This window comes from Urocampus carinirostris, chromosome 2 (assembly GCF_059441175.1).
Source record: "Urocampus carinirostris isolate Australia breed hairy pipefish chromosome 2, RoL_Ucar_1.0, whole genome shotgun sequence".
NCBI lineage: Eukaryota > Metazoa > Chordata > Actinopteri > Syngnathiformes > Syngnathidae > Urocampus > Urocampus carinirostris.
In genome coordinates this window covers 19,168,828-19,298,260 of record NC_142350.1, presented here as the reverse complement: position 1 = coordinate 19,298,260, position 129,433 = coordinate 19,168,828, and the positions used below count along the sequence as shown (strand labels likewise).

Below are 129,433 nucleotides of genomic sequence, written 5' to 3'. Positions count from 1 at the left end.
ACCCCATACAATCGGTAAGACTTGAACTTGTAACATGGCGAAGACCAAGGAACTGTCCAAAGAGACCAGAGACAAAGTTGTGTACCTCCCCAAGCCTGGAAAGGGCTAAGGAGCAATAGCCAAGCAGCTTGGTGAAAAAGACGTCCACTGTTGGAGCAATAAATAGAAAATGGAAGAAGCTAAACAAGACGGTCAATCTCAATCGGAGTGGGGCACCATGCAAGATATCACCTTGTGGGGTCTCAATAATTCTAAGAAAGGTGAGGAATGTGCCCAGAAGGACACTACAGGTGATGGTCAATGACCTGAAAAGAGCTGGGACCACCGTTTCCAAGGTTACTGTAGGTAATACACTAAGACGTCATGACACGCATGGCACAAAAGGTTCCCCAGCTTAAACCAGCACATGTCAAGGCCCGTCTTAAGTTTGGCTATGACCATTTGGATGATACAGGAGTCATGGAAAAAAGTTTTGTGGTCAGATGAGACCAAATTACAACTTTTAGGTTATAATTCCACTAAGCGTGTTTGGAGGAAGAAGAATGAAGAGTACAATCCCAAGAACACCATACCTACTCAGAAGCATGGGGGTGGTAGCATCATGCTTTGGGGGCGTTTTTCTGCAAATGGGACAAGATGAGTGGACTGCATTAAAGAGAGGATGACTCAGACCGTGTATTGTGAGATTTTGGGAAACAACCTCCTTCCCTCAGTTAGAGTATTGAAGATTGCTCATGGGTGGGTCTTCCAACACGACAACGACCCGAAACACAGTCGGGAAAACCAAGGAGTGGCTCCATAAGAAGCATATCAAGGTTCTAGCATTGGCCAGCCAGTCTGCAGACCTGAACCCAATCAAAAATCTTTGGAGGGAGCTCAAACTCTGTGTTTCTCAGTTACAGCCCAGAAACCTGACTGATCTAGAGAAGATCTATGTGGAGGAGTGGGCCAAGATCCCTCCTGCAGTGTGTCCAAACCTGGTGAAAAACTACAGGGAGCGTTTGACCCCTGGAATAGCAAACAAAGGCTACTCTTCCTAAGACGAACATCCATTTTCTCAGATGTTCAAATACTTATTTGCAGCTGTATAGTTAAAAAATCATGCATTGTGATTTCTGGATTTTTCTTTTTAGTTTATCTCTCTCACAGTAGACATGAAAATTTCAGACCCTTCCATAACTTCTAAGTGGGAGAAATAATAAAATAGTAGGGTGTTCAAATACTTATTTATGACTATATATATTTATATATATATATATATATATATATATATATATTGATTATTGATTGATTATTGCTCCAGCGAAGGTCGGGGGGTCCCGTCCCTGTGCGTTGAGCCGACCAGATGAACCAGGTTTTTCCAATGCTGGCGGTCTTGTGCCAGCTGTTCTGCATCCTCTACAGCAACTCCGTGTTGTTGGAGGTCGCCCGCAACGACGTCGAGCCATCGAGTGCGGGGTTTCCCTCGTGGTCGTCTCCAGCCTGCTGCCTTTGGGTCAAACTGGAGAATGGCTCGTGTCGGATGGTCTGGTGGTAGACGAAGGACATGGCCAAACCAGCGGGTGCGGCGTTGTGCGACCAAGGAAGATGCTCGGGGCTGGCACGAGCGGGCTCTAAGCTCTTTATTGGAGACTCGTTGGGGCCACCTGATGTTCTCGATGGTTCTGAGAGCCCTGCTATCAAAACCGTCGATTCTTGTGGCCAGGGTGTCGTTCAGGGGCCATGTTTCTGAGCCATAAAGCAGGATAGAGAGTACGGCGAGGTTGTAAATGCGGAGCTTCGTCTTGCGTGCGATGGTCTGGTGCCGCCAGAGTGGTTTCCAGAGAGACTGCAGAGCAGATGCTGCCAGGGCTCTTCTGCGGAGAATCTCTGGTTTTAGGTCCCCATTGTGTGTCACCATGGACCCCAGATACACAAAGCTCTTGACAGGCTCTACGATGTCGCTACCAATTTGGATGGGAGGTGGATCTGGTCCATCACCAACATACATGAACTTGGTTTTCGTCCAACTCACTTGGAGGCCAAGCCGCGCTGCCTCTTCGCTGTAAATGCCCAGAGCGTCTTTCAGTTGGCTGTAGGAAGTGCTGAGCATGATGGTGTCGTCAGCATACTCCAGGTCAGTCAGGTGGTAGTTGCCGAAAGACACTCCGGGGATGCGCTCACTAACCCTGAACATCAGATGGTCGATGATGCAATTAAAAAGGTCGGGAGCGGCCACGCAGCCTTGACGAACGCCGCTGGAGATAGTAAACCAGTCGGAATCAATGCCGTTGATACGGACACAGCTCTCTGCATTGCTGTAGAGTAGCTTGAACAGGGCTATGATCTTGGGTGGTGCTCCGAGAGCTTGGAGGATGTTCCACAGTGAAGAGTGGCAGACGGTGTCAAAGGCGGCCTTCAGATCAATGAATCCGATATATAGATGGCGATCTTTACGGAATTCACGGGTCTTCTCTATCAGCAAACGGACGGCAGAGATGTGGTCCGTTGTGGAGCGGTTGGGCATAAAGCCAGCCTGCTGGGGACGGCGGCAGCTTCTGATTGCTGGAAGGGCACGGCTGAGCAAGATCCTGGTAAAGACCTTGCCCGGGATGGAGAGTAAGGTTATACCTCTGTGATTTCCACAGACAAGCCTGTCACCCTTGCATTTCCAGAAGGGCATGATGACTCCTCTGGTCCAGTCGGTGGGCAGCTGCTCCGATTCCCACACCTGGTTGAATAGGCAGGTTAGCCACTCCACCATGCCATCACCGCCGGCCTTGAGCATCTCGCCGGTAATGGCACAGATGCCGGGGGCTTTCTTTGTGTTCAGCTTCTTCAGAGCAGCTCTCACTTCCTCGGGTGTTACAGGGTCTGTGCAGCAGGCGTCGCTAGGAGGTGCTGTGTTTGCAGCCACTAGGAGGGTGGGATCAGCCGGGATGGTGCTGTGCTGCAAGAGGAGGCTAAAGTGCTCCTTCCAGCGCGCGAGACAGTTGGCTTCTGTCATGATGAGGTTGCCGTCTGAGTCTTTTACCAGGGCTGTCTTTATGTGTGGGCCGCTACGGGCTTGGCGTAGTAGACTGAATACGCGGCTCATGTTGTTGTTGTTGGCCGCGGACTCAAGCTGTTGGGCTTCTGCCTGCCAAAACCTCTCCCTATCTTCAGCAATGGCCACATTGCGCAGGCGGTTCAGTCTCCGATACTCCGTGAGGTCGCCTCGGAGCCGGGCCTCACGCCGCTGGTCTATGATGTTTAGTGTCCTCTCTGATATCCAGGGCTTTCTCGGGGAGGATCGCTGGCGTCCGAGGACATTGTGAGCAGACTGGAGGACACTTTCCTTGAAGGCCGCCCAGTCTGTCAGCTTGTCAGGAGCCAGGGCATCGAGAGTGCGGCGGATGAAGCAACTGAAGTCTCTGGCGATGTTGGGGTCGCTGAGTCGGGAGGAGTCGGGGCGAGGCAGAGTCTTGTGCTGGTTGGCTCGGAGCTTTAGCTTGAGCTGGGCCACCAGCAGACGATGGTCTGTGTTGCCAAGCTGTGCTCCTCTGAACACCCGGCAGTTGGTTACAAACGACTTCCAGCGTCGTGATATCAGGATGTGGTCCAATGCCTTCCTGGTTCTGCCATCTGGGCTGTACCACGTCCAGTGATGGATGCATTTCCGGGGAAACCAGGTGTCAGCAACACAAAGGTTGTTTTGGTGGCAGAGGAGGAGGAGGCGGTTGCCATTGTCGTTTGTTGTGCTGTCAACGAAGGTGGTGCCGACAGGTGAGCCGGGGGGCCGATCATTGCTGGATAGAGTGGCGTTGGCATCAGTGAGGATGTTGGTGACATCGTGTGGTGGGGCTTGGTCGACAGCCTGGTGGAGTTGGTCAAAGAACGCGTCCTTCGCATCCTCATCAGCGACATCAGTGGGGGCGTAGGCGACGATCACTGTCATCTTGCCGTGATGGTGGAGGAAGCGAGCAGACAGTAGTCTGTCGCTTATTGGTGTCCAGCTGATGAGGGACCTCCGGAGGGCTTTTGGAATGGCGAGAGCCACACCGTAAAGGCCGGTCCGACTCTCGGGGCCACTCCAGATGTAGCAATGGTTGCCAGCTGTTGTTTCACCATTGCCTTGCCATCGTACTTCACAGAGCCCTGCCAGGGTGATGTTATAGCGACAGAGCTCTCGGGACAGCAGGGTGGCAGCTCCGGGCGAAGGAGTGTCTGGACATTCCAGGTGGCGACACGGGTCTTACGACGAAGGTCGATCCGTACTCGTTGGTCGGGGGCAGGCTGGGGTCCGTTACCGTGTTGGTCAGTCCGGCTTCTTTCTCTAGTCAGTTTCGTAACAAAGGGGGTTTTCTCCTGGGTGAGTTGTTAGCCCTCCGCAGGATAGTCGGTTGGTGGGGCTGCCACCTCACAGCGTACCGACACGCTGGGGTCTTTGTTTGTCTGGAACCTACCCCGGAGACCGGCCCGCCATGGGTGACCCTACCAGGAGCAAGCTCCCGACGGTATCGCTCTCCAGGGTCACTGGAACACGCAAGCCCCCTCGCCGCATCAAGGCCAGACCCATCCGAGGGGGATATATATATATATATATATATATATATATATATATATATATATATATATATATATATATATATATATATATATATATATATATATATATATATATATATATATATATATATATATATATATATACATATATATATATATATATATATATATATATATATATATATATATATATATATATATATATATATATATACTGGACTGTCTCAGAAAATTAGAATATTGTGATAAAGTTCTTTATTTTCTGTAATGCAATTAAAAAAACAAAAATGTCATACATTCTGGATTCATTACACATCAACTGAACTATTTCAGGCCTTTTATCATTTGAATATTGCTGATTTTGGCTTACATCTGAAAAAAACTCAAAAATCCTATCTCAAAATATTAGAATACTTCCTCAGACCAAGTCAAAAAATAATTTTATAACAGCAAAACTAAATCAAACATTTGAAAATGTCCATTGATGCACTCAGTACTTGGTTGGGAATCCTTTTGCACGGATTACTGCATCAATCCGGCGTGGCATGGAGGCAATCAGCCTGTGGCATTGCTGAGGTGTTATTGATGCCCAGGATGCTTCGATAGCGGCCTTCAGCTCATTTGCATTTGTAGGTCTGGTGTCTTTCATCTTCTTCTTAACTATACCCCACAAATTCTCAATGGGGTTCAGGTCAGGGGAATTAGCAGGCCAATCAAGGACAGTGATGCCATGGTCAGTGCACCAGTTACTGGTGGTTTTGGCACTGTGGACAGGTGCCAGATCATGCTGGAAAATGAAATCCTCATCTCCATAGACTTTTTCAGCAGATGGAAGCATGTAGTGATCTAAAATTTCTTGGTACACAGTTGCATTTACTCTGGACTTGATGAAACACAGTGGACCAACACCAGCAGCTGACATGGCTCCCCAAACCATTGCTGACTGTGGGAACTTCACACTGGATTTCAAGCAACTTGGATTTTGCTCCTCTCCAGCCTTTCTCCAGAATCTGGCGCCTTGACTTCCAAATGAAATGCAAAACTTGCTTTCGTCTGAAAAGAGGACTTTGGACCACTCTGCAACTGTCCAGTGCTTCTTCTCCATAGCCCAAGTCAGACGCTTCTTCCGTTGTCTTGAGTTCAGAAGTGGCTTGACCATGGGAATACGGCTATTGTAGCCCATTTCCCGGACACGTCTGTGAACTGTGGCTTTTGATACCTGGACTCCAGCTTCAGCCCACTGTCTTTGAAGCTCCCCCAAATTCTGGAAGCGGCTCTTCTTCACAATTTTGTTAAGGCTGCGGTCATCTCTCTTGGTTGTGCAGCGTTTCCGGCCACATTTTTCCCTTCCAACAGACTTTTTGTGGATATGCTTTGAAACTGCACTCTGTGAACAGCCTGCTCTCTGAGAAATTTCTTTTTGTGTCTTACCCTCCTGATGGAGGGTATCAATGATGGTCCTCTGGACAGCAGACAGATCAGCAGTCTTCCCCATACTTGTGATTTAGTTTACTGAACCAAGCTGAGTGTTTTTAAGGCTCAGGAAACCCTCGCAAGGTGTTTCGAGTTAATTAGATGATTCAGGTGATTAGTTGAATAGCCTACTTGTATACTTTTTCATGATATTCTAATATTTTGAGATAGGATTTTTGAGTTTTCTTAAGCTGTAAGCCAAATTCAGCAATATTCAAATAATAAAAGGCTTGAAATAGTTCAGTTGATGTGTAATGAATCCAGAATGTATGACATTTTTGTTTTTTTAATTGCATTACAGAAAATAAAGAACTTTATCACAATATTCTAATTTTCTGAGACAGTCCAGTATATAGATAGATATATATAGATATATATAGATATATATATAGATATATATATAGATATATATAGATATATATATAGATATATATATATATATATATATATATATATATATATATATATATATCTATATATATATATATATCTATATATATATCTATATATATATATATATATATATATATATATATATATATATAGATAGATAGATAGATAGATAGATAGATAGATAGATAGATAGATAGATAGATAGATAGATAGATAGATAGATAGATAGATAGATAGATAGATAGATAGATAGATAGATAGATAGATAGATAGATAGATAGATAGCACCGATAGTAATTTGATTGGGTGAGCTGCATGGGTGGGCTGATTTCTGCAAACACAGCACACTCCCCTTTGTCTCGCCAAGCTTCTTCTGCGCTAAAGTAAAGGCATCCGTATCTTTCTCATTTGCAGTATTTTGTGGGTTTTTTTTCTACTATTCAGAGTTTTTTTAACACCCCCTCATGGTTCTTCTCCAAAGTAGATTTTTTTTCAAGATTCTAAGCTGTTATTATTTGTACTTTTCCCCCACTTGAAGGGTTTGTTTACGTAGCAGGTCATCGAGGCTCGGCACATATTAGAGAGGAGGCGGTTATCTCAATTAGTCAGCATAGAGTCATGCCGCATGTCACACAACAAGAATAACTCAGTTCCTTGCAAAAGTATTGCCCCCCAAAAACTTTCCACATCTTGCCGTATTTCAGGCATCATGTGAGACACAATCATCAAAAATAAACCAAATTAATTCAATTCGAACACCTTTATATTGCTAGTTTCAAACCATTTTCTAATATTGAAAGTTGAACTTGTGCCTCATTCTCAAGTTTCTTGCAGACTGCCATAATCGTCCTATATTTGTCTCCATCCATCTTCCCAAAAACTCTAGCCATCTTCCCAGTCCCTGCTGAAGAAAAGCAACCCCAGAGCCTGATGCTACCACCACCATGATTGACAGTGGGATTGGTGTTGTCAGCCTGATGTGCAGTGTTACGCTCGGGCCAAACGTAACTCTGCTTTCAGCCCAAAAAGTCACCGGGTAACTTCTGAAGACAGTTGGCTGAGCTGAGAGAACAATGCCTATTTTTCAATTTTTTTGTTGTAAATATGATTTAAAATGTTGAAATCATTTGGTTCCACTTCATGATGTATATCACATGTTGTTGATTCTGAGAACATGGTTTCAGGTTTTTTAGCTTTAAGTTTGAAGCCTGAAATGCGGCAATATGACAACAAGTTTGGGGGCCAATACTTATGCTTGAACACGCAACATTTGCTTTAAGCCGGTTGAGTCGCGCTAATCCCGTACACTCACCTATCAGTCTTTTAATATGCGGCTTATGCTAATAGCTAATGGATGGACAAGCCCTACCTGGCAGAGTAAATGTTAGGTCGAGAAGAGCGCCTGCTCAGAGATAATGGAGCATGCGACCTTTTCTCCCTTTTGCTCATTTTGGGGACGAAAGGGTGTACGGCCAGGGTGGATGACCGGGTCCTGAGGGACAAGCGGGAAATGTCAGAATCCAGATGTGGTGTTAGTCCGGGATGTCAATCATGTGGCCCGCAAGCCGGATTAGGCCCGCCGACAAATTGGTCTTTTGGTCTTTTTTATTTCTTTTTCTGTTTCTCTCTCTCCTTTCTCTCTCTACCTCTCATTTTTCTTTTTTTTCCTTTCTCTCTTTTTTGTCTTTTTAGCTTTCTTTCTCTTCTCATTTTCTCACTTTCTCTTTCAGTCTCTTTTCAGCTTCCCACCTCTCTTTTTCTGTTTCATCTTTCTACCTCTTTCTTTTTCTTTCTCTTTCTGATTCTCTTTTTGTCTCTCTTCTTCTCTTCTTACTTTCTCTTTCAATGGCTCTGTTTCTTTCTTTGATTTTTTTTCTCTTTAACCTTTTTGTCTCCCTCACTTTTCCCTGTATTTCTCTTTTTTCTCTTTCTCTATTTTGCTCTCTCTCTTTATTTCTCGTTCTCTCTATTTTTCTCTCTTGTTCCATTTCTTGCTTTTTCTACCTATTTACCCCTCTCTATATTTCTCTGATTTTCTCCCTGTTTATCTTTTTTATCTCTTTCTTTTTCTCTCACTTTCACCATTTCCTTCTCTTTCTGTCTTTCTCTTGTCCTCCCTCGCCTTCTGTTGTGAGTTCTTTATCTAATTCTCTCTCTTTCTCTCTACCTTTCTCTTATTTGTTCTATTTCTTTCTTTAGCTTTTTCTCGTGTTCTCTCTTTATTTCTATCTTTCTTTTTTCCCTCTCTTCTTCCGTCTCTTTCCTTTTCACGCTTGTCATCTTCTACTCCAGCCCCCATAAAATGAGTTTGACACCCTTGTATTAGTACAATCTGATTTTTCCTGGGTGGACTTACTGCACCAGAAAAAAATAGAAAATAGAACCTCAATTATTAGAGGGATGTCAGGATACAGCACGCTACCTTCCCCCAGAGGGGGCCAACCATCTGGACACACCTCTGCCCAATCTCTCCAGACCTGTTCCTAACTATCCCAAAACATTTCATTGACTACTCAGACAGCACACTGCGTCGGGCCACTGCCATTGTAAACGTGGTTGGTACATCCACGTCATTTTTATTGTCGTCTACTATCGTGTTAGGTTTGGTTTTATTTGGACATTAACTTCCTTTGTGACCACTAGTTTTTTTTGTCACCTTTCCTTTTCTGATAGCATCCCTATTTTTGAGCACACCTGCCTCTGTTCCGCTTCTCTGCATTTGGGTCCACCTTTGCCACAGCGCGACTTTCAATTCAGTGTTTTTTTTTTAATTTGTGAAATTCCAGTATATAAACAATGCTTTCTATAAACACAAGGAAACTTTGCTTGCAAAATAACACTTGAATGCAAGAACACTGAACAGATGCATGAAATATGCATGAATGATGCATTAACCTTGCAAGTCACCATGGCGATCTCGTCCCCATGAGCAACCGTGTTCCTGTAGATGTGCACAAAACCCACTTTTTATCTGTTTTTGAAAAGAATAAGCTCTGTTGAAGACTTAACTGCCAATCACTATTTGACCATAACTTACGACTCTCACCACACTGCTTCACTACACCGACTCGCCATATGGGGCCACTAGACAATCATTTGCCAGAAAAAGTAAGCAACTGTAGGAAGTTGAGCTTACTTGATGCCTGGACAAAGATCTGATTTATCCGAGTGAAATCATACCCAGCGGCTTAATACTCACCGATGAGCAGCACTAAACCCTTTATAATAGTTTTTTTTAAACAAAACAAAAATAACGTATTTGAACATTTTGACAATCAGGCATTGAATGAGATAAGGATGAATATTAACAAGCAGGATATAAACTAGAAAGTAGGTCCAGTTGTTGAGAAGCTTTTGATTTTGTGGTCAAGTATGCGAGTGACACCTGGCAGCAGGCCCAGATGGCCCGCCCACCAGGTATCCATGATTTCCTTCATGTCCAAACGGCAGTAGGGTCATCGATCACCTGGCAGAGGCCCAAAACCTCACTGGGCGAAGCCATCCCTGGGTCAGCTTGTCAGGCCGAACCACCCCGGCCTGGAAGACCACCTGAGCTGGCTGACCCAGTTAGCTCGTTAATTAATGGCCCCCCTAGCTTGCGCGCCTTGTTTTCTATGTCGACAAAACTGTAACTTTCTTAGACATTCGTGTACCACACCAACATATTCAGTCAAAAGCCTCATTATAATGGCATTGTGTGTTATTTAGCACGGAATTTTGCAGGCTAGCCAGGAGTGGTCATAAGATGTCAGAGATGATCAAAATAGATATGAAGACCAGAAGTCCAGATCCCAAACTCACTCCTAGTGAGATGGTTGATTTATCAAACGCTATGGATCTATTCAAGTGATGGTTTAGATAGAGAACATGCTGACTGAACTATGAGTTGAACTCCAAATCATTAAATCCAAAGGAATGCGCCTCCTCGGTGTAAAAGACGCGCATCTTCATCTTTCCACCTCCCTCGCGTCGAACGTCATTTCTGCTTCTTGCCAATAGCTTACAAGCGTTACAAACTTACAGCTTTTTGGCCAAATCTTTCACTATTTACAGCTTGTCATCTGCAGAATTCGATTTTCTTTTTGGTGCCAATTCGTTCATTTTACATTTCACTTTCTTTCTCCAAAATGCGCACTTCGGCACCGAACCGTTCCTTAAGGCGCTGCGCCTCCAGTGCACACTTGATTTGAGGGACTCGGCCCCAAGTAAACCCTAAGCGGTGTAACACAGTGCGGCCTGTCAGGACGAGGACAGGAAAACAGGAAGCAGGTCCCGATCGCGTAACGTTACTCACAGTTTATTGGGGGGGAGAGAAATGAGCGCACACTCGATCTGGGGATCGCCGGTACGAGTAAGCGGTCAAAATCAAACATATCGCGGTTAGAACAAAACAGGTGCAAAACACAGACAAAAACAGAGATCCACAGGGCTTGGCAAAACAAGAGCAAAAACACAGGCAAAACGGGGATTCATAGGGCTTAACGTATCACAACAGAGTTCAGCAGGAGTCTCGCAGACGCTCCGACACCAGGCGACTCACAAGACGGCGTTTAAGTAGTCAGGGAGCAATCGATCAACGCGTTTCAGCTGGTGTCCATGGGCGGGGCCAATTGGGTGCCGTGGCAACCGTGAGAAAACCTGGCGCCACATGGCGGGGACCAATTGGGAGCCATGGCAACCGTGACACGGACGGAGTAAAGTTTTGTGTTAAGGCTTCAGGTTTATTTTGGGCTCGCTTATCAAATCCAGTCAATCCATCGAGTTAGGACGGGTTTGGGTTTATATACCTGCAACTCGGGTCGGGTCGGGCACACATTTTTAAGCCCAATCTTAACTTTACTGTGTTCCAACCAATCCGGACAGGGGCAAACAAGCCATTCTGGAATATATGTACGGCACAGCTATTGAGTCCTTTTCTGACTTCCTGCCATATAGACCATTGTCTAGAAGCAAATCTGAAACAGTTTACCTTATCGAGAAATTAGGGTTTGATGGTGATTATTTTGGGACAGAATATTTTCAGATCTGTCAAGTCAAGACATGTTTTTTTGTGACTCCCTTAATCACAAAGAGTCTCAAAGGGCTGCATATACTACAGACTATTATGACACCATCCCCTGGTCTAAAACCTACATGAGGGCAAGAAAACACTCAAAAACCCCATCATGAGGAAAATTAAGAATCCTTGTAAAGAGACCGCACATGAGGTAATCTCTCTTGCAGGATGACCAGACTGCAACGGATATTGCAATGAAAAACAATGAAAATACAAACAAAATATAACATAATTACAGCAAAATATACAATAAGAAATAAAATCAAACAGATGACCAGGGTGAAATGGATGTAGCGTTGACAAACAAAACACAAACATTGACAACATGAAATATAGGTCATTCATAAGCTATAGAATAGAAGTGTGTTTTAAGCCTTTCCAAAATACTTCACAAGATTGAGGTCTGGACTTTGGCTTGGCCATTCCAACTCCCATATATTGTTTGTTTTAGACCATTCCATCGTAGGTTTTGCTTTATGTTTAGGATCGTCAACCATTGGAAGCTAAACCTGTGCCCCCTTTCTGGTTTTTAGCAGACTCCTGTCAAAATCGCCCTGTATTTGGTTCCATCCATCTTTCCATCAACTCTAACGATTTTCCCAGTCCCTGCTGAAGAAAAGCAACCCTAGAACATGATGCTGCCACCAGCATGCTTGACAGTGAGGATGGTGCTTTCAGGGAGATCAATGTATCCCATAGTTTCTTTGAACTTTCCCACATCTTTATCCTGGACCTGCCTGATGTGTTTTTTGGTCTTCTCGTTGCTGTCGTAATGCTGAATGCTCAGGTGTATTTAAACCGAGACTCGGTTTGCAATTGTAAGTCATTCCGTTTGACACTCTTGCAATACTTTGGCTGGGCACTGTATGTTTGGGGGATTTCTAAGTTGAGGTAGCAGCACAGTTTTACAATTTCATTTAACGGGGAAGGGGGTACCTAATGAAGTGTCCGACGTCCTCTAACGTTCTATTGATTTAAGCGTTGGACGAGGGCGGGAGGAGGGATCGTGCCTCTCCGTCTTCCATTAAGGTAATGAGGCTGCTCTATCGCCCCCTTGCACACCTTTTGTTCCCCCCCTGAATGAATAAAAGAGCAAATAATTGAGTTGCCCTTTAATGCGGCGCTCCAACGCGCCACTTGCGAAGCCTGGGGAGGAGAGACGGAGGAGAGTCTATTTGCCGGCTGGAAGAGTGCAATCTGGGCCTGCAGGTGTTGCTGTTTTCCTGCCCGCTTTTAAAAGAGAGCGTTTAAGCGAGAAAAACAGACGTTTTGGCAACAGCGCCCCAAAAAGTTGGCATCGGCCGCCCGCCCAACCTTGGAAAAGATGGACAGCGTGTAGTATTTTCCCACTAGACGTCGCTGTATTCTGTCGTGCCGCAGAGAATGAGTGCTAAAAGCACAACGGATAAAGAGTAAATGCGGAGAGTCAGAGTGATTACGCACTGTTACTTTTGAAAAGGAGAGAAATAAGAAAAGAAGAAAAGAAAAAAGAAGGAAAAAAGGACAGAAAAAAGGAGAAAAACGAGGAAGAAAAATAAAGAAATAAGACAAAAAAATAATACTCAATAAAAAAAATGAAAAGGAAAATGTAAAAACAAAAAAGAGGAAATTAGAAAAATGAAAACAAAAATGGAAATAAAAATACAAAAAGGACAGAAAAGGGGAGAAAGGAAACACAAAAAAGACAAAAAAGTAAAATTCAAGAAAAAAATGAAGAGAAAAATAAAAAAAGATTAAAAAAGAGGAAAATAGAAAAATGAAAAGAAAAATATAAATTTGAAAAAAAAGGAAAAAAGGACAAAAGAAAAGAGACAAACGAAAAATGAAGCAAGACAAAAAACTAAAAGTCAAGCACAAAAATGAAGAGAAGAATTAAAAAAATAAAAATGAGGAAAATAGATATGTGGTTTTCAGAATGAAAGTAAAATTCAGGATTAGGTCCCTGATTTTAAGCAGGTTTTAAGCGAGTTTGATGTTTCGTTTTTTATTAATGTAGTACTTTTGTAGTATTTCAATTGTGGTATTTTAGTTTGTCTTGTCCCGTTTGGCCCGCAGGCCGTGGTTTGCGCCCCCCACTCCCACTGCTCTGCGGTTCGCCTACCAGGGGCTTTCTCCGTGGACCTGTTTTGTAGCACGCTAGTCGCCATTAGCATTTTCATAAAGGGCAATCGAGTCAGCGCGTCAGAAAACAGAGAAAAGGTCGGCAGGTTTCCTGCAGCTTAAAGCTACTGCGCGAAAACACGCACTCCATCACCTGGGCCAGCTGCCACGGGCCGCTTCTTGCCAAATTGAGGGATTGCCCATTTTTCTCCTCGCTGACATTAAGGAGCCTCATTTAGAAGCAGTTCTGGCGACCCCGATAGGACCTGACAAGACCTTTACCTTCTGACGCCGGAAGCATCGGAATTTTGGCTGTAGAGTAGCCAAAAAATTGTTCTTGGTTAAACTAACTTAATACAGTGCCTGGGATGATTTCTCAACATTTACATATCTCTGAGAGCACTGTGCAAGTAATTATATCAAAATGGACAGAGAATGAAACCACTGCAAACCTACCAAGACCTGGCAGTCCCTCTAAACTTTTGACACAAACAATAAGAAAACTATTCCAAGAAGCAACCAAGAGGACGATTATCACATTGTATGTCCTGCAGGCATACACAGCCGAGGCAGGACAATCTGTGCTTAAGAAAACTATTATTCGTACTCTGCATAAATCTGCCATTATAGAAGAGTGACAAGAAGACAGCTCTAAATGAATACCAAGACTTGTAGGCATACACAGCTGAGGCGGGACAATTTGTGCATAAGACGACTATTAGTCTGCATGACTTATCCCTTATAGAAGAGTAACAAAAAGAAAGCCCTTTTTGAAAATATACTATAAGAAGGCCCGTCTGGCATTTGCAGGAAGCGACATGGGAAACAATAACGTATGGAAATAGATGCTCTGGTCAGATGAGACCAAAATTGAAGTTTTTGGGCTGAATGCAAAGTTTTACATTTGGCGTAAGAATAACACTGCAAATCATACTGAAAACACTATCTCCATTGTCAAACATGGTGGTGGCAGCATCATGCCCTGGGGTTGCTTTTCTTTATCATGGACTGGGAAGATTTTTCGACTTCATGGGAAGATGTATAGAGACAAATACAGGGCAATTCTGGCAAAAAGTCTGCTGGATTCTCTGCAAGAGACCTGAGAATATCGTCCAACAGGACAACAACAAGAAAAATCTACAATAGAACGGTTTAAAAATAAGAAAATCAAGGTGTTAGATAGGCCAAGCCAAAGTCCAGACCTCAATCCTGTAGAGCATTTGTGGAAAGATCTGAAAAATGCTGTGCACAAACAATCACCAACAAATCTTAAAGAATGGATAATGTATTTATGTTTAAAAAATATAGCAAAAATAAGACAACACAAGCAAAATTATATTGTTTGTGTGTGCATATCCCTCTAGGACCAATGACCCGGAAGGACTAATGACTGTATAACGACAGGAAGAGTCTAACCAATAACTTGCAACTCACTTCCGAAGCCCCACGGCAGGGTGAGGTCTTTCATCTACCAATCAATCAATGACATTAAGTTGCTGAGGAGGAATCCAAAGGACTTCCGAGTTCCTCTCTCATAAAACTTTAGCTCCATAGCCTACATGACAACATTTTTTGAACCAATGTTTAATTAATGGCATTTATCGGCTTCAAAGGATCCGCTACGGTAAAAAGTCAACGGGCAGATGTTGTTGTTTGGTGCATGGAAAAGAAGAAGCTTGTTTTGCAGTTGCGATCATCGCAATTCGGGGAATATCCGATGAGAGCTCGTCAAATATTCAACAAGTCGTTTTGTCCGTTGGCACTCGATACAAACGGCGCCGCCGATAATTTATTCGGGCTGGCCTCGGCTCCCTGCGCTCTCTTTCCCCTCCAGGGACCACCTTGATGTTGTTGCCGTTGACTATCTAATACGTGGTCTTTTCCTTTTTTGTACTGGTAAACGTGTCCCGACTGAGCTCCGTTTTCGAGGCCTGGAGTAGATGGGCAACTTTAGCTAAATTCTAAAAGGCTCAACTACGACGGGACTGTTTACAATACTTGCTAAGGAGTATAATGGTGCGTTCATGGCAGCGACGTGTGGTGTGGTTTGTTGTTGATGAGGTACAGTCAAATTCACTAATAATAATAAATAAACCAACCTCTAATTCATCATTTCATTGTGTAGAGATATTCTCTCACTAGCTACAGAAACCCCCCCTTTTCCTTCCTGCTACAGAAACTTCTCCCCCGTTTGTGTTCTGTCTATGGACTCGAGTGCCACGCCCTTACTGGTTGGATCAATCTTGTTGAGTGAATTACTGGAGCCGACTGACGAGATTTTCAATTGTGATAAAAAAAAACTGTTCTTGCAAGGGAAGGGCACATGGGAATGAAATGAAATGAAATTTATATAGCGCTTTTCAAGTCAATGACTTCCCAAAGCGCTTTACAGTGTGCTTCACATTTCCCAATAGCGGCCTTGTATTGCAGCCATGTAAGACGCTAACCTGCCTATATGGGGTACTGGGGGTTCAGTGTCTTACCCAAGGACACTTCGACATGTAACGCGGACAAGCCGGGATTTGAACTGGGATCCCTTGATCCCAAGACGAGCGCTCTACCTCCTGAGCTACTGCCGCCCCAGCTTCCCAACCCCCCTCCCCTGCTCTCGGGTGGACTCAAGTCACGTCAGCTTTCAAAACGGGAGGCACCCAACCCTCACTCTCTTCTGCCGGATGAGACAATTTATCTTTTTGTTAGTTAGTCCCTCTTGTCCACATTGTACTCTTTCTCATGTAAATAAATTGTGGTTTCTTAGAATCAAGCCACGGGCATTATTTATTTGTGACATGATCACACGATGTTAGTCACCTAAGGTGTGCCTACACACTCTCACCCGCTGGATAGAGGAAGCAAAACAACATAAAGAAGAGATGGCTCTCTGATGTGTGGGCAAAGATCTTATCAACGTCATTCCTCCAATATAGTGGTGAGTTATCATCCTGATATCATTCCTAGGGGCTTGATACTTATTGATCAGCAGGGCCAAAGCCTTTAGAATAGTTTTTTTAAATACCACCAAAAAAACACATTTTTATGTTATGGAACTTAGAGACAATGCTCCTGAAACGCGTTTACACATTATGGCACTGAATGAATTAAGGTTATTTTCTAAATTAATAGCTTTTCAATATTGTGCGAGACTATTGGATCTTGAAGTTCTGGATTTCTTTGAGATATTGAGTGTCTGCTCTGCAGATAAACAACTGTTGTTGCTGTGGTGCACACCAGGAGGAGCCATAATAATACCGAACATTTAGTGTTTTTTCATAATTACGACTACAGTATTACATTTTGCTTCACATAAATTATGAATATTATTTTTGGTCTAAAAAGTCTGAAATGCATTTGCATTACTATCCAAGGCAAAAAGTTTTTCACCAGATGACACAAAATAATTTTCCTATATTTCAGTTTTCAAAATTTGTTTAGGGACTTAAGAAGCAAAACCAGTGGCACGTTTTGCAAAAAAAAACCTGGATCAAGGTTTGAAGGCTTTTTCTTGCAGCCTCTCTGCCTTTGGGCTATGAATTGTTCATTTTATGCCGGGGAATAAGATCCTCTGTCGTGACTCGTAAAGAAGCTCCTCAATCATAGCTGAATATTAAAAAAACTTCTAATAAAATATCGCCCTCCTTCAATAAACTGGCAATAAAAGGGCAATAGAAGCGCCTCTTGGTAGGAATGGGCGATACTGGGAAGTATCATCTGATCCAATTAAACACATGGTAGAATCGATCGAGACCGATACTTCTTGCCTGGAGATGTGGTGATCATTGAATAAATGAACCCTCCCCTTAAATAAGTTTAAAATTCTGGTTAAAAAAAAAACCCACAAAGGTTTTAGGTACTAAATATATTTCATTTTTATTAAATCGATAAAGGATAAATATATATATATATATATATATATATATATATATATATATATATATATATATATATATATATATATATATATATATATATATATATATATATATCTGTTCTGTTGTGTTTCAGAACAAAATCCAAGAGTGTCGAATAAAAAACAGCATTGTGAGGCAAATACAAATATTACAACTTCAACATGTCAACTCTACCTTAAATTTAGAAGGACGGACAAATCTTGGTCTGTTCGCAGTGGTTTTACACTCTCTCCATTTTGAAATTATTTCTCATGTAGTGCTCTGGAAGATGTGTAAATGTTGCAGAATCTTCTTGTATCCAATTTCTGCTTTGAAATTGTTCACAACTTTATCCCGGATCTGCGTGGTGAGTTTTTTTTTAGTTTTTATAATCCTTACTGTTCTCCAGTGTCTCCTTTCATAGACATTTATACCAACCACAGCTGCATTTAAACTCAGACCGAATGACATAGTGGGCCACTCTGTTCGTCATTGTTAGTCAAGTCGACATGACACACAGAGTATGTCATTCATAAGCTATAGAATATAAGTGTGTTTTATGCCTAGATTTAACCAATTCCACTGAGGCTGCTCTCGAATCTCCAGATTTCTTATTGGCTCTTGGGAACACTAGTAGACCAGCATTTTCCGAGCGAAGGTGTTTGAATAATGTACATAAGTTATTCAACTTTACTATAATTTATGTGTGTTATATGTTTTCTTGTGAGATATTTTGCTTACAAAATAAGATATTCTCTCAACAAAAGTCCTCCACTACACCCTGGCAAGAGAGAATAAATGGTGTGAATCAGTTACAGATTTGTCCTGAAGGCCAAGGATCTTCTCCTGAGTGTAGTGGAAGAGAGTTAATCAGTCACATTTCAAATAACAAGTTGTTGTGCAAGAACTGGTTTCAAACTGGAACATTTCACCTTCAAATGCATTCTTCTGTTTAGCAGTCGAAACCACATTGTAACTAGGACGTTCCTTTTCTGAATAAAAAGCAAGGTGAGGGAACACTGCTTTGGAGTGAGTTGGAGGAACTGTAACCAAAAGCAGTTTTCCGTTCGCTTCCCTTGCAAGTAAACACAATTATCTGTGTCTTTTTTGTATACGGGTTTTTGTTACAAGTGTTGGGTTGAACCTGACAGAAGGCTCAGAGCAGGAACATAGGGGGAAATTAAGTCTGAAAGATATGATGGGTCTAGTCCATGCATAATTTCTAGAACCTTAAAATCACATCTTGAGCTGAGAGGGAGGCGAAGCAGGTTAGCTAAAATCGGGGTAATGTGATCAAACTTTCTTGTCTGAGTTAAAAGCTTCGCTGCAGCATTTTGTACCAACTGCATGCTCTTGATGCAAGAATTTAGAAGAGTAGTACATTACAGTAATTGAGACGGCAGGTAACAAATCCATGATTTATAATTTCAGCATCAGACTGGGACAGAATTGGACAAATGTTTGCAATATTGCGAAGATGGAAAAAAAGTTCTAGTAATATTCTTAAGGTGTAACTGAAAGGACCTATTAGGGTCAAATATGACACCTAGATTTTTGGCAGAATCACTCTGGCCGGGTGATATTACATTTGTCAATGTTTGGAGCAATTTTTGAGAACGGCATTTAGATTGACCAATAGTTTAAATTTCAGTCTTTTCCAGGTTGAAGCTGAAGTTAAGTGACATCTATCTTTTTATCTCAGTGAGGCAAGCCTACAAATTTCCACAATTAAGTGGGTCAGATTCCGCCATTGGAAGATACAGTTTTGTGTCATATTGATAAAGAAAGTAACCCTAGAGAAGGATTCTGCCACCACCATGCTTGACAATCTTACATCGTGATTTCAGGGCAATGTGCAGGCCTTGCATTCAGCCCAAAAAAATTCAATTTTGGTCTCATTTGACCAGAGCACCTTGTTCCATATGTTATTGGTGTTTCCGATGTGGTTTCTTGCAAACGCTAAACGGGCCTTTTTATAGAATATTTTCAAAAAGGGCTTTCTTTTTGTCACTCTTCTATAAGAGCAAAATTATGCAGACTAACTAACAGTCGTCTTATGCACAGATTGTCCCGCTTCAGCTGTGTAAGCCTACAAGTCTTGGCAGGTTTGCAGTGGTTTTAGGCTTTTACCATTTTGATATTATTGTTCGCACAGTACTCCAGGAGATATGTATTGATAAGAATTTGCCTTGTATCCCGGTTCTGCTTTGAACATTTCCACAATTTTATCCTGAACCTGGCAGATGTTCTCTGGTCTTCATATTGCCGTCTGTTCTTTCTGAGCCCATCACAGAGCAGGTGCATTTAAACTGAAACCTACTGACACACAGGTAAACTCTGTCTGTCATTGTTAGTCCTTTAAGGTCCCAATTGGATCATTCAGAGGAACAGGGAACTTCTCGAATCAGTTGGCTGATTTGAGAGAACAGGGGGCTGATATTTTTGCAACACCCAATTTTCATTATCTGTTTTAGCTAGGCACTGTATCTCCAATGAACGTTAGAATCATCATAATGATTGCCAGCCTGTCAACGGCGACCCAAAGTTCCGAACGAACGGGCTCTCGGCTCCAACTTCAATAGCGGAATGATTTCAGACTCGACGGGGATGGGGTTGCTTATCAGCCCTCGCGAATGTTTACCAGTCGCTTTAATTAATTATGAAAATGAGTCCGAGCGGCGGTCTCCAGAATCTAGATCTCTGCGCTTATCTCAGCCCTGCAGTGCTTGCGTTGTTTGAATGGCATCTGCGGTTGAATACGCCGTAAAAAAACGTTTTAAAAAAAAGATAAAACACCACGCATGCGGGCGAGCGAGCAACGTATTCTTTTTTCAAATGTGTATGGAGAAACAAAATAGCCATTTTTTCCATTCATGTATCGTAATCCCTCAGTTATAGCGGTTAATTGGAGACCAAACCCCCGCAAAATGTGAAAATCAGCAAAGTAGAAACATGAAAGTTTCAGGATACCTGAACCTGAACGCAAAATATTGCCTCTAGTTACAATGGCGTTTCAGGATACAAAGTAAAAAATACAGTCCAGTACGCGTTGCTATTAATCGCTCCCAGACTTTTCCTGAACGTGAACAAACTAGCTAGCTTTAAATCTGCCTGGCAATTCAGAGTGCATGCGTTATCCCAGCATGCTCTTCGTGTCACCATCACATTTCAGAGACAAGGAGTAGCAGGGGTTCCAGCAAGGAGGACGCAGCCATCTTTCTATCAGCCCTAATTAAAGACATCTTATCAACATTTCATGAAGTCTCGAAATTTGTGGAAAGGAAAAAAAATGTTGACAAGTCGGGCTATCGCTTTGACCGACCGAGTGTCTAAATCTGACGTCATTTTTAAGAAACGTGAGGCAAAAAGGTATATTTTTTTATTTTCTATAATGTTTGTTTTTTTACATGATGTGCTTCTTGTTTTGTTCATTACGTGGTAATCTAATTTTAACATGTATTTATATATCATGTTCTGGTGCTCGTTGTGTGGTATATTTAAAAAATATGATACTCTACTTTTTCGGGGCTTGGAACGGATTAGCGCATTACATTCTAAATGCGTCTTTACTTACAAAGTTTTCAAGTTACGAAGCTACTCCCAGCTCGAGTTAGATTTCAGGTAGAGGTACCATAGTATTTTTTTCTTGTAAAAAATATTAAAGACCGTTTGAGATGGCAAATTGATCATTTTGCCAATTTGAAATAATCTTTTCACTAATTTTGGGGTGAAATCTGAAAAGAAAATAGCTATTGTATAAGGGTTATTATATCTGGTTTTGGCATTGGTAGGGATATGACGCATTATTTAAGGTAATCACATAATATGAGTGGGGATAAAATAATTATTGTTCAGTATTGGCGGGGACACGTCCCCTCTGCCCATGCTAAAATTACGCCGATTAGTTGGTGCAACATCTTGATCATCACGCTCTCTACGCATACTAATAACTCACCTCCTATAACGGTGCCACTGAAAAACGCTCGACATGAGAACAAATAGAAACGGTAATAGGTACGCTGGAGTAAAATTAGAATTCGCCCTCTTGTTCTCTTGACTATCGACAGGACGGCCGTTTATTAAACGTAAGCTGTCAGCAGCCCCTCCGGAGACGACCGCTTGATCTATATTTGCTCGCGAGTAGCTCGCACGACATTTCGATGACATCCTGAAATCCAAATCTACATATGTATGAATATATTTGAGACGACGATACGCTAGTGATACAGTAGCTCGCGCACGCTCTTTTGTGTTGTTGGCTATCGTAGTATCGTAGTGGGCTTTTATTGTTCATCTCACGCAAGTTGCTCCCGGCAGGATGAGAGTGGGCAACTCTAGCTCGGATATTTTTGGATGAGAAGGTTTTTCTCTTCTGGTCTTCATGGTGAAACCAGACAAAAGGCGTTTTCTGCATAGTGTCCATCAGGAGAGGAAGCCTTGTAATGCCACTGGGAATCACAGCGTTGCACTCGTCTGTGTAGGGTAAATGCCCAGGGACATAGAATCTCCTGCATGTCCCAGGTCATTCCTCAGGGCTCCCTGTCGGTAGGACATGTACATATCCAGGAAGGGCCGTTGGTCCAGTTTGGAAGTCTTCAGAATTGCAGCGCTGTTTTGCAGATGTTGTTGTGATGTTGCCACCACCATGTTTGACAGTGCAAATGATGTTCTCGAGGCGTTGTTGCTGTCATGCACTTTCTGGACAAATTTCTACATATTATCTACGTATATTTTCTTTTATTAATGTCCACTGTGTTTTGTGTACTGTAACCCAAAGCTATTGCACCCTGGTCATCCGGGAAGGGGTATTACCACTAGTGAAGCTCCTTCTAAATGTTTCTTATTTTCTTCGTGCTGAGGTTTTGAGTTTTTCCTTGCCCGCATGTTGGTTTTGGATCAAGGGATGGTGTCATTTAACCTGTGCAGTTTTTTGAGACATTTTTGGTTAAGAGCTATACAAATAAATGTGACTTGACTTGTCGTGTTACTCTCACACAAATAGAAATATTTTGCATCCAGCCCCAAAAGTTCGATTTTGGTCCAGAGTGTCCAAAAATGTGTAAATGCTGCAAAATAATCTTGTATCCTATTCATGCCCTATTCCTATTCCACACCTTTATCCCGGACCTGTCTGGTGTGTTCTTATAATATTTTCAAAATGCTTCAAAATGCTGTCGTTCAGGTGCATTTCATTTAAGACTTAATGACACACTTTTAAGTCGACATTGGATCATTTAGAATTCATCAGGGAAACTTGTGGAGGCTGAGATGAAAGATACAGGGGCTGATATTTTTCAGTTTTTTTTTCGTCGTAAACATTGTATGAAGTGTTTAAATAATTTGGCTTCGTTTTACAATTGTGTCTTAGAATCTGGTTGACTCTTAGTATCATTTCAGTTTTTTAGCTTTAAGTATGAAGCCCGAAGCGTGGCAAAATGACAAAAAGAGGGTCAATACTTTCGCTAGGCACTGTAATAAGCGTACAATATTGTTTTACACAATTCCACCTTGTCCCACATACTGAGCGATGGGACAAACACGAATACAAAGAAGATTGTCTTGAAAAGATACATTTATGCTTATTAGAGCATCAACGACACGCCATAGATGCATCTTTCGGAGCTCTCGCATTATATGCATGTCTTTCTTTCCAGCACCTCGGTCGTTTTAACGCCATGCTATTCCTTCATTTCATCTCTCGATAAATTATGCATATTTGCCCGGCAGCTGCTCCGCTCCATGCCAAAATCTCAATAACTCTTCCCGCGCATCACCGCTCTTGTCAGTTGTAAGCGGCGTAATAGTAGATCTATCCCAACGCCGCGCGATACGTAGCGCCACGCCGGCTATCCCGGCGGAATACTCCAGGGATCTAGAACCCCCGTAAAAAGGGAAGTGATCAATGCGAAAGGGGGAGATGAGGAAGTGAGATGAAGAATAACCGGGCTTCAATGCGTCGATTGTGACTAGTGGGGCCGAGATAACGCTTGCTCGGGGCCCTTCCATTGGCTAAACGTCCTCCAGTGCACTAGCACTAAGAAGCTGGGAGGGATTCTCCAAGATCTTACATCCGGCGGGGTATTCATATTAAATCATCCGCTGCAAATAAAGATTTGATGTCTAAATCAGTCAGTGGCACTGGATGCGTTTTGATGCCCTAGTTAAGTTATTCTCATTCGTAAATACATTTTCAGAAGCATTGTCCCTGGGTGCCAAAACGTAAAACATGTTTTGTTTTTTAAAAAACTATTATAAAGGGTTTGGAGCTGCTAATCAATCAGTATCACATCTCTGTTCATGATTTCAGTATGATAAATTGCCATGAGATAACAGGAGTGGCTTCAAAATTATCTTTGTCCACATATTAAGGCAGCCCCTACTTCCTACATGTGTGTGTAGGCGTACTGAAGCAGTGTGGTGAGACTCGCCAAGCATAGACAAATGGTCAAAAGAGCTTTAAGTGACTTTTTTTCTTTCAAAAAAGAATAACAAACTCCCATCGTCATCGTCTGGTCAGGAAAGGGGTGGTGTTTTGTCCATGCACACGGTAACGCGATCGCCATTGTGACCAATGTGATCACTTCACCAGAAAAATTGGGGAGCTGAAAGGTTCTTGGAAAGTTAATGCATAAGTTTAGGGTTCTGGCAATAAAATATATTGCAAGCAAAGTGCCGTTGTGTTTATGGAAAGTATTATTTTGTTATTGAAGGTTTCTCAGAGTTTTTTTTGGAAATGAGTGTTTTCAAGAAACTTAGCTATGTTCAACAGTTGTTGACTCAACAATCTTAAAAGCTACATAAATTCTAATGAAAGATGACGGTTGAAACTTTCTTTTGATATGTTTGTCTCCTTATATACTGTAGCTGCATGACTAAATTTTCTGTAGGCCTTCAAAGATGAGTCAAAATGGCAAAAATTGGCTGGCACGTGCTCTTCCCATTCGAGAAAAATGTCTGGCATTGAATTAGTTAAAGGGGCAGTACATATTAGTTAGGTATCGCTGCATTGTGTTTTTTTGTAACTTTGCCATCTCATCAAATGACATAAAAAGATAAATGCCAGATTTTTTGACCGGGTATAATTGTCTTCATTGTCATTGATATCACCAGGATTACAAGTGACCCCGCCCACCCATTTTACAGCCTCTTTAACCAGCTGCCGTCAGGAAAAGGACACCAGAGTCTCAGACCCAGAACCAGCAGGCTCGAGGACGGATTCTTACCTCAGGCTGTCAGGACTAGGAACGCTCCCTGCCCTAACCCCTCCCAACCCTCTGCTTTCTGCCAGATCAAAATAAACTGCTCAATTTAGATTCCAGCTTATACTTTGCACATTTTTTATTTCTTTTTATTTTACATGCATACTTTTTCTTTGCATACCTTGTTGATATTTGTTATTTGTTTTAATCTTATTTATTACATGTGTGCATGCAGATAAGAGGATGTCATTTTATCTGTGCTGTCTGTTGTGCATATAGCATATTTGACAATAAAGTTAAAGTTGAAAAACGTTGTGAAACATTGTGCGCCACAGGATCAGATATGGCACTCCAGGGTAAACGTCTAATAAAGACTTTAAAAAGACAAATGAAAAAAGACTCTCAGGGCAAATAGGCTAAAATATTTACCACGTAGTGCTTAGAGACTAAGTTAAAAGAATGGTACAATGAAAAAGAAAAGTTCATTGGAACAATAGTGCAATTAAAACACTTATGGAGAGGAACTACCATAAATCCATTTCCCATAAACTTTTCCTACCACCAACTCTACCAACATGACGTAAAAACCACCATTCGTCACAAGACTTTTCTGTTTTTCTAAAGTGCACACCATGAAGTGACTAGACTCTACAGCTATAAAACAAAGATTTGAACACCCAGGATGTTCAATCGTTATCAATATATTAATGATTTGCATAAATGTGTCATGTATCATACCACAGTGTTATTACATTACGTATCCGGATACATTTTGCCTGTTATCCACAATTACTAAAATCAACCAACTACCGTAAATTTTAAGGGTTATTGTTCTATCTTCTTTATTCATTATCTATTATCTGTTATAGCAGAACATCCTGATGCTCATATCCTGCGCGTTGGTCAGAAATTGATACCGGTTGTTATCAATTGACGCAGATCTGCAAAGTCCGGGTACCCGTTAAAAGTAATCCCAGGAAAAAAAAAGTGTATATTTCCAAAGGTAAGGGTGGGAAAAATATATATCCACCTTTGTCTGCCATGTCCACAAACACTCACCTTTACCGGTCTCCACTTCCCAAAATCCCCCGCGTCTGTTACGTCCCTTCTTTTTAATTGGTCAGTGCAAAACATATCAGAAAGCGTGTCCAAAATAAATACAAATAAATCTCATCTCATCTCATCTCATTAGCCATACCGCTTATCCTCATTAGGGTCGCGGGGGGGCTGGAGCCCATCCCAGCCATCTCCGGGCAGTGGGCAGGGGACACCCTGAATTGGTTGCCAGCCAGTCGCAGGGCACACAGGGACAGACAGCTCATTCGAATACAAATAAATACATGACAAAAATATACAGTTGCAAAAACATATTATACATGGTTACACATATTTACAAAGAAAGACGGTACACTGAGAGAGTTTTCAAAGCTTTAATAATAATAATATAACTTTCATCCCAAACCGTGCCTGTGAAAGGTGCTTTGTAGCGTACTATGACTTGACTGATAACGGATAATTGATAAATAGTATAGAACAACAAACCTCTTCCGGGCAGTCCTGTTTCCTCCCACATTCCAAAAACATGCATGTCAGGTTGATTGGGCAGTCCAAATGGTCCCTAGGTGTGAATGAGCTAGTGAATTGTCTGTCTCTGTGTGCTGTACGACTGGCTGGCAACCAGTTCAGGGTATCGCCAGCCCACTGCTCGAATATAGCTAGGATAGGCTCCAACACCCCCGCGACCCTACTGATGTTAAGCGGTGCAGATAATGGATGGATGCATTAATTCGATTCTGGACCAAATAAATACAATTTAAAACTGTTTTCTCTACACTTAATAGCAACAAAAAACAAAAATGCGCGTATTAGGGCAGTGATGGTTACCGGTAGGTTCAGAGTCTATTTACGAAACCCTTCTTCCAAGGTTTTCCACATGAAAATTTTGTGATTTATTATTATTTAGTCCGAAACATTTGCTCATGTAAACTCAAGTAAACATTGGTCTGCTTATCCACCGAACTCGAAGCTCTTTTTTGGTCTCTCCACACACTGTAAACAGCTGTGACTAATGTCAACATCAGTTATTGTTTCCAATTCCTCCCACCTACTCCCGCTCGGCCTTACCTTCTTTGCAGCGACATGAGTGGCCCACTTAATCGTGTGATTGCCTTCGTGTGCAATCACTCAGCGGCCGCAGAAACATAATGAGAATGCGACCTCCAGCTTGCACCATTTTTCGACGTTAGGCAGCATGAAAGAACATGCCGGCAATCACAGAATTATAGAGCCCCTGTAGGAGCCCGCTCAGAAAAAAAATCCTAAAAGTCCTTCACACCTCATTTCTTTTAACATGAATGAATTTCTGTCATCGCCGCTTCTTTCTTTGTTGTAACCGGTGACGTGAAGTCAGGGGAGGCAGAAATGGCTGTGCCTCACCTGTCCTTAAAATGACATCAAATATATATATTTTTATATATATTCATTATAATTATTTATTCTATCACCAGAATGTTTGATCACATTATCCTGACTTTGGCTGACTTGCTCTGACTTCCTGTCGGTTTAAGATGCAATTTTAAGATTCCCCGGGACGCAACGTTTTTGACACCAAATTGTCATTCTTACCCGATTACTTTTTTTTTTTTTAACAAAGATTTACCGCACTCCAAACTTTTCGTCAGGCAGATCCGCCATTGTTGTTTTGGTCTCGCGCCGATCTCGGCAAACGAGATCTCGTTGCTTCGAGATGACGTCATTGTTGTGGCAGTTGTCAAGTGAAAGAGATGTATCCCTCCAAAAAAACAGTTGGTACTCGGTGCAAATCAACAAAAAAAATGATGCTATGAGGAGGATGATAATGGATTGGACCTTGAGAAGGCATTACAACTATGGCGGGACGGCATACCACAAAGAATATATGAACTGAAAAATTTGAAGTGATAACTGCTTTGTATTACCAATTAACTGTGATGATTAAAACTGCATGAATATATAAATATTTCAGCAATATTATTTTGTATAGTGTACAATATTGTGATCTGAAAAATCTGAAGTGATAACTGCTTTGTATTACCAATTAACTGTGATGATTAAAACTGAATGAAAATATAGATTAATATAATTATTTCAGCAATAATATTCCTGGTCCGTGACACAGTTAAATTAGTGCACCATTGTTTGTCATTGTAGCCTATAACTCTATGTTTGATGGCATAAGGAATTGTAGTATAATACAATCATGCAATGGAAGTATTTTCGGGGCAGTTTGAGTATTTTGTGGATGCAATTGTGTTCCTTGCAGCTGTTAACAGTGCTACAGGGGTTGCACAACTGGTGGACCAACCTGGCAATCAACCAATCTCTGGGGAGCTTCAAAATGGATGATGCTAAGAGAAAGGATTAGATTAGGGTCCAGGATTTTCCGTATGAATGCGCCCCACAGGTTTCTTCTTTGCAATCGGCTACTCGATTAAAAAAAAAACACATAGCCCATTTTAGGACAGATATTGTTTAATGTATTATTTAGGGTTTTCAATAATACTGCAACGGATCCAGTGGTCCCTGAAGTTTTTAAGCATTTGAGGAGCCAGGTCTAAAGCAGTATTGCCAGGTAGGGAAACACACGCACATATAAAGCTTTGACATACACTGAATTGTCTGGCCTTTTATGCGTGCTCAACAGGTAGCCCTACATTCTTTTTATCAAAAGCTCAAGTCAAGACCACTCAAACTGGGGGGTTATTACATTAGGCTTCTTGAATCTGAGACTGTCTTGATAATATGAGAAGCTGCTCTCCTAGTTTGCTGTGACTTGTCCTTGCTCTGGCTCTTCTTATCTTGAAGCACCCTCGACACATTTTCCCGTACCCCTTCAAGACCATTAGGTCACACATTGACACATTGGTGAAGCTTAGTTTCAAATATGTTTGTAAGGCACAGTCAAGCAAAAGACTCAAGCTCTCTTTTGTAGGGAAATGTACGCGGATAAAATGTAAAATGAATGCCATCAAAGCTGTATTGGCTTGAATATCACGTGAATATTACCGCGGAGAGACAAACTGCGTCTCGTTCAACTGTTTTTGTTAAATGTTTGTGCATCACCGGGGTGCTGCCATGATACACAACATCTGTGTTTCAATTAGTCAACAAGCAAAATATAGCTCAGTAGTACGTAATTTGCGTAATTTCACAGAAAAACTACAGCGATGCTTGTGTTTTTGTGTGGGGTTAGCATGGAGCGCTAAAGTGATGTACAGGAAAGCGTAGGTGGTCTCATGAAAAGCTAATGCTGATGAAGAGTGGATGCGTCCTACTACAGAGAAACTGTGCTGCTAGCGCTTTAGCCTGACTTCTCGTGGGGGAATGTTCCTAGTGAGTAACAAATGTTGCGTAACCAAATACCGTTTAAAGGCATGTTTACTGGTGTGTGTGTGTGAAGGAACGTTCTTCTGATGATGATTCAGGATATAATGTTGCTCATCAAAGCCAAGGACATCCTTGTGTTAGCTTGTGAACTAGGGCAGGATTATTCTTGTTTTTTTATGTTGGCAGATTAAACCAAAATGTTTCTTGTTGAGTTTAAATCACAAGTGATACAGTGCCTAGTGTGAGTATATAACTGAAAAGTAGGTGTTGCAAAAATATTTGCCTTGTTCCAAATGATCCAATGTGAACCTAAATGACTAACAATGACAGTACGCATATATGTGTTATTAGGTATCAGTTTAAATGCACCTGAACAGACAGCATTATGAAGCATTATGACAATATTATTATGAGTATGAATACCAAAGAACACATCAGTAAGGCTAGATAGAAGGATAGAGTTGTGGAAAAGTTTGAAGCAAGAATAGGATGCAAGAAGATTTCGCAACATTTACACAAGTCTCAGAGCACTGTGCTAGCTATAATATCAAAATGGATTGAGCATATAACCACTCCCAACCCACCAAGACTTGACCGTCCCTCTAAACCTTTGACCCAAACAGGGAAAAAAACTCATCAGAGAACCAACCCAAAGGCAAATCACCCACCGGAATACACTTAGTCTTACTCTGCATAAAGCAGCATTTACAATGGAATGGTTGAAACCAACAATATAAAAGATGTATAATGGCCAAGCCAAAGTCCAGACCTTAGATAAAGCATTTGTCGAAAGATCTGAAAAACGCTGTTTACAGGCGATCACAATTAAACCATAAGGAACTTGAACTGTTTTGTGAGAAGGAATGGGCAAATATTTGTTTAAAGATGTGCAAAACTTCTCGAGACATACCCAAAAAGACTTGTCGGTGTGGTCGCATCAACAGAAGGTTGTACAAAGTATTAAATCAAAGGGGGGCAATATTATTGCAACACCTACTTTTAAATATTTTATTTGTTAGCACAATATAAAATGTTGTATCAATTTGGTTTTTTTTCACGTTTGTGTCCTTTGATAAGTTTGAAGCCTGAAATCCATGATGAAACGTTCATGGGGGCCGATGGTTTTGCAAGGCTCTGAATTTGTGAGCATTTGAATGTATACCTCAGATATGTTTTGCTGTGTTCCTACCTGCTGAGCAAAAATCATCTGCGGCAAGCAGAAAGTATCCCCTTTCGCCTCGTTATCTCCTCCCGGGCGGCTCGGTGATTTATTTACCGACTTTGCCGAAGAAAAAAGGGAATAAAAGGACAGAGGACGGCTAATGAAAGAGGGCGGAAAAGATACGGGGGAGGGGGGGATCGTAAGGTGATGATAACCCGCCGATGATAAGAGGCACAAGTCACAGTTGGAGTGAGAGGAGACTTTGAAAACAGCACAAATCAAAGGCACTAAATCGTGACGCTTTGCTGTTCCTTCAGGCAAAATACCTGCTATTTCCGGCGCCATTTTTACATTAGAACAGGCGCTCTTTTGACTTACAACCCGAGTATAAACCACTTCGCAGTTTAGCCATTGGTCAAAGCCAGTGTTTCTCAACAGGTGGGTCGCGGACCTGTTTTCAGTGGGACTCAGGCCTTTGCCACGGCAAAATAATGCTAAGAAGAAGAAATATAAGTGGGTCAATCACACTCCTTAACAGTAGATGGCGATAATGCTCTATTCAATCTCTTCCTGTTCAGACATTCGAGAGGGTGCACATCTCGTTTTATTCAAATTTCTGTTGGTATTAATTAATTTTTGGCCCCTGATAATGGGTCACAAGAAAGTTAGTGCTAACAACTATGAATAAAAAAAAACTACAAAAATGGTGTTTGAGTGTCTGCCATTGAGGCACTGTTTGAAGGTACAGTAAATCTTTAAAGAATTATATATTTTTAACTGTTGGTTGGTTGGATCCCTTCACCACCAGGTTGGTATGGGCACCATTTCCTGTGGTGTGTCTTGGGCAAGCACGGCCTGGTGGCGCACATCCCTCCCTAGGCTTACAAATGTTCCCACCCAGTCTTGAACCGGGAACCTATCGCATGTTAGGAAAATGTGCTAACTACTGCACTATTAACTACACAATTAAATACATATTGATGTTGGAGTACACAATTCATTAATATTTCACATGTTTTTAGTATGTGACTGTTTTAAAGAGGTTCTAGAGAGTTGCTTATGTGCAATGCAAACTTGTATGCGAGTTTATAGAGTACTTGAAGTATTTTGAGTTGTTGCTGGTCATTTTATTTTAGAAAGAAAAGGTAAATATATTCTTCTATCTCTGCTTTAAACTGCAATCCTTTCATTCAAAAAGTAACTCAGTTAGTAACAGAACTACTCTGTAGTAAAAGTAACTAGTTACTAGGGAACGTGAGTATTTCCTTTACTTTAAAAAGAAGTTGTATCTCAAAGAATTTGAAGTTTTCTGAGCAAATATGAAACACCCCGATGACGTCTTTGACCGGAGTTTACTTGAAAAGAAGAGAATTCCAATTATTATTGGAATTATTTTTTGGGGGGGGGTTGGCTCATTAAAAGTAGGCTCTTTTGGTCACAAATGGCTCCTGAGGTTGTTTTTGTTGCTTTAATCCCTACATCACCAATTAAAAAAAGAAAGACATGACATTTTGATCACATGACCCCGATTTTAGCTAACCTGCATTGGCTCCCTGTTAGCTTAAGAAGTGATTTTAAGGTTCTGTTGGTGGTATACAAAATCATGCAAGGACTTGCACCCTCATATCTTTCAGATTTAATTTCGTCCTATGTTCAGGTCCGGAGCCTTCGCTCTGAAAATGCCGATCTACTAGTGATCCCAAGAGCCAAGAAGAGATCCGCAGGTGCGAGAGCGTTCTCCATTCGGGCCCCGGTGCTGTGGAATGTTCTTCCCCCTGAGATTCGATCTGCAATCTCAGTGGAAATGTTTAAATTTAGGCTTAAAACTATTCTATAGCATTTGAATAACCTATATTTTATGTTGACAATATCTGGGTATTATTTGTTATTGCAACACCCATTGCAGCCTGGTCATCTTGGAAGGAGGATTACCTCATGTGCGGTCCCTTCTCAAGGTTTCTTCATTTTCCTCATGTTGAGCTTTTTCATTTTTTCCTTGCACTTATGTAGGTTTTAGGTCAGGGGATGGTGTCATAATACCTGTAGGTTGCAATAGTTTGTGGTCTATGCAGCCCTTTGAGACTATTTGTGATCAAGGGCTATACAAATAAATATGACTTGACTTGACAAAAAAAGGAAAAAGGACACAAAAGGAAAACACCATTACCAAAGGAAAAAGGGACATAACAGAAGAAAAAAGAATAAACTTCAGATTTTCACTGAAACACATTAACAGTGAAAAAACACGGGAAATATAATTAAGATATATATATAAATCGACCAATAAAGATAAAATACACCATTTAACTTTTTAAGCTCAACAAATTCAAAGTTAACCGCACAGTGTCACAAGCCATAAACAGAGACAGGACCCAATAGCGTTTGTTAAACTCAGTTTTATTGAAATAGAGGTGGTGCTTGCTTCCACGATCCGATGATCGTCAGACACGGTGGCTGATGGCAGGAACGCGGAAGTGGCACTTCCGTGTCGAGCGAGGATAGTTGTGGGTGGCAGGAAAGCTGGTCGTTAGCCGGGACAGGGGAGCAAGGGCGGTAATCGAGTCCATAAAAAAGGTCGGCAACAAGTATCAGGCAGGAAACAGGGCAAAACAGGTCGATGGGCGGGACGGAAGAGCAGGGCAGAAACGGGTCCAGAAACAGGTCGGCAAAAGGTAATCAGGCAGGAGAGAACAGAGCAGGAGATTGTCGGAGGGTACTGTGCTTGCCTAGCAAAAGCGTAGGTTCGCAGGACTGTCTGACGGCTTCCTCTTGGAAGCCGGGGCTTTAAAAAAAATCCATGAACCAATCAGCGCTCAAGGCTGTTGGCGCCAACGGGGCAGCCGCAGGTGCCCCGAATCAGTAATCATCACACACAGAATCCCCCGAAAAATGCATATTGAGCAAATAAAAGAGAAAAAAGCCTCTTGGAGGGAACCAGCTGTCGATTGGTAGGGAGACGTCTTTCTTCGCTCACTTCCAATAGCTGACTCATAGAAACGCTTACTTCAGGAACGACACGAGTCAGGTGCTGTCAAAACAGAGCCCTATATTTTTAATGTAGAAAACCACATTTCCAATAAGAATACAGGAGACCCAATTCTTGGACAAATGGGAAAAATGGATAGACTATAGGGAAAACAAGGACACCACTTATGAACGGTGAAGACTGGACTTTGAAGAATGACTTGAACATGGAAGATATTCCCCACACTGCAAAGTTGTTTGGGTGGTCTTTTTTTTTATTGTTTTTGTTTTGTTTTGTTTTCTGTTTCATTTTTGTTCCCCCTTTCCTCCTCTTCGTTCTTTGTTCCTTGTGTGTTCAAAAAGCAGAGAAAGCACAATCAAAATTAGGTGACAAAAAACAGCCCTTGTTCGCCTTTTCATTCATTACATTAGTAAATACTACATTCGTAATCGCTATCTAACTTTATGCCTGTTGCTATTTTGAATGGTGACATGATCCGAAAAGACGTGACATAAACAACTAGAAGGAGAGTAGAAAACAGCGTCAGTGTTGCCAAGGGGGACACGCCACCATTGGCGTTTTGCAGCCAAAGTAATCCGCTGCTTTTGACCGTCAGTAGCAATAACGACATTATAACGGCGGAAAAAGTAATTTGTTAGATTACTCCGTGACTGAAAAACATAACGGCATTTTTCCCAACACTCAATGATCCTCTGCGCTCAATGAGGAAAAGCGACGGCATGGATTTTCTAATGAGTTAGTGCATTTGTCGGGGGCACACTTGGGTGTAAAGTGAGACTATATATCCTCTTTTTGCCTTTATGCCTGGTTGAGTCTGGCCCACTTTCCTTGCTAAAAGGCTCCCGGGACGGAGGAGGCCAAGCCAGAGTTGTGGAGTCCTGAAAGGAATTGTAAATCTAAGACTGCAACAAAGAAGGGATCCAGACAAATAAGAAGAAGGTAACAGTCTGAAACCACAGTATGAAAATATACTAGCCGTAGAACAGGCAGGTTTCAGGGAGGAAAGGAGCACCACAGAACAGATTTTTACGATGTGAGAAGTTTCAACTGCACCAGAAAAACCTCTATCGTGTTTTTTTTTATTTCAAAAAGGTGTTTGACAGAGTATGGCAAGTCTCTTTATGGGCCACCATGCGTAAGTACAACATAGACCAGAAACTAGTTCAGACCATTGACAGTGTTTGAAATAACGGCTGCCCGGACGCCCGGGGCATGCATCTTTTACGTCGGGCGTACAACTTACACAACTTTTTCAAGGGGATTTTTTTTTTTAAGAAAAAGATTTATTTTCGAATTAAACGTTTGTTTTATTCCGATTTCGAAATCTTTGTTCGGTTTGGAAATTTCAGAATTTCATTTTGTTTAGCAATTTGCATGCTTGGCAGCCGATCTGAAGACATCAAATAACTTTGTGCTTCCGGACTTTCTCGAGCCTTATAAGGTCGTGCATTAGCATATCATTTTCCAAAGTTGTTAAGGATATGCTTGAGAAGATAAACATGACATTGTGGTTCAGCCTTTAAGAATATTTATTCCTCAACAGCAAGCAAACAACAACATGGCTCCATTCAATACAACATGGCAATCAACAATAGCAAAACGAAATATGGTGCGTGCGTAATGACGTCACGCAATGGAAAACGTCTTACCGCAATATCACGGGTAAGAGTGCTATTAAATTGACAAATCTTAACAAATATAGACGCACAGAGAACACAAGAAAAATGGATAAGTGGTTAAGAATCAAGCCAAAACCTCAGCCCCAGAATATAGATTCAAAAGAAGCTAACAGAATTGATGATGCTACAAAACGTAAACGTACACTAAAAGCATCGTGCAAAGAGGAGTTCACGTGGCTTGTAGCAGACGACGCAACGCAAACATTGCATGAATGAAGATGAGTAAATACAGGTACATACTGATGGTAGATGGAAAACAGCGATGTCATATACATGCAATGAATGTTATAAGTAGATTAATAGAAAACTTAATTTTAAAGTGTTGTTCTGTTATATATTCTGATAATTAATCCTTGATAATTTCAGACACTGCCATTAAACAACTATGCAATGCCAACATTGCAGTACTTATCAATGGTACCATTGGAATGTGGTTTTGAACCACAGTGCGTGTGAGACAAGGTCACATTCTCTCTCCAACTTCATTCAACCTTTTCCTGGAGAGGATTATGTCTGAATCCCTGGAGCAGCATGAAGGTATTGGGGGACACTGTCACGGTCGCCATGGCTACCAGTCTGCCGCGCCCCCGAACTCAGCTGCAGCAGATCAGCTGATTGCTGGTCTGCTATTTAAGGCTGGATTTTGGGTTTGGCGGGCGCTGGCTCATTACACAATCCCAGGTCTGTTATGCCTTGTCCTGTTTTAGGTTTAAACATTTTCCGTCTGTTATGCCTTGTCCTGTTGAGTTCGTGCCGGAGGAACTCCGTATTGTTCTGTTTTGGTCCCGGAGTATTGGGCGACTTTTATTTTGTTAAATAAAACTTTTGGATCGTCACGCTATTGAGTTCTCCCTTCCTGCCTCCTGCTTCCTGTTCTGGTCCGATCACTCCTTCGACTCCACTCCACCACGTCACGTGACAGAATGAGCCAGCCACGACAAGAACTCAGCGAACGATCCCAGCGCGATTTGGGGAGACCTGGAGAACGCAGCTTGGCAAGCGCCCACTGAGTCCGACTTCGACTCCCTGCCCGTTCGAACCACGGCCCCGCCCGTCGTGGCCATTGCTGTGCCTCGAATGGGGTCCCGGGAGGAATTGACGCCTGCCTGTTCGACTCTCATGCCTGCCTGCCCGACTCCCATGCCGGTTGCCTGCTATTCAGTCTCCCCTGCGTGCCAGTCCGACTCCGACTCCGCTGCCTGCCGGGCCGACTCCGACTCCGCTGCCTGCCGGGCCGACTCCGCTGCCTGCCGGTCCGACTCCGCTGCCTGCCGGGCCGACTCCGCTGCCTGCCGGTCCGACTCCGCTGCTCCTGTTTTGCCGGTTCTGATTTTGACTCTCTCCTGTTTTGCCGGTTCTGATTTTGACTCTCTCCTGTTTTGCCGGTCCTGATTTTGACTCTCTCCTGTTTTGCCGGTTCTGATTTTGACTCTCGCCTGTTTTTGCCAATTTTGACTGTCCTCTGTGTTTGCCGGTTCTGAATCTCTGTGTGTCCTCTGTGTTTGCCGGTTCTGATTCCCTGTCTGTCCTCTGTGTTTGCCGGTTCTGATTCCCTGTCTGTCCTCGTGTTTGCCTGCCGGCCCCCCCCAACCCTGCCGAGCGTCGAACCATTTCGGGGCGTGAGGTAGTATTTTATTTTATTTTTTTTCCTTTTTGGGGGACCTCAGGAGCTGTCCCTTAAAGGGGGGGCTCTGTCACGGTCGCCATGGCTACCAGTCTGCCGCGCCCCCGAACTCAGCTGCAGCAGATCAGCTGATTGCTGGTCTGCTATTTAAGGCTGGATTTTGGGTTTGGCGGGCGCTGGCTCATTACACAATCCCAGGTCTGTTATGCCTTGTCCTGTTTTAGGTTTAAACATTTTCCGTCTGTTATGCCTTGTCCTGTTGAGTTCGTGCCGGAGGAACTCTGTATTGTTCTGTTTTGGTCCCGGAGTATTGGGCGACTTTTATTTTGTTAAATAAAACTTTTGGATCGTCACGCTATTGAGTTCTCCCTTCCTGCCTCCTGCTTCCTGTTCTGGTCCGATCACTCCTTCGACTCCACTCCACCACGTCACGTGACAGACACAACATCACTAACCTCCATTTTGCCGATGATATTGTCACAATCACCCGGATCGGGAACACGTGTGTTCAGGATTTGGCGCCAACAGCCAGGACAGCTGATTGGCGCACCCTGTATATTTAAATCCCCAGCTTCCAGTTACACTTTGTTGGATTGTACTCACGCTACCTGTTGCCTTCAGCTCAGTAAGCCCGTACCTCTGGCTCTTTGCCTGCTCCCTGTTCTCTTCTGATTGATCTCCGTTGCCGACCCGTTTCTGTAAATCTGCCCTGCCCGTCTGACTCCTGAACTATTTTCCGAACACTACGATTACGCCTGCCCGCGACCATTCCCGCCAAGCCTTCACCCGCCTGTCAAGTTCCGTCAATCCGCCAACCAACGGATCGAAGAATCCCACCTTGTCATTTCCTTCCTTTCAATAAAACCAAGAAACGAGCGCAAGTGATCTCAGTCTTCCTTTCGTCCTGTCTGACAGATATTGCCGGATTGGCAGGAGACAAACAGGAACTTGGATATTTGGTAAATCTCCTGGACAAAGCATAAACCCAGCATGGGATGGAAATCAGAACAGAAAAAAACAATAACCAACGTATCACCTCAAACATCACTATCAACCACAGAGAGCTACAACCTGTCACCAAATTTAAATATCTTGGAGCTGTCATACCAGACTACTGCCAGAACCATAAATCATGGCCAGGATAGCTCAAACCACAGTCGTACTTGCAAGACTTAAACCCATCTGGATTGACAAGATTAAACGAAAAGAAGAGGTACGGGGCACAGAGTAGATGGTGTGTGTCACCGCAAATTTGATTAGGAACCAGACCGGAACGGCGCTGGGAGGCGGAGTGACGTAAGAAAAGAAGTAAAAGCAATGAAAGAAAGGTGGTGTGGTGATTGAGCGGCTGGAGAAAAGTAACCAAAGCACAGACGACATCAGCAGAGAGAAAGGCAGAACAACGCTCGGTTGACTTTTGGGGAGTTGATGAAAGACAAAAAAATAGCCTAAAAGGAGGATTAGTTTCTTTTTTATATTAATCAGCCGTTGGCTAGTGCAGATCATACCCTGGTCAGTTTCCAGTCTAAGTCCTTTTTCAGTCAACACGGGTATTAGACCAGTTATGGTCCAAGTCATTGATTGGCCAGATATTAACCCCGTTAAGTCATTTGAAGAGTCATTGGCATTGCCAGTCACTCACTTTGGCAGTCATTGATTTCATCTTCGCGTTTCTAAAGGGCCAAAAACTGTGCAGTCATTGGCCTTTGTAGATTTGCCTGTATCTCATGTTTAACCTCGGGGGCCACATGGTAGAAAAATTCTTTCACAGCGTCTGGACTAGTCAATTAAAGAGAAAGAGAGTAAGAGAGAGAGAGGGAGACAGTGAGAAAATAGAGACAGAGAAGGAGAGAGAGAGAAAGAGAGAAAATAAATAGAGAGACTGAGAGGGTGAGAAAGAAAGAGAGAGAAAGACAGCGGAAATAGAGGCAGAGAGAGAGAATGAGAATAAATAAAGACAGAGAGGGAAAGAATAAGAAGAAATAAGATATAACAGAGAGATGAAAGAGAGAGAGTGAGAAAGAGAGCAAGAAAGATCGAATGAGCGAGAGGGAGAGAAATACAGCTCCAATTGTTTTGAGAATGGTGCCTGTCTTTGCCGGCATCCAGTGGACATATCTCAAACCACAAGTCATTTTTCTCTTGTGCTTACATAAGCGGATTCTCCCTGGCTGGATTCAAAGCCTTGGCGGGCCTGATCCCCCAGCAGGCCGCCTGTCGAACATATATGCTGTAGGCTCTTCAATGTGGTGCCCGCGGGCATCTGGGTGCCCCCTAAGGACAGTTGAGTTGCCTGCGACCTATTCTGAAAATAGCTCACCAATGCGCGGGGTCAATATGATTTTCTATTAAAAAAAAATTGTGGTTAACTGAGTCTAATTAACCCCAATCTTAATAACCTATTAACGTAGTAACAACATAGTCATAACATCATAAGGTGTTATATTATGATTTCAAATAAATACATTTGAGATTATGGGCTTCATGGACAAAATAAATCTGTTCAAGTATTTATAACTATTTTCAAGCAATTAAGAGAATAAAATTGAAACTTATCCAGGTATTTAAACAAATGTAATTATTCGTTCTTTAATTGGTTTATTTTTGTCAGCCATTGTTTGCCTAGGGTCAGTGCATATCATACAACTTTTGCCGTCTTTTGGCCTTATCTTAGCAGTCAACGGTGTATTTATGGCCAACAGTACCCAGAGCATAGATCAAAAGGAGATCGATAAGGAGGTCGTAAGCCTCTCTAGGTCAAAGGCCAGTCAATGTCTAAGTCAGTCTTCATTTACTTTTAAGTTCAGGTATTGGACCAGTTTAGGTGCAACTCCTGTGTTGCCAGTCATTAGCTTCATTTGGGTCATTTTGTTAGTCTTTTCCGTGTCTGTTTAATGTTCAGCTGAAGGGAAGATTGGTTTCTTCTTGTGATTATCCAGTTGTTGGTCAGTCCGTGTCCTAGGCCATTCAGTGTCCTGTTTAAATCCACATTCCGTCATTAAACATTCCAGGTATTAGGCTAGTTTAGCCTTTCGGGGTAATTCTAAGAGTCATTGGTCCTGTCGAAATGATTGCCAGCCATATTAGCCTTTGGTGGTCATGACATCTCTTTAGAAGTCGATAGTCAATATTTGGCCTGTGCAGATCATTGACCCAGAATAAAATAATCCGAAACTTTGACTGCATCTGTTTTTTATGATATTAACATTTACTAAATCGTTGGCCAGTTCGTTTTTTGTGTAGATTATTTTACTTGCCTAAGTCTTTGCCTGAGACAGTGGGTTCTCCCAGACATAAGAAAGTTAATGCGGCTATTTAGGCTATCTCCAAACTCTTGGACCTTTATTGGCCATTGTCTTCTTCAAAGCAAGCAGTCGTCTTACGTGCATGTATTCTGTGACTGTTGCCTCTCCAGACCATCGACTTAATACAAACAATCGGTCATCCCTGGGCATGTCGAGGTCATTTCAAAGTCTTAGAGCCTTGTCTGTCGTTAGCCTCTCCATACCTGGAAAGTCATTGGTCCGCAGTATGCATGACTTTTCAGAAAGACACCACAGTGATTTGTTTGTTCAGCACAACCGGGGTTATAGGAGAGAACTTTTTGATGTGAAGAAAATTACATTATGTAAGTATTCAGGCCAATTTACTGCTAATGTAACCTCCGCTGTCATTTGAAAACCTCAACATTGTGCTCCTAATGAGCGCCACCCCCCTCCTTACAATTGGGCCCATTAAGCTTCCATTCTTCGTCCATACCTCACTCTTTCTCCTCGAGGGGATTAAGAGCACAGAAAACCACACTAACGATCTGTTGATACACAAGAAAAGTCGCCGGTCGCTTGGTATCATTAGCAAATCTCCCGAGCGCTTCTACGGTCTAACGGAAAAACAGCGGGTTCAGAAGAGGTCACCCGTCACACCAAAGCATGCATCAACGTCGCCTCGCTCCCCGTTAGCGTCGGCGTATCCGTCTTCAAGGCTCATTTGCGCGCCATCGCCTTGAATCGATGGGAATGCGAGCGTGTTCCATGTGCGTGTTCCGCCCCATTATGCTAACGTACACAATTTCAGTCCCCTGTAATTAGCTCGCACCTCTAATTAAGACACAAGAATTACATTTTGATACAGAGTCGGCTTTAATGACTTTCCCGTCCGGGTCGTCAGCACACTTATTTATGAAACCCATAAAACTCCGCCTCTGACGACTCGCCACCCTAGTGCATTAAAAGAAATGCTTTCGGGAGGCGCGTAATTGAGACACGGCGCATTCGTCCTCCGCCGAAAGCCTTAATATTGTATCGATCGCTGGGCCTTGTTTATGTCACGTTCGACGGCGCCGAATCGATCCGGCCTTGGCATTTTGATTGATCACCGATACCTTGTCACACGTATAGATCGAGAAATGGGGGAGGCGAGGCCAGTCTTAGACCAAGGTTCCCTAAACAGGACTGGGTAGAGGAACAATACCGCTCCCACTGCCTCGGAAAAAGAAACGAACCGCAGGCTCTTCCTTTCACTCCTCGCTCCTTCCCGTGCCTGCTCATTATCCGTTCCTGACATTTTTCCATTTTTTCCTTCTCTGCGTTGCATCCTTTTTCCATGTAGCAGCATGTGTGTGTCTGTGTGTGTGCGATACAGGGTGTCTTGGTAGCGCCCGAAGCTTCACTCCATCCATCTCTGTCTGTGTGTACCTCCCCCCACTCGCCGCCTGCCTTATTCATAACCTCCTGGCTTGTTCCGCTGCAACAAAATTTCTCCTTGACCTGTGTTGAAACGTTTCGTTTTTGAGAAAGCGGGCTTTGAAAATCCATTCGGGTTGTACCCCACGCTGCCTCAGGTTGTGGGTCATTGTAGATAGCCAATTTTGCTCTCTTTGACAGGATCTCCCTGATGCTGGTGGTGAGCGGTGTTGAGCTGTGAGAAGTAGCGGTCTCTAGTGGAAGCATCCGGCAATGCTCGTAACTTGGATTTTCCCTTGTATGTCCAGGAAGATTTTTGTTCCAAATAAATATTGTATATTCGAAATTCCTGCGTCTAGAGATGTTTACACAAAGACCCCACACTACTTTGCGCTTCAGTCATTGCCGGCGGAATTTTAATGGAATTGCCTTTATTGTCATTGATATCAACGGAATTGTGCATTGGGTTCTGAGCAGATGGCAGACAGAGGACAGCGGGTTAGGGAGGGCTTTTTGGGTTGGATGGCCGTGACTGTCTGTGTGTGCGACTGTGATAGGCTGGTGTATGCTGTCAGTCAAACCAGTCATTCAACTTCAATTCTGTGTTCTGTGTTTTTATTTGTAGATATATAGTTGTTATTTTGTTTCAGTCATATACTTATAGTTGGAAAGGACGTCATCTTGAGGTATGTTTGACCCTTGGGGGCTTTTATGAAGGTGCGCATTTCTGTGGGGGGGTTTCGGTCTCTGTGATAACCGTCTATAGAGGTAAGACGATACATTTTTGAAAGTGCAGCCCAAGAGCCAATCGTGCACCAAAGATCCATGTTGTTTATGTGAATAAAATAACTAATGTGCACTTTTAGAGAAAAAAAACGCTAGGAAATTACTATAAAACACAACAAAAACACATGCTGAAAAATCAAATAACACTTCCATTTACAGACCGGCAGACTAAAAACGCAGCCGCTTTTTGTCAGCGCTCTTATTTCCCTGTCTTGCTAGCTTTAGAGGAGGGCCAATTAAAGCACATCCCCGTTCCCTTCTCTGCTCGCACCGTCCTCTCTCCGGGCCGGGCTAATTAAACGAGAGCCTTCTTCTTCTCTTCCTCCATCTGCCGCCCGGACGCCAGCTCCCGTGACGGTGCCGGGCTTGACGTACGCACCGGGACTACCGCTCGAGTCAATCTGTACAAAGCGGCCGACTTGTTATTCTCCTCTGATGGCCAACCGCTGCCGGGCCCCGTCTGCTGTCCGTCCGTGTTTAACGGGGGTGTCGCGTTAGTCTGCTTTCTTTCTGTAAGGAGCTTCATCACCGAGCCCAGAGACTCCGCTGGTGTCATGTCGGTTGAAGAGTATACAGTGCCTTGCGGAAAGTATTGCCATATTTCTGGCTTCAAACTTAGAAATGAAAAAAGAAACAGAATCTATTAAACATTTATACTGTGCCAAAGAATAAAAAACTGAAATGGAGGTTTTGCGAAAAATATTGGCCACCTTTGAGTTAATACTTTGCACAACCTCCTTTTGCTGCGATCAAAGCCACCAGTCTTTTTGGGTATGTCTATAGGTTTTACACGTCTTGAAACTGAAATATTTGCCCATCCCTTCTTACAAAACAGCTCAAGTTCCCTCAGGTTTGACAGTGATTATTTGTGCACAGCATTTTCCAGGTCTTCCCACAAACTGTCCGTAGGATTAAGGTCCAGACTTTGGCTTGGCCATTCTAACATCTTCAAACTATTTTAAACCATTTTATTGTAGATTTTATTTTATGTTTAAGGTCGTTTACCTGTTGGAAGGCATACTTGCGCCCCATTCTCAAGTCTCTTGAAGACTCCAACAGATGTTCGGCCTGAATCCATCTTCCCATCAACTCTAATGATCTTCCCAGTCCCTTTTGATGCTGCCACTACCATGTTTGACATTGAGGATCAACTCTAATGATCTTCCCAGTCCCTTCTGAAGAAAAGAAACCCCATGCTGCCACTACCATGTTTGACATTGAGGATGGTGTTTTCAGTGTGATGTTCAGTATTACTCTTGTGCCAAATGTAATGCTTTGCATTCAGCCCAATAAGTTAAAAATTTGGTCTCATCTGTCAAGAGCAGATTTGTTCCAAATGTATTTGTGTCTTCCATGTGGCTTCTTGCGAATGCCAAACGGGCCCTTTTATAGTATTCCTTAACTGGGGGGGCCAAGAGGGCGCCAGCCTGCAAAAGTTTGGGAACCATTGGTTTTGAGCAGTGGTTTTCAAAACCGGGCGGTACTGCCCTCCTGGGGGCGGTGGAAAGATTTGGGGGGGCGGGGAGGAAGAAGAAGCCGGTAGGAGGGCGGCAGTCCGAAGTCAATGTCAGAAGTTTGAACGTAATGCAGTTGTGAAACCGCAAACCACTGCTGGGGTTTTCTTCTCATCAACCCTAACAATCTTCCCAATCCCTGCTGGAGGAAAGCAACCTCAGAGCATGATGCTGCCACCACCATGTTTGACAGTGGATATGGTGTTTTCACGGTGATGTGGAGTGTTGCTCTTATGCCAAACGTATTGCTTTGCAGTCAGCCCCAAAAGTTTAATTTTGGTCAATTTTGCCTCCCCATTTCGATATTACTGCTCGCAGGATGCTTCAGGAGATGTGTAAAAGTTGCAAAATCTTCTTGTATCCCTTTCTTGCTTTGAACTATTTTCACAACTTCATCCAGGGCCTGGTTGGTGTGTTATTTCTCTCAACTCTAACAATCTTCCATATCACTGCTGAACGAGAGCAACCGGAGCCAATACTTACGCTAGGAACTATAGCATCCTAATTGGACCGGTACAGAGCAAAAAAAACAAGTCACTCAAGCATCTTCCATAAATGTTTTTTTTTAAATCACCTTGACTCCATCTTGCCCTCCCAGTTGGTGTCCTAAAAGTTTGATCTTCGCCAAAGAGCAAGCACACGCGTCCGTTCACCAGGTGCACTCCAATGTGTTTTTCTGCTGGAGGCCCATTAACAAAAGAGCTTTCTAATTACCTCCGCCGGTCCGGAGTGACTTTGCAGCAGCGCATGAATCACAATGAGCATCTGCGCCCCTCTTCGTCCGCGGGGAGACCTTTATTTTACCCGGCAAATGGAAGACTCGCCTGTGAGATATTCCGCCACTTTATTGGGGCCGCCGAGGGAGTCCTGAACATGAAAATAAAGCTCATCCGGGGCTCCTGTTCTAAGCGAGAAGTCGGGTGAGACAATGCCACAACAAAGCTTCGGCTTCTTATTTTTACGTGTTTTTTCCGAGGTTTTCGCAAACCCAACGCGCGCGCCCTTTTCCAGATCTTAATTGTGAATATTAGCATTGGCGTAGAATGCGTAAGCTCACAATGTTGTGTTGCTAACTAAAAGAGCATTCCCTACTAAAAGGGGTTGTCAAACGTGGGACTGGTAGATTGCAGAAAAAGAAAGAGAGAGAGAAAGAGAAAGAAGAATTAAAGGAAGAAATACAGAAAAAGAAGAGAGAGGTCCAATCGGGGAGCTCATACTGCATGAGAGGGTGAAAGCAAGGGTATTTTGGGGCAGTTTAACCGAAGGGCTCCATCTGTATTTTGTCACAAAATCTAAGTTAAACAAGACTGTAAAAAAACAAGAACAATGACAGGTGGATCTTTTTTTAAAAAAGCCAGCGAGACAGAAGCCAATGACCTGTTATTGGTCTATGCTCTGGGTACTGTAGGCCTTACATACACAGTTGACTACTAAGATAAGGTCAAAATCGGCCAGTTATATGATATGCAATGAACCTAGACAACCAATGACTGACAATATGACCCAAAAGAGGCTTAACTGGCCTAAGACCTGGACTCTTAAATGATTAAACACAGACTTAAAAAAGACACCGACTGGCCTATGACCTGCAAGCCTACACAGGCCAATGATCGCACAGCTTTCGGTCCCTTAGATACATGGTGTATGCTCTGCATAGACCACATATAGACAAATGACTGCTAAAATGAGGTCAATGACAAAAAGGAATCGCGTTGTGTGAATTCTGGAGATTTGCGTGCCCAAGACTTGAGATTGTGATTATTCTGCCCAGACTGTCCAATCCATCAGTCTGCCAGGGTTGTGTTCAGAAACTAATCGTGAGGCTACAGTGCGGTGGCCCCCCACCCTGTGGAAAATGAAGTCACCATACTCTTTCTCAATCAATTCATTCATTAACTGGTTTTCCAACATGTTGAGGTACGTCTCACCATTGACTATTGTTCTTTCAAAGAGGAAGGGTCCGTAGACATCTTTCTTTGACATAGCACAAAATGGTAAAGCACGGATAACAGAAGCCATTGCAACCTTTGACAATGCATTGATGGAACATGTTAAGAATCTGATTTAGGTGTGTTGGGTGACCAATGGTGCTCACATTGAACACCGTGTACTAATTTAGATTACAAGCTTTCTGAATTTACCAGGTTAGCTTTTATATCCTTGACCGTTTCTGAGATATTCAATGTCAAAATGTGCCGAAGACTTTTGAAACACCTTATACTTAAAATTATCTGTACCATTCTTAGGCTTAATTGATTCAGTTTAAACCTCATCCTATGGGATTCATTGTTTTGTATTTCTGATTTGGAAGTCAAATATCATCCCTTGGCGTGTTTTTGTTCTACCCTGCATATCAGGGAAGCTAAAATTTCTGATCCGACGCCATGGGAATGGCGCAATCTTCGACAATAATGGTTTTCCAGATAAACCCGAGGCAAAACGCTCCCTTGTTCGCAGAGCGGAACGCTGTGCGCTTGGTGTGGTCCAGTAAATAGACACGTCCCAGGAAGAGATTGTACCCTGCTTTGGCGTTGTCCGCAATAGATTGATAAGAGGTTTTGTTTTCATGACGCCTCCCGCCCCTTTCTCCTTGCAACCCTCCAAGCAAAACTAATCTGACCTAAACTCGTACTTCCCCTCTTATTCTGTCGTTCCTGAAGTGGCACTAATCCTTCGTCATCCTTTATGTTTTTTATGATCTGCTCTCACCCACGACTCCCTTTTTTTCAATCCCTGCAAGGACACGAATTCATCCACAACACCTACTTCCTCTTCCAGATTTGTACGCACGCTGCCATGGGTCGCTTGTTTCTGGGGGTTTCTGTGGGTGGCGCTAGCGTGCCGCCATCTGGTTTTTGCAACTGCCAAGAGATTCTGCAGGGGAAGAATATGTGGGAAGTTGGAACCAGACCGTACTGCGCACCTGTTAACCTCAGCCAATTGTTCTCCTTAATAATGATTGCAGTTCCGCTTGTTAAGCGATACTAGACCTTGAAAAATAGAACGCGGCACCTATTTACTGGCAGCAAGACAGACTGTGTAGATGATCATGACAATATCAGCCAACTTTGATGATGTTGTCAACTGCGTGGAGCCTTTCTATTCCTTGGTTTGCTCAATCTTGAGAGCTGGCAAATAAACACTTAGCTGAGACACTCCATATATATTTTGTCTCTGAGTTTCAGAAACCCTTGAAGATTTGCTTACCTATTTCAAGTTTCTGGATACTGTCTAAAATGTTTTTTAGTACAAATAAAATGCAAAAATCAAGCACACTATTACTGCAAATTCTGTGATCACGTTTGCCCCATTGATTAGGTTGGTTTGTTGTTCCTGTATAAGCCATGCCCCCTTTCCCCATTCGCTGTCTACCATTTGGTGCTAGTGACACACCACCAAATATGTGCATGCAAACTGACTCCCTAATTTATTTAATTTGTTTTGTAGTTGTAAATATGGATTGGATGTGATTATTAACAGTAGGGAGAATATCTCAATAAAGATACCCGGTGCTTGGGATGGTACTATGATGACTGTTTTCAGTTTTATTTTGTATCAAAATATAAACACACCAATCGATCGGAGGTTGTATGCTATATTGTGAGCGATGGAGGAAAAGTCAGCTTTCAGAGGATGTTGTCATTCTTGTTGTAACGTAGGTTTAATTACCAAATTTAATTAATATATTTTTAGAATATTTGTGTTGCGTTTTGGGGGTGATGGCCCCATGTGGAGGAAGCATTAGCTGAGGCAGGGGTGCTCAAAACAAGGATGATATTTTTTGAACATACCAGGACAAAAGTAACTTACGAGTGGGCACAAGGCACTGACAAAATGTCCAAACAAGAAACTAGCAACAACAAAACAAGACAGAAAAACAGGCGCGTCTGAGGGGCTATATCATCACTGCAGATTTAGGAAACTGGGTGCGGCCGAGGGTTTTTTTCTTTGTTTCTAAATTGGACTATCAGGTTTCGTTTTGTATGGTCATTTCGTTGTTTTGTAAACCCATGTGCCTCCTTTTCAGCCCTTCTGCCTCCAGTTCCTGCTTCCCCCCCATGGATCCGTCAACCTCAAAATAATCGTATAATAATAATAATACATTGTATTTTGAAGCGCCTTTCATGAAACCCAAGGTTGCTGTACATATGATCAGGACACAACAATAAACAAAGAGTAAAACAAGCAAGTAATGAATATTCAATAAAACACATTTGAGTTAAAAGGGGTGGTGTGTGAGGCATATGGTCAAGAATAGGCAAGTCTGAAAAGGTGAGTTTTAAATCTGGATTTGAAGGTGGACATGGTCGCAGAATTTCGGAGAAAATGTAATAACTGAGGTAATTGCCTTCAAGAATGGGGTTCCAATGTAACGCGTATGTCCCGACAATTCCTGCTTCCCCCACATGGGTCCGTCAACCCCAAAATGTAAGAACTGAGGTAATTGCCTTCAAGAACGGGGTTCCATTGTAACGCGTTAGTGCCGACACTGCCCATAACACACACACACACACACACACACACCACATTGTCCGACTTCTGCAGCTTTTGTTCCGAAGAACCGTCTAAATACTTTTCGGTGAACGGGGCCGAGACCGACGAAGCAATTACCTGCGAAGCCCGCCAGCCCGCTTGAACCGGCGGTGCGTTCACTGTCAAGGAGAGAACGTCGGGGAAATTTGACAGCTAATTCAAAAAGAGAAGAGGCTAAAAGCATTAAACGGCCAGATAACCGCCGCTTGTCATCACTCGGGCGAACGCCGTGACGGCGCGTCAGCCATGTCAGGATAAATTACACTTTTTACCGTGAGGCCCTTCCATCCATCTGCTGATGTTCCTCTGATGATAACCACACATCTCTCTCATAGTCGACAATTTCTTTCTGCTTCTTTTTTTCCCCCTGCTATTTGCCTGTTTAACATCTCCCGATCTTTTTTTTTTTTCTTCGCCAAGTAATTAGTTTCTCGCACTTACCGGCTCCATCTGTGTCACGGGGATGTGAGAAGTCCCACCCACCTCATTTCCTTCCCAAGGCAGCAGGCAAAAGCTCTGGAATGATACAAATTGCAGCAATTTCACCTAATGCGCTCAAATTAAGATTTGCTGTTGGTGGGGGAACAGCCGGGGCAAAAAATAACCAAGCGATCTTTACAGTGATTGCGTTCAAGTTTACAGTGGCTTGCAAATCTGTTTGGTCCCCTTGAACTTTGTGACCTTTTGCCACATTTAGCACTTGAAACCTCATCATATAAAACTGTAATTTCTTGTGAAGAAACAACAATAAGTGGGACACACTCATGAAGTGGAACACACTCTATTGGATATCTTAAACTTTTTTAACAAGTGAAAAACACATAAGTGGGTGAGCAAAATGATTCAGCCCCATTGAGTTAATACTTTGTTGCGCCACCTTCTGCTGCGATTACAGCTGCAAGTCGCTTGGGGTATGTCTTTATCAGTTTTTCACATTGAGAAACTGATATTTTTGCCCATTCCTCCTTGCAAAACAGCTCGAGCTCCGTGAGGTTGGATGGAAAGCGTTTGTGAACAGCAGTTTTCAGTTCTTTCCACAGATTCTCAATTGGATTGAGGTCTGGACTTTCACTAGGCCATTGTAACACCTTGATATGTTTTTTGGTGAACCATTCCATTGTAGCTTTTGCGTTATGTTTTGGATCATTGTCTTGTTGGAAGAGAAATCTCCGTCCCAGTCTCAGGTCTTTTGCGGACAGGTTTTTTTCCAGAAAGGTCCTGTATTTGGCTCCATCCGTCTTCCCATCAATTTTAACCCTCTTCCCTGTCTCTGCTGAAGAAAAGCAGACCCAAACCATGATGCTGCCACCACCATGTTTGACTATGGGGATGGTGTGTCGAGTGTGCTGCTTTTACGCCAAACATAACGTCTCGCATTGTTGCCAAAAGGTTCGATTTTGGTCTCATCTGACCAGAGCACCTTCTTCCACATGTTTGGTGTGTCTCCCAGGTGGATTGTGGCAAACTTTAATGCCACTTGTTATGGATATCTTTAAGAAATGGCTTCCTTCTTGCCACTCTTCCATAAAGGCCAGATTTGTGCAGTACACGACTTATTGTTGTCCTACGGACAGATTCTCCCACCTCAGCTGTAGACCTCTGCAGTTCATCCAGAGTGACCATGGGCCTCCTGGCTGCATCTCTGACTAGTTTTCTCCTTGTATGAGCTGAAAGTGTAGGGGGATGGTCCGATCTTGGTAGATTTGCAGTGGTCTGATACTCCTTCCATTTCAATATTATTGCTTGCACAGTGCTCCTTGGGATTTTTAAAGCTTGGGAAATCTTTTTGTATCCAAATCCAGCTTTAAACTTCTCCACAACAGTATCTCAGGTCTGCCTGGTGTGCTCCTCGTTCTTCATGATGCTCTCTGCGCCTTAAACAGACCCCTGAGACTATGACAGTGCAGGTGCATTTATACAGACTTGATTACACACAGGTGGATTTCAGTTATCATCATTAGTCATTTAGATCAACATTGAATCATTCAGACATCCTCACTGAACTTCTGGACAGAGTTTGCTGCACTGAAAGTAAAGGGGCAGAATAATTTTGAACACCCACTTTTTCCTTTTTTAATTTGTTAAAAAAGTTTAAAATATCCAATAAAGTGTGTTCCACTTCATGATTGTGTACCACTTATTATTGATGCTTCATAAGAAATTACAGTTTTATATATTGATGTTTGAAGTCTGAAATTTGGCAAAAGGTCACAAAGTTGAAGGGGGGCCAAATAGTTTTGCAAGCCACTGTAAGTCCTGTTTATTTGCGACGCCCTTAATCACAAGAAGTCTCAAAGCGCTGCACAGACAGCATCCCCTGATCCAAAACCTACATGAGGGCAAGGAAAAACTCAAAAACCTCAACATTAGGGAAATGGGAAAATCTTGAGAAGGGACCGCACGTGAGGTAATCCCCCCTTTCCAGGGTGAACAAACAATACAATTCAAAATAAAATAAATTTGAAGGTATGGCCATCGACCTTTTCCTGATCAAAAACATAAATAAATAAAGTTCCCATTGCATTTTTTGGTGTGATGTCATTTTAATGTTTTTTTACAGTTAAAGTTCATTTTTTTTAAAAGGCTTTTGTAAACATATAAACATAAAACAATTAGATTGGACTGAAAGACATATGTAGCACATATTCATTCAAATACACATCAAAAGGACTTTTAATTTTGTTTTCTAAAATCGGAAATGTTAAACTTTTATCGCTATTTATCTCTATGTGGATTATGAAACCCGGGTGAAGGTGTTTTCCAACGTCATATCTTTCAAAATAGCAAAAAAAATAAAAAATTCTCAGTTTTTCTCACATTTCATAGTAACTTGTATAGGTGGCATGCACCTTTCCTCTCGGGCGGTTCATAGGACAGTGCCAGCTGCCATTAATTGTGAGGGAAGAAGAAATGGAATGGCACATTATGCCACCAGAGAGCAGTGCAGGTGTCATTTTTAGGCACATTTGTTGATAAACATGGCAACAATTTCCAGCGATTACAAGCTCTTTACCCAAGATTCAAGCACTTTTCAATCCTTGAAAACACAACATGAAAATTCGTCTACTTAAATAAAACACCAAAGATAATGCGGAATTACTTTACAGGGACGCTGTGCAGTATTGAATCACTAAATGTCGCTTTATCGTGTCATGCAACCGAAAATGAGTGCTCAAAAGTACTCGGATGAATACAAATCATGGAGGCTCAAACTTACCAAAGGGAACATTATTTCTTTTCGTTGTTTGGCCCAAAAATTCCAGATAATATTAAATGAAATTCCCCCTCCAATGTATCAAATGAGAAGATTGTACACTTTAAAGCAGAGATAGTAGAATATTTTCACCTTTTTTTTCTCAAAAAAACAAAACAACTTCCAATACATATATATACTGGAATTCAAGCTAAAATTGCATATACTTGACCCCCTCGAACTGCTTAAAAATAGCCACACAGTGAAAGAAATTTCAAATAAATAAAATATGAACCTAAACAACAATAACTGTTAAATGAAGTCGATCATAAAGAAAACTTTACCTTCCAGCTGTACTTCAATGGCACTCGTATACACAGTATTTTCGTATTTCGCAATCCTTTCCTTCTTTTAGTCAATCGCTGTGTCAATTTTTTACCTTTTTGGTCCCCTCATAACAAACTTTACTCATTACTGAGGGCAGAAAAAGAAAATAGAGAAGACGTGCCGATACACGAAATAGGAAGAGCTCAAGCAGGGTATTAATGCCTTCTACTGGTAATAAGTGCAATTGATTTTTCTTTTTTCTTCTTCTTTGCATTAGGCAGAGGTCCGTGACCCACTGAAAATGTGTCTTTGGCTCCCTACCCACCAGTTGAGAAACACTGCCCTTGATTACATCGTTACGCAGTACAGTGGTACAATTACTTATGAATCTCTCTGCATACGAAAGTTTCAGGTTACAGAGTACCTGAACGGAAAAACATTTGCCTCTAGTTACGAAGTCAAAAATACAGTATAGTACGCGCTGCTATTAGACACTACCAGAATTTCCTGAACGTAAACATCAAATCTGCCTGGCAACCTAGTCAATTGCGTGTTCCCAGCATGCTCTTCGTGTCACTGTGACAAGTCACATTTCAGCGATGAGGAGGATGAGAGGTTCTGGCAACATAGCAGGGAGGACGCAGCCAACATTCAATCAGCCCAAATTAAAGATGTTTTTAACAAAATTCTATGACGTGTCGGAATTTTGATAAAAGAATCACCTGGGAAAATGTTGACAAGTCGGGCTATCGCTACGACTGCTTCGCCGCATTTCCGACAGAGTGTCAAAGCCAGCAAAAACAGACGTCTTGAGATCAGTTTTTCAAGAAACGCGGGGGGGAAAAGTTAAATGAATAGTTTTATTATTTCCTTTTTTCTTTGTTTTATTTCATGTGCCTCTCATTTTGGGTTCATTGTGCAGTAATCTAGTTTTAACATGTACGTGTTTCATTTCTGGTGCTCTTTTATGATTTATTTAGAAAAGTATCATAATGTACTTGTGCGAGACTTGGAACGGGTTAGCGCATCTACATTCAAACTGCGTCTCGGGTTACGAATTTACTTCCGGAAATAATTCAATTCATAAGTAGAGGTAACACTGTGATTGTATTTTTGTTACAATCCTGCAGTTTTGGTTAGACTCACTTGGTTTTTGTTCTTCAACTGTTCTTCTGGAAGTATTTCTATTATTTTTTGTATGATGTTCAAGTTTGCAATGTAGCTATTTAACACAAAAAACATCATTAGTGTCTAAAACCGTTGTGCTGTGTTTAGCGTAATCACAAACTCATTCGAGGGGTGAAGGGTTCCATTGTTCGATGATCGTGACTTTTACAAGCGAAAAGTAATGGTATCGGATCAGTATCGGTCCGCGCTACTATGTATTCACTTGGATCGGATCAGAATTCCCACTCTCGCCCACTCCTACTTTGTAAATTCTCTTGATCTGCCAAGCGTGTCCTGCTGCTCTTCTCTTTCTAGCAACAATCAACGCAATGGAAGTCGTACATGTTGCCATGCATTATTCATTTTGATTACCGACATCCCCCCCACCCCCTGCCAAGCATCACACTCAAAATGTGTTTGTGGACTACAAGCAGGAGATGGATGAAATGTGTGCGGTGCGTGGGAGTGTCTGCAGCTCCTCGCGCCGATGCTAAGAGGCTCTTTAGCGGACGCCGGGGGGAAGAGCTTCCGTTCCTAAGCTCTCCTCGGACACCTCGTCCATCCTTGGGGAGGCTGAAGGGTCTGGAGGGTGGTCGATACGTCAGACGGCCCACTAATCCCCCCTGATGGATCTAACGCGATTCATACCGCCCGGGTTGTTAGAGCGCTAGCGATTGATTACTTTCATTTGGGGGATACTAGTCGAGATGGGTGGTTGTGGGGACAAACATCTTTTCGACAGTGAAGGGAAGGCCCAGTTGCACTAAACCTGCTTGAGAACAAGGTGTGGTTCTTATCCTGAGTACCGTAGGGCGCACTCACGTCTCCGATTTGCTCCGTATCGTGCAATGCACCCTTTGTCTCATTCACAGTGCTGCTTAAGATAATAACAGTGCAATGTGACTCACTGGAATATCTCAGCTTTTAGTATGTTTTATTATCACATGCCAAACAAGTTATCAGTAGGTGCAGTAGATTCTCAGAAAACAAACAAGACCCAGCATTCATAATAGACACACTCCGTGCATGCAAAGTTCTTTTGTAAAAATGTCACAAATGACTGCAAACGATAAGCATGTCGTCATATTCACTTTCGGTGTAGACTGCACTGAGCAAGAGAGAGAGAGAGAGAGAGAGAAGGAAGTGCCTTGCGCTGTGTGCAGGGATCCGCCCACCTGTACTGCTCACCCAATCAAAGTCGTTTGCCAGCATTTTTATTTATCAGTTGAAATGGTTTCTTATCAAACTTCTGCGTGAAGTTGCTCCGGCTTTATATGGACCAAAATCGGGATGAAATCACTTGACTTTGGAACGCCACAGAGAGATGTGCAATAGTTACATTTTATTTCGGAACCATACGTACTCATGAAAAGAGCCATATATGGCACCCGAGCCATAGGTTCCCTACCCCTAATATAGTTGATAGAAGCATCCAAAGTTATTTTGGGGACAGGTCTCTTTGGGTTAAACCGGTCATCCCTTTTGTCTTTTCAGGTGATTTGTTCATTTTGTGATGTGATTTTTGTTGAAAAAAATAAACGAGAAAATACAACAATAAAATATTGCAATTCCTGTTCTTATAAAATATATGCTCTTCTGTTGCAGATGATTCAGTGGTGAAATAATAAGCACTGTCCCTTTAAGAAAGATAAACTTATTGCAAGAGTGGGAAAAAAAATTATGTGTTGACAAAGTACCACGACAAAGTGCGACGACGACGAAGTACCACAATGACAAAGTTCCAAGTGGACAAAATACGACGACGACAAAGTACCACGACTACAAAGTACAACAACAAAGTACCACAATGACAACATACGTCGACGACAAAGTACCAAGACTAGTCAAGTCAGGTCATTTTTATTTGTATAGCCCTTAATCACAAAGAGTCTCAAAGGGCTACACATGTTATTGCACAGACTACTATTTCAGACTATTCTTACACCATCCCCTGATCTAAAACCAACATGAGGGCAAGGAAAAACTCAAAAACCTCAACATGAGGAAAATGAAGAAACCTTGAGAAGGGACCGCACATGAGGTAATCCCCTTTCAGGCTGACCAGGCTGCAATGGATGTTGCAAGTACAACTAGTACAGAGATATTGTCAACATAAAATATAGGTTATTCATATGCTATAGAGTAGAAGTGTGTTTTAAGCTTAGATTTAAACATTTCCACTCAGGTTGCAGATCCAATCTCAGGGGGAAAAGCATTCCACAGGACCGGGGCCCGAATGGAGAACGCTCTCGCACCTGCGGACCTCTTCTTGGCTCTTGGGATCACTAGTAGATCAGCATTTTCAGAGCGAAGGCACCGGACCTTAACATAGGGCGAAATTAAATCCGAAAGATATGAGGGAGCAAGTCCTTGCATGATTTTGTATACTACCAACAGAACCTTAAAATCGCATCTTAAACTAACAGGGAGCCAATGCAGGTTAGCTAAAATCAGGGTAATGTGATCAAACTTTCTTGTCTTAGTTAAAAGCCTCGCTGCGGCATTTTGTACCAGCTGAAGACTCTTGATTCTGGACATTGGGAGACCGGAGAGTAGTGCATTACAGTAATCGAGACGGGAGGTAACAAAAGCGTGAATTATGATTTCCGCATCCGACTGAGACAGTATAGGACGAATTTTAGCAATGTTGCAAAGATGGAAGAAAGCTGTTCTAGTAATTTTCTTCACGTGTGTTTGAAAGGACAGATCGGGGTCAAATATGACACCTAAATTTTTAACTGAGTCACTCTGTGTGATGTGACATTTGTCAATGTTCACAGCAGTTTTTGAGAATAAGTCACGGCATTTTGATGGACCAACAACTAACATTTCGGTCTTTTCAGAGTCAAGACGCAAGAAATTAAGTGACATTCACTCTTTTATCTCGGTGAGGCTGGCCTCCAAATTTCCACAATTTCGTGTGGCAGATTCCTCCAACGGAAGATATAGTTGAGTGTCATCTGCATGGCAGTGGAAACTGACATTATACTTGCGAATAATATCACCTAATGGAAGCATGTAAATGCTGAAAAGGAGGGGGCCAAGTACTGAACCCTGCGGAACACCAAAGGTAACACTAAAGGGCCCAGACATCATTTTGCGATATTTAACACAGTGCGTCCTATCTGATAGGTAGGATCTGAAACATAAGAGGACGGTTCCTGAGAGACCAATCCATTTTTCCAACTGTTCTAGTAAAATATTATGGTCCACTGTGTCAAAAGCAGCACTAAGGTCCAGCAGCAGCAAAAGTGATGAAGCGCCAGAGTCCATTGCCAGTAGAAGATCATTGGTTACCTTAATCAGGGCTGTCTCAGTAGAGTGGTTAGCCCTGAATCCTGATTGCATGGATTCAAAAAGGTTATTCTCGGATATGAAATCATTCAGCTGCTGTGCCACTACTTTTTCAAGTACTTTAGAAAGAAACGGTAGATTTGACACAGGTCTATAATTACATAAGCTTTCTGGATCAAGGTTGGGTCGTTTCAGTGTAGGTTTAATAACAGCGGACTTAAAAGCCGCTGAAACTACACCTGAGGAGAGTGATATGTTTATAATATTTAGAACTGAAGGACCAAGGACCCCAAAAAGACCTTTGATCAACCAACCCGGAAGCGAGTCGAACAGGTAAGCCGTCGGTTTGGCCCTATTCACCACCTGTTTAAGATTATCGAGTGACAGTTCACTAAATCGGGACAAATTCCCTGGACAGCCACCATGTCGTGCATCTATAGATTTCAGCCCTTTAATATGTGGTGGATTAACACTCTCTTTAGAAATTTCTTCCTGTATGCATTGAATCTTCTTATTAAAGAAGACAATAAAGTCATGGGCTGAATGGGTAGAACTATCTGGGATAATCTGTTGCCTTGTAAGCGATGCTACAGTGTTGAAAAGGATTTTGGGATTGTTCTTTTGTGACGCAATCACTTTCGAGAGGTAGGCTGATTTTGCAGAGGCAAGGGCCACTTTATACTTTAACAAGCTGTCACACCAGCTTTGATGGAAAACCTCAAGCTTGGTAGCGCGCCATTTTCTTTCAGATTTCCTGCATTCTTGTTTAAGGGATCTAGTTTCATCAGTAAACCAAGGCGTGCGTCTTTTAGGGCATGATTTAAGCCGGATGGGCGCTACTGAATCCGGGACACTAGTCAGGGTAGCATTGAACTTATTCATGAGTGAGTCAATGAAGCCTTTGTATGAAGGAAAGGACGCAACTGCTCCTGGAAGAAGATCGGAGAGCTCAGAAAATGTGCCAGTGCTTATATTGCGTAAATCCTTCAGCTTTTTTAGTACTACAAAGTACAACAACAAAAAAGTACAATGACGGCAAAGTACTACAATGAAAAAGTACAACGGCTACAAAGTGCAACAACAACAAATACAACACAATGACAAAGTACCATGATGACCAAGTACAACAACAAATAAGTACCACGACGTCAAAGTACCACGATGACAAAGTACAACAACAACAAAGAACAAAGTATTACAATGGCGACAAAACGTGATGACGACAAAATTCAATGACGACAAAAAACGACAAGAAAATTCGAAGACAGAAAAAATACCACAACGACAAAGTACAAAAATAAGAAAGTACCACAACAACCAAAAAAAACGTGTTGTATCACCATGATATACTGTAGATACAAACAAAGTGTCATTTACCCGGGGAATTGTAAAGAAGGTATTATTTTCAAAACAACTCCATCTTTTAACAAGTTTCTCATTTTGATCTCTTGTGTACGTCTCCTTAAAATAAACACTTCTCGGATCCGATTGAAGTTCTTTTTGAGTGTTGGGCCCCAAAGATCGATGATGGCCCCATTAGGGGTATTATCTCTATGATTTCTTTTCATTTGTTTTACCAGGAGAAGTGCTGGTGCAAGCAGGGCCGCCTAATGTACGGCGAGGCACTTAAGTAGATGAAATCAAGCGAGGACCATCAAAGACATGTCAAGGAGACGTTCCAAAGCACCGAGACCCTTGGGAGGTAAATGGATTCAAAGACCTTTTGGATGTGGCCGGGTGGAGTGAACCCTTCCCGTTAAAAAGACATAGTGTGTTATTTAGCACCTCCTTGTGGTAAATATTTATATGCATCGGCAAGCCCTTTGAGACTCTTTGTGATTAAGGGCTGTACAAATAAAAATGACTTGGCTTGACTTGGTGTTGGGCTTCAATAACTCTATCGAAATGCCCCAATTCAGGTTTTCAGACTTGAAGCTAAAAAACGCTACATTTCTTCAAAGAATCGACAACACGGGAGAGACAAGAGGCAAATACGCACTCGGAGCTTTTATTTCGATTTAAGTTTGTTGACGTCTCCGTTTTAGATTCGATTCACGACGGAAAATACGGAAAGTAGGTGTTGCAAAAATATTGGCCCCCTATTCTCTCAGCGCACCTGACTGACTCCAAAGGTTCCCTGATGACTTCTGAATGATCCAATGTCGACTTAAATGACTAAGTGCACCTGTGTGTCAATGAAGGGACTATGTGTGATATTTAGTCCCTCCTAGTGGTGCAAAAAGCTTTCATTTTAGTACAAAAATATTTATTTGAATACGAGGCAAAAATATATGAACTGTGATACCAATTTTAATTTTTATAGATTTGTTTTTCTTTTGCATTAGCTCAGGAGGTATAGCGCTCGTCTTGGGATCAAGAGGTCGCAGGTTCGATTCCCGGCTCCTTTGTTATATGTCAAAGTGTCCTTGGGCAAGACACTGAATCCCTAATGCCCCCAATAAGCAGGTTGGCGCCTTGCATGGCTGCATGGCCGCTATTAGTGTGTTAGTGTGTGTGTGAATGGGTTAGTGTGAAGCACATTGTAAAGCGCTTTGGGAAGTCTTCATTGACTTGAAAAGCGCTAGAGAAATGCAGACCATTTACCATTTACATAACAGGATACATATTTAGTGGGCATCACCATGTTTTGCATCTTGCTGCTACACTTGCGCTCATTTGGCACTGGCTTTCATTTGCATTACACAATACAGTGCCATCTAGTGGTCACACATTACACTATGTAGCTGTAATGTTAAAAATAAATAAATTATTTTTCACAATCGTGAAGTGGAACCAATTATTTTAGCATTTCATAGTGTTTTTACAACGGAAAATGTTAAATGAAGGTGTTGCAAAAATATTGCCCCCCTCCTCTCTCAGCTCAGCCACCTAAGACCAGAAGTTGCCTGATGACTTCTAAGTTATCCAATGTCGACCTAAATGACTAACAAAGACAATCTAAATGCACCTGTGTGTGCATTAAGCCTTGTTCTAAATGTACATGGTCTATAAAAAGGAGAACAGACAGCGTTGTAAAAACCAAAGAACTGAAGGATTTTATACATTTTACTATAAAGGAATTTATACGATTAAATACAAGTTACATTTATCGAGTGCAATGAAGATTTTCACTGAGTGGGCTTCAGGTCACGCTGTTCCAAATTCGAAATGTTTTGTTTAGTTCTGTTGATAACAGAACTCTGCCGCAGGACGGCAGGCATTGTTTGGAGAAGTTGGTTTGATAAGCGCTCTGCTATTTTCTGTTTTTCAGACATCGGGACGCTCTTCTCCGAGGTGTTTGGTGCCACGTGGGGGCTTTCATTGGCACCCCAATGGGATGACAGGCACACCAGCTTGCGTAAAAACATGGGTCGAGGAGAGAAGCAGAAGATCGAGAGAGGAGGCTAATTCGATTGAGTTCACTTAGTTAAATTGTTTAAGAAATTAAATCTTCCCCCGTGTGGAAATGCCGGTCTCTTGTTTCCATCAAGAAACGAGCGCGCATTGTTGGGTGAATGTAGGTTGTGTTTGGTTAATGGAGTCAGATAACTAACTCGAACAATTTGGTAGACGGTACATTTGGATATTTAATTCCTAACAGAACACACCAGGCAAGTCCAGGATGAAATAGCGGAAGAAAAGTTTAAAGCAGGTTTGGGATACGAGACGAATTCGCAAAACGGAGAGAGCAAACTTACCGTTCTTGACCTCTAACGTTAAAGCTTGAAATATGGCGATACGTCAAAAAGTTTTGCAAGGCCCCGTCTTTGCGAATCGTCTCCTAAAATGGCCTTCTCCTTGCTGCCGTAGAGGCAAACGACGACCGAAGTGTTGGGCTGTATTTAGGGGAATGGCGAAGAGTGGCGAAATGAGCCGATTGATGTGGCAGGTGACCTTTCCCGGGAATGCGTTCGGCAGGTAGTTAGCAACGTCCTCCCGTCCCAAAGTCTCACCTCGGGCAAATACCGATTCTGCCGCAGACCGCTTTTGCATCTTGGATTCAAGTGGAAATGTCAACGAGCGCCACTAATAAGTCTTGGAAAATAACCCCGATAGTTGGAATGGAAGGTGTCCTTAAAAAGTGACCCATTTTCTCGATTAAGTTAACAATTGCAAACTGGGTTTAAAAAGCCCTTAAATTTAATTTCCCACTGCGCCTATCTGCTTTTACAGGGTGGTTAAAAAAAAAACACTTCCTGGTTTAAGTGTTTTTTGCCTATTTACCACTCACAAAGGCAATTAAAATGTCACACAGTGACAACCCAAGAAAAAACACATTTTTGGGCTCAATCAGTTTTATCTTTTGGCTTTGAACCCTGCTGAATTTTGGCCTGACACAAAGTGAAAAACTCTCCCCACTGTTTCACTTTTCTCTTTTCTATATTTATTTTCCTCCCGCTCTTTCTGCATCTTTTTTCTCTTTCTTCCTCTCTCTATTTGACTCTCTCCCCCCTCACTTTCTGTTTTCTTTCCCTTTTTGCACTCTCCCCCATCTTTTTCTCTTCACTGTCTCTCTCTTAACATATTTATCTGTTTTTCCCTTTATTTTACTTTTTCTCTCTTTTACAGATTTATTTTCCTCGCTCTTCTTTTACCCCCTTTTTTCTGTATCGCCTTTTCGCGTCTCTTTCTCCTTTTCACTCACTCTCTAGTTCTCTATTACTCATTCTCTCTTCCCTGTCTCTTTTTTTTCTTGCTTTCTCCTTATTTCCCGCCCTTTCCTGCTCTGCATTTCACACTTTACTTTTCTATCATTTATCCTCTTTCTCTTCTTCACTTCTCTTTAAGTCTTTCTCTTATTTTCTTTCATTTCATTCCAACAGTCCACCCCCTGTGAATTTTCCTTTTCCACTTCCTTTAGGCCTACGAGTTGAATGGAGTTTTGACACGCCAGTTTTAGACTAAATAAATAGTAATGTTTCTTGTACTTGAAATTGGAATACTTTCAAGAATGAGAATATTTATTATTATTATTATTCCGCTGCTCTACAGGTAGAGGTCAGCTTGATGCAACACGCACTTATTCACTTTAGTGTTGTGCCCTCTAGCGGTCACACCGTACATTGCAACTACGCTGCCCCCCTAGGAGAATTATGCAGGTATGCTTCTGATACACTTGTCTTCTTGAAATGAAATGAAATGATCTGCATTTATATAGCGCTTTTCAAGTCAATGACTTCCCAAAGCGCTTTACATTGTGCTTCACATTTCCCAATAGCAGCCGTGATCTGTGCAGCCATGTAAGGCGCTAACCTGCTTATTGGGGGTAATTGAGGGTTCAATGTCTTACCCAAGGACACTTTGACATGTAACACGGACAAGCCGGGATTCGAACTGGGATCCCTTAATCCTAAAACGATCGCTCTACCTCCTGAGCTACTGCCGCCCAAAGCGAAGAAGTGAGAAAAATACAGTTGCAGTTGATGTGTGAGAGGCGCCTCGCTTCGGCAAAATCAAGTGGGTATATTTAAAAATTCAGCTCGTTTTTCTCGTATTCTCTCGGCGTTGTCTCGCACGTTTATCCACCATGCACTACGCAATACAGCGACAATTCTTGGTCAATTATAGCACATTGAGCTGCAAATTCTTAAAGGGACAATCTAAAACGATGACTTTGGCATTTGTCTTAAATATTTTAATTCGTTTCCTGTATTTTTCAGGGATTGAGTTTCATGATGCTTTTTATTTTAAAGGAAGTTTATAATTACATTTCAGTTCGTTTTTGCACCATAAAGTCAATATTTTTCACATTGGTATTCTATTGTTTTTCAGAAAATCTGGGTTTCTTGACTCAGTATAAAAAGTTTAGCTTAAATAAGCAAAACTAGCTATTATTTAGCACAGGGGTATCAAACCTATTAAGTTGAGAGCTATTTTTGTTACTAATAAGCACAAAGGGCACCCACCCAGTCTGACAGGCAATCCTAAAATGAGAAAAAATGTTATTACAACACTTTTATCATGTTACTGCCATAGGTTATTAGTTGGAAATAGGGTTAAATGGACACAAACACAAAAACAATCATCTTACTAGAAGATCACCTCCCACTATCTGTCTCTTTCACTCTCTGTGTCTCTTTTTCTCTTCCTTTGTTGCTCTTAGTCTCTTTCTCTCTCTGTGTCTTTTTAACTTGTTTTCTTCTCTCCACCAACCCTTCGTGCATTCTTTTCTCTTTTCTCCTTCTGTCTTTTTATTTCTCTTTCGATTTCTTTCTTCCGCTCCCCTTTCCCCCAACTTCTCTTTTTTATCTCTTTTGTTTCTCACGATCTCTCCCTCTCTCTTTCTTTGTCCCGCCCACTCCTTTTCCCTCCCTCTTACTCTTATTTCTTTATCTCTTTTTCTTTCTCTTTAATCTACTGGTCCGGCCCCCGACAGAATGTTTGTTCTATCGTGTGGCCCCTGAGTTAAAATGTGTTTGACACTCCTGATATACACGCAAAAAAACACAACCCAAAGGCGAATTATAATGCAGTACTTCGCAGAATATTTAGGGCACGTTTTTCCCACTATAATTTACAGTCAAGGTGTCACACCAAAAAAAAAAAAAAAAAAAAAAAAAAAAAAAAAAATCGTTTGGGCTGTGCAACGGTAAAGAATCCTTTATATAAAAGCTCACTATATAATCTGTGCTCAGTGTTCAGATACCGTATGATGAATCCACAGAACAAACTGTAAATACGCCAAAACACCGGAAGAGCCCTGCAGCCGTCGCCTTTAATCAAGACAGTGGTCTTCAGAAGCTGCTGGAGAAAATCAACCAGTGGTGGAACATTGACCAAGGTGGTATTTAAAGCCAAACCACGCTTATACTCAAGTTTTGAAGTTCTATTCTTTGAATTCCTTTTCTTGGTGAATGCGTGTTACTCCCGCTAACCCCATGCTTCTCTTTGTCTTTATTCCCTTCGCTCTGAAAGCCAGAGTCTCCAGCCCCACGCTCGCCACCATATTCACCACCCTTTCATCAAATTCAGCAAGACTCCCTTCAGATTCTGACGTCACATACCTTCACTTCAATCATTTTAATCAAGCCTGTCCTGTGACATTGTGGTCTGTTAGCTGGGTCCTTGGGTACCTGGCTCATTTGGGTAATTATTCTGGCCATGCCCAACAGAATAAGCAGAAATTTCCTCAAAGAGACGCTTATAAATGTGGCTAGAGGCAGTCCTTTTCTCTCACCTAGGGCCTTTGGCATAGATACTGAAATGGAGGGGACCAAGTACTAAGCCCTGTGGAACGCCACAGGTAACACTAAAAGCTCAGAGGTCATATTACTGTATATCTTGCACAATGCATCCTATCTGAGAGGTAGGATTGAAGCAATGAGAAACCAATCCATTTTTCCGGCCCCTTTTCGAGTTTTCTTAAATTTCCTCAAGCTGAGGTTTTTGAGTTTTTACTTGCTCCGTTGTAGGTTTCAGATCAGGGAATGCAGTTATGGTGTTCTGTGCAGCCCTTTGAGACTTTTTGTGATAAAGGGCTATACAAATAAACATAACTTGACTTAACTTAAGTTATTTGATTGGGTGAGTGGGAGTGATGGGTGGAGCTATGCAAAAAGTGCAAGCACTCCTTCCCATCTCTCGCCCTACGCCGTCTGCGCCAAAGGTAGGCACATCAGGCTCCCTGTTCGGAGAATGTTGTGATGTTTTTACAAAAATAACTGCATCTGGTTTTGAAACTAATATGTATGAAAAAAAAAAAGGGTCAAAATGAGTTTAACCGATCTTGAGTAATTGCAAGAAAGAGAAGTTTAAAGTGGTATGTTTGTTGATTTTGGGACAAGGGCTCTGGCATTATTCTGTTTTCATAATTTTTATCAAATCATCCAAAATAAATGTGCTAAAGACTAAGCTTTTGTCTGGTGCGCGGGCTTAGCAATTTAGTAAAAGTGGCCCATAATATATGGTGTGGCTGTTTCCCAAAATAAAATTAATACATTTTGCTTTCATGGCTCTTGGAGTCAAAAAGGTTCCCGACCCCTGGTCTAAATTAAATATCTCTGATTGGCCTGACTGAAATCACATCACCAATTTGATAGTTCCATTATTGCGCTCACGCACATTGGCACCAAAGTAAATCTGTAATCTATTAAAGACGACAAATCTTTCTAGTTTAAAAATATATCATCTTAATGTGCTCATATTTTTAGGACATTTGAAAGTTGGATTCAAGACATTTTAATGCCAATAAAGGCTTCATTTTTAGAAGAATAAATTCCAAGCCTTTGAAGACCAAGGATCCACAGGAGCCCTGTTACAGAACTTCAATCCCAACACTTGATTATAAAAACACAATTATTTAAAAACTCAATTATGTTGACAGTGAACCCTTGTTTATGGCAGTTGGGCTTATTTTATCAAATATCACATGTCTGCCTGTCAGTGCAGAGATCCGGCTCAATTCTGGAAAGCTGGATGACGCTTTTAACCGGAAAAGAAAGGCGGCCACGTGATAGAGGTGCTGTATCCCTGTCAGATCAGGACTTCTCTCTTGATAATGTCACGTATTTGTAAAACAGGCAATGCCCTCACCACCCTGGTGGCTAAGGAACCGTGAAATGAATAAAACTGCGTTTAATCCAAGTCAAAACTAAGGTGGGAGGGTTGTTAACATTTGAAAACATTTATTTTATAAATGACAAAAACATTCAGATCCCATACAGACGTCCTGTTCTCTCGTCAGAAAGAGTGGACCGTCGTTACAGCTTTGGTGACAAAAAAAAACAGTGAAATGTTCCTTTCCACTCAGCAGCAAAATGTCACGCGCTTACATGTCTAAGGTGTTTGAGCGACGGCACCTTTCCTTGCGACTTTTTTCTTCAGAGCTCAACTCGGTAATTAAAAATAAGAGGTGGGAAGTAACTTACAAGGGCAAACAGGAAAGAAAGATTGGTAAAAGCGGACAATAGATGTGCAGAAGGCTTTTTTCCACCCTCACAAGCGAAAATTTTTTTCTCATCCTCTTCTGATTCAGGACGCCCCTTTTCAGTCTGTGCCACGATCCTCCTCCGTTTCAAGTCAGGGGCAGCGCCATGCAAGAGCTTTATAATCCAACAGTAGGAACGGCTACAGTTTTGTTTTGGTCACGTTCGGCAGAGGGCGCCTGAAGAGCAAGATGTGCGGCTCTGTTGGGGAAGAAACAGGAAATTCAATGACCAGTTGTCTGCTAAATACACGGAAATCTTTACAGCGGTCTACTTCAATTCAACTTTTTGGATACAGTCTTGGAATTAAAGTTACTTTTGCAGTGTTTCCCACAAATTTGTGAGACACTGGTAAGTGAACATTTTAGGGCGGTTCGAGGGCACGCCCCACCCGGAAGAAAATTGTGTACATTTTAAAGTCAAATGCATCGAGTCGGTGCATTTTTAGAGCAAAATCAAGAGGCTACCTCTAGGAAGAATGTATGCCCTTGTAAACTATTGAATCATAAATACAATTGTTATGAAAGGCGATGACACAGCTGTTTTTTTACCCGAGTAAGAACTTTACAAGTTTATTATCATTCACATAATCATATTTGGCATTTGGATTATATGCAAACCAAGTTACAGATTTAGTTTTTACATATTTTGCTTAACACATTTCCATTCCTCCAAACACATTTTATAAAGCTGATTTTATATTTTACTAGTAATTTTATCGTCGTTGTGCTCTGTACAGCCCTTTGAGACTTTTTGTGATAAAGGGATATACAAATAAATATGACTCGACTTAAACGAGATGAGTTTGGTGCCCTATTTACACACAGCAAAACAGACTATGTGGAATTAAAATTGGTGTTAACAGTATTCACACACGTGACAGTAACGTCTAATTGTTGCACAGATGGGCAACTCATACACTGTGTCTCAGGTAGATCACTTTTCTTTTTTTCTCCTTCAATGTAGCACTCATTTTGTTGAAGTGGTGCTAGCCTACAGTCTTGTGAGTGCTGACGTGTGTGTGTATTGCAGTTGTGCACTAGTAATGCGTTCAGGGTAAGCTACTTAATTTGTCTTTTTGTAAATTGCAGTTAATTGTTGCTCGAAATCACTATGCGAACACGTTATATTTTGATAATGTATTACTTAGCATAGCAAATGTGAATAATCTCATGAGTTTAAGCAAGTAATACTCAATCCCAAGACATCCCAGAGTTTAAAACATTTTAAAGCCAATAAAGCACTTGTTTTTAGAATAATGAACTCGATGCTTTTCCCAAGGATACACGAAAACCCTATAAATGTTTTAGTACAATGCACAATTAGTTTTCATTCATTAACATTTCACTGTCACTATAACTAAGCACAGTGTTAATATGTTTTCTCTTTAAGATTTTTAATCATACATTTACCCGGGACTTCAGTGTCTAATCTCGCTCCATACAATGTTTACTACGTTGTTATCAATTACATTAAGACAATCCAATTCAACATGCCCTGATCTGTAAAGTAATAGAATAGAATATACCTTTATTGTCATTGTTACAAAATGGGTTAACATATTGTGACAACGAAATTGGGCATGACACTCCAGTTTTACACCTTCACAGTGAGGTATGAGCCAAGAAGATAAAGGAACAGAGAATATAAGGTTATAAAACAAGGTGAATATTAATCAAAGCAAGGGAAAAAAAACTCAAAAACCCTTAGCATGAGAACAATTAAAAAACTAAGGGAAGGGACAAAACATGAGGTGTACCGCCTACCAGGATGACCAGGCAGCAATGAATGTTGCAGACAATATTTTTCTTAATATAGGGGGAAAGTAGTTACCAGGCTGATGGATCATGTAGTGCACCCATCCTTGGCTCTGCTGCACACCAAGGTTCCTCCATTCAGTCTCTGACATTAAATGAGTCTTTGGCACACGCTTGGCAATGTCTTTGGGTAGCATAACATGTCTAAATACAGTAAGACACACGTGTTATTATCACTTCCGGGTTTGAACATATCGTTTTCGTCAAGTACGAGGTGCCATGCTGACCGCATTATGAGCCGTCATAATTACCTGTATTCATATTGCTCATCGTCATATTTATCGGAGTAGTAGATCTGTTTGTGTGACATGATGACAGTCTGCTAAAAAATAGACTATGTTAAAGGCAACATTCAAACAAGAGCACATTTAAGCTAGTTTGGCTAGGCCCAGCTAGCCACCGCGATATCAAAGGAGCAAATAGCACCACGAGACAACAGTATTGACGTTTGTTGAACTACAAATAGAATATAAAGGTTACCTTCAACTATTTCTCGTAGAGGTAGTTTGAAATTTGGCGTATTTGTAATTTTGAGTGAGTGCTAATGCTTTCACAGCGCTCCACTTTTCACACTGAATTGGAAACCGAGAGCCCGCCTTTCAACGTTCAAATGGACCAGGCCTCCTCTCATTGGGCGAGACGGCCAAAAAAATCCTCTTCTATTGGTCGACTATAACTGTCGCGGAGAGATAACGTAGTTCAAAAGCGCCATTCTATTGGCCTAAAAATAGATTAAGAACTACGTGTTTAAAATTACCTGTAGCCCCCAAACTTGCAGAAATACACTCTAAAATTATGATTAATATCCATCCCCTAAAAGATTTAATGAAATCAATTTTCAAATCAAACATAACATCTGCTCATCTATCTATATATGTCTGTCTGTCTGTCTGTCTGTCTGTCTGTCTGTCTGTCTGTCTGTCTGTCTGTCTGTCTGTCTGTCTGTCTGTCTGTCTGTCTGTCTGTCTGTCTGTCTGTCTGTCTGTCTGTCTGTCTGTCTGTCTGTCTGTCTGTCTGTCTGTAAATATCTCTAACGAGCCATGTCGCCCTCATGAGAAGTGGGTAGAGTCAAGGATACACTCACATTCACCAAACAGCCATTCACCTTTGTTCTTCCCAACCTAACACCAAACATTAAGCCCACACATACTATGCAAACATCTCATCTCAAAGACAGTTCATCTATTACGCTCGTGCAACATTACAACATGTAATATTCAGTTTTTTTAAATGAGTTCATCCAGTTTATCCCGGCTGTTCGGTCCCTGTAGGACTGGTGCCAGAGTTTGGTCGTATCAAGTGGGAGTTGGGCTCCGTCAAGGCTACCCTTTGTCACTGGTTATGTTCATAACTTTTATGTACAGAATTTCCAGGTTGGTGGCCTCAGCATTGCATGTCTTTTTGCAGAATGATATAATGATCAATACAAAAAACATTTAAAATGTATATTTGTTTTTCTTTTTACTAATGTATTTTAGCTACTGTATGTATTTCTGTTTTCCTCTGTATTCCTGCAGCACTTTCTGTTCCCTTGAAAAATGTTAAGGTTGTAACATACCTGTCAAGCTGTACGTTTTTGTCGTACAAAGTACGTTTATTATGTATTTTAAGACGTTTACGACGTACAAGAAAATCTGTACGGGAAAACGCAAATTTGTCAATTACGGGTACCATCCGGTAAACACCGACTGTCACGAAACGGCAAATCAATCAAGTCAGATAGATAGATAGATAGATAGATAGATAGATAGATAGATAGATAGATAGATAGATAGATAGATAGATAGATAGATAGATAGATAGATAGATAGATAGATAGATAGATAGATGGATGGATGGATGGATGGATGGATGGATGGATGGATGGATGGATGGATGGATGGATGGATGGATGGATGGATGGATGGATGGATGGATAGATAGATAGATAGATAGATAGATAGATAGATAGATAGATAGATAGATAGATAGATAGATAGATAGATAGATAGATAGATAGATAGATAGATAGATAGATAGATAGATAGATAGATAGATAGATAGATAGATAGATAGATAGATAGATAGATAGATACTTTATTCATTCCCACAGGGAAATTCACATTTCCAGCAGCATCCCTTCGCTGAGAACAATACAATAATAAAGCAAAAGGAAAACAATATACAAATACCCAAAGTGACGTGCTAATACCCACTGTAGCGTGTTGTATAGAGTATTTAAATAGTGCTACAAAAAATACACACTGCAATAAAAGTACGGTAATATGCAATGTAGGGGGTGTGGTTTAGTGTGGGCCTTTACTCCGCCGGGTGGAGTTAAAGAGCCTCAAGTCAAACCAGTTCGCTGCGGTAGCCTCTATCTCTGTATCGTTTTTTTTTCCGTTGCAGACGAAACGAGTGGTTTGATGCTACTCTGCGCATGCGTCTGCCACCTGGGGATTTCCCATCATGCAACATTCCGTGGTAGTTGTGTAGTGAAAGGAAGTCCGTCTCTTTTTAGAGAACCGGCTTTTTCGGCTCAACTCATTAAAGAGAGACGACTCTCAAACGGCTCACTTGCTTTGATGCATTATATTACGATTATTTTGTTGTATGAAGAAGTTAAGAAAAAAATGAAGTATGAAAGGAGAAAATGAAAAAAAGTCAGGTTTGCTGTTATTCCTTTAATCATTATATTACCAACGATAATTTAATGCAAAAAATGAATTCATAATTTGAATAAGAAAATGTATTATTCTCTTTAATTATATTTGCATGTATTTTTTTCCTTCTACAGTGAACGTCCAAGCTACTTCATTTTTGAACTTTTTTTATGATAAACTTCATTCATGTCGAGCAACTCAGGATCTCACAACAAAATGTTAATTAACAATGTATATGATATAACGAAACACATGTACAATATAACATGTTAAACTACACAAATAAACACGTTTTAAAAATATATGGTGTAAGATTATTTTGTATTTTGTAAGGGAAAATACGACAGTTTGTAAGGGCATGGAGCCCTGGAGCTTGACAGATATGTTGTAATAATTAAGTGCAATATCGCAGTTGTGTATGGTTTTAACTTTAAAAATGAATACTTTGATTAGTGGTGAATAGTTTATATTTGTCTATGTATCAGATTTGATATATTTGTGTATTCTCCAACAGGAATTGAATTCTCATTTCGTTGTAGCAACACAATGATAATAAAGCTGAGTCTGATTCTATTTCTGATGCAACGAACGAGTCTCACGAGCAACTGCCAAGGTAAATGCCCACAGCAAGTTTCAAATATAACTTTTTAGACGTGTTCTTCAACAGTTGGTCCACGTCTACCACAACTGAGTATAAATAAATGTACTTGCTGACATTCAGGCTTTAAATTCGCATCAGGAGGATCTTTAGGTCACCATCACCTGCCAGACGTCAGTCACGCTGCCCTGACGTCACGCTTTGGATATACGCATCTAATTGGTGGAAAACCCGGAAAAATTGACTGTAACAAATTTGTATTGGCTGAGGGTTTTCTTGTTTTGTTTCTTGGAGGAAATTAACGCTCCAATCTGATTGGTTGAGAAGATTTTCGGGACTGACGTCACGTACTGCGCAGATGAGAATTTTCGAACTTCATAATATCGATGGGACTTTCCGTGGATTAAAAGTGGATATCCTGGAGTGTGAATTAACACTCAACGACTTGGGGTAAATATACTTTGTGTGTGTTTATAGTGGCATTGTGGAACGTGTACGTGGCTTGTACCTAACCAGACGCAAACCCGGAAGTAGCCTTGCATCCTTTGTTTACAATCACGAGAGAATGGCGAACGTGACTATTAATTTTAAATGCAATTTTGCACGCGTGCAAGCCCCTATATTAAATCACCTCCCCTCTATTTGCATCAAAAACATACCTGCCACCCTCAGACAATTGCTCCCCTTATTGATGATTGCCATCCCCCTTATCAAGCGATAATAAACCTCACAAACGCGACACGGCACCTATTTACTCACATCTACAATTACATCTTTCAGGATCTTTCTAAGTTCTTCCCCCTCTTGCAGTACATTTAACGTTGATTATCAAAAGTTACTGTGCAGGATTTCGCAAACTGTGTTCCACATATGGTTTTAGTGTTATATATGTATAGTGTTTAATTAGCAACAAAAATGTCTGAGTATCAGTTCCCATTGTCTTGCTACACTAACTATAATTGATTCACATTGCCAAAACTCTCACCGTAGGTATTAATTAAATTTAGTAAACCTCTTTCATCTGTGGAAAGCAATCTGGTCCAAAATCACATTTATTTATATATATACGACCCAAAATGATATAGATCGATACCGCGGCAATCTTAGTAATCTACAATGACATTGTCGTTGTCAGTTACTAGTGACCGAGACGATTCGAATTTAAGACGAAATTGGCAAAGCAAGATCGGTCAAACAAAGTTGTCCTTTTTTTATTTTATTTTTATATATTTTGCCCGTACTAAAAATGTAATACGGCTTACACAATTTGAAATGATAAAAAAACGTATTAATACAGGGAAAGCGTATGGAAACGTGTGACCTCAGAGACACAAACGTCCTTTTATGGACGTTTTACACATCTACCAAAACAGGCCAAAACGTCACTCGTGCGATTATATTAGGGAGCCTTACGTGCATTACGTAACCTTTATAATACGTTAATCCTCCGTTTAAATCGTGCACGTATCACGGCTGTAATCGCACACGCAACGAGCACCCGTGGTCGCTGTTCATTCTAATCACAAATCTGTATTACTCTTGTCGATTTTATCTGGCACGATTTGCGCAACTGCGACGTCCTTTGCAGGATTAAGTAAAAAAGAAGAGTTGAAATCGGTGTCCCCTGTGCTGTGCCAAAAGGCGTCTAAAGATGGCAATGTCGGACCACAGCAGCAGTACTGGCAGCAGCGGCTCGTCCACCAACAGCTGGACGCTCCTTTCTCCAGAGGTAAATTTAATCAAATTGGTATGATTTAGTATTTTTCAGACAGTAAAGTGCGATTAAACTGTATGATAAAAAAATCTATGTCCAACAACTCAGAGTGCCAAATACACCAAGGCTAAAAACTCAAATTAGGCTTTGAGACGCCCTCATATTCCAATTCAAGTTGAAATAAGATCTTGGGCCTGGGCCCGATCCGACCAGGTTCGGGCTTAAAATGTGAATCTTTAATTCGGGAAGAGCTAGGTTACTCATTTGCAGTTTCTTTCTCTTCTGTTTTATTTTTCCCTCTTCGTGAAGGATCTGCACAGCATGCACTTACTATCGCTTTCTACTTCTACCAGAGTAATATTTATCTGAAGTAACGGTACTTTTACTTGAGTAACATACATTGGCTCTGCAGTTCAGCACCAAAATGCAATCTTTGGCGCCAAAGTTATATTATTCAGAACATGCTTACCACACTATCAGTTTAACTGCAAATCACGAAATTCAAAGAAATATTCATCTTAGTTGTCACACTGGATGCACCGATTCCTCTCACCACCTCCACGTTCCTTATGTCAGAGGTCATTTCTGCTTCTCGCTGATAGCTTACAAGCTTTACAAATGTTTTTTTCTGCTTTTCGGCCAAAGATGTCACTATTTGCAGCTTGTCATCTGCAGAACAGGTTTTGTCTTTTCGTTGCCATTTAGTTTAATTTCATTTCGCTGCACTTTCCTGAAATGTGCACTTCGGCGCTGAACCGTTCAATTGGTTTGAAGGACTCTCCCGAGTAAACCCCAATCTGCGCACTTTAGCCAAAACACACTCTTCGGCAAAGTAAAGTTTCGGGTTTACTTCGAGCTCAGTTTATCAAATCAAGTTAATCCGCTGGGTTTTGGCGGGTTCGGGTTTATATACCCACGACTTGGGTTTTTAGGCCTGATTGTACCTCTAAAATCAAGTTTTTATAGCAAGGTGTTGGGAACCTTGTCAACTCCAAGAGCCATAAAAGCAAAATATGTCGATATTTTTTTAGGGACAAACCATATATTTTAAGAGAAAATTTAACCAAAACCAAGGTCTTAGGCCCAAGCTCGACAAGAAATCTCACTGGTCGGGCAGATAATGATGCACAAACTTAGAGACATACCAAAAAGTCATGTAGCTGTGATTGCAGCAAAATAAGGTTCCACAAAGTAATAAGTCAAAGAGCGGCAATATTTTTGCAACGCCTCCTTTTCAATAATTTTTCAGCGCAATATAAAATCATGAATACATTTCTTTTCACGATTGTGCAACCCCTTCTCACGGTTTCTTCATTTCCTCATGCTAAGGTTTTTAATTGCTCCCTTGCCCTCTTGTGGGTTTTAGATCAGGGGATGGTGTAATAATAGTCTGTAGTCTGTACAACCCTTTGAGACAACCCATTGAGACTTGTGATTAAAATACAATACAAATAAACATGACTTGATTGTGTATCAGATGTTGTTGGTTCTTGGAAAATATTTTGAGTTTTTTAATCGATAAGTTTGAAGCCTGAAATCTGGCAATATTCTTGAGGGGGCAATACTTTTGCAAGACATTGTTTGTTCCCTACCCCTGCCTCATAGCCTTGAGTCCATGCAACCATTTGTGGAAGGTTTCAATTTTTCCCTTCTACAGGAAGCAGCAGCGGACAACGCCGGTCCATCGGACGATGGCACTGAGAGCATGGGTGACGTACCCAGCTTGTCGGAAGACATCGCGGCAGGTAGGAAGTCACTTCACAACTTTGGAGAGGGAAAGCCATGTTACAAAAATGACTGTGTTATTATTGCAGGTGTTGTTGAGCTCAAGCCTAGTCTCATTCCAGTGGATTGCATCTTGTCAGAAGAAGGCCATCAGGTTGGTAGGCAAGGTGCAATAGCGCAAAGTGGGCTAATCTCTAAATGAGAATGTAAATTATTAATTGAAATTTGTGTTACTTCAAGCAACTACATTCAATGTTCACCCGGCTGATTGATACCCTTGAAAATGTTTTTGGGTTTTCATCGACTGAAAAGAGCTTGATTTTTTTTTTTGCCAATGGCAGCTGGCATTAGTTTGTATGTCGTTGTCTGTCATCACCCCTTAAGGGTCGCACCCAAGAGGACAGATGCATGCTACACCTAAATAGGGCACTATGAAATGTGTATTAGTGCAAGGATTACATTTAAATTATGAACATTTATGGGCCATGCAAACAATGATAGCGTTTCTCAGTGGTAACTTGTAAAGCAGAGGTCGGGAACCTTTTTGACTCAAAGAGCCATAAAAGCAAAAAATATTAATTTTATTTTGGGAAAGAGCCACACCATATATTATGAGACAAATGTACTAAATTGCTAAACCCGCGCCCCAGACAAAAGCTTAGTCTTCAGCACATTTATTTTTGATGATTTGATAAAAATTATGAAAAGAGAATAATGCCAGAGCCCCTGTCCCAAAATCAACAAACATACCACTTTAAACTTGTCTCTTTCTTGCAATGACTCAAGATCGGTTAAACTCCTTTTGACCCTTTTTTATCATACATATTGGTTTCAAAACCAGATGCAAGCATTTATTTTGTAAAAACGTCACAACATTCTGAGAATAGGGAGCCTTATGTGCTTACCTTTGGCGAGAGATGGGAGGGAGTGCTTGCACTTTTTGCATAGCTACACCCATTCCTCCCACTCACCCAATCAAATGACTAAGTTCTCTTCCGGTGTTTTGGCGTATTTACAGTTCTGTGGATTCATCATAAGGTATCTGAACACTGAACACAGATTACATAGTGAACTTTTATATAAAGGATTCTTTAGCGTTGTACAGCTAAAACGAGTTTTTTTTTCCCCATTTTTTTGTGTGACACCTTGACTGTAAATTGTAGTGAAAAACGTGCCATATATATACTGCGAAGTAATAGATTGTCAGTAAGTTTCGGTTTAGCTTTACGTGTAACTTAATAGGATAGACGAAACAACTTTTGGACAAGATGGAGAAATTTTGCATGCAATCAAATCTGTCTCTGAGCCACAGATACTCGTAGAAAGAGCCATATATGGCTCGCGAGCCATAGGTTCCCGACCCCTGTTGTAAAGGGAAGAACTTCCTGCAACTAAAATTGTAAACTACATATTATGTATCATACATAGCATTTTTAACACCCCTATATGCAGAGAAATTTGTCTTTTAAACAAATCTATTTGAGATGTACTAAAAATCATATGTCTTAATAAATTTACACCAGCACGGTACTGGAGAAATTGGAAAATTGGCTTTGAAAGTCCTTAAAAATAGCTTGAATTTGGCCATAAGAAAGGTGCACAAACCCTGAAATGAACACTGTGTATTTCACTTTGTATGTATGTTTGTAAGAGATTAAACAGAGGTAAGATTGGGCCTAGAATTGCAGCATCTCCACGAAGAAAGAAAGGACGAGAGAGAGGCCCAGCCTGGCCCGAAATTCAGTCCGGGTTCGGATTCCAGCCCGGGCCCGATATCTTACCTCTGAATTAAATTTAGTTATTGCGTAGAAAATACTGACAAATACTAACTTTTAAATAAACGTTTGTACTTTTAATGCTTTTAAAAAGCATTAGGAGGAAATAATATACTGTACACTGCCCCTTTTAACAAAGATATCTTGTGACATACTTTTTGCCAGGTGTGTCAAGAGTCTGGTGACCAGCCGGTGGCGCTGGACCCAGAAAGCCAGGCCCCCATCATCCACGACATCATGACCAGTTCTCCCAGTGACAACGAGCAACTGGGGGTGGCTTTCGTCTTCAGCATTGACTCTGTAGGCCCGCGGGATGTCCCCGAACAGAACCAGGACATTCAAGACCCGGAGTTCACCGTCGAAACGGTCGGCCCCAGCGAGACCTCTTTGGAGCCTCCTTCGTGCGAAGACGCCGAGCTTCCACAAAAACACGAAAAAACAACGTTGGGCTCGGTTCCGGGTGAGGATAGCACGGAAGCGGAGAGAATCGGTGCGGGACAGGAAGGAGAAAAGGACGAGGAAGTGGGGTCTTCTGAGTGTGAGATGAACGAAGAGCAAGCAGAAGGTAATTTTTATGAAACATAGTTGGAGTTGTCGTACAATCTAGCAGCTGGGGTGTCAAACTTAGGGGCCAGATAAAAGAGAAATAAAGAGAGAGAAAAAAGAAAGCGTGAGAGCAGAAAAAAGATAGAAAGAAAGCACAAGATAGAGGGAGACAAAGAAAAATCAACCTGCCACGCGTGTTATTGGAATGCGGGACGAAACTGATGCGCCCGAGGGAAACCCGCGCAGGCACGGCAACGGGGTAGCTGGAATTGAACCCTGGACCTCCGCACTGTAGGGCTGGCGCACTCACCACTCGCCCGGCGTCCCGCCCACAATACAACTTGATTGCGTTAAGCGATTTAATTTGAGCTATCGTGGGATTCAATGCGCATATTCTGACATCGTTTCATTATTTCTTTGGGCATTGCGAAGGGGTCATATTTCAGATTTTTGCTGAAACACGGACGGGCTGCTTGGATCCTGTGAAGTCCGGTCGAGATTGGTAGGGAGAAATAAATATGAGAGGGGGGGAGGGGGGTCAGGATGCTGTTCTAAAGTTCATGACCCTACAGCCCTAAAAATGTTTGTTTTTTTGCAGCCTTCGAACCTTCCGACAATTGTTGCGGGGACGGCCTGCGCAGGAGGACGGCCCCGTCCGAGTCGAAAACGTCGGACGAGGAAGACGACGGGGAGGACGAGGACGGATGTGACGCGACCCACTTTTTGCAGAAAGAAGAAGAGAAAGTGTGGTGCTCCGTTAGCAAATGCATCGCCGGCGCTGCTGTGCTCCTCCTTCTCTGCGCCCTCTTCTTCACCGGTAAGTACTAGATGGGCTTGATTTCATCATCATTTTCCCTTAGTTATCCTATCTTCTGGGCTGCTAGGTGCACTGGATCAGTGTTTCCCATTACATTTCCTGAGACCCTGGTGTGTTCACCGTCTAGGGCAGGGATGTCAAACTCATTTTAGCTCGGGGGCCACATGGTAGGAAAAAAAACTCTTGACTGGGGCTGTGCTGGTAGATTTAACAGACAGTAAGAGAGAAGAAAATAGTGAAGACAGGAAGAAATATGAGATTAAAGAGAGAGAAAGATTGATTAACAGAAAAGGAGAGAATGAAAAAAGTGAGAGATGAAAGAAAGAGAGCAAAAAGTGACAGGGAGACACAGGGTGAGAAAGAAAGAGAAAAGAGACAACAAGAAAGACAGAGAAAACAGGGTAAAAGCAAAAAAAGAGTTTAAAATAGAGGACCGAGGGAGAAAGAAAGATGAGAAGAAAGGCAGTGAGAGAAAGAGGAAAAAGAGCAAGACTGAGAGAGAATACGTGACTGGGAGTAAGAGAAAAAATAAGTGAAGGATAGAAATGAAAAAGAGAGTGAAAGGGATAGATAAGAGAAGCAGAAAGACAATAAAATAATAAAAAGAGAAAGAGAGAGGGATAAAGAAGGAAAAATGACAGAGAATGAAAAAAGTATGCAAAAAAGAAAGGAAAAAGAGGGATAAGAGAAGCAGAGCGAAAAAGAAACAAAAACAATTGAGACAGGGAGAGAGAAGCGACGGAAAAAGTGAAAAAAGATAAGCGAAGAGAGGGAGAAAGTAAAGAGAAAGGAGTGAAAGAAAGTAAAAATAGACCGAGAGATAGAATAAGAGACAGACAAAGATAAAAAAAAAAAGAAGAAAAGGAACGATCGAAAGAGGGAGACCAAGAGAAAAATTAATCAAAGAGAGAGAGAAATACAGCTACAGTTGCTTTAGGAGTGGCACTTGGCATTAGTGACATCAAGTGGACATATTTAAAACTGCAGCTTATTTTTCTCCCAGCGTCTCGTGGGCCAATTTTCATCTGCTGTCAGGTCTGGTAAACATCTGGCCCGCATGCCGGACCCGGCCCGTCATAGATTTCTGCAGCCACTCCAGCAGCTCCCGTGTTATTTTCGATTGTTCTCAGCTCAGGGATGCTGCTGGAAAAGTGAATTTCCCTTCGGGGATGAATAAAGTATCTATCTATCTATCTAAAAGAGTCTCAAGGTCATTTCTATCAAAAGTTACAATTTTTTGAAATAAATGAAAACAAAATGCTCTCACTGACCGTTAGAGGGCAGGGTTGAGTTTGTATAGTGCCGTGATGAAATCTAGCAAAAGATTTCATATTTATGACGACACAGAAAAGTTTAAGATGGAAAGAAACACGAACGGCACACGAAAGAACGCACACTCGCGAGTCAAGCTTGCCGCCGCTTGTCAATCGGGCAGAAGATTGACGGCTTCGTTATGATTGACAGCTCCTTTGTGCTTCTGCTTCCAGGCGACCTTGACGATGCGAGCGATGCAGATCAAAAACAGGTTGGTCGGCCGGCTTCCTTTTCTTACTTTCGATACAACGCGAGCTCAATCTTCCAGGCTTCAAACGAGTGCTTTAAATCCTTGAAATGTTGTGTTTTCAAGGATTTTGAGTGAAGTGCTTGTAAATGCTGGAAGTTGTTGCCATGTTTCTCAACAAGTCTGCCTTAAAATGACGCCCACATTACTCTCTAGTGGCATTATTCTCTCGTGATTAACGTCAGCTGGCATGAGTTACTACGAAGCGCCCAAGAGGAAAGGTTTAAAAAATCATTTTTGTTATTTTGAAAGATATGACGTTGGAGAACACCTTCCCTGTCATTTTCAGAAATATGTGTTTGATACAACCACACGCAAGATGAAAAATGACATATGTAAATCGCAGATATGTTGGTGGCTCTACAAAAAACACGATTCACATCGGATTTTTTGTTTTAATGGTCCTGGAGAAATGGAGAAATTGACTTTAAAAGTCCTTAAAAGAACCAAACAGCATTTATTCATGTGTTTAGATACGATGTGATTTATTTTTGTGTACATTTCTTGCACTGCACTGCAGGAAAGAGGTCTAAATGTAGTGGAAGCTAGAACTCTTGTTGGTGATAGGAATGAATGGAGAGGTGTTGTAAAAGGATAGTGGGATGTTTAGACGTGTTCTAAAGGATGGGCAGGGTACCCGTATGATGCGGCAGGGGTAAACCAGTGAAAGCTGTCAAGCCCTGCTGTTGAACAGAAGAGTGTGTTGTGTCACCCTGACCCGATTGACATGGCCGCTTTCTGGTGTCCCGTTTCATCTGGAGGGACAAAAGCATGACCAACTTAGGTGTTGAGGTGCCTAACTTGTTTGGGTGTTTGGGCATTTGGGTTGGCCATGGTCCCCAAAAATTTTCACGTGTGTTTTTTTGTTATATTACCCTTTATTTTCCTTGTTTTTGTATGTGTTTGTCTTGCTGTCGGTCACCCCTCTTGAGGGATATGACCAAGGTAGATAGATAGATAGATAGATAGATAGATAGATATATTTCTTAGGCATACATTTGTAGGTATCTATTTAAAGTGTTATGCACATTACTTTAGAAAAATAATTAGTTCTAGTTGCTCACTACTTCTTCCAAACAGTCACTGAGTTAATAACTGAGTTACTCTACTGTAAAAGTAATTAGTTACTAAGAAAAGTAACCATTTCCATTACTTTGACTTGACATTGAATGAGTGGATTGCAAGAAAAGAGAGCAGACCCCTTCCGCTCTTGATCGGCTCCCTTTCATGCCCACAGGAAGCCGCTGATGTTCAAAGCGATGCCGGCCTTCGCCTTACCAAGGAAATGGCTGCAGGTATGGGCATTGTAGCGAAAGTATTGGCCCCTTGTACTGCCCCATCTCAGGCTTCAAACTTGAAGCTGAAAAACGGAAACTTTTTTGGTGTTTCCAGACTTCAAACCAGTTTTGGAGACGTTCGACACGGACAGCAGCGCCAATGAGTTGTCCATCGTGATGAGGTTGCTGAGTGAAAACCCGTTAAGGCCGGAACTGAACAACATGATCGAGGAAGTGAACGCGTACGATGAGGAATTTGAAGGTGCCCTAATTTTGGATTTGAATTTAGTTTTGCTTTTTCCAAGCTCAAACTAAACATTGTAAGGGACACATGTTGTTGAATATGTGCAGCCATGATTGAAATCATTTATTGACAACAGAAACAATGAACGCCACATCAAATGTACAATGTATTCATTAAATGTCCGATTCATCGTCAGATACCGAAGAGCATGCTTTTTTGCATTTATCGAAATTTCTCAGGGTGACTTTCTGTTTTCCCAATTCTCTTAACATTCCTCTCTGGTACCCAGACTAAAAAGAATGTGATAAAATCCAATTCCTTTTCGTACGTCATCTATATTGCTAGTGGTCGGAATTCTGCGCCCTCACCGCCGCGACCTGGGTTCAATTCCCACTTCATCCAATGTTTTGTGATTAATCATAGCACAAGTACTGTAAAACGTGCACCCTAACTTTGAGTTCTTTTTCCTCCTTCGATCTCTCTTTCTCTCCCTTGTTTTTCTCTTTCTTACTCTATTTCTTTTTGTGTCTTTTTCTGTTCCTGTCTCTCGATCTATTTTTTCACTTTTTCTCTTTGTCTCTGATTCTCTTTCTGTCTCTCTTTGCTTCTCTTTGTCTTTCTCTCACTCACTCTCACTTTCTTTTATCCGTTTTTTTTGTATTTCTTTATCTCCTACTCTTTCTCTTTTTGTTTTTTTCTCTTTGTCTCCTACTTTTTCTCTCTTCCTTTCTCTCTTTCTCTCCCTTTCTCCTTTTCTCACTCTATTTCTCTATTTTTCTGTTTTCCATTCTTTCTTTTTGGGAGGGGCCCTGTCTTTCTTTCACTTTATTCTGCTAGTCCGGCCACTGTGAGAAAGTTTTTTTTACCATGCGGAGCTAAAATGTGTTTGACACCCGTCTGGTTAATAATACAATAAAAATCTTGTAGTCTGATTTCACACTAACTGTCTTGTATTCCGACGCAGCGAACAAGCTTCTCGGGAAGCACGAGGAGCATGTCGCAAAACAAGACGTCGGTAAGCTACCCAGGCAATTGTGGGAGCAACTGGAGAAGATTTTGAAGGGGGGCGAGCACTCCATACGTCGGAACAAGGACGCGGAAAAGCGGCCTAGGGACGACAGGAATGAGCCAAAGAAGCCGAAACCAGACAGGGAAGAGAAGAGGAAGGAGAAGCCGTGGCGGAACTACCAAAAGCAGCGGTCCTACAACAGGGCCGTGTTCAGCCGGGCGAAGGAACAGAAGTTGCGGCGCCCCGCCCGCCCACCTCCCCACTGCGCCTCAGCGGAGGAGTGTGCCGCCAAGGAAGGTCTTTTCCCCGTGGAGCTGCACGAGTTTGAGGAGCTCCTGGAGGGTTACCTGAGCAAGCTGGAGGCCTGGCCCGAGGAGCGCAAAAGGTTCCTGCGCCGGCTGACGGCCAACTATTTTCACGGCGGCGTGTTTGCGCACGACCGCCGGTCCTTCGTCGATTTCGCCGAGGACGTGGCGGACGTCCTCAAGGACGTGGCGGAGGCGGCCGAGGGTGAAAACCCCGCCCTGGAGGATGCGATGAAGGAGTTTGAGAGGGAAGCTCTGTGGAAATTTGCTGCCGTCGAACAACATTAAATGGAAAGACTTTAGTGGACATCGTTTTGCTGTGAATAGAGGAAATATCTTTTTTTTTTAATTACAAAAATACAGTATTACCTCGGTTATTGGGGGTGAGAAAGTCCCAATGTCCCTTCATAAAAGCCCCCAAAATCAAACCTACCCCAAAATGATATCCTTGCCGACTGAGAGTATATGACAAAATATCAACTATAGATCTACAAATAGAACACAGAATTGCAGTCAAATGAATCGTCTTTATTGTCATCATACAAAGTACAAAAAAATTGTAGGGCTTCTCCTTTCAGCGTAAAGAAGCCATCTAGAGAGCGGTTGGCTAGCTGCACACTAGCATCGGGTATATTTGGATTAAGCCAGGTCTCTGATACAACCGTCGCAAATGTAGCGTTTCCCACAAATTGTAGCTCCAGGTCTTCTGTTTCATGGGTAATGGATCTGGTGTTAGTGAGATACAGGTTAGCCAGGGGCGGCTTGTTACATAGTCATAGCAGTAGACTGGACCTGCAGCCTTACTTGCCTTCTCTCGCGATGCTAGCTCCCATCCCGGACTAGATAACAATCCACAGAGCTCCCGCTGGTGATCACCATTTCTTGGCGCGTTTTTTTGACTTCTTCACAGCACAATGTAATTGATGAGTTTATTTTCAATTCAATAAGTCGCTGAAAGCCATCTCTAGCCGTGCTTCCCAGTTTGTTATGGTAGACACAGACTTGTGCGGCCACCCCAATGTTTGACCAAAAGCATACACCAGCCTATCTTACTTATACCCACCCAAAACACACATACAACCTTCCCCCTGTGATAGCATTTGCTGTGTGCTTTCTGTAGCAGAACACAGAGCTCAATACGTTGATATCAATGACAAAGACAATTCTTGCTTTCACCCTGCCGTTGTTTTCCTTCCCTCTGAGAGATTCTTAATATTCGCAATGAGGTACTTCTTTTTTGGGACAAAAGGTGATAAAACTACTGGACCCATTTGCTAACCAAAACAGCAACGACTGGAGTTTTTTCCAAAAGTTTGTGCGCAGTACTAACCTTGCTCACGTGATTGTTCTTTGATGATTTCTAATGACTGCATCCTATCTTTTATAAGATTGTTTTATTAATCAGAACAGCAGCACTCGCAGGTAAGCAGTAAATCAAATGAAGTGTTTTACGTGACTTCAGAGCAGTGTTATATAAAGATGTGATTCACAGTCTGTTCCTATGGTGATGAACACTTATGTCGTGGCCCCGCATTGTCCTGCATTTCGCTAAGGAAATAGCACCTAACCAAAGCTTGGAAATGAATGGAAGTTGACAGAGGAAGCCATTAAGCAATTGACAACCCACTCACTTCTGTGTTTCAATGTGTCTGTTTTTCTCTCTTTAGACTTCCTATTTTTCTATTTCCCTTTGTCTCTATTCTTTGTTCTTTCTATTTATTTCCTTCTTTCTTTTTTTTCATTGTTTCTTCCTTTCTTTCTGACTAACTTTCTATCTGGACTTTCTCTTCCTCCCTCTGAATTCTCCTTCTTTCTTTCCTTGCTTCTCTGTTTTTCTCCTCTTTCACTAGTTTTTTCTTTTTCGCACTTTTTGTTTCTCTTTATTTTTCTCTCTTTCCTTCAATCTCTGTTTTTCTCCTAACCTGCAAGGCTGCAAGGACGCTATTGGTGTGTGAGTGTGTGAATAGGTAAGTGTGAAGCACATTGTAAAGCACTTTGGGAAGTCTTCATTGACTTGAAAAGCGCTATATAAATGCAGACCATTTACCATTTATCTTTCACTTTGTTTTTCTTTTTCCCACTTTTTGTTTCTCTTTATTTTTCTCTTTTCTTCAATCTTTGTTTTTCTCTTTCACTTTATTTCTTACGCTGTCTGTTTTTCCCTCTTTTATATTTTGCTCTCCCTTTCCCTCTTTCTGTTATCTTTCGCTTTCTTTCATTTATTTCCTTTTTGTTTCTCGTTTTCTCTCCCCTTTTTCCTTTTTCTATATTTCTCTTCTTTCCTATCTTTTACTTTCTGTGTCTCTATTTTTCTCTTCTTTCACTTCCTTTCTTTCACTTTCTTTCTGTTTTCTTTTTTTGTCTGTTTCTTTCTCTATTCTCTGTTTCAATTTTGTTTTCTCTCCATTTCCTTTTCTACCTCTCTATATATATTTTCTCTCTATTTCTGCCTCTTTAATATTCCTCTCCGGCCACCTTGAGAATGTTTTTTTTCTACAATGTGGCCCCTCTAAGCCAAAAAGAGGTTGACACCCCTGACCTAGAGGAATGTAATGTCGAGAAGATTGTGACCTTTCTATAGTGTGTTTTCGGAATGTTATCCGAGTGATGTCAGTATTTTATTGTTTGTTCTTGAGCTTGTTTGCGGTGTCTGTTGATTCATCCATGTCTTTGACAAACGCCTGGCCCAAATTTTGCCCAGTGTTGAGTTCAATAAAGGAAAACTGCAAAATCTGTTAGCGCTTTTTTTCTGGTTGTTAGCCTGCTAAACGTTAGCAAGTTAGCTACATGACAAAACAATGCAAAAGATGTCAACTACACTATTTAGGTCGTTGCAGATGAAAGCATTTTTGCCAAACGACGCCTGTCGGATGCGATGGGGCAAGTTCCGGAGTGAAGAATCTTGATAATGACAACCTTGCGTACTGTCATTGTGACGAAATGGCCACGGAAGCCGATCATGCTTTGAATTCCCGACAGGTGAGATCGCCAACAAGAAACTTACTTTTCTGATTTGCTTCCTAAAGCTATGTTCTCATAGACAACCAATCCTACCATATGTAGAAATGTTTAAAAGAAACTCCATATATATGTTATACACAAATAGTGCTTGATGGAAATATAGGACCCCCAAGAAGTTTGTCATTTTGACACATTTCAAGCTTCAAACTTTGAGCAAAAAACACAATATTTTCTAAGAACATGTGAGACACAATCGTGAAGTGGAACCCATTTTTTTCAACATATATTAACAACAAAAATCCTGAAAAGTAGGTGTTAAAATACTGAAGCCTTCGGGTCAAACAAGGAGAAAACTAAGCAGAGAAGCAACCAAGAGGTTCATGATCAGATTGGATGACCTTCAGGCATACACACCTAAGATGGGAAAATCTGTGCATAACACATCTATTAGTCGTACCCTGCATAAATCCGCCCTTTATGGAAGAGTGGCTAGAAGAAAGCCCTTTCTGAAAGAATACTTTAAAAAGGCCCGTTTGGCATTCGCAAGAAGTCACATGGGATACTAAAATAACATGTGGAACAAGGTTCTCCGGTCAGATGAGACCAAAATGTAACTTTTTGGGCTGAATGCAGAGTTTTGTTTGGCATAAAAGTAACACTGCACATCACCCTGAAAACACCAGCCCCACTCTCCAACATGGTGGTGGGAGCATCATGCTTTCGGGTTGCTTTTCTTAAGCATGGACCGGGAAGATTTTTAGAGTTGACGGGAAGATAGATGGAGCCAAATTCAGGGTGATTCTTGTAGGAAATGTGTTGGAGTCTGCAAGAGACCTGCAAGGCACTGTAAAGAAGAATTCATTGGATCTTGCATAACACAAATCTCCTTAGTTGTTACTGCTGTGGTTGTGATTCGACCTTAAATCACAACCAACTAACTAAATCGAAACGGGAGATGAAAACAAATAATTGTCCTAATATTTTGGGTGCCACACCAGTCACGATGACCTCATGTGTTTTGTACAAACTCCTATTGTGCTTAGACGGGCATGAACTGCTTGTTTGGACTGATGCTATCTGGTCTTTCCTTACGTTTATACATCACGCTTCAGCATTTTACTGTGGAAAATAAGGGATAATGGAGCCTATTCTGCTGAGCCTTGCATCAGGACCACACGTATAAATAGACGGGCATGATCGGTTTGACGCAAAGACGCTCCTAGCATCACAAGGTACGTTATATTCCCTCTTTCATCTCCGCCATTTTATCAGAAATGTTACTTTTGTTTTGTTGTTCCGAAGGTGAAGCCAGCATGGAAGCCGCCATCTTAACTTTGGTCAGCCAGTTTAAAGCATACGCAGGAAATGACGGCTCTGCCAGCACTCTGAGCCGGCAAGAGTTCCACCAATTGGTCGCTTCGGAACTGCCCAACTTCGTCAAGGTTAGAGTTACGGTTTGAAGGTCATAATGGCACTTCCTTTTGGGCTTTAGCAACCAAATCAAGCTATTTTGAGACATTGGGAAGTAGACACATGTGGCAATACATCACAGGGTTCGTACGGGAGCTTGAAATTCTTTAAAATGCTTGAAGCTGAATGTGTATTCAAGTGCTTGATAGTTTGAGTGAAGTGCTTGTAAATGTTTGAAATTGTTGTCATGTTTCCCAACAAGTCTGCTTAAAAATGTCGCCGACACTGGTCTTCCATTGCATTTCTCTTTTTATGTGATTAATAATATTTTGTCAATATTTTGTCTGTTTTTTCCAATTTTGAACACTGCGACACATTCCTACCATTACATTTTTGTTTTTTGGAGGCTGCTTTTTTCCCGCTAGTCGCGGCTAGAAGCACAGGGTTTTTTGGGGTGCTTGAAATCCTTTGAAAGTGCTCGGAGTTTCGGTGCTTGTAAATGCTTGAAATTGTGACCGTGTTTGTCAACAAGTCTGTTTAAAAGTAATGCCGACACTGCTCTCCGGCGGCTTCGCTTTGCCATTGCTCATCTTCTTCCCTTGTGATTAACATAGCATATGGTATTAGTTTGTATGGCCTTGTCTTATGAAGCATCATAGCTCGCTATGAGGACTGGTCCATGCTACACCTAAACAGGGCACTATGAAATGTGTATTAGTGCAAGGTTTATGTATGGATTATGGATATTTATTATGGCCTATGCAAAAAAATAGGGTACATTATAATGGGGAGAACTTACTGCAACTGAAAATGTAAAAGCTTCATTCTACCCAACACATATATGCGAAGAGATTTGTCTCCAAAAATTTTTACACACCGGCTCGCTGAACTCAGGGTTGGACGCCCGCCCCGAAGCTGGGAGGTCACAGGTTCGAGCCCTGGCCGAGTCATACCTAAGACTTACAACATTGGTACCAGTTGCCTCCCTGCTTGGCACTCAGCATTAAGGGTTGGAATTTGGGGGTTTGGTCACTTAATGACTAATAAAAAGAGGTAAAATTATTTTTTACACACATATTGCAACTTTAATCAGGCATGTTTATGGACTGTACTCCCAAATCCATTCAATATGTGGACTGAGCAATTCGGTAAAAACACTGGACTATGTGTAATGTAAGATCAAACATCAAACATTCCGGTTGTATCCACCAACTCTGTTTGTCCCACACAAGATTAAAAATCGCAGATATAACTCCAGGTACATTTGTGAATCCGCGAAATACATGATTCACACCAGGTTTCTTCTTTCAATGGTACTTGAGAAAATAAAAGAAAGCTGTGAAAGTCCTTAAAACGTGCTTAAATTTGGCCATCAAAAAGGTGTAAGAACCCTGTTTTTAGCAACCGATTTAAGCTATATCCAAGCAATTTTTGGGATAGATATAGGTCGGTAGTCATTCTGATTAATTGTGGTTTTAAAAATCAACAATTTGTAAATATAGTAAATCGTGAAAAATAAGGTGGGAACTTAACAGTTTAATTACTCAAAGCTAGTGATAATGAAATACTAGTAATTATGTTAGGTTTTGTGGAGGATGTACCCATGCGGGGAAGGAAGGAGCAGGGAGGCAGGGGTGCTCGAAAAGAAGGAAGGTATTAAATAACAAAGGAGGTATAAAGTGACAAACAAGGGTTCACAAAACAACAAAATGTCCAAACAGAATCGAACTTGACAAAGTCCAAACCAGAACAACCACAAAAACAGAAATGAAAAATGCTAGAAACAAGTAGTATACCAGCAAGTGGGCACTGAACCTCTTAGAAAATGTCCAAACAAGAAAAGCAAACCTGGCAATGGCAGTACAATGAAAATGACCCGACAACATGTGCTGCTCAAAATATCTTTACAAAGAGTGAGGATGATTATGGAGAGTTGTGTGGATATGGCAAACACCTTTGCCCAGTTCCAAACTCGTTCAATACCCCCTGGTGGAGAACGTAAATTGTTGAATATATGCAGAGACACGTCGTTACTTCGAAATGTGGTTATTGTTTGGTCGCTGCTTCGCAATTTTTCATCGTGCATTGTGTTCCACCTTCTGATTTGCTGATGGGAAGATGCTTTCTATTACCAACAAAATGGACCTTTCCACCTTCTAAACCTTGTTTAGGAGGCACATGCAAATCATTTTTTAAAAAATGTGATAATTCAAAGATATATGGTTTCTGTAGGACCGAAATGCAGTTTTCCATAATGTCCGCATGATTGCGGAAAAGTATCGTGTAAAGTGAAGAGGATTGGGTCCTTCATTCCTTAAGTTGTGCAATAAAACAGCAAAATTATTTGTACAATAATCCTCTTTAACATTGTACTTCTTTTGCTAGTTATCAAGCTAAATTTTGGCCTCCTATCGAGCAGGCTATCTAGCTTTTTTCAGCTTTCTATCCGCCTATTTAGTTGTCTTTTTACTTTTTTAGCTAGTTATCTAGCTCCCTTTTAGTTTACTTTTCTAACTAACTACCAAGCAACCTTTTTAGCTATTTAACAAACTATCTTAGCTAGGTTTTTACATTTTCTACATGCTATTACACTAACATTGTACTTTTTTGCTTGTTATCAAGCTAAATGTTGGCCTCCTATCTAGCTTTTCTTTGCTTTCTCTCCAGCTATTTAGTTGGCTTTTAACTTTTTTTTTAGCTAGATATCTAGCTCCCTTTTAGTTATTTGACCTGTTTACTTTTCTAGCTAACTATCAAGCCAATGTTTAAAATATTGGGCAAGCTATTTAGCTAGATTTTTACATTTTTCACATGCTATTTAGCTAAAATTGTACTTTTTTTCCTAGTTATAAAGTGAAATTTTGACCAAGCTAATACTATATACACATATTTAGACCCCAAACAAAAACAATATCACCTACCTGACTTGGATAGCTGGTGATAATGACTAAGAGTGGTTTTTTTTGTAACATTCTCTTTATTTTCCTCTCTTTTTCTTCTTAGCCAGGCGACCCAGAAGCGGTGGAGCGCCTCATGTCATCTCTGGACCAGAACTCAGACGGCGAGTTGACTTTCTGCGAGTTTTGGCAGCTTGTCGGGAAGCTGGCCAGCAAAAATGGCGGTTTTACTGCATAGGATACCGTTTGTGCTCTTATCCCCCGGTTATCCATTATCCCAGATTAAAGACCTCGTTGTCTATCCGGCTCCCTCGTTATTCATTCACTGTACTCGCAGTCTTGATTTTAGTAGCCGGTTTGTAATCCTATACGCGGCGTATCGGGTTGCAAACACGCCGATACCCGCTAGCGTCCCTTGCTAACGATATCTTCCCTTGTTGTTGTTGTGTTCTCCGTCATGTCCGACCGATTTACCATGCCTTGCAAAATTAATGTCCCCCCCAAGAACTTTTTCACCTTTCGCCATATTTCAGGCTTCAAACTTAGAGACAAGAACTCAAAATATTGTCTTAGTGACAACAGTATGTGCTAACAGATAAAAAAGATTAAAAAAAAGAAAAGTAGGCCTGCAAAAATACTTTGAGTTAATAACTTGTACGATCTTCTTTTGCTACAATCACAGCCACAAGTCTTTTTGGGTATGTCTCTTTAGATTTTGGACATCTTAGAAACAAAAATATTTGCCCATTCTTCTTTACACAGCAGCTCAATTTCTTTAAGGTTTGATGGTGATCGTTTGTGCACAGCATTTTTCAGATCTTTCCACAAATACTCTATAGGAGTGAGGTCTAGACTTTGGCTTGGCTGTTTTAACACTTTCATATGTTTGTTTTTGAAGCATTCCATTGTAGATTGTACTATGAGTTTAGGGTCAGTTTTCTGTTGGAAGGTGTACCTGCACCCCATTCTCAGGTCTCTTGCAGACCCCAACAGATTTTCTGCCAGAATGGCTCTGTGCTAAACTCCATCCATCTTCCCATCAACAAACAATCTTCCCAGTCCCTGCTGAAGAAAAACAACCCCAGAGCATGATGCTGCCACCACCATGTGTGACAGTGGGGATAGTGTTTTCAGGATTATGTGCAGTGTTACTGTTACCCCAAACATAACGCTTTGCATTCAGCCCAAAAAGTGTAATCATCTGACCAGAGCACTTTGTTCCACGTGTTATTTGTGTCTCACATGTGGTTTCTTGCAAACGCCAAATGGGGCGGCAGTAGCTCAGGAAGTAGGGCAATCGTATTGGGACAGAGATGTCGCTAGTTTGATTCCCAGCTCCTCCGAGTGAATGGAAGTAGGCACCATGCATGTATTCATTGTAAAGTCCTTCAGGAGGTCTTCAGTAACTTGAAAAGCACTATATAAATAGAGACTATTTACCTTTTTATGGTAGTCTTTCAGAAATGGCTTTCTTCTTCTCATTCTTCCATATAGGGCAGATTTATGCAAAGTACGACAAAGTGTTGTTTATTGCATAAAGTGTCCCAACTGCGTACGCCTGCCTGCATGTCATCCGATGCAATCATGGGGCCTCTTGGTTGCTTCTATGATTAGTGTTCTACTTGTTTGGGCCAAAAGTATAGAGGGACGGCCATGTCTTGTTAGGTTTGCATTGGTTTCTCTCTCTCTAACCCTAGTTCTCTCTCTCCCCCCCTCTCTCTCTCTCTCTTTCTCTCTCTCACTCACACACACCCCGCTCCTGCTTTCTGTCTCTTTCTTTGTTTCTTTCCTTCTTTATTTTCTCTTTCTCTCCTTTATTTCTTCCATTCTTTCTATCTTATTTTTTCTTAATGTATTTACTTTTTTTTCTACTTCTGTCTTTATTTCTTTCTCTTTTGTTTTTCTTTCTTTCTCGTTCCTTCTCTCTTTTGTTCTGTCTGTTTTAAGTTTGCATTCCATTCATTCGCAATCCTGACTCAGTTTGCACGATTTGTCGGTGGAAGTCGTCCAGCTGTTCCAAAATCCCTCCCGTTTTTCCCCCTTTTTTTGAGAGTGTGTGTTGGCTCTCCCAGGTACACGCCCTTTCACTTGTCAGAGGGGGAGAAAAGTTTGAAGGGAAGCAAAAAAAGAAAGAAAAGAAAATCACGGAAGAGACTTCAGCAGTTGTACTAGTTTGGCAAGTTGCGTGGACTTGAAGCGGGACTTGTTGCAGGAGAAGGAGAGAAGCTCCGAAAGTGACCTTTTCTGCAAGTTTACACGCTCGCTTCGACATTTTTTTTACGGTAAGTGTTTTCGTTTTTTTGTTTTTATCGTACTGTGTTATTTTTGGTGCTTGGTTTCTGCTTTTTGTGCCACGTTTCGACGTGCAGTAGATCCATCGTTAAAAAAGAAAGGGGGAAAAAAACTCAACGGTGTTTTCAATGCTTTTAGATGCGTTCGGTGATCGTTTAAAAAGGGGGGAAATTACAGCTATGAACCGATGAAGTGTCCTCATTTTCTATCGTCGTTTATTCCTCTCCCCCAAATTTATTTCAATTATCCATACGCTTACATGGTCCTTCTAAAATGCACAAAAACCTCATGAGTACCAGTAGGCTCGATTGATGATTATTATTTTTTGTTTTCTCCGAGTTGTGTCCACCCACCCTGAAGGGAAGGGTGTGGAACCTGAGGTGCGTGGGCTACACAAAGGATAGAATATCAACCGGAAACTGGAATAGCGGCCTAGTAAAATCCGGAATGGGATTAAAGTTGACTACATTTGAGATTAAAAATAAGCACAGAATCGCCTACTTCCCAGCACAACCGCTTTACACATTCGACGACCACTTTTCTTACCTTAAAAACGCCTAATGATACTTTTTTTCATCTTAAATTTTTTTCTAATTTTGACGATAACAAGTCTTGACTTGAGACTAGTATTCAAGTCTACAGCTGCTTTTCTTTCCTTTTTTTCTATTTTTCTTCTCTTTCCCTCTTTATTTCTTTCTTTCTCGCTTGGTCTTTCTTTCGCTTTCTCTCGGTCTTCCTCTCTTCTTTCTTTTTTCTTAGGCTTCTCGCTATTTTCTTTTTTTCTCCTTTATTTCCTTCTTTTCTTCTTTTTGTCTTTCTCCCTTTTAGGGTTGGGCACCTGCCCCAAGGCTTTTCCTTTTTATTTTGGTTTATTTTTCTTCCTTTATTCTGTAATACTTTTTTATTCTCCTTTCCTTCTTTTTTCTTTTGCCTTTCTTTCTTTGTTTGTTTCTTGTCTTTCTCTGTATTTCATTATCTCTCTCTTTCGTCTTCTTTTTTTTCTTTCTTCTTCTTTTTTTATTTTTCTTTATAATTTTCTTTGCTTTTTTAAATTCTGGGGCCTATACTTTTGCAAGCCACTGTAAAGAAACAAAGAGTTTCTTCGAAGTGACCGAGTACGCTTCTGCACTAGTAGTTGGCGGGAGGATAAAGAATATATGTCTGTGGGCATTCCATGTCCATTTTATACAGGGTATTTGTTGTCCCTGTGGTGTAACCGTCACCGGTCACAACCTCAAAACCGTCCTGCACTGTTAATATTTGATGTTTGGCGTGTATTTCGGTGACTCGGGGATCACGTTCACCGAACGGGGAAAGGGGAAACCTCCACTTTTATGCCGTCTCCATTACAGAAGACGGGCGGCTTGTCGTTATTTTTTTTTGTTTTGTTTGGTCTTTACACGGGCTTTTAAGACAAATAGGGCGGATTAGTTGTAGGTCCTGGCTCAGGACAGGCGATGCGAGTACTGCAAACGGAATAATTCACAAGAGAATGCATGCTGGTAGAGAAGTAGATTCGTGCGAGGGGTAGGGTTAACATGCGTGTTTGAAATCCTTGAAAATGCTTACATTTTGTGTGAGGTGATTGTAAATTCTTTAAATTGTTGCTATGTTCCACATCAGTGTGACTGGATAGACCACGCATTAAATGAAGAAAAATAAAACAAGTCTGTTCTAAAAGATAAATGGTCTGAATTTTTATACAGCGCTTATTAAGTCACTGAAGACCTCTCAAGGTGCTTTACAATGTGTTTCACACTTCCCCATTCACACACACACACTCACACACCGATACCTGCTTTTTAGGGGCGTTAGCGGTCAGTGTCTTGCCCAAGGACACATTTTAACATTTACTCTGAGGAGCCAGGAATTGAACCGGCGACCTCTCGGTCCCAAGATGAGCGCTCTACCACTTCTGATGGCTTTGCTATTTCATCTCTTGTTCTCCACGTGATTAACGGCAGCTGACATGAGTTTGTATGGCATTGTTCTATGCTGTTACAATGTTATTTACGGTTCACAGAACCCTTAACCGCCTGGGTCGTAGGGGCACCGCTTCCTGCGGTGTGTCTTGAGCCAGAACAGCATGACAGCCCCCATCACTCTCCAGGGCGTTTTTTGGGTAGGGGTCTGCTACCCTACATGAAACCAATGGCACTAGTTTCCATGGTTACCGTTAGAAAGAGGAGCCTCCTGACTCTGATACAGCACCTTCATCATCTGGTCGCTGTTGTCTTTCAGTGTGAAACAGCGATGTCAAACTCCGTTTGGCTCTGGGGCCAGATCCAGATTTTCTGTTCTGAGGCGGGCAGGATCAATAACTCCAAATTCTTAGCTTTGTTTTTCTATATTATGCTTTATCATTCAGCCAACATTAGTAACCTACCCTACATATTATCACAGATGACAAGGGATTTTTTCCAAAACTCAACGCATTTTTTCACGAACAATAGGGGGATTGAATACGTTAACTCATTTATTTTAACAGTTAAGTGAATGCAGTTTTATACCTGAACCTACCCACCATGCTATACAAACTCAAGACTGCCTTCTAGAGACGGGAGAGTTTGCATTTACTTACAAAATCATAACTTTTCAAAAGGATAGTGTATTATATAGCGCCTCCCAATGGTAAACCAACATACTATATTTTCAAGGAAATATTTCAAATATCTATCTCTGATCTAGTGATAAAGTGATACACACTGTACCTTTTAAGCTAATTTATAAGACGGTGTGGACACTAGGGCTCCAACTAGCAATTATTTTCACAAACAGTGAATCAGTCAATTATTTTTTCGGTAAAAAGATATTTTTAATTTCCTCTTTTCAAGTATCAAAGTGCACAGAGTACTCTGTAATATAAAACAATAAAAAAAGAAATCCAAGAGTTTTTCAATTAACTTTACAATAAACAAAAATACATCCAAATATATGTACCTTCAAATATGTAAGAAACATTTTTTCCTACCACCTTATTCAAATTTTTTTTTTAAATAGTTGAATAAGATTAACATTCCCGATATGAAAATGAAATCTAACATGCCTATAAATCTGCCCCTTTTCTAGTGTTAAACATGCCATTATTATTATTATTTCTCATTTTACTTCATTTAATTCATTTACTAATTATTTATTTTCTCTGTACTTCTGCAGTACTTTCTGTGCCCTTGAAAATGTGTTAACTTTGTTTGATGATGAAACATTTTAACACTGCAAAGATGAAACTTGGGTAGCACGGCAGCGCAGTGGTTAGCTCGTGTGCAACTCAGTTCTGAGATCAAACCTTCCTGTGTGGAGTTTGCATGTTCTCCCCGTGCTTGCGTGGGTTTCCTCCGGGCACTCCGGTTTCCTCCCACATTCCAAAAAAACATGTATGTCAGGTTAATTGGCCGGTTCAAATTGTCCCTGTGTGCCCTGCGACTGGCTGGCAACCAGTTCAGGGTGTCCCCTGCCCATTGCTCGAAGATAGCTAGAATGGGCTCCAGCACCCCCGCAACCCTTTTGAGGATAAGCGGTGCAGATACTGGATGAAAGTTGAAAATGTCATGCCAGATTTGTTTGCCATGATGCCATGTTCAAAGAAAAAAAAAACGTTTAAAAAAATGTAAGATAACTTTTTTTCTACTAACAGTCTTAGCGCGCTCTTCAGGACCTTACTGGTACCTTAACTCCCTTAGCACATTTATTTGCATCAATTTAACATTCTAAGTGGCTCATAAATCACAGGATACAATGAATCAATGATCTCATTAATTGACAAAGCTTTTAATAATCAATTTTTATCAATTAATTGTTGCAGCCCTTGTGGACACCTAAGCAAAGGCATTGCGTGATATAACTGTTTCCTCTTGAGAAAAAAATAACGAGTTTTGATGATTGCGGTGAGTGCGAGAAGTGTTTGCACTGTAATTGATAATTCTGTGATTTTTTTTTTTTTTTTAAATATATTGTGCAAAAACCTCAACGACACAAAGATTTGACAGCTCACACCCTTCCTCTGCTCTGTAATTGTTTGCAGCTTCATGTGTTGTTTGGCGCCATAAAGGCTCCCTGGAGGATGGAACCAAGCCGAGTTGCACAAAAATGCAGAGACTGGGGGAAAAAAACGATCCCCCTAAAAAAATGTAAAAAGTAAAAAAACCTGGTCACAAAAAGTTGCTTTTGTGCATCTCACTATATTTCTTCATAACTTGGAGTTGACCTGAGAAGTGTGAAATGGCTCACTGCTCTTGCATCATTTTAAGCCAGACGCGTAAAAGAGTATTCCGCTTTTGCTTTTGTGGCTTTTGGGGTAAAAGAAAGAAGGAGCCTGCAAATTCCTGCGCTGCAACGTTGCCGTGAATGGAATTCCAGCAAGGCTAGATGACACGCGCGCACACTTTACATCTATAGAGTTAAAGGGGAAACAGGAAGGCTAGTAAAATAAATGGAGACAATAGTTGATTCACTAGAAAAACACCATCCTTAAAAAAGTAGTAAAATTAGAAATCTGTATGGGGTGTTCCTGCCCTGTTGCCGAATATTCCCGTTTTATTTGAAGGGATCGTGTGCGAGCCTTAAGTTACACAAAATAGACCTGCAAAAATGCACGACGAGGAAACAACTGGTGGTGTATTTAAAGAATGGGACTTTTGGTTGAACTCATTCAATACCATTTTGACTCATTTTTAAAGGCCTAAAGAAAATGTAGTTTTATAACTATATAGAACATATCAAAATAAATCTTTACCACTTATCTTTTATTAGAAAACTTTTACCAATGAAATGATCTGCATTTATATAGCGCTTTTGAAGTCAATGACTTCCCAAAGCGCTTTACAGTGTGCTTCACATTTCCCAATAGCGGCCTTGTATTGGAGCCATGTAAGACGCTAACCTGTTTATTGGGGGTATTAGGGGTTCAGTGTCTTACCCAAGGACACTTCGACATGTAACACGGACAAGCCGGGATTCGAACTGGGATCCCTTGATCCCAAGACGAGCGCTCTACCTCCTGAGCTACTGCCGCCCCATTGTTAGGTAAACAAGAGTGGAAAATTGCTAACTCTCTTGAAAATACCCGTTTCCAAGAATTGAGCACATAAGAGAAAGGGAGAAAAACAGACGAGGGGAAAGAAAAGAGAGAAATAAAGTAAGAGAGGGATAAAGAGAGAAAAAATAGAAAAGGAGAGAGTGAAAGTTAGAAAAAAGGGAAGAAAGAGCAAAAGAGGGAGGGAGATAAATGGAAAAAAGAAAGGATAAAGATGAGAGAAGTAGAAAGAAAGAGAGAATGAGAAAATGAGGGGAAACAGAGTGAAAAAGGGAGAAAGAAAAAGAAAAAAAGGTATAGATTAAAAAAATGGCAGCGAGGGAGACACAAAGAAAAGAGAGAGAATGAAATACAGCTCCAGTTGCTTAGCAAGTGGTGCACGCTTTAGCAACATCAAGTGGAGATATTTAAAACTGCAGCTCATTTTTCTCTCTCTCTCTCTTCCGGATTGTAACCCCTTGGTGGGCCTTATCCGGCCCCCGGGCCGCATGTTAGTCACCTGTGCTTTATTGCATGAAAGCAGAACCGATGCATGAACGGTTCATGAGCCAATCCTGCCCATAAGTGTAATTTATCTGACTGAAATCATTCCCAGAGGCTTGATACTTACCAATGAGCAGCGCCAAACCCTTTATAAACAAAACAAGAAAAATAAATGTTTACAATGCTTCCGACAAAAAATACACTATGGCATTGAATGACTTAATTATAGTATTTTCAGCACGAGATTTCAGTTTTCTCCATTCTCGAGTGATACAAATTATCAGTTTGTTAGCAATCTGTCAGGAGCTTGTTAACTAGTTGGGGAGTAGAAAAGCCTCCAAAATCATGCATGACATGTGGCCCTCGAGGACCGGAGTGCCCAGGTTTGCCTTACATTGTCAGGAAAGCATATGAGAGCATAAGGGAGAGTGGATCGGAGACCGAAGATGAGCACATCAGGTAATCTGAAGCGACAGCAGTTTGCGGAAGACACATCGAATCAGATGACCTATCAAAGATCACGGCAGCTATTGTCTCTCAGTCACTCGCTTGGGCCTTCTTACACCAATAGAGTCAAGTGGAGTCTTTTTTTTTTTCCACTCGCGGCACTTAACTAAATTTAGAGAGATAGCCGGTTGTATACAGTTATCCCCCGCTGCTTCGGGTATCACTGGTTCACTGTTTCGTGGATTTTGAATTGGATGGTCTTTATTGTCATTGATATCAATGTTTTGTGTATTGTGTTCTGCAGCAGACAGCAAATTCTATCACGGTGGCAGGTTGTTTGAACCATAGCGAAAGTATTAACAAGAAGTATATGTCATTTTGGCACATTTGCCGCATCAAACTTAATGCTAAAAAACTGAAAATATTTTCCAAAAATCAACAATATGTGAGAAACGATCATGAAGTCGAACCAAAGTTTTTAAAATTTTACATCTGGTTGGTTGGTTGTATCCCTTAACCACAAGGGTCGTAGGGACACCAGTTCCAAAACTATGCAGAACAAGGTGCTCTGGTCAGATGAAACCAAAACTAAACTTTTTGGGCTGAATGCAAAGCGTAACATTCGGAATAAAATTAACACTGCACATCATCTTAAAAACACCTTCCCCTCTGTCACACATGGGACGGGAAAATTGTTACGGTTGATAGAAAGATAAAGCCCAATGCAAGGCGATTCTGGCAGAAAATCTGTTGGTGTCTGCAAGAGACCTTAGAAAGGGGCGCAGGTTTACTTTCCAAGAGGACAATGACTCTAAACTCAAAGCAAAATCTACAATGGAATGGTTTAAAACTAACACTATAGAGCCAAATTCTAGACCTCAATTCTGTTGAGCATTTGTGGAAAGATCTGAAAATGCACAAACCTTAAGGAACTGAAGCTGTTTTGTAAGGAAGGATGGGCAGTATTTATGTTTCCACTTTTGCATGGCGCTGTATATCCGTCTAGCTATTAACAGTATCTCATTTACTTTGTGTATTGTCAGGGACAAAAGCCATGGAGGAAGCCATTCAGACAATGGTCAAGGTCTTCCTAAAGTCCGGCAAAGGAAAGGAAAGTTTGGGACAAAAAGATTTCCAGAACCTGGTCAAGAGCCAACTCAGCAACATCCTGACGGTCAGAAAACAAAACAAATTTCTGCATTCTAACAAATACATTACTGTATTTAATTGCAATACTGAAAGAGCTAAGTATTTTCCAGGTAGTACAATGGCCCCTCTATATATCTTTTGAATTGTTTTGTTATCTAATTTTCACGTTTTTTTAGCATGCTTTTTAGCATTAGAGACTGGACCAACGCTATACAGTAAAACTCCCATGCAGAGTGTGTAGATTACCTATTATTTCTTCTAAAATGACTTTCGGTTCCGGATCACGTACCATTTATGAAATGTTCAGAACAGAGTATCACACACTGATACGATTTGGGTGTTAGGTCTGCTCGATAACCATGTTTTTCGCCTCCTAGTCGACAATTTTTTACATCTCTCACCCTGAGTGGTAACTATAGCGCGGATACGGAAAAAAACAAAGCCTTACACCTTCCACTTTCATTCCAACAGCCAATAACATAACAGTGTAGACACGTAATGACATCAAAACAACATCTGTTGGACCCCTCTAGTACGACCAACTGTCTACACACAGCAAGGCACGTGATGTCGCAAGAAAACTATCCACTATCCGCTAGTTCGTATGTAGAGGGGCCGCTGTATATGGTTTTGATATCAATAGCATTCAATGTCAATGAGTGCGATAAGAGCGAGTTGTCTATATGTAGGACACGGACAGCAAGGAGGCGGTTAACAACATGGGAAAAGGTCTGGATGCCAACAAAGACGGCAAGGTGGGCTTTGAGGAGTACATGAAACTGGTGGGCTACCTCGCCACGGCCGTCAGCGAACAGCGTTGCCGTAGTAACGATGGGCAGCCCGCCCAAAACGTCGCAGCCCAAAATGGTACCCCGGAAAACGCAGCCCCCAAGGAAGTCAAGCTCGAAGCTAAGGCAGACGGAAAAATAGAGGTCAATCTTGACGTGAAGACGGAGGTGGAGGAGAACAAGGAAGTTGAGAAGCCGACTGAGGTGACCCTACCTGGCATGAAGGTTACCACACCGAGCGTGGAATTAACCTCTACCGGTGTAGATATAAACCCACCGAGTGTGGATGTAACCGCACCTAGCCTTAGTGTGACCAAACCTAGCGTGGAGGTGACCGCCCCGAGCGTGGAGGTGACGTCTTCGAGCGCGGAGGTGGTGGTGAAGGAAGAAAACGGCGTGGCAGAGAAGACGGAAAAGGTGGCTGAGGAAGCGGCGGAGAAGACTGCTGAAGAGGCCGAAAAGAAACCTGAAGAATCCGTCACCTCGTAGGGACAATCGATTCATCTGTCCTTCCATCCATCACACTAATAATAATAACAGGTGTTGATGGAAGAATGGATCCGAAAGAAATGAGACCGAGATGCAAAAATGTTTGAACTTTTCTCAAACAGAGACATCACAACCCAGGTAACCGTCTTCAAACAATTAGGATCTCACACTATTATTGACCAGGACCCAGAGGGCAGGGTCCTTAACACAGGGATCCTTCCTTCTTTGGTTAAACTCAGTGATCATGGATTATAATTTGTAGAGCGTATTAAGACAACACATGGTATAATCATCTGACACAAACTGCCTGTGCAATACATCCTGTTGGGCCAAGTTTCTGGACTTTATCAGAACTGTTTGTACCTGAGCAGCCAAACTGACCTTCCCTTCACTGGAACACCAATCATAGTCCATGATCACTGGGTTTAACCAAAGAATGAATGATGTAATTGTGGCCTGAGCAGTCTTTTAAGATATTTTGTGATTAAATGCTATACAAATAAATCTGACTTGACTTGATCCCTATGTTAAGGACTCTGCCCTCTAGGTCCTGGTCTATAAAATTGTGAGATCCTCATTGTCGAACGAAATTTGCCTGGGTTGTGATGTCTATTTTTGTCCCGCATTTTTGCATCCCTGTAAGTATTTCTTTCACATCCATTATTTCCATCAAAGCAGAAATAATAATAAATGCACAACACTAAGAACCACTACAAGACCTACACTTAAGACGAATACAACCACTTGCTAACTTACTCGATTTATCAAACGTTGCGTGGTAATTTGCAACTTACAGTTTACTAACTCTATACCTTTCAAACTCAGGCAATTGCTCCCCTTTATTAAAAATGGCACTGCCCCTTATTCAGCAATAAGAAACCTAAGACAAATGTGGCACCTGTTTACTCACAGCAAGACAGACGATGTTGACACAAATACGCGCCCGACGTAAGGTGACCTAGCTAAACGACATACCACTGCTTGCATCTGCATGCTACTAATCGTGCACATTTCTCCAAGTTTTGTTTTAGTACGGCTGCGTTATACACCCCTGTAGTTTGTTTGACTTTAATTCCTTCGATGCTAATTGATTTCCCTTCTTTTTTGGTGACTCACAAATGCATCTGCCTGACAATAAATTCTTTCCGCTAAGCAGACTGCATCCCTCCTTATTCCTTCCTCCTTTTTCTTCATCTTCTTTTTATAACCTCACTTCACCTGGACGCGACATTAAAACCCCCACGCAGCCACAATTAGACACGGAGATCGGGTATACCGCTAAATAATGAAGACGCAAGGAGGGAATCCAAAACGATTCTTCTCGGCAGCAAAGTTGGGGAGGGTGGAAATATTCCTGAGTGGAAAAAGTGAGGGTCGTTCCTATTAGATCTGAGATTTCCACTACGGAATTATCTTTCATTTTTCCTTCAGGGGAAACTGAGGGTGTTTGTTATTTAAAACAGTGGTCTGCAAACACCGGGCCGTGGACTGGTACTGGGCCGTGGGTTTTTGGATCATTTTTGGTTTATACTGCATTTAATAATGTACACGCGCATTTGTGTGGGTGCGCGTTGTACCAAGGATTTATGGTAGTTTATTACCATATTTCAGCAACGATTGATCAGTCAACAAGTATCTCTGACCATTAGATTCAATGGCAATTGAACCCAGATGGCCTAAGTGAAAACCCCAAATCTGCACTATGAAATCTATATTTTGGATTTTGTATCAATTATGGACATTTTTTACAGGCTATGCAAAAAATGAAGTGACATTTTACTGTAATTCCCCCTTTATGTGGAGAGGGTCGACTCAAAAACAAATATATTTGCAATTTACTCAAGAACTAAAAATCGTAGGTCTGGATAAATACACACGCGAGATTAAAAATCAAATACGTAAACTGCAGATATATTTGTGGCTATGCAAAATACATAATTCTCCCTTCAAAGCATTGGAGAAATTGGAAAATTGGCTTTGAAAGTCCTAAAAAAGTGCTTGAATTTAAAGTTAAAAAGGTGCAAGAAACCTGAAAAGAGTTTAGCCAAAACAACGTTGTACAATGGTGTAACGATGAGATAAGATGGAATGCCTTTTCCTATGTCGTCTAGATCCTTCGTAGATTAGTGATTACACAGTGGCCTTAGGCTTATCATAATTATTGCCGCTATTATTATTGATAGTATGGTTATAATGACAGATGTTGTTATTGGGCCAGGCCACTAGAATATAGTCAGACATTAAGCCGGTCCTTGGTAGAGAAAATGTTGTGGACCACTGGTTTGAACGGCAAAAACAAGATGAGTTCCTTCTGTTGTGTTAATTCCCAGTTTTCCCTGCGTCGTTAAGTGAAACCACAAACCTTTTGTTTAAAACGTTCAAAATTTCGTTGTGGTAGTCGTTTGAATAACAATCCTACCACCAAAGCTGGCGGGGGGATTTTTTGTTTGTTTGCCTTTGTCCCTCAATTAGTGTAAAAACCCTGTTTGACTTGCCATTGGATCTCCACCCTGACCGGATTAGACAACACACACACAAACACAATTTCCTGAAAGCCATCCCTTCCCACTTGTTTGCACACCGAGCAGGAAAAACACACCCGTATGAGTTGCAACCAGTGGTGGACCGTCAGGGCCAGCAAAGCCTTCTCTGCTTGCCTAATATAATAAGTCAATTTCATGTATTTTTTCCAAGTGGATTTATGTATATGATTATTCTCCATATTTTGTACTCTTCATAATATTTTTTATATGCATTTGGATACACTCCTTCCAATAGTATTAGGTCAAAGTTTTTATCCAATCAGAATTCAAGTAGTGTGTGTTATCAGCCTGTATGTCTGGCCAAGGCCTTCAAAATCAACAGTGCTGGCGTCTGAGCATTGTAAATGAATAGCACATGTAGCTGATGGTTGCGATAGCAAATCAGATCCTGAGTTGGTGCACAGTATGCCCAGCTAGAAGGCCTCATTTTGAACGTGACAAGGCGTGGTCATTCACCAAAATAATGGTGCCAACTGCCGTTAAACTTGAAGAAATGGGAATCTTGTAGTTGGATACTCAATAGAGTTCAACAAAGGCTGGACTGTGAAGACCAACCAATTTATATCGTAGCTTTTTTTAGGCTAAAATAGATCAAAATGTTTCACGTAACAAAATTGAACCCACTATGGCTGAAGGAGAAGACAACAAAGATTTGGGGGAGATATACTTGCAAAGAGGGACGTTTCAGAAAAGCCAGATCTTATGTTTAAATGTTTGCATTATTAGGTATATTAATACATTTTATTAGCTGTTTCAGGTTTACTGAGATTAAAATGCTCTGGAAAATAGCCCGTGTTGTACTCAATTAAGGCGGTGAGACTCCTAGTCATGCGCACATGTGCTTCAGATTTTTCTGGAGATTTGTTCAAGCCGGACTAAGTATGACATCACCGAAAGCCTAGGTGTGAAACGCACGGCACACCACTGGTTGCAACACTTCCTTTTTATTTTCTATGTAAAGCTTACCTTTACTGGCCGGTTTGCTAATCACGTTTTTATGCTTTGGGTAAGTCGTCAATATCGCAAGCCTGAGGAAAAATGACGAGTTCACAATGCAAAGTGCTCGGCAAATAAAAAGTCAGGTGCTCCTGGCACACCCATTGTAAATATTGTGCACTCTGCTCAGCCTTCGTACACCCTTTTTTATATCAAGATATCACAACGGTGAATAACATATTGGGCATTTGGGGCTTCTGTTTTTTATGTACTTGTATGTATATCAAACTGAATGCTGTGATCTGCTTTCTTGTGAAAAAAATCCAAACCTACCAGCAAAGGGTGAAAATACCCAAAAATAGAGAGCAACATTTTTTTTTTAGTTTATTACATTTCGTAATCAAAGAGAAAAGCAACCAAGAGACCCATCACATTGGATGATCTGCGTATACAGCTGAACTGGGTGAGGTACAGGCTCGGCAGGGGTAGCTTGTGTAAGGTTTTACGTAGCCTGGGTGTACTAGGCCAGACCTGCGCCGGACCCGATAACAATCCACGTAGAACCAGGCTGGTGATGACCCTTTATTTGCGCTCAAAGTGCGATTTAATTGCTGAATTTATTTTCAAAGTAATGAGCCGCTGAAATACTAGCTGTAGCATTGCTTCACAGTTCGTTTTTGGTGGACACATTGACTTGACCGACGGAATACATTAGCTGATCAAAGCCCTCCCTAACCATGGGATAGCATTTGCTGTGTGCTGTCTGCTGCAAAACACAAAGCATACATTGATATGACAGTAGAGACAATTTGATTAAATATCTATGGAGCAAATAGCTGGCGATGACCAAAGCTCAAAGTAGTGAGGTGTTTACAGGGATATCTGGCTGTCAAATATTACAGAGTGTCCCTTTAATGCTAACGTATAAAGGGAAACCTCATAGACATGCTAACAAAAATCCGGATTGTAGCGGTGGTTCACTGTACTTTTAAAGGTACTTCCTGTAACTAATAAAATCAGTCCCGATTCTTGTGTACATAAGGAAATTGTCTGCAACATTCAAATGTGAACTTTGGTCCATTTTTCGTGGTGGGGCAAAAAAGGGAAAACTGGATTCACGCCTTAACGTTGAACCCCATACCTCAGCTCAGACACAATACAGCAACAAATAGTGGTTAAATAATACACACTGTCACTTTAGGGTTAACAACATCTTCTAAGGGATTCGTTTTTTATACTGTGGTTACTGAATTATGGTCACAATATTGCAGAAGGACCAAGGATGGGAATACTCTATTTCTATTCGCTATTTTCCTAAAACATAACCTCAAACAATAATACAAGTCGGCAATATTTTATCAGGTTTTTTTTCCCAATTCTGACCACTGCGACACATTCCTATAATGTAACTTTTCATAGTGTCCACCATTACCTTTTTATCTTTTGTTGGCTGCTTTTTTTTCCCGCCAGCCCCACCTAAAAGCACAGGGTTCGCTTGGGTGCTTGAAATCCTTGAAAATGCTTGAATTTTAATGGTGTGTTTTTCCAAGGATTAGAAAGCGCCTGAATTATGGGTGCTTGTAAACGCTTAAAATTGTGGCCATGTTTTCCAACAAGTATGCTTAAAAGTAATGCCGACACCTCTCCGGTGCCATCGCTTTGCCATTGCATTCCTTCTTCCCTCTGGATTAACAGCAACTGGCATTAGTTTGTATGGTGTTGCCCTATGAAATTTCATCACCCCTACAGGACAAGTGCATGCTACACCTAAACAGGACACAATGAAACGTGTATCAATGCAAGGATTACGTTTCAATTAAGGACATTAATTTTAGGCCATGCCAAACATTGAGGTTGGGTTTCCCAGTGGTCAATTGTAATGGGCAGAACTTCCTGCAACTGAAAATGTAAGGTGGCTAATCATTTTTACCTAACACCGATGCAGGGATAGATTTTTTTCAAAAACCTATATTTCTGCAATTTACTTCCAGATCCAACAATCATATGTCTTGATAAATTCACACGCAAGATTAAAAATTCCATAGGTAAATCAGACATATTTCCAGCTCTGGAAAATACATGATTCACGCCAGAGTTCTTCTTTTGATATTTACTGGAGAAATCTGAAAAAAAAAATGTCTTTGAAAGTTTTTAAAAAGTGCTTGAATTTGGCTATGAAAAAGATGTGCGAACCCTGAAAGCAGGCTGGAGAGGAAAAAGCAATAAAGAATCGTAGAAATACTGTGCAGTCCTGTAACGTGCTAGCCACCAAACGCCCAGAGCGTTTCTCTTTTTTTGTTTGTCATTGTTTCGCTATATTCATTAGCAAAACGTCCATTTTTTGCTATGTAGAAGCTGTATCATTTAAACGCTTTAAAAATGTGTTATCGCTGATCATGAATAATAAAACTGTGACAACCTAGCCCAAATACATTGCTGTGTGTGTTTGACTTTTACGTACATACTACACAAAAGTACAAGGATTGATAGCATCAATAAAACATTTTTTTTTTATCAGTACACTCCAGAAGTTCCCTGAACATTTCTGTGACTAGTAGCTTGCGGAATTATTACTTCCCAAGAACCTTTTGTCATATTGCCACATTTCAGGCTTGAAACTTCAAGGTAAAAAACTGAAACAATTTTTCTATGAATTAACAATACGAGAGACATAATTGTGAAGTGGAACTAAATTATTTCAACATTTGATATTTACAATGAAAACCTGAAAGCAGGTGTTGCAAAAATATAGCCCCTCTGTTCTCTCAGCTCAGCCAACTGACTCCAGAAGTTCCCTGATAACTTCTGAGTGATCCAATGTCAAGATTAATGACTAACAATGACAAACAGAGCGCATCCGTGAGTCATTAAGTCTCAGTTCAACTGCAACCAAGAGACCCATGATCACATTGGATGACCTGCTGGCATACAACGGTGATGTAAGACAATCTGTGTGTTGGACAGTGGCAAGAAGAAAGCCCTTTCTGAAAGAATACCATAAAAAGGCCTTTTTGGCGTTTGCAAGAAGCCACATCGGGGACATGAATAATATGTAGAACAATGTGCTCTTGTCACATGAGACCAAAATTTAACTTTTTGAGCTGAGTGCAAAGTATTATTACGTGAGGCGTAGGAGTAACACTGCACACTCTGAGAACACAACCCCCACTGTCAAACATGGTAGTGGCAGCATCATTCTCTGGGATTGCTTTTCATCAGCAGGAAGTTAGAAAACTGTTAAGAGTTAATGGAAGATGGATGGATAGAGCCAAATACAGAACGGTTCTGGCGGAATAGTTTTTGGAGTCTGCAAGAGACCTCAGAATGGGGCCCTGGTTCACATTCCGACAGGATAATGACCCTAAACATAAAGCAAATTGTACAATGACCTGGTTTAGAACTAACAATATAAATGTGTTAGAATGGCCAGACTTTAAGTTTCTAGAGCATTTATATAACCACCTGAAAACTACTGTTCACAAAGATCACCATGAAACTTTATGGAGCTTAAGCTGTTTAGTAAGAAGGAATGTGAAAATATTTCTGTTACGAGATGTGCGAAAGTTAGAGACATACCCAAAAGCTTGTGGCTGTGGTCGCAACAAAAGGAGGTTGTGGCGAGTATTAACTCAAGGAGGCCAATATCTTTGCAACGCCTACTAGAAGGCACTAAATAATACATTCGGTCCCTTTAAAAAGAGAAACGGATAGATAAGTGGCGAACACGCTGATACCTAAGAAGATACATACTCTACTTGTAGATTGATACGCGAGTGTAGTTTATTCATGAAGAGTTAAATGGAGGTCAGTTCAGCGTGTTTTTCCACCCTCGACTGCAACGGTCAGAAGACACCTACGAGGACGAAGACGTCGAGAAGAATGCTTAAAGGTGAAGTCCCAAGTGGAGGACGTTCGGAAGTGAGGAGGAGGAGCATCAAAGAACGAGCTGATATTTAAACCGCTGTCCTGCTCCGTCCTCATCCATCTCCGTCCTGCTTCAGCACCTCGTCCAGCTCTCGGGAGGCCCTCCACCAGGTGAGACCTTCTTGTGAAATACTGTAATATGTGAGGCTGCATCCTACATCAATAAGTAGCATAGTTAAAGTTCCCCTCGGATCCTTGACGTTGGTGCTTTTCTGTCAAAGTCGCAACCGAATACTTTAAAACTGAGGTGCAGCCAAGTTCTGTATTTAAATCTGAATAAATTGACTGAGTAAAATACGGATGTATTCCCTTTCAGGTCTCACGTCTGCCATTTTGATAACGAGTATCAAGTGGTAATTAAATAGTACTTGGTCCCGTTCTTATCATTTGGCAGTGCACCATCTACAAAATAATACAATTGGGATAAATTGAATACTGTATACCTTTTTTAATCATAGTTAGTTTGGCTCCTGGGCTGGATCCAGACTGTCTGTTCTCATCTTCTATTTTATAGCTTATTGTAGTTTTTCAGTAATATGCCTACATTAGTAGCCTGCTCTATATTTTAGAATCATGGAAGACAAATGGATTACATTTATTAACAAACAATTGAAAACAAAAGATTTGAATGTTTGGCATTGAATGTGTTGACTGGTCTTTCTTAACGGTTGAGTGATTACAGTTTTACACCAGAACCTATTCACCATGCTATACAAACTCAACACTGCCCTCTAGCGGCCAGAGAGACCATTTGGTTTGCATTTATCTAGACAAAATCATATCTCTTGATAAACATTAGAGACACGCTTCTTTTTTTTTTTTATATACCGTATTTTCACGACCATAGGCGCAGTCTCCATGGTTGATTTTATTTAAGTGTATAACACATACAAAGTGTGTACTGCACAAAAGGGCCCTGGTGCCCTCTGCTGCGGCCGCTGTTGTGCTGAAAAATGCCCCTCCCTCAACATGAAATGTTTCCCCTCGTGAATACAAGGTGCAAATGCTGCTTTAGTGTTCCATTTTTCGCCATAACACCGCCTTACAACAAGACGGTCAATCATTCAAGTCTGAGTATTAAAAAACAGATTCATAGAAAAACTGAGTTTGGTTGTGGTTCATTCAAGTATTGTTAAGTAAACATAGGGATAAAAACTTGTCAGAGCTCATTTTTTCAGTTAACTTCACTTGCGAACTTTCGATTCATTCATCTTCAATGCCTTCGGGGCTGCTTGGGTTCCATTTTCTTCCACGTATGGTAAAAATGAACACACCAAGGCAGACTAAAACACGGAACGCACTCAATAGAGGGAAAGTAAGATTTAGGATTACATTTTGATTTAGAAGGGACAACTCTTTTTAGCCCCAGGTAGCACAATAACTTTTAAATTGCTAAATATGCTGCAGCTTTATCATCCATGAGTACTTCCGCACACAAAGGGTGCACTGTGTGTGAGGAAAAGTGTCATTTTCTGCGTGAGGGGGACACTTGTTTTGTTTACTCATGACAGCCTTAAAAGTAACAGGAGATCTCAAAGGAATCACATTTAGTTGGAAATGTGAACAATTTCACAAAAATGATAGGATTTCACCCAAAAATCGGAATTGAACGCAGCCTTATCATGTCCTGAGCTACACCCATCACTTTTACATGAGACACAGTGCGTATCGCACTAAAGGGCATGCCAATCAGTTTAAAGAAAATTTGAGACTTTTACGTGCGCCTTATTGTCAGGAAAATACGGTACTCAGAAATTTATGGCAGGCCTGATCTAATCCGCGAGCCGTATGTTTGAGGTGGCTGGATTAAAGAGACAAAAACAATCTGGAGAGCCGTTTAGGAGCCGAGAGAAACGATCTGAAAAAGCTGGTTCTCGAGAAAGAGACGTAATCCCCTTCACTACCATTAATTTGTGGTCCCTGTGCTGCTGTTTGTCTTCGAACAAGGTATTGTTAGCATTGAGTCACCAAGATCCGAAAACAATGACTTTGTGAATCGCTGCTGCATTCTTGCTGAGGGGTTTCTGCTGATTTATGGCCCCATTGCTGCTGAAGCTCCCCACATTGTCTGTTTCAACAGAGTATTTTCTGCGTTCAGGCACGAATTCCAGGAAAACGAAAATAAATCAGCTTGAGACGTGGTCCTGCGCTTTATCCAGGGTTTCTTTTTCGTGTGGCTATGGTATAAGACCAGAGTTTTTTCAAGATATAATCATAAAAATCGGATTTTGTAGATTTTCGGGGTATTTTTTTGGATTGGTTATGCTTAAATGGCTGCTTGGCTAATGGGGAATGTGACTTTTTGTTAGTGTCATACAGACGATCATACAATTTCAAAAGAAAATCTTCATTTCTAAAAGTGTTTACCAAATCAAATCTTATAACATTGGCAGACATTTTCTCTGGTTTTAAGATTTTTGAAAATGTTTTTTAGAAAATGGTCGATCGTTATGTTCCTTTTAAGAATTTCTTCTAAATCTAGGTAGGAATTATTTTTTTAAATTATAGAATCCACCGTAGCTGTATTTGATAACTACCATTTATCAACCAGAGAACATTTTGCCTATTTTAATGATTGTTTTCCTCATTTTATCTGACAAACAAGGTAGAATATCTCAAAATAGAAAAATAAAAAGGATTCCTGCTATTAGAATGGAACATTGGCAGAACAATGTGCAACTCGTGGCCCGCAGGCCAAATGTGGCCCTCCTCATTTTATGTAGCCAGCAAGACAATGCTGAGAGAAGCACAAGAAAAGAAAATCTGCAAGGTGTCAAAAAATGGTTGCAGTTTTCATTATGTCCACTGGATGGTGCCAAAGGGTATTTTTTTTTTCAACAGTTGAGAAAATGCATATTTACACCTGAACCAACTCACCACAAACATCCTTAAAATATACGAACACAAATGGGAGCTATGAAGGAAACTATGCTTGCCTTAATTGTCATACTGCTTTGATATGAATAAAAAAGCAAAACACAAAATAAGAGTTTTAGCAGTAAACGAGCAATAACATCAGATCAAACTAATTTGTTAAGCCTGCTGAAGCTGAGAAAATACATCACAATATTGTCTTCAACATTAAGCCTGACTGGACTTAACCTCTTTTGAACATTTGTGGCCATCTAGTGGCGGGAAGGAGCATTTGGTTTGTAATTATTAGGAAAAAAATCACAACCCTTAATGAAAATGAGCTAGATTGACGGCTGGATTCAATTATCAACAGATGCGGCAGGCCATACAGTATGTTTGACACGCCTGGTGTAATGGACAAAAATTCAAGAGTTGTTTCGATTTCTTTCTTTTTTTACACCTGCACAGTTGACAAACACTACAAAAGATTAGAGGAAAACTACATTGAGGGAAAAAAAAGACCCCAATAATTGTTTTGTAATCAAATCTTACATCCCTGAATCATAATTTAATTGTGAGCCTCCGAAAAGACCCCAAGCCCTCTATGTAAGGCACACTATTCATTTATCAGTCCAGAGTGTTTTTTTTTCCTACCACGGTGGCCCCAAAAATTAAAAAAAGTTTGAAACTCCTGATTTAGAGCACAACTATTGTGCTCCAAGAGGCAGGCGTATTCCTGTAAACCCAAGAAGCAAAGGTCACAGTCCCTGAGTAGATCAGGCGGCACTCGTGATTCAGAAAGGCAGGCCGGGTTTTGATACACTGGAAGAACAAGGAGCTGAGCCGATGGTGCTTGGGATGTGACTAGGTAACCAACAAACTAGCAAGGAACCAAGGGGACAGAGTGCTGACAAAGGGAAGATGAAGAGTTGCCATAAGTGGAAAAACCGTGGGAAAATTCTGACAAGTGACCCCAAGCTGACGAGTAACCCGAGAAATACAGAGAAAGGAACCTAAGTGCAGTATAGTGACATTTTATGGTTTTCCTATCATGTGGCCCCCAAGCTCAAATGAGTTTGACACTCCTGCTCTATTGACTAAGCTTTTTTTGCATGTTGGCAAAATAATCGAGTGCGGACGCCTGGTCTCATCGAGCATCTCAGGTTACCCGGACACTTAGCTTGCCGGTCACCAGGTGAGGTTAGTATTTCACAGCCCAGGTTTCCATTTTGAATAATGACACGCCATACGGCAGAGGTCTCAAGCTTCATTTACCAGGGGTGGTGGGCCAAATCACGTTTTCCACAAAAAAGTTCTAACAGAAGCATGTCACTGTTTTCACGTATCACAGTTCACGGTCCTCGGGGCATCACTTCCTGTGGTGTGTCTTGGGCAAGTACAGCCTGGCGGAACCTGTTCCTCTCTGGGCTGTGTTTTTTGGGTAGGGATTAGCTCCCCCACATAAAACAGATTGTAATTCTCTCTCTCTCTTTCTCACCCGTTCTTTATTTCTCTCTCTCATTCTTAGTATTTTCTCTCTTTTTCTCTCAGTATATTTCTCGCTCCTTCTTTCACTCTTTCTCTTATTTTCTCTCTAATTCTCTTTCTCTCAAACTCTCTTTTCTTTTATTTCTCTTTCTTTGTGACTCTATACTCTCTTTTGCCTTTAGTCTTTTTCTCACTCTTTATATCACTCTTTCTTGTTTTCTTTCTTCTTCTCTTTTGTTTTCTCTCTCTCTCTTTCACTTTCATTATCTCTCGTGTTTTCTTTCTTTCTGTCTCTTGTTCTCTCTGTTGCCCCTCTCTCCTCTGTGTATCTATGAATGGATGTATATATGTATATATATATATATATATATATATATATATATATGGACCCCTTAGCCACTAGGGTTGTAGGGGCACCATTTCCTGTGTTGTGTCTTGGGCATGTACGGCCTGGCTACACTCTTCCCTGGGTGGGGGTTTGCTCTCCCATATGAAACAGATCACAGTACGTGAACATTGTTATTTGTATATCATCTGTATCATTCCTGTTCAGGTGTCGTGTGTTTTTGCTGACGTTGATAAATGAATGGCCTTTAATATCCAATTACTGTATAACAAAATCGGAATTAGTATGTGACAGTATATGACAGCCGGTTGTTTGTATCTGTGCGCAGTCTCCACAGTGTTGCCGTAGCAGCGGAAGCGCCAAGATGCCTGACACAATGTGTGTAAGATTGTTTGAAAGCTCCAAAAAAGTGACCTCATGCATCTCTACTCTATACCCTACTCACTCCTCTGGAGCAGTGTTTCTCAACTGCTAAGAAGAAGGAAAAATGAAGGCTAACTTATGCCCTGCCCGATCTCTTCTTCCAGTCCAGTCAATATTTTGGTCCCGACCCACCAGTTGAGAAACACTGCTCTAGAGGTTATCATGATCGGACTATTTAATGGATTCTGTCCTGAGTGAGTAATCATTACAAAAACTTTACAGACACAAAATTGCCACTCCATATTATGAGGTTTTATAGATGCAGCCATAGAGTATGTCACAAAAGTGAGTGGACCCATCACATTTCTGTAGAGATTTCATTATAGTGTTGAGTCGAACAACACTGGAGAAACATCGCTTTTTACAGCAGTGTACATTAATTTTAACCATCAAAAACTCAAAATATAGCTTTTATTAACAAAACCCCTTTGCAACCATAGTGATTACAACCTAAAGTGAAAGTTCTGAAGTGTATGGTCTGAGTACTTCCAGGCTGACACCCCACCTCTTCAATGTCTGCAGCAATGCTGACAGCACTCCTGCCCCTATATTGCTTATATAGCATTCAGATGTGATGCTGTGCACACTCACTCAGCTTCTTTGGACATCCAACACACGCCTTGTTGTGAGTGCATCCTGATTTTTTAAAACACTGGCGGATCTTGATCACCGTAGTGCAGGTCAACTTCAGGGTGTCGGCAATCCTCTTGTAGCCTGGGCCAGCCTTATGCAGTGCCACAATTCATTTTTAAGGTACCCTTAGAGTTCCTTGCCATGGTGTGCCATCTTGGGAGTTTCAGTGACCAGTAAGACAGAGTGTAATCATACCTGAGACCTAGTAAGAGTAATCAGTTACATGGTATTTTGGAGGGAAACTGACAAGCAGTGCTTTATTTGGACATATACGGGTGTAGGGCCTTTGGGGTGTACTCACTTTTGTTGCCAAGGGTTTAGTTATTGATGGCTATATTTTGAGTTTTTTAAGGGATTTTGAGTTTTTTAAGGGAAAAAAATCAATTTACTCTGCAACATGGGCTTTAAACAGACTTATTTTAATTGTGTCAAAGCAATATTTCTTCAGTTTTGTTCTATTAAATACTATAATAAAATCTTGGCAGAAATATAAGGAGTGTAGTCTTTTTTGTGACATACTATACATTGATCTACAAGACCTTTCTTTTTCACTTTCTATCCATGCTTAATATTTCTCAAGGGTGGCTCCGGGACCCGCACCCGCGCTAGTCGATGTAAGCGCACATGCTAGCAAGTGGCGCAGGGTGTCCGGAGCGAGCATTCGGCGATTGGGCCTAACCGCTCTACATCTTCTCAATCTCCTCAGAATGTCCAAGGAACCGACTTCCAACCTGGAAAGCGCCATGCAGATGCTCATCAAAACCTTCCACAAATACTCGGGCAAAGAAGGCGACAAATACACGCTGAGCAGAGCTGAGCTCAAGGAACTGCTGCTGGAAGAGCTGGGAAGCTACTTAGGGGTAAGGAAGGCCCACTTCACATATATGCCAGGGGTCAAAATACGGCCGGTGAGACAAAGATGAGAGGAACGCAAAAGAAAAATAAGTCCCTATCACGAGGGTGTAGCCCGCGTTCCGCCCAGGGTTTTAGGAGAAGCACAAGAGAAAAAATGAGCTGCAGTTTTAGTTAAGTCCATTGGATGTCTCCAAAGCCAGGCGCCACTCGCAAAGCTCTCTCTCTCTCTCTTTCTCGTTCTCTCACGCGCTCTCTCTCTCCATCTCTGTCTCTCTCTCTCTCACACTCTCTTGTGATTCCTCTTTCTCTCCATTATCTCTTTCTTTCTCTCTCTCTCTAAGTGTTTCTCTATCTCGTTTTCATTCTTTCTCTCTCGTTCTTTTTCTATTTTCCTTCTCTCTTTCTCCATCACTTTATTTTGCTCTTTCTCTCTTGTTCTCTCTTTTTTCTTATGCTTTCTCTAATTTCTCTATTATTTCATTTAGTTCTTTTTCTATTTTTTCTCTCTCTTTCTTTTATCACTTTATTTGGCTTTCCTCCTTAAGCTCTCTTTTTTCTCTATTTTCTCTTTCTATTTCTTTCTCTTTTTGTCTCATTTTGTGCTCTCTCTCTTTTGTTCTCTCTCTATATGTTTCTCTCTCTCGCTTTCTCTGCCTTTCTTTTTCTTTCTATTTTTCTCCCTGTGTTTCCCTCTTTTTTTGCTCTCTCATTCTTTCTTGCTCTCCTTTCCTTTTCTTTCTTTCTTTCTTTCTTGCTCTCTCACTGACCTTATCTCTTTCTTTTTGGGTCTTTATTTCTCTATGTGGCCCCCAAGCTAAACTGAGGTTGAAACCTCTGCCTTTATCAGCAAATGCAAAACAAATCAAATACATCAGCCAGGCATATTTTCCCCAGCCCGTGTGCAAATGTTGCAGACCTCTCTCTTACGGTATGCGCCGGGCATGTAGGAACAGGCAAGGGGAATGAAGGTTTCTCCATTTGGCCCCCGCAGAACACTAAAGACAACGAGGCGGTGGAGAAGATCATGAACGACCTGGACGCTAACAACGACGGCGAAGTGGACTTCACCGAGTTCATCATCCTGATGGGCGCCCTCACCGTGGCCTGCAACGACTTCTTCTTAGAGTTCAAGACGGAAGACAAGCCCAAAAGCGGCGAGACGGCACAGTAGAGGATCCGGGAGAAGGGGCGGGGTTATACACGGTGTGGAAAGGGTCATAAATCTCAGAAGATGGGCTAGATTTGTCTAGGGCCTTGCGCAATGTTTAAACGACGCTTACTGTGCAAAACGGATTCTTCGTAAAAGAGCAAATACCAGGGCATGTACGTTACTAAAAATCAGGGGTTTCGAACGTGGTGCCTCCTAAGGACAGCTGAGGTGCCCGCGGACCTGGTCTGAAAATAGCTCACCTTGTGATTTGCCATTAAAATGATTTTTTCTTTTATTGGTTGACTGAGTCTATTTAACCCTATGTTTTAATCATTAATCTTCTAATAACATAGTAACAACATAGTAATAACATAAATTGTTATTTTAGATTTTCAAATAAATTCAAGTTCAAAATAAAAAAAGGTATTAATAACTATGTTGAGCAATTAAGAGAGAAGAATGATAATCTATTTGTGTAATTAACAAATATATTTGTTAATATTTTTATTGAATTATTTTACAGGAAATACATCAAACTAAAATCCAATTTATGATTTTATAGATTTCATAGAGCGAATGACCAAAAATTGTGATTTTTTTTTTTAACCAGCCATTAGGCTACATTATTAGCATTGTAGCCAACTAGCTAACTTCCTCCCCTTTGGGCTATTTAGCAAGCTATTTAGCTAGCTTTTTAAAAAATGTTTGCATGCCATCAAGCTCACATTTTATTTGCGAGTCATCAAGCTAAATGTTGGCCTCCTGTCTAGTTAGCTGTCTAGCTTTGCTTTTAGCTTTCTCTCTTGCTATTTAGATGGCTAGCTGTCTAACACACCTTTAGTTTTTTTACCTGTTTAGAGCGTTCTCCATTCTGGCATTCGGTGCTGTGGATTGCTCTTTCCCCTGAGATTCGATCTGCAACCTCAGTGGAACTGTTTAAATCTAAGCTTAAAACACACTTCTACTCTTATAGCATATGAATAACCTGCATTTTATGTTGACAATATAAGGGGATAGTGTCATAATAGTCTGTAGTTTGCAATAATCTTTGATCTGTGCAGCCCTTTGAGACTCTTTGTGATTAAGGGCTATATAAATAAACATGACTTGACTTAACTATCAAGCTACTTTTTTAGCTATTTCGCATCCATATAGCTAAGTTGCTATTTTAGAAACTCAAATAAAAGTGGGTGCCCGTTGCGCTAATTAGTAACAAAATGTTGTTCGAAGTATGAAAAAGGTTGCAGAGCCCTGCTATAAATGTATAGATCGCCCGGATTAAATGGAATAAAATAAAATATCTTCTCACAAAAAACAGATCCTTCTACTTGGCTATGTTCTAAAGAATGTCTACAGTCACTATAGCATTTAAGGGTAATCCCAAATTCTTAATCATGAAAAATGTGAAAAATATTACATGGTTTTTGCATAAAATTTACACACATATATATATATATATATCATATTGATAAATAGTAATCCCTCCGTTATCGCGGTTGATGGGGACCAGAGCCCACCATGCAAAGCGAGAATCCTAGAAGAAGTATCACACCTTCATAAAGGCTTTGACGGGTCAATCATTACCTGGAAATGTCCTTACCGACTGAGAGAATACGACTTTAACAAAATAACAACTATAGATCTACAAATAAAGACACAGAACACAAATTTGGGGTTGAATGAATGGTCTCTATTGTCATTATACAAAAAGTGTAACGAAATCAGGGGGCTCCTCCTTGAAAAAGCGGCTGGCTGGCTGGCTGCACGCTAGAATTGAGTATCCTCGAATTGAGCCAGGTCATCCGTTTCATGGGAAATTAATCAGGCGTAGGTGAGATACAGGCTCGGCAGAGGTGGCTTAAGAGAGTTTAAGGTCTAGCTACAGCAGTGAGCTGGACCTGCAGCCCCGATGATGCTTTCTCTGCAGAAGCCGCCTCAGTCGCTTCTCGATCCGATAATAATCCTTGATTCAAGGAAGTCACTTGATGTCATTTCAACTAAATAATGCATCAATAACCCAAACCCAAAATCAATAAGATGACATAAAATGAAAAATCTCATGGAATAACACATCAATCTACCAGGCTAGGTTCTATAGCAGGGGGAAGCTACTTTTTTTGCATTTCCAAAATAGCAACCTGTTATTACTATGTTGTTACAATGTTATTACTAAGTTGACTTTTTTTAGAATTAGGGTTAAAAACAGGCAACCACTAAAAAGTTGTTTTTAAATCCACTGATCACGAAAATGATCGCTCATGCCAGATAGAAATTAAACTTCCTGGAAAATCACTCTGACCGGTGAGCTATTTTCGAAACCAGTGCCGGGCTACTCAGGTACTCCTAGGGGGCTACCAGGTGCCTGCAGATACCCTTATTCTATAGAATGCCGGCAATCATTATAGCATTCAAAGATATGAATCAAACATGCTAATGTTAGCTTAGCCTGTTCCCAACGTCTCAACTAGGCTTCAGTCAGCCCTCCGTCTCCAGTAGGTAATTCTTACTAAATAATTCAACAGTGAACAAAACACTTTGGCGCAGTTATATATACGTTGGAGCTAAACCGAAGGTCCCCGAACGAAACACGGTTCAACTCCTCAAACCAAAACCTCAAGGACATTCGAATTTTTCTTGCACTGAAGACTTGTTACTGATTGCCCTGACCTAGAATTTGAACATTATATTAAATCAAGGCTGATTATATTATTGAGTTGAGCAGTGGAATGTTTTTCCCTTCCTTCTTGTGCCTTTTTGTAGACTTTTCTTTTTTGGGGGGGTGGGGGGTCAGGATTGACTCATGCATTCTTTCCAATTATTAAATGTAATATTTAACGGAATGGACGTGATTCTTTCATGACCTGGTTTAAAGTAGTTAAACTGTTTTCAGTTCACACTTCACTTACGTAGCAGAGTGCCTGACTGTGTGTTTACTAATGGAAGAGGCCGTTTGAGAAGTAAATTATACTTGCTCTCACATTTAACATCATACTTTCACACATGCCCAATGATACTTTCATACAGACACAGTCATAACCATGCAAAAAACACTATTATACTCTCTCTTGCATACTGCTATACTCTCACACGTACAACTATACTCTAAAGCAAGTACTACTATACTCTCTCTCTCACATACAGTGGTGCCTCTAATTACAAATGTCTCTACTTACAAAAGTTTGAGGTTACAAAGTACCCGAAAGGGAAAATATTGCCTCTAGTTACAAAGGTGTTTCAGGATAGGAAGTCAAAAATACTGTACAGTACGAGCTGCCATTCGCTCCTTGCAGAGTTCTACCTGGCAACCCGATGCGTATCAGTGAATCCTGGCATGGTCTTCCTGTCCCCTCCGTGCTCCGTAAACAGTCTACTGTATAATACCACTACGAAGAGTTATCATTCCCAATGGACCCCAAGAAAGACATGCAGAAGAGTGTACAAAAAGGATACAAAGCAAGAGATGATAGAAAGGTATGAGAACACAAGGCCGTGTGGGAGGAGTTGAAAGACGACAAGCAGGAGGATGCGGCCATCATTCCTTTGGACCAAATTCAAGTCTCGGAATTGTAGAAAATAATTGGCCAGAAAAAGTGATGTCAGGTGGGGCTATGGCTCATTATGATGACGTCTGCCTCTTGCCTTTCTGACGGATTGTCAAAATCCGTCAAAAGCAGACGTCATTGGATCAGTTTTTCAAGAAACGCCGGGCAAAAACACTGCTGAACAAAAAGGCCATATAAAAGATGAATTTATAATGTTTTTTCATTTCCTTTATTCTTTTTCTATATTATGTGCCTCTCGTTTTATGTTTATTGAGCAGTAAACTAATTCTTATATGCATTTGTTTTATGTTCTGATGCTCTTTGATGGTTTATTAAAAAATATATATATCATACTTTTGTGGGGCTTGGAACAGATAAGCGCATTTACATTCAAAAGACATCTCTTCTTACAATTGCCACATCACACAGAGCGACTCACTTAAAAATTTAGGTGTCATTTTCGACCCCGATCTGTCCTTTCAAACACATGTGAAGAAAATTACTAGAACCGCTTTCTTCCATCTCCGTAACATTGCTAAAATTCGTCCTATACTTTCTCAGTCGGATGCGGAAATCATAATTCACGCGTTTGTTACCACCCGTCTCGATTACTGTAATGCACTACTTTCCGGTCTTCCGATGACCAGACTCAAGAGTCTTCATCTGGTACAAAATGCTGCAGCGAGGCTTTTAACTAGGACAAAAAAAGTACGATCACATCACCCAAATTTTGGCTAACCTGCATTGGCTCCCTGTTAGCCTAAGATGCGATTTTAAGGTTCTCCTATTTCTATACAAAATCATACATGGACTTTCCCCCTCATATCTTTCAGATCTGATTTCCCCCTATGTCCCGGCCCGAAGCCTTCGTTCCGAGAGCGCCGGTCTCCTGGTGATCCCAAGAGCCAAGAAGTGTTCCGCTGGTTCGAGAGCGTTCTCCATCCGGGCACCGGTGTTGTGGAATGCTCTTCCCCCTGAGCTCCAGTCTGCAACCTCAGTGGAAATGTTTAAATCTAAGCTTAAAACTCACTTCTACTCTATAGCATACGACTAACCTAAACTTCTTATATGTAATAACTTGTGAAGCCCTTTAAGACTATTTGTGATTAAGGGCTATACAAATAAAAATGACTTGACTTGACTTAAATGTTTCAGGTTACAAAGCTACTCCCAGAACGAATCAAATTTGTTAGTATAGGTACCCCTATACTCTCGTACACACACTAATATACTGTCTCACTGTCATGATTACTGATGCGAGTCTGCTCCTTTGGCGCCAACTGCCTCGGACACTGATTGGCTGCTAGGCAAGCCTTTTCGACACTGACTTTCTCCTGTCCTGATTCCTGTTTGATTCCCGGCTCCGACCCCCCTTTTTGCTCCTCTTTCCCGGCCATCGATCTGTTTTTCCCCGCTCTCGACTCTGCCACGGAAATACCACTTCCGCGTTCTCAGCGATCTGCTACCCGTGACCGACGATCACCGGATCGTGGGTGCGAGCCTTTTTTCCTTCTCAATTCAACTGAGAGAATCGAACGCAAGTGGGTCCTTTCTCCCTTTCTGGTCTCTGACACTCACACATATAACTATACTCTCATACACACACTACAATAACCTCGGGCTGTCACACATATTACTATACTCTACTATGCTGTCACACCTATACTATTATACTCTCTCACGAAAACTATTCCACTACCTGACACATACTACTATACTGGGAGCGAATACAGTTTGACATCAAACTGTACAACATACACACCAGGATCAATATGCATCGCCATAGTTAGCAAAAATACTCAAAGTAAAACATCACTGAGATGCGGAGTGATCATTACACTATGTGTGGAAAATTCATATAGTGATAGCACTTTTTTGTGTGTGAGAAAGAATAGCAGTATGTGTGAGAGGGTTTAATGGTGTGTGAGAGAGTCTATAGTAGTGTCCGTGTTGAAGTAAAGCTGTGTGTGGGACGGAGTATAATAATCTGTGAGAAATTCTATAGTAGTGCGTGTTGGAGTATGGTAGAATGTGTGTGAGAGTATAGTCACATGTGTGAGATAGTACATATAGTACTGTGAGCATGAGAATATAATAACATGTGTGAGAGAGTATAATGGTGTGTGAGAGAATCTATAGAAGTGTGTGTAGGAGTAGATCAGTGTGTGGGAGAGAGTATAATAATCTGTGAAAAATTCTATAGTAGTGGGTATGTAGGAGTATAGTAGTATATGTGTCCGAGTAAAATACTGTGAGCATGAGAACATAATAGTATGTGTGAGAGAGTATAGTCGGGTGTATGAGAAAGTATACTGTACTTGTGTTTGTGCATGGTTGTGACTGTGCCTTTATGAGAGTATCGTTGAGCATGTGTTAGAGCAGGGGTGTCAAACTCATTTTAACTCAGGGGCCACACGATAGAACAAACATTCTGTCGGGGGCCGGACTAGTAGATTAAAGAAAAAGAAAAAGAGGGATAAAGAAATAAGAGAAAGAGGTAGGGAAAAGGATAGAGGGCGGGACAAAGAAAGAAAAAGAGAGAGCGTGAGAAACAAAAGACGTAAACAATCGAGAGAGGGCGAAAAGAAAGGGAAATAGAAAGACCGAAGGAGAGAAAAGAGAAAGGAAAGCGCGAAGCGTATGAAGAGAGAAAGAGAAGAGAGAAAAGGAAGTTAGAGCAAAAGAAGTTAAAAAGACACAGAGAGAGAAAGAGACAAAGAGCAACAAAGGAAGAGAAAAAAAAGACACAGAGAGTGAAAGAGACAGAGACAGAGAGTGGGAGAAAAGGGGTGGAAAAGAGAAGAGAGAGAGAGAGAGAGAGAGAGAGAGAGAGAGAGAGAGAGAGAGAGAGAGAGAGAGAGAGAGAGAGAGAGAGAGAGAGAGAGAGAGAGAGAGAGAGAGAGAGAGAGAGAGAGAGAGAGAGAGAGAGAGAGAGAGAGAGAGAGAGAGAGAGAGAGAGAGAGAGAAATAAATACAAGTACAGTGTCTTTGTTCGAGGCACCTGGCTTTGGCAACATCAAGTTGACATATTTCAACCTGCAGCTCATTTTATTTTTTTGTGCTTTGTAAAGTAAGCTACTTTTAGTTGTGTATTTCTCAGACTCAATGCTATGAAATTAACTTGTTCAACCTGTTTTTCTATTTTTAATTATACAAGTAATCATCACACGCACACATAGTCACGTTTCAAAGATCAGTCTATTTCCATTGTGATACGTTTTCAGTCTAATTTCCGTTGTAATGTAATGTAACACTCATGTGCGACTCCATTTACTGCGCATGCGCGACCTTTCAATAAAGCACGCCTACTGTACCGGATGTGGGCAGTTCGGCCTGGGCGGCCAAGCATTCGCGAAGTAGTTTTCAACTTTATGAATGCCTCTACTTGAATATTTTTGCCAGCAATGAGTTGTTATCTTTATCAACTCGGACAGCTTCTTTGAGTGTTGTCTCGCGGGCCGGATTCAATCCCTTAGCGGGCCTGGTCTGACCAGCGGGCCGCCTGTTTGACACCTGTGTGTTGGAGTATGATGTTACATGTGAGAGCAAGTATGATTTACTTCTCAAACGGCCTCTCATATATTAGTGATTCCCGCTGAGCATTCTCACCTCCTACTAACAACATCCCGCTAGTTCTCTTACGCTTAAGCTGACCCAGATGTCGGACTCGGAGCCACGTGGAAAGGGTTTGGGGATGAAGAAAGAGAAGGAAAGGAAAGCCTGACTGTACTTGAGAGAGTAGGTTTGTGTGAGTGAGTGAGTGAGTGACTTAATTTGATGGCGTACAGCAGACAAGAATGTAGCAAGGAAGACAGTGCTATAATCACACAGGAATGTCCCAGTTGTGACTGTATTAAAAGACTGTCCTTCACATGGTATTGAGAAGGGTTGTCAAACTCAATTTGAGCTCAGGGGCCACTTGGTCGTCAAATAAAAGACACACAGGGGCCAAATAAGTAAATTAAAGAGAGAGAGACAGAGAGAGAGAGAGAGAGAGAGAGAGAGAGAGAGAGAGAGAGAGAGAGAGAGAGAGAGAGAGAAAGAGAAAGAGAAAGAGAAAGAGAAAGAGAAAGAGAAAGAGAAAGAGAAAGAGAAAGAGAAAGAGAAAGAGAAAGAGAGAGAGAGAGAATGAGAAAGAGAGAGAGGGGGGGGGGAATGGTAGTGAGAGAGAGAAAGAAAGAGATTAAGGGAGAAAAAGATAAATTGACAGAGAGAGAGAGTGAAAGAAAGAAAGAAAAAAAGGGTTAGTGACAAACAGAGAAAAGAGAAAGGAGAAGATATAGGAGAAAAGACAGAGAGAGAAAAAATTAAAAAGAGAAATAAATCAAGAGAGGTGGTAGTGAGAGAGTGAGAAAAGGGTAGAAAAAGGCCAAGTGAGATAAGGAGGAGAGAAGGGGAGAGAGAAGAAATAGAGAACAAACGAGAGAACTAGAGAGGAAAAAAAGAGAGAAAGAGACAATAGGGGACTAAAAGAGAAAAATAGTAGAGAGAGAAAAAGAGAAACACAAAACAACAGAGTGAGAGACAAAAAGAGGAATAGAAAGGAGAAAAGAAAGAGATAAGGGGGAAAACAGGAGAAAGAAGAAATAGCAGGCAAAAGAGAGACAAGAAAAGAGAGAAAGAGAGAGTAGGCAAAAAGAACAAAAGAGAGAAAATAGAAAAAGTGAAAGTGAGAGAGAAAGAATAGAGAGAGAGGGTGAGCGAGATAAAGAAATACATCTCAGGTTGCTTTAGGAGTTGGCCTTGCCAACATCAAGTGGTTTAGAAAACTGCAGTTTTTTTCCCCCTCGCACTCCTCTCAGCATTATCTCGTGAGCCGAATTCATTCCCATTGGCGGGCCTGATCTGGCCCGCGGGCTGCATTTTTGAGACCACTGAAGTGGGCGGAGTCAACTGCTATTTATCACCCTGTGTTGGGCCAGTTTGAATGGATGACATTTGACACAGTTGGAGCGCAAACTGTTCCGTTAAGTCCGTTGTTGCCTAAAGGGAAATAACTTTGCCTCACACCTTGGCCTTTCCTGCTTTGTGACTTCAAAAAAAACAGAAAAAAAAACGATATAATGAAGGTGTTTCTGCTCACGTGCAGCCATTATCCTGTCAAATATCAATACAAAAAAATTAGCGCTGTAATTATGGGGTGAGTACCGGTAGTACACTAACAAAACAGATCTCCACCCTGCAGTCTTCTTATGTCAGCTAATGCCTGAGTGTCGTGTCACATGTACGTGTGATTGGTATGTACAGTGCCTTGCAAAAGTACTGCCCCTCTAAGAATGTTTTGACATATTGTCCTTTTTCAAGCTACAAATTTATAGACACAACTCAAAACATTTACTGGGATAAACAATCAAGAAAGGAAAGCAAAATTAACAAATAAACAATAGAAAAGAGGTGGTGCAAAACTATTGCCCCACTTTGAGTGAATACATTGTACAACCACCTTTTGCTGCTTTGGGTATGTTTATAGAAGTTTTGTACGTCTTGAAACAGAAATATTTGCCCATTCTTCCTTACAAAGCAGCTGAAATTCCATGAGGTTTGATGGTGATCATTTGGCATGGCATTTTTTAGCTCTTTTCGCAAATGCTCTACAGGATTGAGGTCTTCACTTTGGCTTGGCTGTTCTAACACCTTTATATTGTTAGTTTCAAAACATTCCATTGTAGATATTGGTTTATGTTTAAGGTCGTTATCCTGTTGAAAGGTGAACCTGCACCACATTCTCAGGTTGCTATCAGACCACAGATTTTCTGCCAGAATCATCCTGGATTTGGCTCAGTCCATCTTCCCATCAACCCTAACCACCTTCCCAGTCCCTGTAGAACAAAAGCAACCCCAGACAATGATGCTGCCTCCACCATGTTTGACGGTCAGCATAGTGTTTTCAGCGCAATGTGCAGTAATCCTCTTATGCCAAATGTAACCCTTTGCATTCAGCCCCAAAAATGTGTTTGGTTTTGGCAATATCAAGTGGACATGTTTAAAACTGCTGCTCATTTTTTCCTGCGCTTCTCCAGGATTCAATCTGTTAGCAGGCTTGATCAAAACCGCAGGTCGCTTGTTTGCCTCCTCATAAGAAATTCTAAATCAATCTGGAAGAAATCTTTTGTTCCGTACTACCACATGCTGAACAATATTTTTAGAGTTTAATCAGAAACAAATATTTACGGCAACCTAGAAAGGGACCATTAGACTTTTTCATATCCAAACCGCTCTGCAGGTGGATCTGTGAGAAAAGCTTTTACATTGAGATGTGGTTTCCGAAGTACCTTTGATGCACCTGGGCGAAGGCGCCGTCCCTCCAGGTATTTCAGGCGTCATCCGATAGTGAAGAGGCATCAGGTGAGTACTCATTAGGTCTAGAGTGGAGCCGTGGGTTCTATTAACATATATGGAATAAAAACACATATATCGGATAACGGTTGGCGTTTGACTCCTGGAATCGGAGAAGCGTTCCTCGGGTTCATGAAATCCATCTCCACGCAATGGAAAGAAGATCTCGGGAGTCGGGATACAGACTATTTATTAGATTCACAAACAATTCATAAAGAAGACAAGCTGTAATTTGTCTGTTTCAGAACGTGATGATGGGAATTCAGGCTCTTTGTCGAGAACCTGTGGACTGCCGAAACGTCCTACCAATGCCTAGTGCGCATGCGTACAAGTGTGATTACGATTTCCTAAAGAGACTACTCACAATTTTTGTTTTCATCTACTCTTATTTGACCCCTTCACTGCTTCAAAATATTGTTTTTTCTGACGTAGCTTTTAATCCTGCAGTGTTTTACTGTGGTAGCTACTTGGCATGGTGTCTGTCGACTACGGTAACCGGTATTGTGTACGGTAACCGGTATTGTATTCTACTACGGTAAAGTATGTATTATATGGCATGTTATATGGCATTTGATAAGAAAGAAAAAAAAATCGGCTGTCAGATTATCCTACAGTAGGACCTTTCGGCAGAACATCGGCTCTTTCAGATCGGCTCACTAAAAAGAATTGGCTCTCTACTATCAAGCAGGGATTCTTAAGAGTTTATTTGGTTCGCTGTATGACATCACCATGGCAGTGGGGGACCATGTATTTCATACCTGGGCCTTCAGCGACGGCCTTCAGTGATATGTCGACCGCAAACAAATCAGCTCTATGAGCGGGCTCCTGAGAGCCCACCAATCGAGTGCCGGCTCCATTTGAGTCAAGTCACGTTTATTTGTATAGCCCTTAATCACAAAGAGTCTCAAAGGACTGCACAGGTTATTGCAAACCACAGACTATTATTACAGACTATTATGACACCATCCCCTGATCTAAAACCGACATCAGGGCAAGGAAAAACTCAAAAACCTCAACATGAGGAAAATGAAGAAACCTTGAGAAGGGAGCCCACATGAGGTTTATCCCCCTTCCAGTATGACCAGGCTGCAATGGATGTTGCAATAACAAATAATACACAGATATTGTCAACAAAAAATATAGGTTTTTCATATGCTATAGAGTAGAAGTGTGTTTTAAGCTTAGATTTAAACATTTCCACTGAGGTTGCAGATCGAATCTCAGGGGGAAGAGCATTCCACAGCACCGGGGCCCGAAACGAGAACGCTCTCGAACCTGCGGAACTCTTCTTGGCTCTTGGGATCACTACTAGGCCTTAATCAACTGAGTCATGGGGGCACCAATTCCTGTCGTGTGTCTTGGGGAAGCACAGCCTAATGCTGCCCATCCCTCTCCAGGCCATATTTAGGAAGGGGTTTGCTCCCCCACATGAAACAGATTGTACTGGTTTCAGTGGTAACCAGTAGCAGGAGAGGCCTTCTGATCCGACTCAGATACAGCACCTTTATGATCTGGTCGCTGTTATTTTTCAGTGTGAAGCGTATTTCCACTCTCCAGGGGTGAGGCGTAAATGTGACAATACTGATACTCGATCCTAAATCCCTGGTGGAAAACTCTTTCGTTCCAAAGTTTAGGGTATGCTTGTTCTTTTTTTCATATTCACACGTTACATATGTAAATATTTTAACTTATGGTCCCTGCATTTTTCAGGAATAATGTGTTTTGCATGACAAAGGTAAAGTTTATTCTTGTATTTCATAGTTTATTTGTTGTTGCGCTGAAAACTCAGTATTTGCAACTAACATTTTTTAGAGATTCTTAATTGCTTTACATTAAAGTTGTATAGTAAAAACAAGTTTACAGAGTTGAAAGTTTACTGTAGAGTGAAAAAAATAAATGCTATTATAATTTAGTAGAATAATAGATTTTTGACTTTGGTGCATTACCGCCCCCTAACTGATGTTTCCTTAGGCCCGCAAGAAGGCCTTGATGTCGCCAACTCGAAATCTGATTGGCCAAGTTCTCTCACTTGTTGATGCTTCAGGAAGGCCTGCACACCTGCTTGTGAAGGCCTGGCAGATTTTCGAGCCTGGCAACAAGTAATGGCTGAAACGGGATTTTCCTCATATTGATGTTTTTGTGTTTTTTCTTGCCTCTGTGTAGGTTTTAGATTAGGGGATGGTGTCATCATAGTTTGTAAAAGTCTGGTCTGTGCATCTCTTTGAGACTTCTTGTAATTAAGGGTGTCACAAATAAACAAGACTTGACTTGACTTGAATATGAAAGTACACATCTGAAAGCAGTGCAATTAGGGGAAAAGCACTCGAAGGAAGCTGACAAACAATTTAGAATTATTCAATAAGTATTCATGGACAAACTCTAACTACATCAATATGAATGAGATATTTTTTAGGACAGCAGAGAAGGCCTTGCTGGCCCTGATGGCCCACCACTGCACAACGGTAAGTATAACTTGCTTCGGAGACTGGATTAAAAAAAGTATAATATCGATACAGTGGGATGTTAAAACGCTGAAATCGTATCCCTTTTAGAGTGCGAGCATACGAAATGAAGGTCTGTAGCCTCATTCAGTCATCGTTGTAAGGAGGCCATTTCTTCAGGGGATCCCGACGTGTTTCGACGCTTTGATCGTCCCTCCCGAGAGCAGACATCCACAACGCTCGCCGCATCGTGTTCGCCTCTTCTTATTATTGATGCATTTGGGACAAGCACGGGGGACAAAGGGGATTTTTAACGCCTTTCGCATCATCGCAACTAATCACCAAAAATGCATACAAGTTGGGGTGTGTCCGGCTCCAGCAACATCTGCGATCCATCCGCCGGGCTTTGGAAAAAAAAAAGACAATCCAGAATCCTTAACTCGTTCAATGCCATAATGTATACATACATTTTCAAAAGCATTGTCCCTGAATGCAAAAACGTTTAAAACAATGTTTTGGGGATTTTCTTTTTATTTTAAAAAACATTTATAAAGGATTTGCCCCAGCTCATCAGTATCAAGTCTCTTGGAATGATTTCAGGATGAAAAATCATCATCAGATGGCAGAAAGGGCAATGATCAGATCATTGTCACACATACAGGAAGCACCCCACATCCACGTGTTGCCTCCTGTATCCAACGATTGAGAGTGTGTAGAAGTGGTGAAGCAGTGTGGTGAGAAAAACAAAGATAAATATAGACAGTTAACACTTGTTCTTTCTAAAAAAGACCCTCCATCATCGTCGGGGCAGAGAGAGATGACGTTTCGTGCAGGGAAGCGATGGCCATGGTGACCAAAATCGTGTGATCACGTTACCCGAAACATCGAGCGCTGAAAATTTCTTGCAAAGTTCATGCATAGGTTTTGTGTTTTTGCAATGAAAATTTCTTTTCCGAGCAAAGCGCTCTTGTGTTTATGGAAAGCATTGCCTAGATATCGAAGGTATCACAAATGCAAAATAAAAAACACGAGAGCGAATATTGTGCTTGAAATGTATCATTGTATTTTCAATGTTCAACTGTTGTTTACTGAACAATGGCAAAAGCTAAAAACATACTATTTTCGAATGAAAGATAAGAAGCTTTCTTTGGCTATGTACTGTGCCTGTATAAGATTTTCGGTAGGCCTTCAAATTGGTTTGGACCGTGCACTTCCCATTTAAGAGAGAGGCCCGGGGAATGAAGGGACAGACTGATGCAACTTGATTTACTCGATTCGTCTTCTATTCTCTCTGCCTCTTGGAAAAGCTTGCTGCAGTTCATTTGAAGTTCAGCTCATTAAATTGCATCTCACATTGCACTAAACAGCAAATCTGTGGCATCATTGCAACATTAAAGGTTATTTTTCTGTTTAGCGGAGCAGGAAAATTTCTGCTTAATAGAAGTTGAATAAATACCATTAAAATGTATACAGTGACTAGCGAAATGATTGGCCCCCAAGAACTTTCTTTTTCATGTAGCCACATTTTAGGCTTCAAACTTAAAGCTAAAAAACTGAAAATATGTTCTTAAGTAAAGCCAGGCATCACTTGCAAAGCAACTGGAGGTTTATTACTTTCTTCTGTTTTTCTTTTTCTCTCTTTCTCTCTCTCTCTTTGCACTCTCTGTCATGATTACTGATTGAGGGCACCTGCTGCTGCCCCGTTGGTGCCAACAGCCCTGGTCGGTGATTGGCTCCCTGCCACTTTTAAAACCCCCTGGTTCCCTGTTACCAGCGTCAGACTGTTTTGCGAACCTATGCCTTCAGCTAGGCAAGCTCTGTACTATACGACATTCTCCTGCCCTGTTTTCACCTGCCTGATACCTGTTGCCGACCTGTTTCTGGACCCGTTTCTGCCTTGCTCCTCCGTCCTGGCCATCGACCCATTTTGCCCTGTTTCCTGCCTGATATCTGTTGCCGACCTCTTTTCTGGACTCGTTACTGCCCTTGCTCCTCCGTCCCGGCCATCGACCTGTTTTTAAGCTGCCTACGACTACCCTCGCTTGACACGGAAGTGCACCTTCCGCCTTCCTGCCATCAGCTACCCGTGTCTGACGATCATCGGATCGTGGAAGCAAGCACTGCTCTCTTTCTCAATAAAACTGAGTAAAACGAACGCTATTGGGTCCTGTCTCCATTTCTGGCTTGTGACACTCACTCACTCTCTTCCTTTCTCTCCCTCTTTCTCCCCACTCCCTCCTTACTCTTTTTCTCTGACTCTCATCTACTTTTTTCTCTTTCACTCACTCTCTTCTCTTTTAACTGTCTTTCTTTCTCTCTCTGACTCTCCTCTCATCTTCTTTTTTCGTTTTCGCTCTCGCTTCTTTCTTTCACAATATTCTTTGTCATTCTCTCTCTCTCTTTCTCTTCCGCTCCTGTCTCCCTTTCTCCAACTCTCTCTCTGACTTTCCTCTTGTCTTCTTTTTCTATTTCACTCACTCTCTTTCACTGTCTCTCTCTCTCTCTCCTACTCTGCTTTCTCTCTCTGTCTCTACTTTTATCTTCTTTTTTCTCTTTCATTCTTTTCATTCACTCTCTCTCTGCTTTCTCTCTGACTATCCTTTTAATTTTATTTTTTTTCTCTTTCACTCTCTTCTTTCACTGTCTTTTCTACCTCTTGCTCTCAATCCCCCCCCCTCTCTTTCTTTCTTTATCTCTCCCTCTCTTTATCTTTCACCCCTGATCTTACTCTTTTTCTCACTCTTCACTTTATCCCGTTCTCTCTCTCTCTCGTTTTCTTTCTTGCTGTCTCTTGATCGCTCCTTGTTTTTTCATGCTCTCACTCGCTCACTCACGCTCTCAACCATTCCAAGCCCGGGAGTTTTTTCTACCATGTGGCCCTCGAGGTATAATGAGTTTGACTGCCTTATGTCATCTTATCTTAAATTGCTGTGACACGCGCTTTACGCATTGCTTTTCCCCCCTGCAGTGAAAAAGGAACAAACCAGTCTTTTTTTATTGTGGCGTGGTGATGTAATTATGAAGTAAAGCCGCTAGAGAGAAGCAGAGACTCATTTCGTTTTGCGACATAAAACTGTACCCTTTCTTTCTTTCTTTTTAATAAGCACGGTTTCT

General features: G+C 41.4%; 5 protein-coding genes across 12 annotated transcripts; 4 read left to right on the top strand and 1 right to left on the bottom strand.

Annotated features, from left to right (window-relative positions):
- Positions 1-64,546: 64,546 nt before the first annotated feature.
- cks1b (CDC28 protein kinase regulatory subunit 1B) lies at positions 64,547-67,416 on the bottom strand. 2 transcript variants are annotated; one of them, XM_088327834.1, is made up of 4 exons: positions 67,169-67,416; positions 66,940-67,010; positions 66,705-66,832; positions 64,547-65,072 (listed from the first exon to the last, which is right to left on the bottom strand). In XM_088327834.1, the coding sequence occupies exons 2-4, from the start codon at positions 66,996-66,998 to the stop codon at positions 65,014-65,016; spliced, it is 246 nt and encodes an 81-aa protein (XP_088183960.1). In that variant the 5' UTR covers positions 66,999-67,010; positions 67,169-67,416; the 3' UTR covers positions 64,547-65,013. The 2 variants fall into 2 exon arrangements, with proteins under 2 accessions (XP_088183960.1, XP_088183959.1); XM_088327833.1 differs by having other exon boundaries at positions 66,940-67,007; positions 67,169-67,406.
- Positions 67,417-70,222: 2,806 nt separating this feature from the next.
- pbxip1a (pre-B-cell leukemia homeobox interacting protein 1a) lies at positions 70,223-83,634 on the top strand. Of its 2 annotated transcripts, XM_088329269.1 has the most exons (10): positions 70,223-70,378; positions 71,517-71,657; positions 73,300-73,387; positions 73,457-73,521; positions 75,308-75,707; positions 76,287-76,505; positions 77,993-78,030; positions 79,304-79,361; positions 79,459-79,605; positions 80,552-83,634. In XM_088329269.1, exons 2-10 carry the CDS (start codon positions 71,580-71,582, stop codon positions 81,187-81,189), a joined length of 1,731 nt encoding a protein of 576 aa, XP_088185395.1. In that variant the 5' UTR covers positions 70,223-70,378; positions 71,517-71,579; the 3' UTR covers positions 81,190-83,634. The 2 variants fall into 2 exon arrangements, with proteins under 2 accessions (XP_088185395.1, XP_088185394.1); XM_088329268.1 differs by lacking the exon at positions 70,223-70,378 and having other exon boundaries at positions 71,412-71,657.
- Positions 83,635-84,976: 1,342 nt separating this feature from the next.
- On the top strand, positions 84,977-88,475 carry s100a11 (S100 calcium binding protein A11). The gene is made up of 3 exons (XM_088329266.1): positions 84,977-85,094; positions 85,165-85,304; positions 88,276-88,475. Exons 2-3 carry the CDS (start codon positions 85,176-85,178, stop codon positions 88,405-88,407), a joined length of 261 nt encoding a protein of 86 aa, XP_088185392.1. The 5' UTR covers positions 84,977-85,094; positions 85,165-85,175; the 3' UTR covers positions 88,408-88,475.
- A 1,835-nt stretch (positions 88,476-90,310) lies between these two features.
- On the top strand, positions 90,311-104,759 carry s100u (S100 calcium binding protein U). Of its 2 annotated transcripts, XR_015849788.1 has the most exons (4): positions 90,311-90,451; positions 97,467-97,597; positions 98,262-98,993; positions 99,420-104,759. XR_015849788.1 is itself a non-coding variant. In XM_088329260.1 (3 exons), the coding sequence occupies exons 2-3, from the start codon at positions 97,478-97,480 to the stop codon at positions 98,847-98,849; spliced, it is 708 nt and encodes a 235-aa protein (XP_088185386.1). In that variant the 5' UTR covers positions 90,311-90,451; positions 97,467-97,477; the 3' UTR covers positions 98,850-104,759. The 2 variants fall into 2 exon arrangements, 1 of the variants encoding a protein (XP_088185386.1); XM_088329260.1 differs by having other exon boundaries at positions 98,262-104,759.
- Positions 90,353-115,424, top strand: s100s (S100 calcium binding protein S). 5 transcript variants are annotated; one of them, XM_088329261.1, is made up of 4 exons: positions 106,318-106,363; positions 111,268-111,317; positions 112,702-112,855; positions 113,842-115,424. In XM_088329261.1, exons 2-4 carry the CDS (start codon positions 111,304-111,306, stop codon positions 114,019-114,021), a joined length of 348 nt encoding a protein of 115 aa, XP_088185387.1. In that variant the 5' UTR covers positions 106,318-106,363; positions 111,268-111,303; the 3' UTR covers positions 114,022-115,424. The 5 variants fall into 5 exon arrangements, with proteins under 5 accessions (XP_088185390.1, XP_088185387.1, XP_088185389.1 ...); XM_088329262.1 differs by lacking the exon at positions 106,318-106,363 and adding an exon at positions 108,153-108,199; XM_088329264.1 differs by lacking the exons at positions 106,318-106,363; positions 111,268-111,317 and adding an exon at positions 90,353-90,451.
- Positions 115,425-129,433: the final 14,009 nt, after the last annotated feature.

Excerpts from the sequence above, each read along its gene's own strand:
- s100s (XM_088329261.1), top strand. Across the intron at positions 112,856-113,841 it reads AGCTGGGAAGCTACTTAGGG|AACACTAAAGACAACGAGGC; the intron begins GTAAGGAAGGCC and ends TGGCCCCCGCAG.
- s100a11 (XM_088329266.1), top strand. The coding sequence starts at position 85,176 with ATGGAAGCCGCCATCTTAACTTTGGTCAGCCAGTTTAAAGCATACGCA. Across the intron at positions 85,305-88,275 it reads AACTGCCCAACTTCGTCAAG|CCAGGCGACCCAGAAGCGGT; the intron begins GTTAGAGTTACG and ends TTTTCTTCTTAG.
- s100u (XM_088329260.1), top strand. The coding sequence starts at position 97,478 with ATGGAGGAAGCCATTCAGACAATGGTCAAGGTCTTCCTAAAGTCCGGC. Across the intron at positions 97,598-98,261 it reads AACTCAGCAACATCCTGACG|GACACGGACAGCAAGGAGGC; the intron begins GTCAGAAAACAA and ends GTCTATATGTAG.
- cks1b (XM_088327834.1), bottom strand. The coding sequence starts at position 66,998 with ATGTCACACAAACAGATCTACTACTCCGATAAATATGACGATGAGCAA. Across the intron at positions 66,833-66,939 it reads GATGAGCAATATGAATACAG|ACATGTTATGCTACCCAAAG; the intron begins GTAATTATGACG and ends TACTGTATTTAG. Across the intron at positions 65,073-66,704 it reads CTACATGATCCATCAGCCTG|AGCCGCACATCTTGCTCTTC; the intron begins GTAACTACTTTC and ends CTTCCCCAACAG.
- pbxip1a (XM_088329269.1), top strand. The coding sequence starts at position 71,580 with ATGGCAATGTCGGACCACAGCAGCAGTACTGGCAGCAGCGGCTCGTCC. Across the intron at positions 73,388-73,456 it reads GTCGGAAGACATCGCGGCAG|GTGTTGTTGAGCTCAAGCCT; the intron begins GTAGGAAGTCAC and ends TTATTATTGCAG. Across the intron at positions 76,506-77,992 it reads CTGCGCCCTCTTCTTCACCG|GCGACCTTGACGATGCGAGC; the intron begins GTAAGTACTAGA and ends TTCTGCTTCCAG.